The sequence below is a fragment of the Chelmon rostratus genome, chromosome 5 (genome assembly GCF_017976325.1).
Source record: "Chelmon rostratus isolate fCheRos1 chromosome 5, fCheRos1.pri, whole genome shotgun sequence".
Classification (NCBI taxonomy): Eukaryota; Metazoa; Chordata; class Actinopteri; order Chaetodontiformes; family Chaetodontidae; genus Chelmon; species Chelmon rostratus.
The window spans coordinates 28,102,052-28,243,057 of NC_055662.1; the positions used below are offsets into that span (position 1 = coordinate 28,102,052).

At 45.8% G+C, this 141,006-nt stretch overlaps 8 protein-coding genes across 12 annotated transcripts in view; 6 read left to right on the forward strand and 2 right to left on the reverse strand.

The window, feature by feature from the left end:
* The window catches only part of asb6 (ankyrin repeat and SOCS box containing 6), a 9,345-nt gene extending 8,444 nt beyond the window's left edge, over positions 1-901 (forward strand). For both annotated transcript variants that reach the window (XM_041937433.1, XM_041937434.1), the window contains exon 7: positions 1-901. This exon is cut by the window's left edge and continues 319 nt beyond it. In XM_041937433.1, the coding sequence (XP_041793367.1) occupies positions 1-403 (403 nt within the window). In that variant the 3' untranslated portion in view covers positions 404-901.
* Positions 902-14,684: 13,783 nt separating this feature from the next.
* Positions 14,685-15,762, forward strand: LOC121607038 (immediate early response gene 5-like protein). The gene has a single exon (XM_041937692.1). The coding sequence runs from the start codon at positions 14,815-14,817 to the stop codon at positions 15,691-15,693; it is 879 nt and encodes a 292-aa protein (XP_041793626.1). The 5' UTR covers positions 14,685-14,814; the 3' UTR covers positions 15,694-15,762.
* A 799-nt stretch (positions 15,763-16,561) lies between these two features.
* LOC121606705 (carnitine O-acetyltransferase-like) lies at positions 16,562-21,746 on the forward strand. The gene is made up of 14 exons (XM_041937208.1): positions 16,562-16,703; positions 17,938-18,207; positions 18,335-18,453; positions 18,941-18,994; positions 19,093-19,258; positions 19,373-19,547; positions 19,674-19,852; positions 19,937-20,037; positions 20,120-20,239; positions 20,323-20,445; positions 20,540-20,675; positions 20,750-20,812; positions 20,907-21,044; positions 21,147-21,746. Exons 1-14 carry the CDS (start codon positions 16,677-16,679, stop codon positions 21,360-21,362), a joined length of 1,887 nt encoding a protein of 628 aa, XP_041793142.1. The 5' UTR covers positions 16,562-16,676; the 3' UTR covers positions 21,363-21,746.
* A 401-nt stretch (positions 21,747-22,147) lies between these two features.
* adamts13 (ADAM metallopeptidase with thrombospondin type 1 motif, 13) lies at positions 22,148-31,256 on the reverse strand. Its single transcript, XM_041936500.1, has 29 exons — positions 31,161-31,256; positions 30,821-30,869; positions 30,588-30,721; positions 30,241-30,324; positions 29,985-30,109; positions 29,751-29,897; positions 29,263-29,397; positions 28,870-29,020; positions 28,659-28,763; positions 28,425-28,576; positions 28,270-28,333; positions 27,857-27,983; positions 27,628-27,776; positions 27,418-27,538; positions 27,201-27,281; positions 26,935-27,116; positions 26,688-26,844; positions 26,276-26,405; positions 26,015-26,194; positions 25,697-25,895; positions 25,524-25,626; positions 25,313-25,442; positions 25,017-25,193; positions 24,707-24,911; positions 23,373-23,658; positions 23,137-23,280; positions 22,866-23,045; positions 22,400-22,575; positions 22,148-22,303 (listed from the first exon to the last, which is right to left on the reverse strand). The coding sequence occupies exons 1-29, from the start codon at positions 31,254-31,256 to the stop codon at positions 22,148-22,150; spliced, it is 4,125 nt and encodes a 1,374-aa protein (XP_041792434.1).
* Positions 31,257-35,577: 4,321 nt separating this feature from the next.
* Positions 35,578-50,590, forward strand: LOC121606427 (neuronal calcium sensor 1). 2 transcript variants are annotated; one of them, XM_041936740.1, is made up of 10 exons: positions 35,578-35,652; positions 36,221-36,324; positions 37,275-37,417; positions 40,323-40,347; positions 45,048-45,186; positions 47,540-47,618; positions 48,037-48,125; positions 48,202-48,279; positions 48,849-48,956; positions 49,440-50,590. In XM_041936740.1, exons 3-9 carry the CDS (start codon positions 37,354-37,356, stop codon positions 48,945-48,947), a joined length of 573 nt encoding a protein of 190 aa, XP_041792674.1. In that variant the 5' UTR covers positions 35,578-35,652; positions 36,221-36,324; positions 37,275-37,353; the 3' UTR covers positions 48,948-48,956; positions 49,440-50,590. The 2 variants fall into 2 exon arrangements, with proteins under 2 accessions (XP_041792674.1, XP_041792675.1); XM_041936741.1 differs by lacking the exons at positions 35,578-35,652; positions 36,221-36,324 and adding an exon at positions 36,972-37,157.
* Positions 50,591-52,187: 1,597 nt separating this feature from the next.
* hmcn2 (hemicentin 2) lies at positions 52,188-96,305 on the forward strand. Its single transcript, XM_041936335.1, has 81 exons — positions 52,188-52,446; positions 54,014-54,084; positions 54,558-54,716; positions 55,155-55,277; positions 58,827-58,998; positions 59,087-59,193; positions 59,274-59,394; positions 59,479-59,742; positions 59,848-59,992; positions 60,441-60,562; positions 60,810-61,082; positions 61,507-61,648; positions 61,927-62,054; positions 62,756-62,869; positions 62,950-63,108; positions 63,192-63,386; positions 64,372-64,467; positions 64,613-64,740; positions 64,835-64,979; positions 66,463-66,575; positions 67,811-67,970; positions 68,115-68,274; positions 70,795-70,922; positions 71,096-71,347; positions 72,355-72,438; positions 74,222-74,413; positions 74,500-74,630; positions 74,793-74,937; positions 75,579-75,705; positions 75,810-75,967; positions 76,396-76,674; positions 76,751-76,893; positions 77,828-77,978; positions 78,110-78,325; positions 78,431-78,544; positions 78,642-78,829; positions 78,906-79,002; positions 79,108-79,269; positions 79,387-79,500; positions 79,698-79,894; positions 80,238-80,319; positions 80,417-80,548; positions 80,634-80,777; positions 80,881-81,040; positions 81,562-81,686; positions 81,763-81,946; positions 82,042-82,139; positions 82,227-82,505; positions 82,590-82,780; positions 82,925-83,006; positions 83,646-83,782; positions 83,868-84,009; positions 84,093-84,237; positions 84,351-84,478; positions 84,643-84,799; positions 84,883-85,004; positions 85,084-85,248; positions 85,709-85,816; positions 85,918-86,052; positions 86,896-87,030; positions 87,151-87,420; positions 87,504-87,694; positions 87,789-88,002; positions 88,242-88,376; positions 88,499-88,689; positions 89,383-89,464; positions 89,743-89,913; positions 90,226-90,378; positions 91,208-91,345; positions 91,771-91,892; positions 92,018-92,258; positions 92,341-92,400; positions 92,492-92,611; positions 92,712-92,846; positions 92,978-93,097; positions 93,255-93,380; positions 94,012-94,140; positions 94,228-94,521; positions 94,605-94,724; positions 94,811-94,937; positions 95,063-96,305. Exons 1-81 carry the CDS (start codon positions 52,188-52,190, stop codon positions 95,439-95,441), a joined length of 12,603 nt encoding a protein of 4,200 aa, XP_041792269.1. The 3' UTR covers positions 95,442-96,305.
* Positions 96,306-121,009: 24,704 nt separating this feature from the next.
* Positions 121,010-131,377, forward strand: angptl2b (angiopoietin-like 2b). 3 transcript variants are annotated; one of them, XM_041936798.1, is made up of 6 exons: positions 121,010-121,227; positions 121,323-121,526; positions 125,830-126,737; positions 128,774-128,967; positions 129,912-130,182; positions 130,272-131,377. In XM_041936798.1, the coding sequence occupies exons 3-6, from the start codon at positions 125,855-125,857 to the stop codon at positions 130,469-130,471; spliced, it is 1,548 nt and encodes a 515-aa protein (XP_041792732.1). In that variant the 5' UTR covers positions 121,010-121,227; positions 121,323-121,526; positions 125,830-125,854; the 3' UTR covers positions 130,472-131,377. The 3 variants fall into 3 exon arrangements, with proteins under 3 accessions (XP_041792732.1, XP_041792733.1, XP_041792731.1); XM_041936799.1 differs by having other exon boundaries at positions 121,010-121,206; XM_041936797.1 differs by having other exon boundaries at positions 121,010-121,526.
* A 7,882-nt stretch (positions 131,378-139,259) lies between these two features.
* zbtb34 (zinc finger and BTB domain containing 34) overlaps positions 139,260-141,006 on the reverse strand; it is a 13,186-nt gene continuing 11,439 nt past the window's right edge. The window contains exon 2 of the mRNA XM_041937883.1: positions 139,260-141,006. This exon is cut by the window's right edge and continues 4,412 nt beyond it. The gene's annotated coding sequence lies outside the window, so the exon portion shown is untranslated.

Here is a 141,006-nt window from a genome sequence, read left to right on the forward strand (position 1 = left end):
TTTCCAGCGGCTCCAAACAGCCCTGCAGCAGTGCTCTGATCAAAGTCACGCCGCTGAGCTCCTGGAGCAAGCTGAGGTGTTGCTCGACTTAGCGAGGGTAGACGTGCCCGCGCTGCATCTGCCTCTCAGGCTGGAGCTCCCTGTGCCCGGTCAGGACCCTCACCCCTATGCTCAGGCTCTGGTAGACCTGCACAACCGCGTAGTAGAGCATGAAGCGAGCCCCCCTGCTCTGCGATGCCTTTGTAGGGCATTCATAAGGAGCCACCTCCAGCCTTGGCCCCTGGAAGACAGAGTCAGAGCCTTGCCATTACCAGACAGACTGAAAGACTTTCTTCTTCCTGAGCACACATACACCCCAAAGCCTGGCTGGGACTGCTTCAAGCCCCAACACAGCCAGCGCTGACCAGATAAGCTACTGGCTCGTGTTTGTTCTATCTAAAAAAAAATTTAAAAAGCCCATAAATGAACCTAAAGCTAACAAACCACTGAGGTCTTCATTGATTTCTTATTGTGAGACGTCTGTGCCAAATTTCCAGACAGATGTGTGTATGTTTACTTTAAGACACAGAGCGATTTCTGTGCAAATTCGCCTTTGAGTTGGAACAAACTTTTTCACTGTTGCGGTCCAGCTGCTGCACAGTTGCATGAACCGTGGTCATGGTTGCGAAGGACGTCGCAATACAAAATAAAAGCCACCAGATGGCAGTGTTGGTCCTGCGTGTCAAAAGCAGCTCAGCTGCCAGGGTCAAACATTTACTTATTCATTCACAGTGCAGCCTATTACAGTTGTTCCAGCACGGCAGGCTCCATCTATATTTTATCTCCTCAACATGATGATGTTGTATTGTGGAAGTTGTGTGTATCTTCTCGCTCTACATGAAGGTGGACCAATAAAACAGTAATGTGTCTTACCATCTGTGTCCCCATAGCCTCTTATATCCAGTAATAGCAGTCCGACAGTATTTATGTTTGTCAACATATTAGAGCTTGTGCCTGACCAGGTAGGGGCAGCGCAGCTCTGAATATAACTCATAAACTACCTGTTCCCAATCGGCGCTATATGTTTACCTCCTGGTCGTGTTCGTACACCAAACATCAGCTGAGCGAATGCTAAAATAGAAGAAGCAGGAATAAAACGCTAGAACACAACAGGAGGAGTGCGCCTGTAGACGCTGTGACATGGTTTTACTGTGACATAGCTGCACTGGCTGCTGGCGTGGAAAGTTTTACCAAGCATTCCTAATGCTTAGGTTTAAATTCAGATGAATTTAGGGCCCCTTTGCTCTTCTTTTGCTCCCTCACATGCGCAAAACCCATTCTTTACATCCCTTCTTTGGCAATAAGCAAACAGCGCCGTACAGAAATATACTGCGATGGTCCGGGAACACCATAGGGTACATATGTGTTTGCGTCCGTTTGTGTGTGTGACGAGCAAACTAAATAGGACATTGTGTTACACAACTAACCCCTTCCTGACATTGCTGAAGCTGGAGTGGCTCCAAGGCTTGCAAGCGCTCCAGCTCCTCTTGGTTATCTAGGTCACAGCCTCTGAGGAGAAGAGCCTCAGCAGCAGCAGCAGCAGCAGCCCTGCATGACACACGCTTCACTCTCCTGTCTGTCTCAATCTCTTGACAAAACCTCAACGCTGGCCCTGGTCAAAGGAGGGAGGGAGGGACGGACGGAGGGAGGGAGGGGGTTGCGGGAGGCAGAACAGTGAGGGGGGAAAACAAGTTGCAGAGACGGACGGTATAGGGGGAACGGCTGTGGGAGCACTCATGGACGACACATGGAAACGGCAACGTTGGATTACATTTATACAACACATGAGCTGTAGCAACATAATCCACCCAACCAACAATCACAACGCTGGGGGAAAAAACAGCCTCTTTCCATAGAGTCCAATCCCTGCTTGTAGAAGGCGATAGAATAGAGATAGTGGGGGGAGGGCTAAGCCACTACTCTCCATCCAGCCTTTATTGGAAAACTGTGCGAGTGAAGCTCGGTACTGAAATTAGTTATTGATCTATTCTCTCCCTGAAGCCCATGGGTCTTTCCCACCACACCTGCTCATTCTCTCACAGCCTTTTCTTTCACCGTTCAGCCATTGTATCTTTCAGCCGTCGCTTCGAGCTCCTGCGTGTTTTTGCTTGTTTTGTGCTTCTTTTATTTTCTTCAGATCATCTGTTGGTGCAGAGAGATTGTTCCAGAGTAAAACCCTGATAATAATCTCACACCACCACTTGAAGGTTTTGATGTTTAAACTCTTGAATGGGTTTTTGAGGGCGGCAGCTCAAGACTTTTAGCACTTTTAGGTGCTTTACAGTCAACAGAATATACACAATAACTCCAAATTGAACCCAGAATTTCCAAAATGAAAACCTTATATAACATATAAGTCTTGCTTGTTGTTCATATTTATTTTTTTCTTTCAGTTAGTTATATTTTTTACATTTTAAACTAGTATTTGTTGTTTTTCCTGCTGCGTTCTGTGTAATCCAGTCCCTCAGCTCTACGGACTGAAGGATATGGCAGCTTGAGTCATGTCATACTAGGAAAAAAAAACAAGTGCAGCACGAGAACATTTAATATCTCAACAGATGTAAAATCTGATCCACCGACTCAAGCTACAACTTACTGCTATGAATTAATAAAAGTAAGAGGTAATAGATTACTGCATTGCACATGTTTGCTGCCTGTGAGCCATGAGCATAAAACCTGGAGAGCAAATCCAAGTTTTTCTTTATGTATTTAACAACTTTATTTTGAAATTCGCCTGAATCATTTCAAAATAAAGCTGTTTCGTGTGTGTGTTCATGTCCGCGCTCGTTGGCTCAGTTCGTAGTCTGGTCCTAACCTTTTCATTTACCACCACGTCACCAGCTGAAAGACGCTGTGGTCTGTTCCGGGCCTTTTCTTCTATAGAAGCAGCAGAATGTGCATCTCCTTGTCTCTCACTAGACGTTGTCTAGACACGGGATAATTGCAGACATCACTGAACACTCAGCTGCTGCCTGAAGCCTCATGGGAGTTGAGGTGGACTTTGGAGGGAGACGTCCAGCAGTCAGCGAGGGTCTCGCGCTCACACCCCTTTAGATTGTGTGTGTGTGTGTGTGTGTGTGTGTGTTTGGACGTGTTTGTGTGCACGTCAGGGCTGCTGCACGCGTTTGCTGGTGCGAAGGCGAGCGTGGATTCGAATGTGTGTGGGAGAGGGAGGAAGACGGAGCGAAAGAGAGCGCAGACATTGAAACACACTGTGTTCGTAGCCGCAGATGTGGTGACTTCATCAGAAAGAAATGTACCCCGTCCTACTGCTCCACTCGCGTTGATGGAGCCCTCCAAAAAAATGAATGGCCGTTAATGCTGAGACGAATCAAAGCTGATTCTCACTCGATATCAACATATTCTGCGCTTCCTCTCACCTCCGTGCAGCATATTTTATCTCCTGTAAGGTTGCTGCTGTTTGCCTCACACACTTTTAAATGTGGGGCTTTGACTGGGTGTGTGGGTGTGTGTGTGTTGTGGGGGGTTTTGGTTGGTCTCTGAGATGGCCGCAGGTCGCCGGGTTCACCCAGGGCATAAGCCTAATCTCAGTGGGGGTGGATTGAATGCAGGATGACTGGATCCTGTCGGGGCAGGCCACCTTCTCAGCCTGCTCCAGGTGCTGGTTCCTGCTTTAGACGGTTGTGCTCACAAACCTTTACGCCCTCATTCAGCTGAAGGCTTTCTGTATGTTTGCTATATATGTCAAGCTCATTACTTGTTGGAAAATGGTGAGATTGTCCACAATCCCCTTACTTTTTGTCCACTTTTAGCCTCTTTTATGCGTCTGTTGGAGGTTATTTCGTTCAGATGCTCTTTCAGAATGTCTTGTTAGTGCACGCTGGGAGTTTTTTGTCGAGTTTAGGCATCACCGTCCCTCAAAGAAAATCGCTCCGACTGGTAACGCAGCCTGACTGCTGCATACTGGTATTAACACGAAATCTGTTCTCGTTCTTTGAGGGGGGAATAATTTCAAAGTGCAGCACAACCGAAAAGTTACAGCTCCATACTCCAACTCCTATTTTAGAAGCACGAATCCACCACCCTCTACGTTTCTACAACTGACGCCATTTCACAGAAATTCCAGACAACTGGCGCCTGAGCTCTGCCTCCAAGAAGGACATGATGAATAGGACACACCCTTGGTATGCTAGTGAATGGCAGAATATACGGCACACTGCAGTGTTACAGCCTAGATTCATTGCAGCCTCTCGTCCTGGCTCTTTAGAGTGTCGTTTTCTCTGCTCCTCTCCCCTGCGTTTCATGCTGCTCGCCTATTTTTAAAAGCCTGAATTTGAGTGAAATGCACTGAGGCACCAGTAAGGCGAGCTACAGCTCTTTCCAGCACTGGTTCCTGATCCACCTCTTTGTTGTGGTCTATGCATGCCTGCTCTAGTCACATGACTGCGTTTCTATGGCAACTCGGGTTTGAGTAATCATTTGCGTTACGACCTTTATTCCCTTGAGGAAAGGGGAGGGGGAGGTTAGACTGAGCCTGTAGAAAGAGGGAGCAAGAGGAAAGAGAAAAGGCAGGCAGAAGGGGAGCGGCGGAGAAGCACAGGGAAAGAAAACAGGCAAAAACATCAGCTGTGCAGGGAAATTTTCACCCTTTCCTGCCTTTGTGTTTTATATTTCATCTTTTTCTCTTCACGCTGCATGCCAGCCTCTGCCTCGACGTATCCTGCAGCCGGGAAAAGACAAAAAGCTGCCACTAAACACTGGGTTGTGTGCAAGAGTTTCACCATAATGTCTTTTGTGTTGTGACTCACTCAGTGACTAGGACAGGCGGGCGAGTTTGGTCGGAGAGGCAGCAGGCATGTATGTTTCATAAGGGCCTGCACGCACACACACGCACACAGGCACACAGGCACACACACACACACACGCACACACACACACACACACACACACGCCTCCCCTTCATTTCTTCTCGGAGGAAAAGCAGCACTGTGCCACATGTGCAAGTCTCAGCAGAAACAGATTCTGTATGTTCCTGTTTCTTGCTCTCCCGGCTGCGTTGTCATGGTTACCGAGCTAGTCCACCAAGGCACACGGCCCCCCCTCCTCTCTCTCTCTCTCTCTCTCTCTCTATCTCGCTCTCTCTATCTCGCTCTCTCTCTCTCGCCACCGTTGGGTGATTCAACCCATCAGTTGGGTTGTGTCATCTCCTAGATGGAGTTTCTAGCTCCCACATCTTTTTCAGTTTGGGCTTGTATTCCAACTGGATCGTAGTTTAAGAAAATTGAGTAATTGTGTGTGTGTGTGTGTGTGTGTGTGTGTGTGTGTGTGTGTGTGTGTGTGTGTGTGTGTGTGTGTGTGTGTGTGTGTGTGTGTTTGGGTTTGGGTTTGGGTTTGGGTGGGGTAAATGGGTGGGTATCTTTTACCAGCACTGGGGGGGATCCAGCATTGACAGGAGGTGGGCTCGACTGGGGGGCTGGTGATAGACACTATGGGGGTTGTGTGGTGGAGGTGGTGCTGGTGCTGGCTGCTTCCAGGTGCCTGCGACTGGGGCTGAATATGAATGAGGGGCCCCGGTTCTCCAGAGATGGCGGCTGGGGAGAGAGCTGCTAAAACCAGAGACCAGCGGAGCCTGGCTGGTTGAGAGGCCCCCACAAGCTGCTGACAGGAGCTGGAGCTAGCCATCACGTTAATTAGCGTTTTTACTCTTGCAGCGGCGAATAGGGGGAGTGGGTTAGAGAGGGATGTGGGGGTGGTATATGACTCATAGACACAGTATGGTTTATTCATGATGGAGGAAGGGGATGTGTGTGAGTGTGTGTGTGTGTGTGAGAGAGAGAGAGAGGAAACAGACATTTGATTTGCACACAGTTCTGTGGGTGTGTGTGTGTGTGTGTGTGTTGCCTTAGTAGATCACTGATTGGCACCAAGCCAAGATATTATTATGTCTTGAACATAATACCAGGCATTCATTGTTACTGTCACCGAGTTTTTTCTATTATTTTCCAATACACGTCTGAAATGAATTCATTTTATTTGAAAGTAGATCGTTCCTGTGATTTTGCGACGCACACATGTAACAGGAAATTTTACACAACACACGCTAAGATAAAGATAATACGCACCACGACGCGGAGCTGCTGCACTGTTCATTTATTTCTGCTGGTACAGAGACGTTATTGATCACCGCCTTTTGAGGCCTGTCTGGGACGCATCAGACTGATGAAATGGGTTAAAGGTGCCCCTCTCGTAGGTGACCTGACCTTGTCTCCTCTGCCTCAGCCCCTGACAGTGATCCTCACCCCCCTGAGGGGTGCACGGGATGGATAGATTGGTCTTTTACCCACACCAATCACCCAGGACTGGCCGTCCCGGTCGAGCAGAGCTGAAGAGAAGCGCTGCTGCGGCGTACAGAACATTCCAGAAGAAGCATCTCCTCCTCAGTCTGTTGGCTTGCTTCATGCCAGAGCTTGTGTGTTTGTTTGTTTGTTTGTGTGTGTGTGTGTATAAGAGGGTGTGTGTCTGTGTAGCGGGGGGGTACATTACAGCTATGCTATTGTCTAATTGTCTCTTCTTATCATTAGTGACAACCATGACCTCTGTTATTGGCATATCTGCATTCTGCCTGCACTGCAGAGCCTCCACCACACTACTCGCAGCGTTTTCTCTCCCAGGAGCGGCAGGGCCCATGCCTCATAAATACAAACACAATCTCTCCTACACCTCCTGACTGCAGGACAGGACTCCACACATATCTGCCCGTGGAGCGCAGCCCATTTGCATACATATTAAAGTGACGCCTCAGAAAAAAGGAAGAGAGAGAAAGAAGAGGGGGAGAGGGAAGGAGGGGAGGAGGAGGGGGAGAGAGAGAGAGAGAGCGGGTATATGCAAACAAGGCTTTCATCTAATATGCAAGAACCGGCATTGCTCTGGCATAAATCTGCATCTGAGCTCAGGCAAAGAGAGCGGAGCCCATTTGACAGTAAATGGGCTAGGGATGGCTGTCAGATGCACAGGGGAACACTGTGTTACCCCACAGAGAACTGGGGCGATTGATCAGTACGGCATGTCACACAGAACTACAAGGTGCAATAGTACATGCTAAGTACAATTTATGGATGGTTTTAGAGGGAAAAAAATGAGGGATATATGTCTGTCAGGAGATTATGGAACGCCTGAAGGAAAAGTTCAACATTTTGTGCAACATGCAGTTCATCGTTCGGTTTGTCAATTAAACAAACGAGATGTTAATTAGTTAACTTCAGAGGTGCTGGTAGGCGAGCTATTACAGTTTCCCCTTGATTCAAGTCTTTATGCTAAGCTAAGCTATCCAGCTGTTGGCTCCAGCTTTATATTTACCATACAGATGTGACACATGTATCTACCTAACTTTCAGCCAGAAAGAAAAAAAAAACATATTTCCCATCCTAAATAGCAAATGTTAGCATGTTAGCATGCTAAACTAAGAGAGTGAACATCTAAACCTGATTCCAAACTAAGCACAACCGTGATTCCAAATAGTTGGGATGCTGTATAAAATAAAACAGAATGTGATAACTTGCAGTATATTTAATGTTCGAGCTCTTCAGCTTCGTTGATTTTATTTGAGTTACCCAGCGTCGCAACTTTCTGAATCTGGGTTGTACATTAGCATCTGCATTTTTAGCATTTTAGCATGCTTACGTTAGCATTTTACTAAAAAGCATTGTTTTGTCAAAGTACAGCAACACAGAAATGCTAGAGAAGCTGTACGATAAGATGAGATATAACTTTATTGGTCCCATGCCAGGGACAGTAAGACAGACAGACAGCAATAATAGCGAGATTAAAAGGGAGATGTTAAAAAAGAACAAATAGACAATAAAAAGGATACAAAAATACAAAATCTAGGATATATATATATACGTATATATACATATATATATATACATATATACATATATATAAATATATATACATAAATATATACATTATGTACAAAAAGAGTGTAAAAATGCAATATTGCTCAAGATATTTGCACAGATGAAACTTATATTAACAAGTGTTAAACATAAATAACACAGTAGTGCAAACAGTAGGTTTGTGATGTGTGTAAACTCTTAATCTTGTTTTACCTTCTGACACAGCTATGCTAGCCGTTTGCCCCTGCTTCTAGTCTTTATGCTAAGCTAAGCTAAGCGCCTGTAGCAGAGTTGCATGGACCCTTCACATCTCCCAAAATGTTAAACTGCTCCTTTAAAAAGGCGAAGCATTATTCCAGAAGCTCGCTGTCCTCTGCTGCATGATGTGCTGAAACGAATGTTCTGACCGAACAGACTTCTAGAACGTTTTCGCACAAGCAAAAGTGGAGTGCAAAAAAAAAAAAAATAAAGTGCACTAGTGAAACTTTACTTACTGTCTTCAGAAACTGGAGTGCTGCCACGAGCTCTGGGTTTCCCCTAACTCTGAGTATTTCATGTTGGACACCCTTGAACTCCCTTTCCTGTTTTCCTGCCTGAGCATGTTGCATTGAAGCACGCCATTCTGTCTGCACAGGTGATCTTACGCACAGGAAATGGAAACTCTGAATGTGCATGTGTGGTGTATATGCATGCGTGTGTGTGTGTGCAGTGTTTGTGCGTGCATATGAGAGAGTGTTGGAATGGGGTGTGTGTGTGTATGTGTGTGTGTGTTGGGGGGGAGTTGAAACAGGATATGTTGGGAATAACACAAAGCACAGAAAGTGTCACATGATCTGAAACACAGGGTTGATTTATTTGGCTTCAGAAAGAATCTGTTGCATGTGGTTTGGAGGAGAGAATGTTTTCCTTCTTTGCTCTCAGTGTGCTCAGACACAACACATGGAAACATTTTCGGAGAGGCCATGGGTCCGTGAAAAAAAGCTCCAGACATTTTATTTCTTCTCCCTCTTTTCATAGCTTTTTTCGGTTCTTTTCTCTTTTTTTTCGGCAAACTGATTGAATTACATACATCTGCTCGCCACATGTAGAAATATCCCTAATGATTTGCGATGCACTCGAGCTGTGACGTGCAATTAGCCGATACGTTAATAGTTTATTTTGGTACGAATCAACTGTTGGACTGGTGTACCGACTGGTGCGAGTGTGGCGAGGATATATCAATGAACATCCTATTTACAGCCTCTATTCCAGCCCGTAATAAATACACTTCCACTCACATGAGACAGTTGCAGGTCTGCTCTATTGTCTGCCATAAATATGCTGGAAGGGTTGGTTAAATATTGATAACACCAATTTTCTGCCACCCCCCACCCACCACCAGCACCACCACCCTACCCCACACACACCCTCTCTCCATCACCACCACATACACAAACACGTACACACACACACATCTCACACTCATACCAAACCCCTCCTTCTTTCCCTCCTTCTATCTCGCGGTTATTTCACCCTCACAGTAACCTTGCTTATGCATATTGCATATGTAAATAAAGCACCCCGCCTCTCAAGTAATTGTGTGCATCTTCTGCCGAGCTGCATATCTCAGCTCTGCGTTTAAGAGGACGCACTACGGGCTGAATTCTCTTTGTTTAGCACTGATTCCTTTCTGTTCGGACTCAGCTACCAACTCAAGAACTACAGATTTATTGATAAGAAAAGTACTGGAAGCTCACCTCATAGAATTAAGAGGGAGCTGGTTATGTCCTGGATTTCTAGCAAATACAATGTACCTAAAACCCTTCATCGACACAAGCGGCACAAAGTAACTGTGCATAATATTTAGGTTGGATGCTCACCTATCTATCAAGTTTTCTGAGTTATTAAATTGACATCTTCCATCATTAATATTTTGTTCATGAGCTCCGAAAACAGCTCAAATTATCAGATGTATTTACTTTACATGTCTCCACAAAGTCCAAGAAAACTGGGCTGTCTTGTTAGTCTGAAGTGAGAAACATAAAGATTTATCAGCGATCAGAGCGGTCACACTGTTTCAGTGGAGGCGAACAGTTTGTTCTCTCTCTAATCTGTTCGGATTCTGTACTTTCGAAACACAACGTTTTCCATTTATGAGCAAAACAAGGTTAACGTCAGCCTAAAAACCGCTTCGAACCTATAAGAGGGTTTCTCTTTGTCGACTGTATGTGAGGTCCATTTATAGTCTCTCTCAAAATACAGCGAGCCTTCACTACAGAGCTTAAATGAGCTTCTTTATTTGTTTATTTCCATTGAAAGACTGAGGACATCTCATTTCAGGGTCAAGATTCACAAATTCAGATAGAGAAGCCTGGACATCCATTTATACAGTATTATACACTGCAGTATATATACTAGACTGTACAGTATCACTAATAGTACTTTACCTTTTATTGCAATTTCCACTTTTGTTGTTTGTGTGTTATGTTCTGAGGCCGTAACTCTGAATTAAACTGCATGGCCAGTTGTCATGTAATGCAGTGCATTATAATGAGAAACTTTCACAAATTAAGCCTCAAAAATCTCCCGCACACATGAACCGACACCCTCCTGTACAAAAATGTCACAACGAGTAGGTAGTTTAACTACACCATCTAAATCCTAGTATTATACACTACCAATGTATATTTCATGTGTTGTGTATATCTGTGTGTTTCTTTCCCACTGGGGCAACAAAGACTCCGTCTAGAAGCTGAAATGTCTTATTTTCAGTTTCATTTGGTGTCGCTGGTCATGGGACTGGAATGCAGCCGTTTGGAGAGAGAGTAAATAAATAAGAGCAAACCGGTAGTAAATAAAAGCACATCACATGGTTAATCTCCCTTCATCATCATCTTCATTCAGAACATTCAACACGTACCTCGTTCCAACAATCATGCTGTACATATACCTCACTATACTGGCTGTACTGTACTATACTGCACTATGTGAATGAGATTAGCTAACATCTGGTTTCATTATCAGTGCCCATAATTGTTTTCAGAGATTAAGGATCATAAATTTAATGTTACAAACGTTTCATCAGAATTTATACAACACACATCTGCAGTTTATTCAAAATGTTCAGAACATGTTTAGCATTTTTAATTGTATTTATGATTTTAGAGCCTTTTAGCCATTTTTAACATTATTTCACCTTAAAATGACAAGTTTAGTCCTCCGCAGTTATTTTTAAAGCACAATAAGTCCAAGTGATCCCTTAGATCCCGCAGTTTTTCCATCAGTACTCTTTTTAATACACATTTTACCAGCACAGCCTTCATCATTGTCATATGAGCCGGATGAGATTACTCACATGAGCGTGTCCGAGTATAGCAGAGTCTTCACAAGTGATCCGAGGTCCATTTGACATTTGGTCTGACCTTCGGCTCTGTCTCTCAGATCAGAGGTTGTGGTTTCTCTTCACTGATGTCAATTAAATGTTCGTTACAGTTTTTGTGACATTTTGGCAGAAACCCCCCCTTTTTTTCCCTCACTCTCATCTATCTTACGTTACCATTTAGCCACCCATAATGCAACACTTCATTCCAAACACGACATACAAACCTGGATTAAGTGCAGTTACACCTTTTATGCTCTAAAGGCTACATATGCTACGCCCCACCTGCGTGTTTAGTCCTTTCTATTGAGGCTAGATGTGAAAACATACTGTATATACTGCGCATTATCATCCACTCCATGTGTTTTTTATTTCAGTATCTTTCATTGCACTTTTTATTTTGCTCACAACTTACAGAAACACATTGTTGGTCATTGGTCCTGTTTATGCATATTTACATACACACATATTTTCCCCACACATCGTAGTCTTGTCTTGTTTATGCTGTTTAACAACATTTGAGAATTTAGATTAAGCTTTAACTTAACACTTACAGACACTTGAAATTAAATCAAACTCATTTATTCTCTACTGTTATGCTACACTATATATACCATAACATATGAGCCTAGGCCACACAGAGCACACTGTACATAAAAACATCTATCTGCTCTCTGCCATTTAAACTTATTCCAGACAGAACACATATGTCAGACTCCAATTTACTCTATTATCAGAGCATGATAACCATAATTGTGGCTGTCCTCCTGATTCACGCATTTGGCAGGAAATCAAAGTCATTTCCAGGTGTTCGGTACGATGTCTGCCATCTGCGTGTGTGCACACAAACAGATGTGGGCCACGGATGACAGATAATCTCTGCACAAAGAGCTCTTACCTCACACGTCTGAGCGCGGTGACAATATTTCTGTTATCAGAGGCAGTCCTGATGACATCACTGTCAGGTTCAGACGCTGCATTCACAATTCATGAGTGAATATGAGCATTTAACCCCTGTACTGTCTGCATATATTATGAGCATATTTAATCTGGCTTTTGAGGAACTATCTGCGTTACTTTGGGTAGTATACAGTTATAGTATGGTGTGGTGTATACTGTAGTGCGGGCTATTATAGTGCAGAGTATGTTGTTATTCCCCTTCAGTTGTCTTCCCTCTGTTCGCTCTTGTTTTGCTGGTTAGCGTTTATGCGTCATCGTGAGGCTGCATTCAGAATCTATGGCGCTGCTTCATGGAACAGTCTTCAGAGGGCCTGAGGAAAGTGGAAAATGTTGACTTTTTCAAATGTTGATCCAAACAGATTTTTTTTGTTTGCCTTTTTCCTCGTTTTCTTGGTCCTCCGTTGTTCTAGGATCCCTCCAGTTTGAAGATCGTGTTGCTGATATATTTTATTGAGTCTTTCTGTCAGTTATGGCTCGGGGAATCTGTTTGAATTGCTTTTATTGGAACAAAAAGAGCTCTATCAATAAGTGTGTTATTCTATTCTGTTCTATTGCTCTCTGCTACACTCTAGCTTATTCTAATCTGTTCTATTACACTCTAGTATGTCCTATTCAGTTACTCTTTACTATAGACTGTCCCATGTCATTACTCTGTAAATGTTCTATTCTGTTCTGTTACTCTCTGTTCTATTGTAATTATTAGCCTCTATATTCTGTTCTTTCTACTCTATTCTATTACTCTATGATACTCAACTCTGATCTATTCTGGACTACATTAGACTCTAGTATGTTCTGTTCAGTTACTCTTTACTGTAGTCTATTCTTATTCTATTCTATTATTGATATTATACTCTAGTATGTTCTATTCTGTTCTAGTCAGTGCGCTTTACTGTAGTCTATTTCATTTGATTACTCTCTGGAGTGTTCTAATCTATTCTATTACACTCTACTATGTTCTCTTCTGTTCTGTTGCGTTGCTTTTTACTAAAGTCTATTCCATGTAATTACTCTCAGGGATGTTCTATTCTAATCTGCTCTGTTACTCTCTGTTCTATTCTATTGTAATTATTAACCACTATATGTTCTGTTCTATTCTGTTTTATTACTCTGTGATACTCAATTCTAATCTATTCTAAACCACATTTCACTGTTGCAGGTTCTATTCAGTTACTCTTTACTGTAGTCTATTCCATTTGATTACTCTGTAGACGGTTCTGTTCTATTACTCTCTATTCTATTCTTTTCTGTCCTATTATTCTCTAGGATATTATGTTGTAGTCTATTCCATTACACTGTAGTATGTTCTATTCTGTTCTAGGCAGTCTATTCCATTTGATTACTCTCTGGAATGTTCTATTCAATTACTCTTTATTCCATTCTATTTTGTTCTATTCTAATCTATTGCTCTGTAGCCTGTTCTATTCTAATCGATTCTATTACATTCTACTATGTTCTGTTCTGTTCTGTTCTGTTCTATTGCATTGCTTTTTACTATAGTCTGTTCCATGTGATTACTCTCAGGGAAATTTTATTCCAATCTGCTCTGTTACTCTCTGTTCTATTATATTGTTATTATAGTCTGTTCTATTTCTCCATGATACTCAATTCTAATCTATTCTCAACACATTTCACTGTTACATGTTCTATTCAGTTACTCTTTACTGTAGTCTATTCCATTTGATTACTCTGTAGAAGGTTCTATTGTATTATTCTCTATTCTATTTTATTCTATTCTGTTCTGTACTATACTATTACACTGTATGCTATTATATTCTATTGCACTCTAGTATGTTCTGTTCTATTCAGTTACTCTTTACTGTAGTCTATTCCATTTGATTACTCTCTGGAATGTTCTGTTCTATTACTCTCTATTCTATTATTTGCTGACCTATTGTTCTCTAGGATATTATGTTCTAATCTATTCTATTGCACTCTAGTATGTTCTATTCTGTTCTAGGCAGAACTCTTTGCTGTAGTCTATTCCATTTGATTTCTCTCTGGAATGTTCTATTCTATTACTCCTTATTCTATTCTGTTCTATTCTATTCTATTGCTCTCTAGCCTATTCTCTTCTAATCTATTCTGTTACACTCTGCTATGTTCTGTTCTGTTGCGTTACTTCTATTTTCAGTTTGATTCTATGACTCTTTACTTCTTCACATTCTGCTCTGATGTGTGACTCTGTGCTCTGTTCTCTCACTCTCTGCTGTGAGCTGCTGAATTCTTCCTCTTCTGCTCTACTTTTCTACCCGGACAATAATTTAGATGATTTTTGTCCGCACTGAGATTTAAAAAGCTCGGAACACATTTAGTGAAATGCAGCATGCCAGCTCCTACGTGCATTCTGAATGAGGCTAGTAGTGATATTTGCGTATAACAGAAGCACCGCCTCCCTCCCATTGGACAATGTCTACGTGAGGGCGTGGCAAGGAAAGATGAGAGTTGCAAATCCATGCCCTTACTGGGAAGACATGGAGCGCTATGGACACAGTCTACACGAATCGAGTAGGAATCTCAGCTAAAGACATAAATATTTCTTCAGTTAGGAAGCAAACGTTTTGAGAGACTGAGAGGAAAGAACGGGTGGCCCGGTTGAGGATGGAGTGTGCATTTGACGCACAGAATCTGATTTCCATTTCTTTGAGGAAAATCCAAAGCTCCAGGACGCAGAGAGGAGGCATCAAGCTCCACAAGAACTTGCTGGTAACGTACGTTCTGAGAAACGCCAGGCAGTTTTATATGAGCAAAAACTTGTCGCAGACGCAGAGGACGCATCACTATGAGGATGTAGCTGCAGTCCGGGAGAGACAAGAATACCTTGAATTGACGGGGAGCTTAACGGAGTTGGCCGATGACTTCTACTGCAACTTTACTGGGGTTGAGTCGGACACTTGGCACTGCGGAGCGCACCAGCCCATCGGCCAGCCTGCAGAGGTGGCGCACCAAGACGCATCTGCCTGCGCAATGGTTTCACCAAGTGACTCTGACCTCATGGTTTCGGACGCCTGTTGGAGTTGTGCAGACAAATCCTCCTGGGAGTTACCTATCCCAAACGCACAAGCCAACCAAAAGACTGTCCTGGACTTGGACACGCATGTGGTGACTACTGTCACGAACGGATACTTCCACTCAGACTGTTGCGCGCAGTCAAAACAGCCGCAGGGCGCGCAGTGCTACAGTAAAAAGCGAAAGATGGACACAAGTTATCATATTGTTGATCCAGAGTTTTATTTGCCGGACTTTGGGCCAGTGCCATGTAAGAGGATGAGGACGGATGATGATTCACACTCAGACTCGGACCAGTTGGACAGCACGAACATCTCCAACCTGATCTCAGTGTTGGGCTCAGGTGGACTATCTGAGTTTGTGAGTTGGCAGCAGACGGACCTTGAGCAAATATTCGCCGCTCAAACAATTTGTTTAAAACAGACACTGTTAGCAGGCAGCGGCTGGACCAGAGCAATCGAAGCATTTTGATTTGTATGATTGTTTTTCTTTGTATCGTTTTATTTTATTCCTTTCAAATAAACCATGAGACGACTGCAATCCTCTCTCTCTCTCTCTCTGCTCTGTTATTGGAAAATGTTGATGAAATGTGGTTGTATATCACTCTTATGCGTTTCGCATCACTTTCACACATTATCACGACTAATATAATTCCTCCACACAATATAAAACCAGTGTACTTCTCATTCAGACCTTATTTTGCCGGTGAGTCGTTCGGGTTCTGGAGTCTGCCTTTGGTTTATGTTTCCTGAAGAAATGAGTTAACGCTGTTTCTCTGGAAAGATGTTGGACGAGCGCCATCATGTGGCCGGTAGAGATCTGTGCAGCCTCATGCAGCAGACCAACGCAGAATGTCCTCCTGTAAATGTGTTATTTATGCCAGGGCCTGCTTTTATTCATCAATAAAACTGACATAATTTAAAAATACTGATGTATTGGCTTTAAATTGCAGCTTCAGCTCCAGATGAATTACATCACTGTACTTGTTATGTGTGCACAAGTGGGTTTATCATAGATATGCATCAATGGGTTTTACAGTGACCTTGCATTTTTCTCCATTGCTATCATTCTGCCAGTCTTGTGGGACATCATATCTCTAATTTATGACTCTGTCGTGACTAAAACTAAAAGATAATAGTTCATTGATGGTTCAAATGCATAACTGGACTATTAATTCTTTCAATAAAATAAATAAGGCTTTGAAATGAGGCAGCTTATTGTTGCTGAAAGATTTTTCGCTCAGTATTTCGTAACGGCGGGCACGCGTGTACCAAACCCCACTTTAAAAATCAGGACTTTTGGTGAGGAGCTCGCAGTTGTCTTTCCTCGGTGGGTCCGAGGGGGGCGGACAGCTGAGAATAGACAGTGTGCTTGTCCTTGAGACATGACTGCCCGAGGGTTTCCCATCTATATTCCCGGGACAGTCAAATACTGTAGCGCGTCTTTCGGACAGGATGTTGGGTGTTTTTGTCAGATCTGCGGTGAGTCTAACGTGATTTGGTCTGCATGTATTTTTAAGTACGTATTAACAAACACAGTAACATTGCGTTTGGCTTACCGGCATGAACCTGAGTGAAGGGGGTGGGGCGCTGGACAGGACTGCAAGAAATGCCACAATATTAGGGTCAAATGTAACTCGTGTTTAGCCCACACAGGTTGTCAAAATGTGTTATACGCTACCCGTACAGGCAAAGTATTATTTTAAGGCGCCGTTAGCAGGCCGCCATTGTGACATCTTTCATAACGTTAGCCTAGCATAAGTTAGCCGATAGCATAACGTTAGCTTACTGCGTATGCTGCTATAAAAATCAGGGAATCAGGGAAAAAATGTCGCTATAGTTGCAGTTTAATTCGCTACAAAGCCCTTCTTCAGTGTTAACCTTCTCTTCATATTATTTGTTGTGGCATGTATCGCTAAAACACAACAACAACGTTTTATTTTGAAAACGGCGACCGGAAGTTGTGTATTACATTGCCAGAAGTTTGGCAAGAATGTAAGATATCTTCATGAAGGTGAATGATTTATGTCACTAATTCTGAATTCTGTTGATTTAAACATCCACGTTAAATCTGAGTGGATTCCCCCTAAATGTATTTTCACATATTGTCATCATTATGTCAGATAACAACCTTATATCGTTGACCACCAGTGAGCGTGAGGGCACATATATTTCTTGTTTTCACGTGTGTTTGTTTTAGCTCCTTTTCTAAAGTTTCAACTGTGTCAACCTTCTATTTATAAGCTGGCAGAGCCTTCGCTGGTGGATCCAAACAAATAGCATGGTGGCTTCTGCAGGGCTCACTTGTTTTGGTGTCAGTTTTCACAGATCGAGTCACCTTACTGTAAACTATATGACCTTGTAAATCATTAGAAGCGTTGTTCACAGCACTATATCCTGTTCCTACAGGAGCCCATTTGCATGGAGTGATTTACTATTTGAGGCTTCGATTGCATGCACTTAATCTTTAACAACATGTTGATACCTGGATTTGTGAGCATCTGTGAGCTCTTACACACAATTAATCTCCTGGTTCAACTTGTGAGATTATCAGTGAAATTAAATGTTAGTCTCGCATATCAAAGCCTGCAATGTTGCCATGTAGTCAGTTAAAATATTTGACCAAAGAGCAGCTGTGATGTTTTCTTGGCGTTACATTTTGCCGGTATAATGGCAGAGGAGAGTTTGTGCTTATCAAGACCATCATGTCCTGCAGCTGCGGCCTGGCGTGGTGAAGCCCTGTCGCCTGGTCAGACTGGTGACACAGATCCCAGAGAGGTCCCTGGTGCACCAGGAGGGTTTACCGAAGCTGCCTGTGCCGCCCTTGAAGCAGACATGTGAGCGATACCTGGCTGCTCTGGAGCCCATCGTGAGCGAAGAAGAGCTCGAACACACCCGGCAACTGGTGCAGGAGTTCCTCAAGGGTGGTGTCGGGGAGAGGCTGCAGAAAGGCCTGGAGAGACGTGCACGCAAGACAGACAACTGGGTAGATATCTGGGTGCATTTAGCTGAATATTTGACTGTACCTTGAAGACTGTAATCTAAACAGGTGATGGAGAAATATGTAGAAACATGTTGTATCCTGCTCTCTGACTTTTGCTGCGTTCATGTAGCTGTCAGAATGGTGGATGCAGTCAGCCTATCTAGACTGTCGTATGCCGGTGGCGGTCTACACCAGTCCTGCTGTTGTCCTGCCCCGCATGCACTTCCACGATCGACAAGGACAGATGAGGTGAGAAACCAGGGTCCACTGTAAAACCAGCCACGCTAACTGAGCTGTTTGTGTTACTAAGCAACCTGTACAGTCACAAAAAAGAAGAGCCAGTACTTCTAATGTGTGCTTTTAATTTCTTGGGTAATATCACTTCTAAAAGTTAATTGTCTGACTATAAGCACTCTCAGAAAGTCGTTTCCAAAAGTGATTTACATTGCGTTGAGGTGCAGGATAAACAAGCCCGCATGAAGCTGGAGTTTCCAGCCGACCTTTGCAGGCTTCCATTCACATGCTGTCTATTTAAAGCCCTTTGGCCATGCTCCTAGCATTGCTCAGCTGTTTTTGTGACCCATGGGGTATGCATTGAACATGGTGGCTCCACAGAGAAATGCTCCAGCACCAGAGTTTAAGTGTGCAGGGTGCTTGTCAGCCAGTGGCACCGGTTCTAAATGTAGAAACGAACCTAGGTACGTTTGTTAATAACACAACAATGTCTTCTGTGCAGGTTTGCTGCCAAACTGATCGCAGGAGTTTTGGACTTCAAAAAAATGATTGACAGGTGAGTTTAATACAGTAATAAAACAGAGCTCATTATCTTCATGACTTGCAGCTGGTTTATAAAACTGTAAATGGCTGATTTGCGGTGCTGTGTCACAGTGAGACCCTGCCTGTAGAGTACCTGAGTGGGAAGCCCCTCTGTATGGACCAGTATTACCAGATCCTGTCCTCCTGTCGCATCCCTGGTCCGAAGAGAGATACTGTTATAAATTACGCCATCGGGAAAACACCTCCCACTCATATCACGGTGGTCCACAACTTCCAGGTACTCTAGATGGCACTGCTGTTCTTCTCCTTCTCATGTTCATTATCAAAATGCAATCACTAAAGAAATACTGGATCCGTGGCTAAATCAGCCTGGTCTGGCTTCTCCCCCCAGTTCTTTGTCTTGGATGTGTACAACAGCGATGGCACCCGGCTGACAGTCGACCAGCTGTACATGCAGCTGGAGAAGATCTGGAACTCCTCTTTGCAGACTAACAAGGAGCCTATTGGCATCCTTACATCACAGCACCGCAACACCTGGGGAAAAGCCTACAACAACCTGATAAAGGGTGAGCAAAAGCTGAAGAGCAGAAGAGCAGAACCGCTCAGTATCAGCTAGATTTACCCCACGTTAAATAAATCTAGCAGAAGAATTTGAGTGTTTGAGGGAAAAGTTTGATTTTATTCCTCCTCAGACAAGACAAACAAGGAGTCGGTCCGAGCCATCCAGAAAAGTATCTTCACCGTTTGTTTGGATGCTCCGATGCCTCGCGTGTCCGATGAGCTGTATCAGAGCCGTGTGGCTGCTCAGATGCTGCACGGGGGAGGAGCTCGCTGGAACAGCGGCAACCGCTGGTTTGACAAGACGCTGCAGGTCAGTTTGAGACTGCAGATTTGCAATACTGAACAGTGCTGTGGTGGTGAAGGTGAGAATTTGAATGTACTTGTAAATCCTCAGTTCATCGTTGGTGAAGACGGCACGTGTGGACTGGTGTACGAACATGCCCCCGCTGAGGGTCCGCCCACCGTGTTTCTCATCGACTACGTCGTGAAATACATGTGAGTTTGTTTCCATTTTTAGACGAGCGTTTTGCATGTTTTCAAATGACATCAAATTGACTGTTTCGTATTTTCTGGACAGGCAGAGAACAGAAACGGTTCGCACTCCCATGGTTCCCCTGGCCATGCCCCAGAAGCTGCGTTTTAACATTACACCAGAGGTCAAGAGAGACATTGAGAAAGCCAAGCAAAATATGAACATGTGCGTAACGTGCAGTTATGATTATTGTTCTCGTCTCGGCTTCGATGACTCTGCTTAACTCACTCTTTTCTGTCTTTTGTTAGAATGGTGCACGATTTAGATGTGAAGGTGCTTCTGTTTTCTCATTTTGGTAAAAATGTACCGAAGCAGCATAAGATGAGTCCAGATGCCTTTGTGCAGATGGCTCTGCAGCTTGCCTACTTCAGGTAATAAGAAATCCCGTTTCGTAGCCACGTTATGCTGGACGTAGACCTGAAATGTGTTGCATCACAGATCCTGTGTGTTGTTTTTGAATTTCAGGATGTATAATATGTGCTGCTCCACCTATGAGAGCGCATCGTTACGAATGTTCAAATACGGACGAACAGATGCGATCCGCGTGACTACCGTAGACTCGTTTAAGTTCGTGCAGGCGATGCAAGACCCTGCTAAACAGGTACTGATAAACACAATAGATGTTGAGTTTAAGGCTCGTGAGCTGTCTGACTGAGCAGTAAATGATCCCAACAGAACGCAGAGAGGCTGGCGCTGCTGCAGAAGACCATTCAGACACATAAGGAGAACACGTACAACGTGAGTGCGACCGCTGTTTATTCACAGAACAATTTAACTTCTTTATGACACCGTCCGATTAATCTGTTATACACATGAAACGTTTCTTTTTCAGGCAATCCATGGACAAGGCATAGACAGACACTTCCTCGGGCTGAAGCTGCTGAGTATTGAAGACCTGACCTCCATGCCTGAGATATTCATGGACACCTCTTTTGCTGTGGCTCAGCATTACAACCTGTCCACCAGCCAGGTACTGTATATTTGCCTCTGTTATTACAGAGCGAATGAGTATTTGTCGTCCTGTTTGTTTGTTTGCGTATTTGCCCATCATCTCTCCCGTCTCCGTGTCCAGGTTGGCTCCAAGACAGACTGCGTGATGTGCTTTGGTCCGATGGTGCCAGATGGCTACGGCGTGTGTTACAATCCCATGGATGAGCACATCAACATCGCCATCACAGCCTTCAACAGCTGTGAGGAGACGAACGCTGCCAAGTTTGCCCAGGCCGTGGAGGATGCTCTGTTGGACATGAGAGCTCTCCTGGAAGACGCGGCCGCAGCCAAGCAGTGATCCCACACAGGAGCCTGGCATGGCGCTCGCGTCCCACCGGGCTGGACGGGAGCTGGAACTGAAGCGGTGCTGGTGTCGCTGGCAGAATGCCACGCCGACACAGACGCACGATGTACTGAGTGTGCTGGAAGTGAGGGGAGGCCGGCTATCAAAGGGTTGTGGGAAGTAGAATGTCAGTATGCTGCCTTTTGGATGAGGTAAAATTCTCTGTGATGGATTTCTATATTTTAATATATCGTGTTACATATAAACTTGAAATGAACAGAATTATAGTATAAATATTTTTTTTCTTTGTTTACACTTGGCCTGTTGCAGTCTTCAGAGTGATACTGTCCTCACCTGACTTAAAGATTTTAAATGCTTCAACTGGTTTATTATTTTTTTCAGGTCAAAGTAATTAGCACGTAGCATGAAAGTCTGCTTTCTACTCAACAGAATACAACTTAGCTAAAGAAATGTTAAAACATAAATTTCAGACTTCCTTAAAATACAACCCAGATTCCAAAAAAGTTGGGACGCTGCCTAAAATGGAAATAAAACCAAACGAATGAAAACGGGCAAACAGCTGACAGAGCTGTGTCACACTGAGAGTCCACAGCTACGCTAGCAGTTCTGTGCAGCTGCACTTATAGTTCACTGCTTTTTAGCTAAATGCTAATGTGAGCATGCTAAAATGCTCGCAGTAACAATGCTGATAAACCACCCAGATGTTGTCACATTCTCTTTTATTTATCTTACGCAACGTCCAAACTTTTTTAAATCAGGGTTTAAGTTTGAATTCGATATCAAAGATGCGTGAAGGAATATTCAGCCCTGAAGCTCCCTTTGGAACGCAGGTAGTCTCCATGAAATTCAATCTCAGCCATATTTCCAGAGGAGTGCCACAGAAACGGCTGCTGGCCTTTGAACACGTTGGTCTTTAAGACGTCCATGTCCCGGATCTGAACGAGAAACGAGAGAAAACAGTGCAGCAGTTATGACACTTCTTTCCTGTAGAGTGTCAGCATGTTTGAGCAACAACGAGGGCTAAAAAGCACCATAATGTATGTAGACTGGGAGTTGGTGGAGTTGAATGCGAGTCCTATGTGCAGCGCCTGGATTCTGATCTTCACTGATGGAGGCGCGTTGATGAGGACTCGACAGGTGTGGTTGGTGCTGGATGTTGTCGGGTTCTCAAACGCACCGCTTGGAGAAAACAGCTGAATGTCACAATCTGCGGGGAAAAGATATGGTGCATTTAACCTTTGGTGAAGGCAGGACGAGGAAAACATGAACACCAGCACTCACAATCCCAACAACATTTTATGCTTCACAATACTTTCAGCTTCGCTCTACATATTTCAGAGCTTTTGTATCGAATTGCATTAGACTTTTCATGATATTTCACACATCTCTGTAGATTCAGTTTTGAACCTTTTTGTTGTAATAGGCTCAGATCATTGGCCTCAGTTCACTCATAGCTGCATCCTCTCAAAAAAGCAGCCACTAGACGTTCGCTCTCACCCTGATGGTGGCTCTTCTTCGTGTTCTTCTGTGAACTGTAGGTGAACACGACCCCATCGCCAGGGGTGAGCAGATTTTGGCGCACCAGCAGGACGTTGGTTCTGGTGGTCAGTTCGCTTCCTGCGACCTGCTCGCACTTCCTCACAAATGCCAGTCGGTCAAAAAATGCAACGAACTCCTCTGGAGAAACACATGCACAGAGCAGCAGATGTTTGTTTAGCTGCAGGAGTCACGATGGGAGATGTCATCCTTTACATCTGCTGAAACTTACTTTTCCTGCAGTTCAAGGAGCCGGATTCCACTTTGATGTGAATGACTTCATCTAAGGGCCGACCAATGGATACTGTGCAGCGGCCGGTTGCGTCTTTCAGGTCCACCGTGCCTGATTCTTCCAGGAGTAGCTGTCCACATGCTCCTGGTGAAGAGCACACACTGTAAGGATCATCCTGTATCTGCCTTCAGCTCGTGGTGAGAATGTGTTAGGAGCTGGACTGTGCGTGCACTAACTGGGTTTAGGTGTAGGAATGCTCGCTGCAGTGGTCTGTGGGATGGTGAAGGCCCGTGTTGGACTTGGAAGAGGAGGATGGCCCACGTGGAGTGGTGGTGTGTCTGTGGGGCTCACAGCAGCAGACAGGAGAGGTCCCAGCTCTCTGCAGCTGCCCATGTTGCAGCCCTGGATGGTGATGGGCTTGGGCATGTGCATACAAAGCAGAGGGCTGAGCGGCTCCGGCTTCGAGGGGCCCATGCAGGACACGGCTCTGGACTGGATCCCATATCCACAGGGTACTGAACACTGGAGAGCAAGACAGCACTGCAGTTATTACATTGAGATTATAAATGGAGCCCAGTTTACTGGACTTTATTGACCATATGGCCATCCTGTTAGCTGACGTATACATCCAGACTCTTAAAGGACCACACAGCACCACTGTGTCTGCAAGTTAAGCTCCTTTATAAGAATCAATAGAAATCTACATTTTTGCTGACATTGAAAGCATATGTTCAGCCTGTGGGTGTATTTTTGTTCTTTCAGACATCTTATTTATAATTTCCATACAGCATGAAAATCACTTGGCAGCCTCTTGAAACTTGCTTGAACGTCAAGTCTGCGTTACTCTTTTTCAGTGCGACAACATCAGTGGATGTTATCGTGGTAATGCAGTTTAAATGCAGACTAAGTTCACTGTGATGGATTACACACCCCGAGCAAGTTTCAAGACTCTGCTAATGAACGGAGACCACTCGATGACTGGAAAAAACGCACATTTCTATTTCAAAAACACAGCAGAAGGTTTGCAACATGACGGTCTGTGATGCAAAGTAGATGTTATTTAAGCAAATGATCCAAAACATGCAAAAGCACAAGCACGGCCCTTTGAAATGGGATTCTGACACTGAATGAAAGACAGTAACGAACCACAGAAGCTGAATAATGAGAAAGTAACGTGTAGCACTTGTGATAACGATGATATTTATACTTCACATTTCCACTCATTTGTCTCTGTCCCTATTGTCTGTTATTAATTCTTTATCATATCTGCAGCTGCAACTAGGGATTATTTTCATTGCTGATTAATCTGATGATAATTTTCTTGAAGAATCAATCGTTTGCCTTATAAAATGCCTGAATATAGAGCTCAAGGTGAGGTCCTCATGTCTTCTGTCCAACTGAAGACTTTCAGTTTACAGTGAAAAAGCAGGACATGGTTTATTTTTCTGCTTTAAAATGATTTAAATGATTAATGGGTTCTTATTGATTTTTTTTTTGTCGATCCACTTAACGATTAATCAACTATCAATCTAATCATCATCTCAGTCCGTTTGTCTGCAGTGAAATGTACCTGGCTCCAGGGTTTCACCTCCCATCTGAAGGTGCAGACCTGCACCAGGCAGGGCACCGCGGTGGCTGGTTTGACAGCTGCACGGCAGTTCTCCTCCGGCGCCGCGCTCTCCTTGCCGTGGACGGACTGGACACAGGACACGGTCCTCTGAGCTACACCCAGATCACAGGACACCGAGCAGGGGGACGTCCTGGACACCTTCCACCTGGATGAGCGGCGGTGGTTTTTAGATATTTGCTGTTGCACAAATTGATTTTAGGCGTGTGTGTGTGTGTGTGTGTGTGTGTGTGTGTGTGTGTGTGTGATTCACCTTGCAGGGCAGCTGTGGGTGTTACATGAAACCACTGCTGTGGGTTTGGGAAAGTGGCCGCACTCTGAATCCTCCACCACCTCCTCCTCCCCCTCCGTTTCTCCAGCACAGTACAGCACCCTGTTGGCCACCCCTCCTCCACACGTTACACTGCAGACTCCTTGCTTAGAGCGCCACCTGGTTGTTATAAAAAATACTACTGTAATTTTCAAACCCTTATTTTCCTGAATACTAATATGAGATGCACTGCATTATACCACATGAACACTGTATGTTTGCTGCACGTGTTGTCTCACATGGGAGGACAGGGAGATGTGTTGCAGCTCTCAGACTGAGGACCAGGTTTGCTAGAAGCATCACAGTGGAAGTCAGGCACACCCAGTCTGGTCTGGTGGTCCACACAGGAAAACCACACCTGCAGGGTTCCTACATAAGCATCAGGCTTTGGTTGACCTTATCCGGACGGGGAGATGCTGAGAGTGCAGGTGAGCATACAGGTGCACTTACCATTCCCGCAGGTCTTTGAGCACTGGCTGATAACAGGACTCCAGACATACACAGGAGCCTGTCTGGAGCGTGGCAACAAACCAGACCTCAGCATGGGCTGCTCCTGCCCAAGAAAGACGGCGTTAAGACATGCGCCATATTTTAAAATAAGAGTGAGATTTTAGCTGCGTTACCTCTCCCTTCGATTCCCAGCCGATGGGACAAACATCGACCACACAGGGCACAGAATCAGGTGGTTTGATCTGCTCCGAACAAAAGCTTTGATCCACCTCAACATCCTGACCTTCCTCTGGCCGAACACAGGACACGACGCGTCCGGCTTCTCCCGGCCCGCACACTGCCGAACACTCACCTGGCTCTGATACACGCCACCTGTGCACACACGTACATGGCTTTTCACATTAAAAACTGCATCTATTGTACCTGAAATCCTCTGTATCCTCAGCTCACAGGCCGTTATTAGAGCCGTGCGCAGTGTGGTGACTTTATACCTGGCAGGACAGTGTTGCAGGTTACATTGTTCAACAGTGTTTGGAGCTGCATCAGGCGGGCATTCAGAATCTGGAACCTTCACCACATCGGCCCCGTGTTTCTGAACACACCTCACAGGACGCACTCTCTCTCCTCCACCACAAGAGGCGCTACAAGGCCCGAACGCCCCTGAATCCCACCTGTAAAATAAATGATTCATGCTTGTGTTGAGCTCCATGTACTTCTCAGTCCACGGGGAGAAAACAGAGTGTGAACCTCACCTGGGGGGACAGGGGGAGAGCTGACAGGCTGTGTGGAGGGATGTGGGCGGAGGAGCTGTTCCACAGTTGTGTTCCTCCAAACGCTTGTTGGTGTCTTCATCCACGCAGACGTACATGTGCTTCTGTACACCTGCAAAAAAGTTCATGTGTGCTGATCATTCAGCGTTTCCTCCTAAAATCATCTGAGATCAGAACATTTACAGAGTCAGTTTGTCATATTCACAGATACTGCATGTATGAGATTAAAGCTTCCTCAAAAAGGTCAATATTACTGCACACATGAACGCCTCCTTTCTGCCTGTTTGGGATCTCATGTGTAAAATAAGAAAGCTGCGACTGTAACCTGCACTCAGTCAGAGGATTTCTAATGATCAAACACACTGTACTGTGCTGGATGTTCTTCTTCTGCTACCTGATCCACAGGAGACAGAGCACGGCGTTGTGATGACGGCCCATTTGCCTTTAGGTGCGACGTCTGACGAGTTATTGTTTCTGGTGGCTACATAGAACTGGAAGCTAATGTTTGGATTCGTTTTCTCTCCATATTCTTTCCCATATTTGCGATAGACCTGCAAAGAAAAAATGAATATCTTTATTCTTTCTTTCTGCCTCTAAAATGTGACATCAGTTCATTTTTCTAAAGGTTTTCCTCTCCTGACCTTTATGTCTGTCTCCTCCTGCAGCGGCCCGGGAAGCAGCAGCTCCTCCATCTCAGGCAAAAGGTCAGGGGTCAGGTGGAGGCGGTACACGAGGCGGTTGTCATCCAGCGGGGACGGGTGGGTCGTATTTAACGCCATGCTGCCCCCCCCAGACACGACGTACCGATCCCCAACCGTCACAGCTGCGGACACAGATTCCCAAAAACAAACCCGAGTGTGAATCCTGTTGTGGACACGTAAATGTGCTGTGACGTGACGACGCTCACCCATGTGAGTGAAGAGAGGAGCCCTGTTGATGATGTGAACCTGTGTGGCGTTCACTGGCAGGGAGAGGAAGGTGGTGTACTCTGAAACAGAAAGGACTCAGTGACAGCTGCTGGACACTGGAAACTGTGACTTAGATTTTTAATTGATTATCAGAATCGCTGTCAGTTACTCTTCTGCATCTGAATGTGTTTAATAGTTAGAGATGTTGTTTGCTACCTCTGGCCTGACCACCAGTGAAGGAGTCAGAGGTCAAAGTGCAGGACGATCCGTCTCCACCACACACCCCACACACATCCCACACTTTCCCAGAGTGCAGCACGCCATCGCAGCCAAACAGCTGATCGGAGACAAAAGGTACATTTAAAGAGCCGTGAGTCCGATCGCGTCCGTTCTTGGACATGTTTCGTCTCTCTTAGTCATCTCTACCTGACATGTTCCTCTTAGACAAGCAGCTGTGGAGCCAAAGGGAGGCGGGCTGTCTGACTCGCAGCGAGTCCCATCCAGGAACTGAGCGCCGCGGCTTACGATGAAGTTTTCTCCGCCTGACTGGCACATGTGTCGGCACTGCTCATCCCCTGAGTTCACAGACAGAGAAGTTAGAGATAATGGTTTGTCCCTTCACATGTGGGAATCAGAAGGGTTTCTTTAGGCCCACCCTGTGCAAAGCCTACAGCAGGGATCCAGGTGTAGAAGGAGGCAGTGTTCGGCTGTAGGTAGAGGGGGTGGAGGTCTGTTTGGGAACACTGCTCTGCCATGAAGTCCAGCTGGTTGCGCTCACATGGCTGCGACAACATGGGAAAACAGGGATTGTTTTTTTACTCCTCCGGCCTGGTGATGGTGGCTGCACCACCTCTTCAACATTTGCCCCAAGTTCATAGCCTCACTTTTAAATCGTCGTCCCTTCATTGCTTTTGTTTTTGGAGGCTTTTTATTGGAACACAGGCTGCAAACTACTAACAAAAGATCATTAAAAAGTGGGACGATTCTGGCTGCAGTGATCGACTGAGTAAATAATACTGACCTACTGTATACTGAGGCCCACTGTCAACATTACCAGGAAGAACTTACCTGCCGGTGACAAAGTTCAGCCTCAACATCCGGTCCCTCACAGTCATTCCCTCCAAAAGCAGGTCTGACAAATGACGCATGACAAACACAGTATGTTACTTGGTCTTAAAGTAGAGTCACAGGCCTATGACTAATGCCTGCATCACATTTGCTACCTTGGGTTGTTGCATTTGCGTGTGCGATGAGTGACTCCTCCGCCACATGTCCGTGAGCAGGAGGAGAACTCTGACCAGCTGGACCAGGAGCCGTGCACCACCACAGAGGAGCTGAGCTCATCCAGGGACACGCAACGGCCTTTCAAGCACCACTGCGAGAGAGGAGTGCACCTCGTGAAAATCACTCTGGAAAAACCACTGCACCAAAAGGACTCACTGGTCACAGAGCAGTACCTGATTAGGTGCACACTCTGTCCCATCCAGCAGTGGAACCAGGAGGCGTTTGCAGGAGCTGTCATCATCAGGGTTAATGTGACAGGACAGAGCACGACAAGCTGGCTGGTGGAAAAATAAACCAAACATGACTGGAAATGTGGTAATACTGTATATTTTTTAATGTCAAACGCCACCTGGTGGTGTCAAGCTGTCATTACAGGCGACTTACCAGGTCAGGATTGGTGAACGAGCAGGCCCTGGCAGAGCTGCCAAAAGCTATCCGGCACTGGTCATCTACTCCATAATACAGACCAGGCTTCCAGTCTTGCAGGGAGCCTCCCAGTGCAGGAAGGTCTTTCACACATTCAGCTTTGCCTTCGCTGGGAACATAAATACATGTGACACCTACAGTAAAGATATAATATTGTTTAAAGAATTTCAAATCTGAACCAAATATTACGTCAACCGTTTCTCAAAATGTGAGAAGGGACTCAGTTAAAACAGCCTGAGGTGAAAACATTAAGATATGACTTATAGATGAAAAGCGGTCTCAGCTGTGCCGGGCCTGCATGATGAATGAGAGGCGTTGTCATGCACAGCTGCTGCGAACAGGTCGGCCCACCTGAAGAATGTGAACAGCTGCTGCCTGCTGCACTGGGACCAGGTCAGATCCACGCTGTTGTAGCCTCCGTCAGAGGCCATCATGAACCCACCCCTGCTGCAGGTGTTTCCTACTCCGTCATGGTTGATTCCAAAACTGAGTGCATGTAAATGAAAGATGAAACATGATAAATGATCACGAAGCGACCTTAATGGAGTTTTTAAAAGTAATTTTTGGACTTAATTCTCCATGTATGTCCAATATATGCTTGCCTGTAGTCAAATATTACATTTTAACTAAAGTATTGTCCAGGTTAGAGCAGCAGTTAATCATTTTTTTGTCTACTTTCTCTGTAATTAGTGCCAAATTGCATAGTTCTGTGCAGGAAACTTCTTGGAAATGATGTGGTAATGACAGGCCTTTAAATCAGGAGTTATTTTCTGAGGTCTGTAACGTAAACTTTAAGCTGATACTGTGGATAATAGATTAGAAGTCTGGCTCTGCTTTACCTGTGGCCAATTTCATGAGTGATGGTGATCCCCAGGTCGAAGCCTGTGTCCTCCGTGATCACACAGCTCCATTCACTGGAGCAAGCCCCACCCAGCTGCGCTACGCCCCTGACCTGCTTATTCCCATCGGGCAACTCCAGGTCGTACCTGTTTGTGATGCAAACATATAGTGAAACATTTGTTCATTCATAAAATATGAAGAACCTACAATGCAGCCAGCTGCTCGTAGCGCACCTCGTAATGTAGAGCAGCAGATCGGCGTGCAGAGGGTCTGTATCGTTTGGGGGGTTAATCCTTCTCCCCCAGTCACAAACACTCCTGAGAGAGGAGGTGATGTTGGTCGACATTTGGATCTCTGGCTAGAAGAGAGACCACAGCGACAAAGTGAGGCACCGATCACAGATGACAGAGATGTCTTTTACAGTATAATCTCTCAGACCTGCTCATTTGTGAGCTTGATTCTACGTCAAACTTAGTTTGAGCTGCTCACCTCCGGCTCTGACAGGATGATCATGCGGACCAGGTGCACCCTCATGTTGGCGCCCAGGGTCACGTCTCTCAGCAGCTCTGAGGCCTGGGTGGAGATGAGAGCATCAGTCAGGTTAATATATTTCAGGATGCTCAGAGTGTAATGGCTCTGTGGTGTTGAGCTCTATACATGAATCTGAGGATTTTCTCTCTAATGTTGCGTTTAACTTTATTCATTACTGCTTCTTTAAGCCTCACGGTGCTGTAAACATCTGCTCCACTACCTTTTGCCATACATTGATTTTAAGATAAACAACGTAGGCTGTCCAGAAAGCTGCCTCTTCACTGTATGTGTGTGCTCAGACTCACAATGTTGAGGTTGGTGAGGATGTATCGCTCTGTATCCTGCTTGTGGACCTGCTGAACATCTGGCCCTACCACCACCAGCAGCTCCAGATGTGTGATATCAGGCATCAGGGCCGACCGACGCAGCCGCCCGCCCACTGCGAACGAGGTGAGGCACTATAAGATGGCATTTAATCGTATATATCTTTACACTATGACAGAAAGATGAGAGTTCTTATTGCATTGTGTGGACGTACCTGAGGCATCATGTGAAGAAGCAGGAGAGGAGACTGAGTCTCTTAAAAGCTTCAAGAGGACACAAACAATAAAAGCATTTCAGGTCCTTTCAGGTACAAACAGCAGCTTTAAACCTGCGCAACTGCATTTAGATCTGTGACCCAAACACTGAATGAAATCTAGAACTGTTTCCGAGCTGTTGTGTTTTAGTGATTGCCTCCTTAATGCAGTGAAAGTCTGGTTATGACTCTGCAGGTTGTGGGTTTTCGCAGGCCGATAAGCAGTTTATAGTTGAAGAGTTCAATGTACTCTGCAGAGGTCCTGAGCAGAGGACTCACTAACCGCTGTGCCCCCGCTCACCCGCAGCTTTTCTCCTACCTCTTCCAATGGAGAAGTCGTTAGAGCGGCGAGGCCAGGCCGCAGTAACAGCAGACAGAGCAGAGCCATGAAAGCCATGTTTCCCCTCTTCCCGTGCGTCTACCTGCTCTGCTTTGACACCAGAACGGTGTGTGCTCCTCCTCTTCAGCCAGCAGGCTGTGAGTAACATTTATGTAAACAGCAGGGACAAAGTTGATGAGTGACACACGTCATTCGCTAGTTTTTCCCAACTTTGGGACCAAGAGGTCGGCTCTCATTGGCTGTTTTTTGTGTGTGTGTTCTATGACTAATTTGTGTGATTTTCTTGCCTTTCGTCACTGATTACGATCCATTAAGACATTTTGATTATGTGGGAGAATCAGCGATGGCAGCTGCATGGATCACACCCATATTTATCTGTAGGCCTCCCACAGCTGCAGCCACTGCTGAGTGTATCCTCATTATCACGAGTAATGGTGCGTGTTGTTGCCTGTTGCAGCCATTAGAGGGCAGACGTGATCCAGTGGATGGACTGAGAGAAGCTGGGTGGAAACACAGGAACTCACTCCTCCATGAGAGTGCAACAGAATAACATCCCTCATGTCTGTGACACTTCTCTGCTGCCAAATTGCTTATTTAGAAGGAATAAGATTCACAGTGGAAACAATAAAACAGCAGCATGAAAGCGAGAATCGACAAGCTTTTTCCTCTGCGGTTTTTGGCTGTAATTGTTTTCCTTTGCTACTTAAACTGGGCCAGATGGACGACTTTTCTCTCTACATTCAGCTCATAGCTGTGATTGTTTTAATATTTTAGGGCTAGAGAAGTCATTTCAAATATGTCATCATGCCTTTGATAGTAAACGGAGTAAAACTGGGCCCTACAGATCGTGTCCTGCTTCTAACACACTGCTGTTTGCTCTGTTGACTCAATTTCAGCTCTTAATATGCAACATTTTCCTCCTGCTATAAGAAATCAGAACGCATTCTTTAAGATTTACTCTCCGACCTCCGTCTCCTCTCTCCTCTCCGCTCCGCTCCATCCCCTTCCTTCCTGTGGGGGCAGAGTTTATCTCTGTAAAACAAGGATTCAAGGCCCATCTGCCGTTAGTCTGCCAGATATCTGCCCGTTGTCGGTCTGAATTAACAGCTGGGTGTCACAGGCATTACACCAGCTCCACTAAAACCTCAGTGCCCTGCCGGGTTCACCAAGCACAACAGACTGCGATAAGTGTTGTTGGATCCTCAAACCCTGTTCAACGGAGGGTGGGGATTGTATATTTATGATCCTAAATTATATATATCGAGCCATATGGGATACTCACGTGGCAACAACAGATGATGCCTCAGGAAAATGTTGTTTGGTTGCAGTTTGTGAAGAAGGAGGAAGTTAGTCATAGAAAACCGGTGATGTCTTTCACTCTGGTAGATAGATACTGTCACAATTTCAGTCATTTTATTGGCAAAATCTAGAATTAATGTCCTCCGAAACTTTCCACACGTTACTCGTTACGACCTTTTGCACAGACACTCGGTTAAGTAGCCTCTGTGCTGTGATGACCAGCCTCTCAGTGTTTCCTCCTGAGGTGCATTTAGTGGCTCTGGCTTGTACATAAAAGGGTTCTCATTTGTGTGCTGCTCTTTGTCGTCCCCTCCATCTGCCACACTGCTGTAAAAGATTCATGTGTGCAACAACTAGAGCTGTTCACCTCTTTATGGCGACCCATAACCTGAACTCTGCACGTTTGTTTGAAAGAAAATGATAAGGATGTTACTGTCAGCAGCTGGCGTGGACAGTCTTGCTTTCCAAGCACAGAGTGAGCTTTTGAGCTTTTTTTTTTTTTATCTTCCATGTTATCAGCTGTTACTGTAACCTGCAGGTCTTGGTTAAATCTAGCATATCTTTCATGTCTGAGTCAATAAAGCTGCATCTCTGTTAGGTATGTGACTATTTATAAAAGTGCCAGAGTGATGGATCAGATGTTGAATCAAAGTTACAGCCATATGTAAAAAATATCACCAGCAAATGGCCTCATAACATCCGCTTTTCAAGTATATGGATGTTTCTCTCCACCATCTTTGTTTATGTATGAGCGACTCTGTCTTCAAGTTGGAATATAATAAAACACACAAATTTCCCCCCTTCTGATGGAGTTCACTTTCTCCTGTTTTTGCTGCTAATTAAGACAAATATTGTGTTGATGGTAGATTGCCAGCTCTGAGATGATGACTTTCCAGCATGTCGATCGACACTGACGAGGCTAAAACTCAGCGGCAGATATTTTCCAGGCGCTGGTGTTCTCCCAGTAGTCGGCAGCTGCTTTGGCATATGTCAGCATATCATGGTGATGCAAAGACCCTGCAGGGGCATTTAATGGTGCCCCTGCATGTGCTGATGATGATTTAATGATCATGGTGTGTGGCGTCTGATAAATGGACAAAGAAATTACACTAACTCGTTTTCAGGGGAGGTGCTGTTGTAATGATAGGAGAGAAAAAGGAGAATTTTCTAACGTAAATGACTATTAGAGAGTCTCTCGTAGCAAACACTTAATTTGCTGGATGAGACTAATGCAGTCCGAATGAATGGAAAACTGGTAAACTGTGTTCTGCTTGCAGAGTGAGTGATGTGAGTTTGGGTCAGTTTAGCCTCTGTCTCTGGCTGCAGCCCACACAAGTTGAGTTGAAGCTAAATTGTGTTTCCAAAAAGAGCCTTTAATTCAACCTGCGCTCCGGTTTATGGCATAAAAAGATGCAAAATCTTCCATTAATTTACCCCATTTTGCCATGGCCTCTTTTCCAGTGCTCAGCCTTGTTCCCTCTGCTCCTATGAGACCACTGTAACTGCAGTTGACTGCAATAAGGGACTGCAGGGAAGGGCACAGAATACTAAGTTGGCCAAGCCAGCCTACATTTAGACCCAACCCTCTCATGAATGGGCAGACAGCTCCTGGCTGTAGAATGATGGTGCAGCAGTTGTTAATGGACAAATGCTAGAACTGAACATCTGTTAGCATGCAGCGGATGGGACCAGAATTTTAACAGGCTGCACGTGAGGCGGTCTGTCTGCAAAGTTTGGACGAGGGCGCAAAGAGTAAGATAATGTGATAAATTGAGGCTCGTGGGAAGAGCGTCTCGTCCTTGCATTCTTCACGTGGCCTAATAAGAAATCAATACATGCGAAGCCTGCAGAACATTAATCTTTCACTTTAAATCAATCTGAATTTCTTTCCTTCTCTTTTAGCAGATATGGTGAAATCATTTTCACGTGGTTCCACGGCTCCTTAGCTCGGCCTTGTGCTCTCCAAAATCAGTAATGATAGTCGGCTATGTTTGGACAAACTTAACCTGAGTTTTCCTGGTGTGCTCTCTCAGTTTCACATCCCACTCTCCAGCTTTTCTAGTCTAGGACTTGAATTTTTAGTGGCTACAGAAACGAGTATTTCAGCAAAAACATTGAACTTGCTTGACATCTCCTCCAAAGCAGTTTATTTCTAAAGCAGAGCAATGAAAAACTGCTGTTTGATGCCTGAGAAAATTACCCTGATGATGTCATCAGGGTTTAAGATTAAACATTTTTAACAGAAAGTCTGTGTTAAAACCTTGTGGGAGGAGTTTGAAAACCTGAACATTTCCCAGACAGCATGTGACAAAATTCAGTTGCATTATGGGAATTAGTGTTCTGGCAGTGTTTTTGGAGCTTGACCCTCAGTAATCTGGACCCAAATGGACCCTAATTTAAAACCATGATCACAAACATGCTTCAACATGTGACTGTCTTCTTCCTTCTCTGTGCTTTGTCCTCTTTAGTTTGAACTTTGAATGTAACTCAACATCATTGTGAACAAGAGCTCACCTCAGTGTCTCTTTGAGTTTAAATAAAGGTTTGAAAAACCTAAAGGTTAAAACACAGCTCAGTTTCTTTTTTTACTCTCTTATCTGTTGTGAGTAGTCCAGTTTAATGAAGATAGTCCCTTTAAAAGCTGCTTCCAGACCATAAACATAGCACAAGTGTTCAATCAGACTTAATTCTAATCTTTTTAATCATTAGATGGCATAAGATGGTAATTAATCAATTACTTAGCATATTGATTAGCCAATAAAAAGGTCATAAGGTAATAAAGAACAAACAGATATTTGTGAGCCAGCTGAAGGACTCTGGCTGTCATCAGTGTCTCAGTAAAAATGCGCAGACAAGCGTCGTGAAAGTGTCTTTAAACTGTCCTGAAGATGAAAATGTGGGTCAGAAAGTGACTTCAGGAGGACTAACCCTCCACTGCACGGACCACACGTGTGCAGCGCACAAAGGCTCAGTGTCAGCAGCGGCACCGCGACGTCAGCGCGTCTGGCACCCCGCTCCGGTGGTCGGGGCCAGCGGCGACGTCACTCGTGACGGCGGCGGCACGGACGGCCATCCGCGCAGCAGCGACTCGCTCCGGAGGAACACGGCGGCGGACTCCGCGCTTTTTGGGACGGCCACTTTGTCCGCAGCTCAGGTAAAACCCGAAGCCGCTGCACGCGGAGGCGCTTTTAGTGACGTCAAGGTGAGTTTCCGGGGGTTTGGGCAGCGGCGCGGGCACCGAGCGCCGCGCGGACAATGAGCGTTAACGTTAGCGAGCCTCGCGCGCCGGAGCTGTTGTCCTGTGGCCATAAAGTGAGTGTTGCTATGGTGCTGCCAGGCAACGTCCCACCTGCTGCTGCCGCCGCTGTCTGCGTTTACTCCTCTCAGCCCAAACAAACGTGAACTAACGCAAACGCGGCGCTCCCGCGTGCGCGCGCTCAGCCGCTCGTCCAGGTGTGTTAGTTGTACCGCTTTTCGTGACTCTTGAATCGATCGTTTGCGAGTCTTGCAGTTCGGAACTGCGCTCTCATTACCCTGAGCCGTGCCTGGCGGCTGAATCCTGCAGCTTTGGCGCACAGTAGAAAGGTCGTTGTCCGTTTTCAGTGTTTTTCCAGTCCAGTGCTCTTGTGTCTGGCTTCAGGTGACAACACAGGCCACCAAAAACACAGCAAATGCTTCCCTAATTCCCTCTGTAACTGCTGTCTGTCTGTTTATTCTCATAGTGTTTAAGAAATACCCAAGAACACAAGATGGTGATCACCAGCGTGGCATCCCTCAGGAGGACATCACCGGCCGTGGACGCGGACGGCAGATGTTTGCAGTGAAGGTGCATACTCTACTTTCCTATTCGGCAGCCCAGGTAGTCGCTGTGGTCTGGCGTCAGCGCGTGCCGACGCCAGACCCCTGATACAAAGAAATTCCATTATCCCTCATCTCCTGTCTGCCGTGACAGAGAGGAGGAAATCACCACAACATGCTGTCGTGAGGACAGGAAGGAGGGAGAATTATGAGTCAGAACGGAGAAGAAAAGAAACTGTCACTCCTCAAATCCGCCTATAAGCTCGCAAGACAGCTCACACACTTATTTTAAGAGCAAGACCAGATCTCCTTTCAGCTGGCATCCAGAGCTGTGCAGAGACCTCGCTCCTTTTCTTTTTGTTTTCCATGAATTATTACTGAAACCTTTTACTTGTTCTTAAACTATTATGTCTGTCCTGTGTAAATTCCAGGGGTGAGAGTCAGCGCCGTGAGTGCAGAGTGCGGCGGGCTGCATCCAAGGCGAGCTCTGCTCATTGTGTTTTAGTTTACACACCTCCTTATCTCAGCTGTCAAGAGGAAGGATTCGTCTCTACAGTAACTTACCCGGAGCAATAGAGATAGTGGTGGGAAAGGAGGGGTGGGAGGAGTGAGGAGAATGACTGTGAGGGAGTGAGCATGCTTAACCCAGCCACTGAGTGACTCTTGTATCCAAGGACGAAGGTAGCAACGCATCCAAACGCCACTCTGCGCCCACAGACTGCTGTGAAGAAATGAGGCGGTCACACAGGCACTCAGCAGCGCTCGTATAGACGGCCCTTTCCTCGCGGGGCCCCCGGGGTTTGACTCGCCTGTCTGGAGAGCCGGGGCTGATGAGTGAACCGCACGCAGCCACAGACTCATGTAGCTTGAATGGGAGTTGCTTTTTTCCCCCTCCAAACCAAAACAAAAGTGTGTTTCTCTGATTTCTCCGGTGTCGTCGCAGCTCAACTGGCCCACGTTTGTGTATGTTTTTGGCAGAGGGGCAGACCGGAGAGGAGGTAGTACCCGCTGCGGCGTGCCAAGGTGGATTTGGAGGTGTGGAGGCGAGCTGAAGACCATGGGCAAATCAAACAGCAAGCTCAAGCCAGAGGTGGTGGAGGAGCTGACGAGGAAGACCTACTGTGAGTACCGCCGGGACACAAACTGCTCAGCTAGCTTATGTGAGGATAAAGACGCCTTGTGCTCAAAGTTAAAAGACAAAGTCTGAAAGAAATTTTGTCGCTGCAGTTTTCAAATCATGTCGTTCCACACAGGCTGTACAGTAGATGCAGCCCTGCCTGCTGGGACGTATCGGGATTCTACACCACTTTCTCATTATCGGCAGAGCAGAGCGACAACTGAATGTCAGCTGGGACGAAGCCCCCCGTTTGATTTAAATTTACATTTAAATGTTGTGTAGCAAATTGCGATTGGTTAAGGTCTGGCAAAAGTTGTAATCAGCGTCTTTAAATCACGCTGAAGGGATGTATGAATATGGATGCGGAGCCATCAGAGAGGAGGATGTGGTTTTCTGTGCAGACTGTGGAGCCTCTTTGTGTTTTATACGTACACAGAGACAGAATCTAAACACTTGAAAGCATTAACACTACGCAGACTGACCGGACGGACCGGAGTGAGTCTGCAACATGGCACGTACATGGATTCATGTTGTTTCTGTCGACCTATCGGGACAAACTGACACCTCTCTCTTTTCTCACCTTGATAACACCGACTCCTGTGCTGACGGCCTCCTGCCGAGCAAAAAGAAGATTTTCTCCTCCTCAGTTTTCAGTCAAATTCAGAGATCAGAGCATTTCTAATTACCACGGCGACGTCTGCTCCGAAGGCTCTATATTAATCGTTTGTGCCTTATTTCTGGAGCACGGCGTTATCGTCATTATTATTATTATTATTTGAGCAGCAGCGTGTGCAGGTGTGGGTGGGAGTTGACATCCATTGACTGCTTAATGACAGTGTTATTTGTGTGGTGGCTCTCTCCACAGCAGAACCGCGGAAGGCTGTTGTGGCAGGAAATTGCTGTGGAGGAAGATTGGGCTTCGTGCTGGGCTGGGCTGCTTGCTGCTGTCCTCTCTCTCCCTCCCTCTCTCTCTCTCTCTCCTACCCTTTCGCCCTGTCTCTCTCGCTTTATCCCCTAATTGCCCTCTTTGAGCAGGGAATGGAATAGTGTAATTAGGATCTTATCTGGTTAGCATCGCTGAGAGGGGCACCGAGCCTCCTCTCCCAGCGAGATCACGCTCCCTCGCTCTTCTGCTCTCTGTTTCCTCCGTCCTGTTGCCTCCGTCTCCTCCTCTCCCATGCGAAGCTTTGTCTGCCATTTTAGCCACCGCTTTGCTTTGGTTCTTGACAGATTGGGGACTTCTTCTTCTTTCTTTGTGCAGAAGTTGGGTGTTTTGTCTCTGCAGAGCGTCCTCTGTGTTGACAGGAAGCCAACAAGGCCAGGCCAGAAACACGGCCTGTTTAAGAATATCCTCTTCTGCTTTGTTGTAGCCGAGGAAATTATCACGAAGGTATATTTTAAATAAAGCATTTCCCAGCCAGAGACAACATGAAGCTGTGCGAAGGCCAGCCGGTGATTTCCTGTTCTCAGGCTCACCTGTTCTTTAAGAGAGCTTAATTCGACCCAGGAACTCGTCTCCAAACGACTCTCAAGGCGTCGCACGGAAGGACCAGCAGTCCTGCAGGATGTGGGCTGAGCCCGTGGTTGTCAAAGCCATGAGGGGGCTCGCAGTGACAGAGTGCAAGCTGGATGTGTTCTAGCAGACCCTGGAGGGCCGACCGGCTGAGCGGGCCCTGCACCCTCCTGCACTGTGCTGATTGCATTATTGCCTCTGACTGAGTTATGTAATACATTTTTTTTTTTTTATGAAGTGGTAGCCGTGGTAAATTGCCTCAATTTTTGACTACATTGACTTTTGAGGCCAATTTAATGGTAGCTTGGCTTGGCTGACAGTCGTGAGATTGACCCTGACATTTATTGCCCAGGAACGGGTCACATGATGGGCTTCTTGGTGAAATGCTGAGCAGAACAAATCGAGGCAGAGATATATGCAGGTCCTCTCATAGCCGATAGCCTCGGTATGATTCCGCTCGCGTGCTGCAGCAGCCGCTTTACGAATACGTGAGCGCATCTCATGGTAAAGTGTTCATAAAGAATCATTTTCACCCTTCACATGAATATAATAATAAAATCCACCAGCCTCCTGCAGTGTGATGTCTTATTTGTGGCTGCTGGATGTTTTGGCGTGAAACTCGCCGTTTCCCGTGTTTCCTGGTTGCATATGTTTGCAGTAACCATGACTCTGAGAGGCTCAAGGTTAAACATTGCAGTAGAAGGAATTATCGATTAACTAACTAGCGGTTCGTTGTATTTATAAGGCTCTCGCTTTGCCCGGGGCTCGGCAGAACTGTCGGCAGCCATCCTCAGACTCACGGCGGCGCGAGTTCAGAAAGTCTCTCTCGAAGGACCACCTGGTTAAACTAATGCTATTGATTTCCAGCCCCTGTTTTCATTAGTAACCCCAGTGGCCCGGAGGCCGAAAATTGCTTTGGTTACTTGAGAGAAAGTAAAGAGACATTGGAAAGCCATGAGGGATTGGCTGATTAGATACTGGCAGATAATAGTGTTTGTGTGGGCATCATCACACTTCCTGCCTCCTGAGCTGCTCTTTCTTAAATCTGTGGCTGACCTTCATTCCCTCAGCCCTGTTTGTCTTTTAGCGGCTCTCTGGGGTTTACGCCCACTTGCTCTCTACTATACTGGCCAGCAGAAATTATTATTTATTTATTATTTCATCTCCTCTGATAGTCTGCTAGAATCAATAGGCTACGCTGCACTCATCCAGACGTGGCTTTTCTCCAGTACTCGCGCGCTTTTGAGTATTTTTGGTGTGTTTGAAAGGATTGGGCCAGGATGATTAACACTGCCACTACTCATGTCCTCTGTGGTGTCTAACAGCAAGCTACTTTTTTTTCCAGGACAGCCGAAGTTTTCCTCGAAGCTAATGTCACTCTTTATTTCTCTTACAGTTACGGAGAAAGAGGTGCAGCAGTGGTAAGTGTGTGCATTCATTTTCCACTTTCCTTTCCTCGTGTGAGGCCAGTCGTATGTTCGTGTGTTTGTGTCTTTGCTGGACAAGCTCGCAGGAATCAGGTCTTATCAAACCCACTTTGATATAGTTTGTCCAGGATTTGGTCTCGTGGGTGCGCGGTTGGTGGTTACTGTTGGTTTGATAGCTGATTTGAAGCCGTCTCCGTCACTCTGCCCTGAAGACAGATGAGTTCTGAAAATAGAATGACTTTGAAGCCTGACTGAGACTGAGTGACTTTGAGGGCTGATAACACTGATACAAATATTTCCATGATGCATTCCTCAACAACCTTTTTGCTCTAATTGCCAGAGGGGTGTCTGATAACAGCAGAATGGCGGGGGCGTAAGGTTGTCTCACTTTCAGGCACTTCCTCCACGAGGTTGCTGATTCGTTATCCTTCCTGTCAGATTTTGTACCTATTGGTCAGTGTGACCTGCAGCAGCCTCTGATCATCACGCAGAGGGTCCCACACACACACACACACACCTGAGGCCAGGAGCCGTCACAGAGCTGTGCTGCGGCTGGTCGTTACCTGTAAGGTGTGAATTTCTGAATGTTTTTCTGAAGGCGAAACTCGACAGTCGCCGGCACAAAGATAAGAGACAATGCATCTTTATTTACAGAGATGATTCAAGCATGAGCGCAGTCATCGCTTTTGTCTGCTGCACGCGGCTTTCTGTTCTATTGTTTCTTTGAAAATGAAGCACAAAGAATCGTGCATATCGGAGGAGGGGGCGCCGTAATAAAGCGATCACTCTTCCATGTTCACACTTCAGTTCTCCTGCGCTGGTTTTGCATTTCACGACCTAATTTTGCATGCATGAAAAGAGCTCTGCCTCAAGAGCCAGTCGCTGCTCATGTCCCCTGTTGGGGGGGTTTACGGGGGGGGAAGGAGTCAGGGCACATTCACAGCCACGCAGCAGCAGCGGCAGCATTAGATATCACCGGGCGCTGGCTTGTCCTGAGCTTCAGAGCTGGCCTGTCTCTGGGGCTGCCTGAGTGCACCGGGGCGGAATACCCCCCCACGCCTTAAACCTCCACCCCCCGCGGCTGTGCAGCCCGCTAGCTCATCATCACTCTCGCTGTCTTTCACAGGAAAGTTTGCATGAGTCCTCACTTGAAGATCAGCAGCAATCAACACGGCTGAGTGTGAGGGATGAGAGGGAGTTTCACCGGGGGAAATGCCAGATGGCGTGTAATTAGAGCACAGGCACACACACAGAAGAATTAGCAGGGTTAGATAAATGCCTGTGTTGTGCATTAAATTTGTTCCCCTTTCTAATTCTCCTCTAAGGGAACATCATTAGTATGCTCGAGGCTCACCTGAAATCAATAACAGAATGCCATGGCGCAGTGATGTTCCTGCCAGCCAGGCAGGAGCAAGAGAAACATCCTGCACAAGTCTTTAGCAAACCGCCGTGGTAGATGCCAAGAAGTAGGAACCAGTGCCAGTGATAAATACTTTATCTTCATGCCGGCTCCCCAGTGTGGTCTGATGCACAATGTCACGTCTGCTAAGTCCCTGCAAGCACACTGCGTAGTTGCAGTACTGCACTACTACAAGTACAGCCTGGCTGTTTGTGTGTGTGTGTGTGTGTCTTAGCACCAGTGTCACCAAGTCAGTGTCTTGTACATGATGTGTTCTTGGCAAATGAAGGTGATTATGACATTGCATAGCCGACATTGGACAAACATGTTTGAGCTGGTGTCTTTGTACCGTATCAATGTGCTCTGCAGGAGCTTATCTAACTCCACTGGTCTAATGTTAAATGTTCCAGCCTTACGTTTATATTAATGCAGAATAAAATTAGCACGACTGTCGACCTGCTGAAGAGGGAAAATGACATTTCAGTTCCAGGACGTCTTTTATAAATCAAAACTTTAAGTGCAAAACTAACGGCTGATTATCTGAGTTTTGATAAGAATCCCTTAAATTTGAGATGTTGTGGCGGCATTTCACAGCTGAAAAATAAACTTCAAAACAAAAAATCAACAGTTAATTTCATAGTAAATTAATTTTCTATTATAAAAAAAACTAAAAACAACAACGTAATTCAACAGAAACACATGAAAGTCCAGATTTAAGTGAATTCTATGAATATATAGCATTTGAAACTGTTCTGCTGTCGGTGTGAAGAACGCTGACAGCGTTTTCCGGAGGCGAGTCTGATGAATGTCCTCAGGTGATGTCACTTGAGTCAGCGTCGGTTTGAAAATGAAACCAACCTGTCGGTGTGGAGTCGCAGAGCTTAGCAAACCTCTGTCGCTGCTCCTCAGGCCAGCAGCTGATGGCTACGTTAGCCCCTACTAGCATAACACACCTGGATTGTGAAGCTGAATTGTGGGTAATGTAGGCGCCAGGTTTTGACGAGGAAGAAGAAAGAAAAAGACGACATCTCTGGTTCTTCTGCATCACTTCTGATTCGTGTCCATTGTGAGTCTGACAGCGTTACAGACGTGTGAAATGTTCAGCTGCAATAAGTTCTGGTGCTTTTTGTACGATGAAAGCTGGTGACAGAAGAAACTTCTTCAGGCGTCTCGATCTATTAACGAGGTCCTCCAGTGATTTAGAATTTCACGTCCATGAAGTTGAGTGACTCATAAGAAACAGACTTTGGAAAGTTCCTTCAGAGCCACAGGAGACCTGCTTTCACGAGGAGAACTAGACCGCAGACCTGTTTGGACCTCACGGGGGTCTTAATCAGGGCACCTGGACCACATTATTCACCTGGTCCGTCATTAATTCATTCCTGTGTTTTAATTCCTCCCGCTGTCAGTGCGATGCAGGAACCATTTTTTATTTCAACAAGTTGAGTCCAATCAAAAACACATTTCTGTCCTGTGCTGGTCGTTACCAGCGAACACGTGCTCGTCTGCGCGTCAGATTTATCAGCACTGGAGTACAGATTCAGTTTTATTTTGTCAGTGATAAACTAACACTGGCTGATATTTGACCCATCTGAAATGATTGAATAAGAGCAACACAGCCACTTCCTGTAAAGCTCCCAGTTAATGTCACCACTGTTAGTCTTCTTCAGTCTGCAGAGCAGGACCGACACTCGCCTCAGTCTCTTTCACTTCCTGGTCAACAAACATGGAAACCCGCCAGGCAGGTGCAGCTCTGCAGGAAAATTAGCCTACTAGCATTTTTTACCAGATTTAATTTAACGCTGTGCTTCATGATACCTACAGTCCTGTCATACCAGCACAGAATTTATACCGAGGAGAGGCCAGCCAATAAGAATCCACGATCAGAATCAGAATCGACTTTATTGGCCAAGCATGTGTGCACATACAAGCAGTTTGACTCTGGTTTAAACACTGCACTCAGTGTAGTTGCATAGAAAAAAAGACACACAGCTCAAACAAAAATCAAAGTCATGCTAAAACATAAAAATAATATAGTAAAATAAAAAAATACATATAGTCTAAAAGTAAATATGACTGCTTGTTATCCTGGCAAGTGGAAGTACAGGTACTTCAGAAATACACTTGTTTTTGCAGTAAACAGTCCCTACTGTATATGCTCTGTACTAAAACATGCATACTGTATATACAGTGCATATGTGTTCCAGCCTATGATACTCCACAGTCACACATTAAAAATGAAAGAGTTCAGGTGAAATGGGTCGACTTAGGATTGTGATATGCATTGTGTGTTGTGCACTTTGAATACCAATTAGGCTGCATTCCACATTCTGCGTGATGGTGAGCTTGGCTTTCATTTCCCTGCGCCGATGTGAGAATTACATGCTTCCGCTCTCTTCTCGCCTCTCTTCTCGACGAACTTTTTTCCAGCTGCTCCTCAAAGCGTCTCTTTCGTCTCTTTGACTGTACGGAGCCGCTTCATTATCTCCAAGGCAGATTAAAAGTAAAGGGTTTAAGAGTGAGGAGCCTGAGTGGAAAAGATCTGTGTTGGCCTCGGTTCTTCATCAGAACGCTGCCTCTCTCTCCCTCTCTGTCTCTCTCTCTCTGGCCGTAATTACAGCCCAGCCTTATTTTCGAGCAGCCTTAACTGAATCACAGACCAGCATGCACTGCTCCCTTGTGTGAACTTGCGTCATTTTTGCTGTTGATCAAGAGCAAAAGCTTTTTGCGGTGCTTTTTATAACTGGACTGTTATTATTTCCTCCTTCTCCTACTTTTCATCTAGCGTTTATTTTTGTAAAGGCTGACGCTCCCTTCCACCCTCCCTGAGCTGTTACAGTCACAGCGTGTTCCTTTATGAAGCCATACAAAAAAACCCGCCTACCTTTGAGTGACTGCGCTTGAAATTGCTTATGAGATGCTTCTATATTTAGGCTAATAGAGATATTAAGTCGCTCTCCAGATATGTCATTTCCAGGGGCGAGGGGAGGCTCTCAGACTTATCTATCAGCCACGCGTATTATCAAAAGAGGACTAGAGAGTAATTCGATTAGAGTTAACCACTCTGGGCTTGCTATTAGATTAAGGCGATCTTCTTATCTGTGAATGAGACAAATAGCTTTGCACTTTACCTTTTTGATCCAGCGCCTGCTGTCAAGCTGAAGCAGCAGCGCCCGCTGTAGACGTCAGGTGACTTCAGGCCGTCGTCACCGTCGTCCACTCTGGTGCTGATTACGTGTTTTCATTTGAAGCTGAATGATTGTGAAATAACCTCTATGTGCGCTTTGCTCTGCAGGTACAAAGGCTTCATTAAAGATTGTCCGAGTGGGCAGCTGGACGCGGTGGGCTTTCAGAAGATATACAAGCAGTTCTTCCCTTTCGGAGATCCCACCAAGTTTGCCTCCTTTGTCTTCAACGTGTTTGATGAGAACAAGGTTTGTGATCAGCTTTCTCGTCCTGTTATGAGGCAGCAAAGACTGTTCAGCTGCCTTCGTTGCTCCAACGTGACAAAGAAATAGTTTGACAGTGGCTGTTTGTGGGGGGGTTGGGGGTTGCTGCTGGATGAGGAGCACGATGTTAAAAGCGACAGAGAAAATCTAAAGTTCCTCCTTTCAGACGCAGGCTGCACAGGATACAAGAGCAGCATAGAGAAATGTTTTAACTTTACTGTGTATCAGGTTTGTATAAGGAAAAAGGTTCGTTATTGAAATATACATATATGTATATATATACATATATATATACATACATGTATATAGCTGTTAGCTCAATAAAATCATAATAATAATAATAAACTTTATTTGTATTGCACCTTTCATACAGGAATTGCAGCTCAAAGTGCTTTACAGCAAAGAAATCACCTGCACCAAGAGCTTCACATAGAAAAGACAGAATGGACATAAAAACAGATAAGAAATGAAGGTAAACTGAGATGGGGAATAAAATCCACCTGGCGAGACAATGCATAAACCCACAGAATAAAATGATAAAGTATATGTAGGATGAGAATAAAGATGAGGCTAAAGCTTTAAATCACAGCATAAAGAACAGGTAAAAACCGATTACATAGGATGGTTAAAATCAAGTCATATACAACATTTTAAAAGAAGCGCAGCAGTGCAGCAGCGTGAGGCAAAGCACCACAGATTCAGACCTGAATCCAGAAGTCAGAGCGAGTTAGTTAAAGGTTAAAGTGAAGAGATCAGTCTTTGGCTTTCTTTTGAAAATGCTCAGCAAGCTGTCCCTGATATCTGCAGCTAGTTTGTTCCAGAGCTTTGAGGCGTAACGGACAAAGGCTGCAGCCCTGATTTTCTCTCGACTGTTGCTGGAAACCTCCAACAAATCAGCAGCAGATGACGGCAAATAATAAACAAGGGAGTAGTAATGTAGCTTCTCCTGTAGACAAACAGATTCCTGCTGTATTTTGCACGTTTTGAAAGTGAAAAGCCTGCGTGCACCTTCTGAAATCATTCTCTGTCAGTCATATTATGATATTTCAGCAGCACAGACGATTCTGTCTCTCAGTGAAGATGAGTCACAGCATCAGTAGTAACACATAATCCTGACTCGTGGTTTTGTGCCAGAAATCAGTTTTTTAACAGCGGATCCAGGATTTCTTTCTAAAGGTGTACATCGTTGATTTTGTTGTGAATGAGGGGCGCCTCCTCCAAGGACTTCAGGATGCGGCGATAAAGCAAGTTTTAACAGGGCCAAATTGTTCCAAGCTACATTTGTCTGAAGTAATCCACCTCAATGCAGCTGTGCGAGATTCTTCAGATGGTGTTCAGGGAGACAGAGTGTAGGTGACGGCTGCTGGGATGTCGGTGAGCCCCTGCAGGGTTATTGACTTCAGTTAAGAGGCTTTGTGTGAGGAGGATCAGACGAGCCCTCCATCTGATGTCTATCTATGACCTTCATTAGCGTCGGGCACCCCATAGTTAGAGAATGCATTGATCTTAACAGTTTTTATGACTTATGTAATCAGCAGTGCATGACTTCAGCACTGCCTGGCTGGTCAGATGTCTGGTAGAGATAAAGCTAGCTGAACCCGAGGCCATGATGAGCCGTGGCCGGCCGGGTGCAGGTAGCCAGCTGTTGTGACGCAGTCCTTCGGTGTCTAAACTCCTGAAGGCTCCACTACCAGGAAGTCCATTTTCTCTGCATTCACTTTGAATGCGAATGGAATATTTCATGCAGCGCCTCAGTTTGATTTGAGTTACGTCTCCCGCGGTCGCTTGAGGCTGGAGGTCATCACTTGATGAGCTGGTCTGAATTAGCTGCATTTCGTTTCATATTTGATCATCACCCGCGTTAGCAGACGTTCCTCGCTGCTGCACAGTGCCGCCTCGCAGAGGAACGCCGAAGGCCACGAGTTTGGAAAATTTGAGCGTCTGTGGTAAAATTCAGTGCACGGGATTCACACTAACACAGCTGAGAGGAAATACGCGGCAGACGGGGATAGTTTCTACCTCGTCGGACAGAATTATCTGCTTCGCCCATTCATGATGTGGATCTTCACCCCAAATACACACCGGCTGTTTGCGTGCTGTAACTTTGAGACCGTGAGCCAGTAGCATCCATCTTGCTAATGACCAGAGGTGACATATTTCTGCCTCAGGAGAGAGCCAGGTGCAGGGCAAAAATAGCAGCCGACTTGGAGCGAGCGTCTGGCCCCGTTTTCAGCAGAATACAGCAAGGACATGATGAAAGAACAGCGAGGAGCTCGTGGAAGTACAGCATCATCTTGTCTCAGGGCCTTCTCCTCTCTCTCTCTCCCTTTTGTCACAGGATGGACGCATCGAGTTCTCCGAGTTCATCCAGGCCTTGTCTGTGACTTCTCGGGGGACTCTGGATGAGAAGTTGAGATGTAAGAAGCTGCGGCCTCCTCCCCTGTTTTTTTTTTACATTTAAATGACAGGATTCGGGATTGACTGCCATGCATTGCATATGAAAGAGGGCCGGTTACTTCCTAGAGAGCAGCAAACAGCAGATTATTAGCAAGACACAGCCAGCTTCTACAACCTCGGGGTCACGACCCAATACGTTGACAACCTTTTGTAATAGAACACCCTAGAAACCGTGTGATCAGTATTTATATCCAGAATTACTGCTGTCGCCTGTTGAACTGCCTGTCTGAGCTCAGTTTTCACCACCTCCAAAGACACGAACACTGTGTGCTCTGTAATGCATGAAAATATAGAGTTCATATAATCTGTTGTTTTGCATTTTGAACAGCAGCTCTCTGGCGTCTCCCTTCCTCACGTTTCACCATCTTCTCTGCACAGGGGCTTTTAAATTATACGACCTTGATAATGACGGCTACATCACTCGAGATGAGATGCTGAACATTGTGGACGCCATTTATCAGATGGTGGTAAGTTCTACCAAACATTAGACGGGTACATGTGAATAACTTGAGGGGTACAGAACGTAATGATTTGATTTCTTAGGGGAACACTGTGGAGCTGCCGGAAGAAGAAAACACGCCAGAGAAGCGAGTGGATCGGATTTTTGCAATGATGGACAAGGTCAGTATTTTGTTATTTTGTTACTGCGATGATGAGAGCAAAGTTAATGCACTAGTTGCTGCATTTGATGTCACGTCGTGCAGTTTAACATCAATGTAATGATCATTAGTTTACCGTTAGGAGGGCTGATCTGCCTTTGTTGCCACCCTGGGGGCTTTGACATGGACGCTGTTAAGTTTAGAGCTGTTAGCCGCAGCCATCACAGCGTCACTAACACCGCCTGCAGTCTATAAACATCCTATATAGTCTCCTCCACCGCTAGCCCTCGGTGCTAATGCCAACTCCCTCGGCCCCAAGAATCCACTCAGCTTTAGTGAAAGCTGAGACGCAGCCTGCATGGGCGTGTTCCTCGTCCCGCCGCTGCCAAGATCAGCCCGGACCAGCCGTGCAGCACAGCAGCACTTAGTGATTTGTATTGGCAGAGAGTGGCTACAATCCAAGTGCACTGAACCACAGATCAGCCCAACAGGAGTAGTTTAGCATAAGAGCCTCTTTTGCCCCCTGCTGGAAACTTTGTGTTAGAGCATGAAAGGGCTTCAGGTTCGTCTTGTCTCGTGTTCTTCTTCCAGAATGCTGACGGGAAGCTGACTCTGCAGGAGTTTCAGGAGGGTTCAAAGGCAGACCCCTCTATTGTTCAGGCGCTGTCTCTCTATGATGGACTTGTGTAGGAATGTAAGGTGAGTGGGGTATTAATGAGCTACTACCTGCGTACTTCTCTGCTTGGGTGATTTTCAACTCCCGCTCCTGCTTCAGCTCCAAGATCATACTGAGCGATTCCTATTTCATCAGAGCAAAGAATAAAAGGAGAGAGATTCAGTCTGTGGGCTGAAAACCAAAGTGAAGAAGCCACTTTCTGCTCTCACTTTGTTCTTATGAATTATTCAGTATGGCCCACTTGTTTGCTGGCAATCAAATAGTCTTGCAGTGCTGAGTGAAGAGCGAGACAGCCCTCCCCTCTCACTGCCTAACGTAATGCACCGGCCGCTGCCAATTGTTGCTGACATCCTGCTCAGTGTTTCGTCAACTGTGAAGTGAGCTTGTGAAGACATATTTTAGTGAGGCAGCGGCTCTGTTTAGCGATGGTCTTGCATGCTCTGAGCACAGCCAGGTTTCGTGACGCCGCTCGGTGTCGTCTATTCACCGGTGATCATTCTTCTCAGATGGATCCCGCTCAGCATCCTCCCGAGTGTTACACGCCAACCCAGCACCATCACACCTGTAACGGGAGGAAGCCACATTTAACCCGCTCACCCAGAAGTGGACTGCAAACCTTCGTCACACGGCTGTACGGCATCTGTGTCAAGTAGCTGTTCGTCTACATTTCCAGTAAGGATCGTGAACAAGTATATCCTCTGATGTGACGGAGAATTCAGACACGTCAAACCCTCAGTCATTTATCCGTGCTTCTGCAGCTGTGTGGCACCGCGTACACACTTCAGTGTTGTGGACTGTGTACGAGCATCCCTGCAGTGTTGTGATTCCCCCCACGGACTGTCCAAGGAACTGAACTCCCTCTGAGATGTTAGTGTGCGTCTTGTTCACGTACCGTGAAGCAGAGGAAGCGCGAGAGCCGCCCAGAGGAACTGCGCTGCTGCTTCATCACCACGCGGAGAATCTGGAAAAATGTGTTATATGGTGATAACATGAACACTAACTTCAAGTTACAGAGCAGTAGAGTGTATATTGTACAATGTAAATATACTGTTAATTTATTTTCTGCTTTGCTGCGTTTTATGGGAATTTTACTCATAAGTATGGAATGAAGTTTTATTTTTTATCAAAGGTGTTGAAATGTATTGCACTGTATTTTTCATTAGTATTGTGGGATTGATCTAGTTTCTCGCACTCTGAAGTTTCCTTTTCCTGAGAGAACGGTTTTTATTTGAAGGAGAGTGTTGGAGGAGCGGAGAGTTTTCTATGGATTACTTTACTACGTTTGCAGTCTGTGCATCCCTTTGTGTTTTCACTTCCCCAGTAGCACGAGCGTTTAGTGTCTGCAGTGTTGCACAGCCACATCCTGAACGACGTGCACCGAGCAACACGGCGCATTCTCACAGCTTGCATCTGAATTGAGGCTCATTATGTGTTTTGAGGGCATCATACTCCACCCTCAGCGCACACAAAGCCCCGGTCATTGAGAGGCACAAACAGACATCAATGCTGGTTGTAAAGCTTTTGCGAGCTCTGTGGTTGCAGTCGTCTGCTTCGTATTTGTCCTGTGCAAGGCCAGAGCATGTGATGATGCCTTTCTCTCATTCTTGGACTGTTTCAGTTACAGCATTAAGATGTTTTTTTTTCAGCTTCACTGACGTTATGCCTTATGCAAATGATAGTTTACTAAATGATAAATGTCATTTACCTGTTGATTAACGGTATAAGAGCACAGAATAAAATGCATTTAAGTGGCTAACTTTGGCTAACTCCATCTATGTATCATTAGTCTTTGTGTTTAAATGAATAGAAAAGATGTGTTTGGTTTTCTTTTATATGAGGGTTCTTTAAGGAGCTGTTTAATGCACGATGCACTGTTGGTCAAATGTGTGTTTGCAAAATGTAAAAACTTCAGATCCTGAATGAATCCCATCTCAAGCCAATAGTCCAGTAGACTCACACTCAAATGCATTGTTTTCAGAATATAAAGTACGAGTCCAGCATTGCTCTGAGCTGCTTCACTAACAGTGACTCGTGTCACGTTGAGCTCGTGTCATGCTTTGAAACACAGAATCTCGCATGCCAGCCCCCTCTGCAGTGTGAGCCTGGCTGTGTGGTTGTATAATGAACAACGAGCTGCATAAAGGTGTGAAGTCTTGGCGTTGATGGGCGTGGTAATGAGGTGGCTCTGTGGTTTTTGTGTAAAAGCTGCTCACTGGGCCTGCGCTCTGTTTTCTTCTCATCAAGGACACATGCAACTGATATCAAAGGGGGGGTCAGGAGGGTCCAGAGCTTTGACCTGGTCCATCTTTGATTCCTCTTGTATTTTATAGAGTTTCCAAATGTAGCATCTGTAACTAAAGCAAAAGAGAAATCTACCAGCTCAGAAATATTCTCGGTTTCTTCCTCGTCTTTGGAAGAGGACTCTCAATTATTTACATTCATACTGTTTGATCAGGCCTGGCTTCCTCTCGAGCTCTGATCTCTTTAGACAGGATATGTCACAGCTGCACATCGAGTCGCTTCAGAATGATATTTAATAATCAATAACAGATTTCTGTCCAGATCAGCAACAAAGCAGAAAGGGACAGTGACATTTCTGTGTGGCACGTCAAGCTATTCCCCCCCATTCATATGCCAAGGGGATATTTCTCAGGGTGGGCTATGTGTAAAATTAGATTGGTGTCAGCTGAATATAAACGATGGCTATTTATAAAAACGAGGCTGTTGCTGAGACAATGTTCTCTGCACGTCCAGAATACAGACTCCAGACTCCGCTGCTAATGTGCGTAAAGCTGCTAAAAACCGCGTCTCCAGGGGCCCGCAGCGATTACAGAGAAAATCGTGTTGAAGGGGGGGAATGTTGGATAGGGTTAAAACCTGGAAGTCACAGTGGGGTCGAGGCGCGTGCACACACACACACACACATAGATCAGGTTGGGTCTCGGGAACCTTTTAATACCCATCTCCGCCCCCGTTTGAAGCGTCAGAGCACCAGCTCTCCAGGGGCTCTCCAGCGCAGAGCCAGTCCACACGCTCCTCCAAACTTTACGCACGGATGTTCTCCCGTGGAAGCTTTTACTCTGGATTTTGATGAGTTTCAGCCGAGCCGTATTGTTCCAAATACCTTTTTTTCTACCGACTGGAAGCCGCCCCCGTACTTAACTGCTTTGAAATCTAAACTTTTTAAAACTTTCTTTTACTTTTCTTTATGTGATTCGCCTCATTCCGGCAGACAGATGCAGTAAACCTAAAAAATGACCCGCGTCTCGTTTAAGTGCCTCGTCCTGGCGCTCTGTCTCAGCGCGCACAGGCTCTTGGCAGCCCCCCGGGCTGAGGAGGATGATGGATCCGGTGACAGCGCCTCGACCCTGGCCTTTGTGTTCGATGTTACCGGCTCCATGTACGACGATCTGAAACAGGTGATAGAGGGCGCCTCACGGATCCTGGAGAAGACCCTCAACAGGAGGACCCGACCCATTAAAAACTTTGTCCTGGTCCCCTTCCATGACCCAGGTACGGTCACACACTGTTCTTTAAATGAGCTGCTACACAATAGGTCCACTTTTTGTGAGTGTGGTAGTCTTGTCGGATGGTTTTGCCAGATCCAGGCAGCACAGTAACTTTCTGCATTATGACAGACTTTGAGCATCGTTTCGGGTTTCCTCCCCTGCAGCTGTCACTTAAGCTCAGTTCGTTCAGTTTCTCTTGAAAAGCTCACAGAAGCAGCAAAGCGCAGCCCATGTTTGAACCTGTAGCACAGGTCGGGATTCAGCAGAAGGCAGTATGTTAGCGTTTAGAGTGAGGGCTCTGTGGGACAGGTAAGCCTCTACAGCCCCCCCTGCATCTGTCCTCCTATATGGGAAAGCTGCAGCTTGAAAATAAGAGTGCTCTAATGGGGGAGGGTGTTTGAGCCCTGATGAGAAGCATATGCTGTCTGCTTGTGTGTAATTACCCCAATCTCCCCCCACCCCTCCCTCTCCTGCATCCAAGCCTCCGGAAAACCCTCGTAGCCCCCGGTTCATCCAGCCGGACGGCGGGCTGCACTAACACCACACATTGTATCTGTGTTTAATGTGCCCTGCCCTTGGGGACCTTGTAAACTCCCGAGGTTGCAAAGAAGCCGCGGTGGCTGACGAAGGGGCCTGACAGAGCTGTCAGTGTTTTACAGTCACTCACGAGGAGCAGACGAGGACTTGAAAGCCTCCACTGTTGGAAAATAGATTGAGAGTGAGCTGGAAATGTCACCAGCTTGACACATGTCTGCAAGCTCTGTATCATTACTCTCACAGTGACGCTTCAAAACGGTATTTGACAGTTGGAATAACAAGCAGAGACACAGAGAAATCGCAAGGCCCCACCCCACCTGATGAGGGTCTTCTCTGGAGTAATTAGAGTGAAAGGCTTGTGTTTAGAGACAACAGTGTTCCACAGCAAAAACAGCGTGTTCTCTGTGTATTGGTTAATGTTTACTGTTCCATCGATTGGCCCCAGAAGGCGTCCAAGTAAGCGTCAGGTCCTGACAGGCCCTTATCCATCACGCCGGCCTCTGCTGCCGCTTGAGTCCCGAGGAAGCCGGCCAGAAGAAAATACCGACTACTGCTGCAGAAAATGATTACTCTGTCGTCATCCAAACTTTGGCCAGATTGTAGCCATTTGAGTAAAAACAAAACCTGAACATTGTATTTCTGTTCGTGCACCAGTCTCCTCTGCCGTGTGGAGTGTGTGATTGATATTCACGTCTTGCACAAAAGCTACAGGGCATCACTCTGGTCCTGATAAATTAGGCTGTGCAGGCTTAGTAGGAATTTGGAGGCTGCAGATGCTTTGTCTCTGTTTTCAGACGTCAAACTGCTGAGAGGGGACAGCCTAATCCTTTGTTCTGATTTGTTGTTCTGTTTACTTTGAAGAAAAATCCAGACACGTTAGACCTAAGCCCTTATTCGATTGGGATGATTATTCCTAGCCATACACTATTGTATAGCAACCAGAACATCTCTTACTAAGCTGACTTGATTTGATTCTGTGCACTCTCTAAGTCTCTGTTTGGGATCTTTGATGATACACGTCTCCAACCCTGCAGACATTGGCCCCGTGTCCATCACCACCGACCCAAAGAAGTTCCAGCAGGATCTGCAAGAGCTGTTTGTCCAGGTGGGAACCAGAACACACGAGCTGCTTAGCCTATAGGAGTGGAACCACTGATCCAAGCTGGAACTGTGCAGACTACCAACGCTTAAAGTGGCTCTGTGATTTTTACCAAACAGACAATAATGTGATGATAACGGTATGACGCAGTGGAATTGTCACACACTCAGAGAAGTGACTCAGGAATATCAGTCACACAGCAATATATATCTAAAGTTTGCTAACATTAGCCACTAGTCACACTTGCATGTGTACTGGACTTTTCATTTCTTAAAGGCATGTTGTCTTATTTCTTCTTCCCACGTTTGCCTCGTGTTGCTTTAATTTTTCTATGCAACGTTTGCTTTAACTCACGCCCTCGGCACAACCGGAGAATGACGGTTCTTCAAGTATAAAATTGAATAAAATGAAGTTTAAAATAAGATATTTGAAGTTTTTTCCTCCAGCAGTATCTGATCATGTGTCATTCTGTCACCCAGGGCGGGGGCGACTGCCCTGAGATGAGTATAGGAGCCATAAAGAAAGCCTTAGAGGTTTCCCTGCCCGGATCCTTCATCTACGTCTTCACTGACGCCAGAGCCAAAGACTACCGCCTGAAGAGAGATGTTCTGCAGCTGGTGCAGCTCCGTCAGTCGCAGGTACAGGCCTAGACTCTGTGCAGGGTTGTGAGGGCTGGAGACACGAGCGTACTGCATCAGACCAATGTTGGTATTTTACTGATGTCAAATATCAACGTCAGTCATCCCTGACCGCAGCTGCAGCATATAAGGATGGTACAACAAATGTATGCAGTCTTATTTAGCTAGCAGGAAAATGGTGCTTCCAAAGCTTTGAATACGGGGACCAGAGTTTTGAGTGTCTTTGCATTTGTCACACGCTGTAACTGAAGGGAATACAGCGGCATGCTGTGAAAGATCTACATTCCAATGAAGTTTCTTCAAAGTTACTCTCAGCCTCTACGTGAAGCATGACAATGAGCATTAGCGTCACTTTGGAGCCAACTGAAAGAGAGTCTGTAGAAAGCAAACACTGCACAGTAGTAATCCTCTTAACTCTCCGGCCCCCTTCCTTCCCAGGTGGTGTTTGTGTTGACCGGGGACTGTGGGGACCGCTCTCAGCCCGGCTACAGGGCTTACGAGGAGATCGCTGCCACCTCCTCCGGACAGATCTTTCACCTGGACAAGCAGCAGGTCAATGAGGTGAGAGCATGGCGGAGTGCACGGCCGACCGAGCCCTTAGCAACCCCGTCCATACATAATGAATCATTTCTTATGGTTTGAAAACGGTACAGCAGCTGAAGATGAAGAACGGCAGGAGGAAGAGGGAAACAAACCCAGTTTGACCTCCTGATGTAATAATAGCGATTTCATTAATGGTAATCAAATAATTCCAAAGCTGATATTAAACTTCCTGGTCATATGATACGGGCGAGTGACTCTTTTATATCGGAAGCAGCATGCAACGGAAGCCCTGTCTAAGAAGCCAAAGACAGCAGGGCTCACTTCCCAGCCAGACGTAAAAGAAGCCAGAGTTTCCTCTGGAAGAGACACTGGTATCCTGCATGTCAGCACAGGAGATGGCTGGGCAGCGCTGATCCCAGGCCAGCAGCTCTGTGCACTGGTGGCCCACTGAACCTCTGAACTCAGATGGGTGTGTGTGTGTGTGTGTGTGTGTGTGTGTGTGTGTGTGTGTGTGTGTGTGTGCGCGCAGGTCTGTTTCCTGTCAACTCATGCTTGCATGTAGCTAAACATACAATGCCTGTGTGTGTGGTAGCTCGGTTCATTATCACTCCATAATCCCGGCAGCTGTTTAAGGAGTGTTTGAATGTCATTTTTGTGTTGCGGTATTAAGGGAACAGCAGAATTCACTCTAGCCCTCACACCTCAAGCCCACATGGCTTTGTGCTGAGGTATCCTAAAGGATTCTGACATGTTCTTAATGTACTTTACGGTGCATGTAAACATGTGCATGCTTATGAACATATTTTTCTTGGCTCCACATTGAATTACTGTATGTCACTCCTTTTTAGACCTGTGTGATTATAGCACTTGGGTGGCATGCTTTTACCAAATTAATGCAAATCCTTTAATCCTTAAAAACCTCAGAAGTAGTATAAATCTGACCAAAATATTCCGTCTTAATAGCAGTTTAATAAAGTGCAGCCAAATCAAATACACAAAATCTTTTTGTGGTCTCCGTGGGGTGAGAGTGGAGGGAAAACAGACTGCTTATTTTACTCTCTAATCCCAGGATATGATCTGTCATGGCTTCCCTCCTTCCAACACAGCTGCCCAGTGGAGTCGGCTCCAAGTCCTCACACAACACCTCATTGTCAGCTCCGCATATCACGCTCTCTGCCCGCTTTAAAAATGACTGGTTATGATTAACAAGAGGATAAGCTAACAAGAGCGTGGACAAGAAAGCCACGCTAATGTGCTGTCAGACTTGGCCCACGATCTGCGCTCCTCACAGTGGTGATGCCATCTGTAGTCATCGGTAGCCTGAAGCTCTGATCAAAAACGAGCGCTGCGATGCTTTAGCTTCCAGATAATGTCCGCTGCGATGCCTGCTCACAGGCGGAAACAGGGTTTGAGAGCAGCGTGTGATGAAGATTCAGTTTTGCGGCGCAGCATATGGCTCGTTGTTCTGTGTGTTTCTGCCTTGAAGAGTCATTCATAACATCGGCCTTGTGTTTTCCTCATTATGTGGCTGCAGTAGTGAGTTAAGAGGCTGGTAATGGTTGTCAGACATTGAAACCCAGGTAACATTTATCTTTGTCTTCCTTGTTTCCTGTGATAAACAAAGGCACCGTCTATGTTTGAGCCTCTTCTCTTAAATCCAGCCCACGTGTGGCAGGTAGAGCCTCTGCAGGTGTGTGGGAACTCCCACCTGGAAGGAGCAGGGGTCCATCTGGGACTGATTCGCTCTCATAACCTCGATTTGTAGTGGGACATCGGCCTGAAAATGTCAGCAGTTGTGGTTTTTAAACCTGGGTAAGGACTAGGCTGACCCCTGCACGCTGGGGGTCTGGAGTCAAGCTGCTGTGTTTAACCACAGCATGGCCACGTAGCTCTTTTGCAGGTAATGCACCTGGATGAGTGAGGGGAATACGGCGTCACCCCAGCCTTAGCTAACCCTTCTTCTCCGGCCCATCTGTCATGCTTCTATGAATAGCAGAGGGGGGTCCTTCCTGTAACAGCCCTGTAAGCCCGTTCAACTGAGACATGCCGGATGAGGTTTCACAGGACTTCAGATCCTCTGCACTCCCAGTGGTTGAGACAGGGAGTGGCTGCAGATCTCAGCGTGCTCCTCCAGACCCACCGTGGCCCGGACAGCAAGTCGTCCCATCTCTGCGCGCCACTTCCTTTTATCTGAGGTCTGGGGGCAGAGTAATGCCCACTCCTCTCTGCGCTCTTGCATAAGAAATGGACTCTATCCCGGGGCAGATGTAGGTCACTTCTTAGCAGTTTCCTGCTCTGCTGGTGATGGCTGCACATGTGGCAGACATTACAGCTGTTTCCAGTTGTAAACCGGCGAGAGGAACCAGCTGCTGTCAGCACCCGGTGGACCTGACAGACAAAAAGCGGAGGCCTGATAATGAAATTATCAAAGACTTTCCTTGTTTCAGCTTTTGCCCCTTTTCATAAATGTCCTCAAATGTGTTGCCGTTGGCTCCGTCTGCAAGATCCCGCTGAAGAAATGTTTTCAGTTTGTCTCATTACAGATGCAGCTCAGCCGTTATGCCTCTGTCTTTTTGAGGTCAAAACAAATACTAGACAGCAGTTGCTTGTTAAGTATTTGAAAGATGGAAGACTGTTGGTCTGTTGTGGCCACTGAAATGAGACTGCTTCTGTTTTCATTTTAAGAGAAGACAAAAGGAAAACTGTATTCATACTCAGTACGCTGATAATGATTATACCTAAAAACTCAGGCAGCTGTCAGAACTGAGAGTCTATGTTGTCAGATATTGGTGTGGAGAGCCACTGAGGGACATTATCGTCTCCATAATGATTTCTTTTTACCATTAAACATAATCAAACTGTCGACCATTAGGTCAGACTTTGGGTAATCTTTGCTCTGACTGGTGGAATGACTCATTTAAGAAGTGAGCCTCCTGTAATCCTAATGTGTCACTGTCTGACCTCATCTGGCTTCTTAAGCTTAACCGATTCTACAGAAAAATGAGAAACTGCCAGCTGTTTCTGTCCATAAATGATCCAGCGTGGAAGTCTGGTTGATACTGTGGAGTATACAGTTTAACTGTATCTCTAAAACAAAGCAGCCCCTCCCTTCCTCCCTCCCTCCATCCATCAACCGCTTTCTATTCTGAGGAAGAGGAGTTATGATTCATGAAAGCTGTGCTGCAGGAGGAGGACTGCTGCATGACAGACTTCCACTGTGAGAGACACTCTTCTGGGAATACATGCTTGAGAGTGCAGAAAACTGTATGTTATCACTTTGACAGTTGAGCTGTTTCACTTTTCCTTTGTTTAGGCAAAATCCCTCTGAGGAATACTTCTGCGATGTAAGAATAGTCTGGAGACAAAGAGCAGCCTGCTGCTTGGGCAGGGGGGAGGTTGGTGGGGACTTTCAGGGAAAGGTCACAGTCGCGTCCTTCCTGTCCCTGTCCTTGCTGTTGAGACGGATCCCGAACAGTTTGCGTTTGATGGGTTCCAGCCTCATCCTCCGACTCCTGTGGCTCCTTCAGCGTGCAGCGGGTCTGTGATGGTGTTCTTCTTCTCCTGTAGGTTTTAAAGTGGGTGGAGGAGACAGTTCAGGCCATGAAGGTCCACCTGCTGTCCTCCAACCACGACGGGGCCCTTGAGAACAAGTGGGAAGTGCCCTTCGACCCCAGCCTCCGAGAGGTCACCGTGTCACTCAGTGGACCAGCGCCACAAATCGAGCTCAGCGATCCCTTCGGTAGACGCCTTAATGCTGGTTTCTTTCCTGCTTTCTGTCCTCCAAACGAGGGATTTCACATCGAAAAGTTATTGTTTTCTTTTCTTAGGTCGTGTCGTTGGCGTGGAGCAGGGCCTGAAAGAGCTGCTGAACATTCCCAACTCTGCGCGTGTCGTCAACCTGAAGTTTCCCAGACCCGGGGCCTGGAAACTGAAGGTGCTGCTCTGGTGAATATATGTTTCTCTGACCACTTTATGACAGTGGGCTAACTGAATGCTATTGCTTTGCTTCTGAAGGTGAGCTGCAGCGGGCGCCATACTCTGAGGGTCACGGGAGTCAGCAATCTAGACTTCCGAGCCGGCTTTTCCAGCGTACCCGTTTCAGAGTTCAACCACACCAGAGAGAGGCCAATAAAAGGTGACATGTTTCTGTTAGCTTCTTGAGTTTGAGTGAGGACACCTGCAGAAGACGACCTCATGACGCTCTTTCTTCATCTCTCAGGACTTCCAGCCCACGTGTTGCTGAAATGCACCGGTCTGAGGCCCCCGGGTCAGCTGAGCCACGTGGAGCTCATGTCCGGCTCGGGCCGCTCCTTACGCACCATCCCCGTGCCCATGCCCTCTGACCTGGGCCAGCAAGGGCTGTGGAGTCTCCCGGAGCTCCGCACCCCCTCCCAGAGCTTCTTCATCAAGGTGACAGGCAAAGACGAGGAGGGCTACCGCTTCCAGAGGCTGTCCAGCGTCTCCTACACCAACATCGTTCCAGGCAAGACAACCACTTCCTGCAGACGCATGTCCCTGAAGCGAAGTGTCTCTCACACCTCATCAATCTCTCTGTTGACCTTTAACCTTTGCTTCCTCCCTTGTGTAGATCCCCCAGTCGTGAGCATGCCTGATGTGGTGAAGGGCTTCTACATGCAGCCCGCTGTGATTGGCTGCTCGGTGGAGAGTGATATTCCCTACAGGCTACGATTTACCAGAAATGGGCTTACACTGGGAGAGGAGAAGTCCTTTCAGTGAGTCTTTCCTCTCTTTGCTCAGCAGTCTGTAACACTTGGCTCGCCTTCCGTCAGATTCCCTCAGATGCTGCAGCTTCATGCGCCCATTAACTGCCGTAAAAAACACTAATTGGGTCACCCACTACTCTTACCAGTGAGCGTGCCTGTGAAGCATTAGTGCCGCTGCACTCTTGTGTTTTATTGGCTCATCTGTCAGGAAACTGGTATACACATTCAGTTTCATGAACATTACATATTCGATTGTGTCATCTTGAGAAATTAACAAAGCGCCTATTCTTTCTCGCTGTTGACGCTCTGCTTTGAATTACGTTGATGAAGTGAAGCTGACTTGTGGTGAAAACTATTCCCAGTGTGTGTGTGTGCCAGAGGTACTAATTGAATGTGGTGTAAAATGGGATCTTGTTGTCATACTGCAGCCAACGAGCCAAGCATGTCTTTGTGTCAGGAATTCTGCCATAGCATCATGGGAGATAGCCGGTGCGTCAGCCGAGGATGAAGGCCTGTATGAGTGCATAGCGCAGAGCAGCGCCGGGCAGGGACGTGCCTTAACACAGCTGACTGTTAGAGGTATGTCACACACAAAAAAAACAATGCAAGCACACGCACCTCTTCTGATGTTTTGCCTGCATGCATCGCAGTCACAGCAAGGCTTTGAACAAAGTTTCAGCCATTTTTTATCTCAGATTCATGGCTGAAACATCAACATGATGCAAAGCGCGCCAACACAAACATTTCTACGAAGCTAAGCTATTTCTGCACTGTTTGTTCACCGCTGATAACACCGGCTTGATGTTTTGGTTGTGTTAAAAAACAGAGCCCCCTCCAGTGCTGAAGCCGGCGGTGAACGTGACTTCCTCTGTGGGCGGCGTGGCTGTGCTGTCCTGCCAGGTGGAAGGCTCCATGCGCCACAACTTGACCTGGGACAGAGCGGGTCGTACCATCCGGGCCCGAGCGGGGAGGGTGAAGCTGCTGTCCGACGGGTCCTTGCAGATCAGTGGGGTGCGCGCTCAGGATGCTGGGGAGTACCGCTGTGTGGCCACCAACGCCCACGGAGACAGCAGAATCGCCGTGTGGCTTCTTGTCCCAGGTACGGTAGCGCCGTACCCTGCAGGTCATCTGCTTAAGCGCTTAACACACCGGGGCCTCACGGCTCCTCTCAGGCCCCCGTCATCTGTTTTCCATTATTGGCATGGCCTCCTCGCAGTCAGATTGAGCCACTTCCTCGTCAGAAAATGTTCCTCATCAGCCAGAACTGATGCGTGTTGAAAAGTGTGGCTTCTATTGTGGGCATTCGCTCAGATGTTTGCAATGAATTTCAAAAACAGCCAAATAAATGTGCAACTTTTCCTCATCCCTCTGATCCCCCAGTCAGAGCGCTGGTAATGTCGTTGTAGCCCACATCGTCAGGAGTTTACTGTTGTTAAACTGTCATTGGGACATTATAAATGACATCATGCAGCCTTGTCAAGGCCCTGAGTCATCGTCAGCGTTTTGCCTCTGTCTGACTCCAGAGGCTCCCTCTGTGGCGGTTCACCCCCAGAACCAGGCCTTCTCCAGAGGGGACGAGATCCGCCTCGTCTGCTCAGCGTCCGGCTCTCCCCCTCCCCAGCTCTTCTGGAGCCATGGAAACATGTTCCTCACTAATCGGCCGAGGTAAGGGAACCCTCAGCCCACTCGACACCTCAGGCGCAGAGGTCTCCGTCAGTCATACGTCCCACTTTAACTACATTTTTTTGCCCCATCTTGTTTGCATCGCTGCGTAAAACATTGCTTGTGTTTTATATGTCTGTATAAAATACATATTCAAAGAAACATTTCTGTCATGATACCCAAGAAGACGAGAGAGGTTTCTAGATGAACTGCTGGTTTACATCTGCACATGTAATCACGAAGAGTCAACAAACATGAATTCTGTTGCCTGCATGAAACAGGTTGAGTCTAAACCAATATGGAGTTCTGACCATAAAAGGGGCCCTCCCCGAGGATGCCGGGAACTACACATGTTTGGCAACCAATGAGGCTGGGACCGCCTCGCAGTCTGTGTCACTTACTTTTGCAGGTAAGTCAGGAAATCGCTCTCGCAGATGTCAGGTTGAGGATGCCAACGTGAGAGAGGGAGTTTTTTAATTTTTTAAACTTCCTGCTCTGAATCATCTTTTCTGTTTGAATTAATTTTCAGATTTCAAATGAAGCAGCACTCTCTTGTGTCTGCTGCGTTGATTATCCTTCAAGAGCGTTCACTTTGAATCAGTGTGTGAATGGTAGATATCTATCCAGTGTGAGCCGACTCTGAGGAGAGCACAAGCGAGTGAGGCCACATGCTGCCCCGTCTCACACAACAGGATATTTTCCTCTCCTTGTTTTGTGAGTGCTGACAGTTGTAGGCCCGAAGTTGCCGTCATGGCATGTCAGTTAGTGGCTGACAGGAACCTCAGCGCTGATGGACTGTGGCAGCCTCTTCCTGCGGCGCGCTGGTGTTATACACACTTTTGTCTCTGAACGTCATTTTTAACAACGTTGATCTGTCAAGGCAGCGGGAGCCTTGTAAGATGGATCATGTCGTCCTTTCAGCTCAGCTGTCTGCCTGCTCCAGAATCACCTTTCACACACAATGTGTGTGAAATGTCTGATTACATTTAATATTTACCTCACTTCTGTTCTGCAGCCTTCACTGGTTTAAGCAAACATTATTTTTCCTGTTATTTCCGTGAAAGTCTGTTAAATTGCTAGAAGATAAAAATTCTTTCTTCTGTGCTCCAGAGGTGCCGAGGATAACAGTGGCACAGCAGGCCGTGCTGGTATCTGTTGGTGGAGATGCGACTCTGGAGTGTCGAGCCACAGGCGTTCCCCCTCCTCTTGTCCATTGGTTCAAAGGTAAGCTAAGGTTAGAAAACAGTGTGGATGGAAAAGTTTCTGAGGAGGTGACCAGTGGGCTCATTTCACATGTGTTTCAGGTGAGCTTGAGGTGGGCTCTGCTCCGTTCGTTGAGCAGGACGTCCACCGCGGGACCCTGCAGATTCGGGGGGTTCAGGAGGTGGACGCTGGTCAGTACAGCTGTGTGGCCAGCAGCTCTGCTGGAACCTCCGCTGGCACCGTCAGTCTGGAGGTTGGAGGTGAGTCCACGCTTCAGTGTTCCACATAAAGCTTATTTTTCTCTGAAAAGCTAAACAAAGGAAAACTCGCTCTCCTCGCACAGCGGGCCCATTGTTCTCTGAGGCACCGGTCGACGTGACGGCTAACGTAGGGGAGAACATCACCCTCCCCTGCGTTGCCCGAGGTTTCCCCCAGCCGACGGTGACCTGGTACAGAGGGGACGGCAGGCAGATTCTTACAAGGACAGACGGCCACAGTAGAACGATGCAGCTGGAGAACGGACATCTTCTAATCCAGAGTGAGTTACCCATGAAACACTATCACAGCAAAGAGCTTTGGCCTGCAGTGCAGCCTAATGCAGCTTCATGGTTGCCTCGCACTGACTGGCATAGCTGACATTTTCTGAGTGATTATATATAGAAGAGGTGCAGTCTTTCATATTAAATTCAACAAACATTTTCTTAAGAGAGGGCGCCAACAGGATGTCATTGCCATCTGTAAAGTTACAGTACATAGACGCTCTCCTGCTAAGAGCACTTCATCTGCTCTGTGAAAGACTTTACCGGCATGAATCTTTCTGCATGAGGAGGTGTCCTTTGTCCATTTATTCCTCTTTCATTATGAGATGAGGGGAATTTCAATCATGAACTCTGAAGGCCTTTCTGCCTGCAATATGACTAATCTTGGCCACTGAAGGTGATGCTTTCTGCTACTGAGGCTAAATGTTCATAGTGTGTGTAGTATTATATTGGAGATTAATGGACATATAGCATGGGCTGCTTCTGACACGGTTTCCATTTGTGGCTGCTTCTGACCAAATTATCTCGATCTGTTGCTGATGCCTTTATTTCGTACCTTCTGTTGTTTCAGGAAATATCTCTATCCACCATCCCTCGCCATTCTCCTCCTCACTTTTTACTTTAAAGTCTTATCATCACTTATTTAAACATCGGCCTGACTGTCTAAAACCGGAGAAGTGAATCGTATGTTGATCTTCCAACATGTGATCTCCGGAGAATTTAGTGGGACATGTGTGTCAGCAGGCTGGCAGCTGAGCCAAACCCATTAATCCCATTATTTTCTATTTTTAACTCTTAATTACAGCGCAGGCAAACCAATAATACCACTTTTTATTGAGCAGAGGTCTTAACTGCTGTTAGCATGGACTTATTTTTCTAGATAAAATGTTTTCCTTCTCAGTAAGTGTAGCGATGCTGCAGATCTCAGATGTACAGATCGTGCAGATTTAGCTTCCTCAGTGCTGGTTTGCTGTTTGACTACAGGTGTCTGGCTGGATGATGAAGGGTTGTACGTCTGCGAGGCTAAGAACCAGTTTGGAACCGTCAAAACCGAGGCCAGAGTTGGTGTCACCGGGCTGGGTAAGCTTGTCTCAGCTCTCTTATCTTTCTGCACCAAAATACATTTTAAAGACAATGGCATCGACTCAAAAGCTGACTGCGGCCTTAAAATATTTTCACATTTTCCTGCTCTTGTTACATATTTACACTTCCTTCCTTCCTGCAGAGCCCCCTCTCTTGGCCCAAGGTGCCCCAGTTATCAGCACTGGCATCGGTCAGTCCCTGAGTATTCCCTGCATGCTGCTGGATGGAATCCCTCTTCCAGAGAGACACTGGTCCCGAAATGGAAAACCTGTAAGGCTGACCAGTAACCTTCAAATACATGCAGCAAAACACACTTATAATCTCAATGTTCCTGCGTGACAGCAGCCATTCTTTTCCTGCACAGGTTCAGCTGAATGGGAGGATGTTCGTGAGGAGTGATGGCAGTTTATACGTCGAAAGAGCCGTCCCAGAGGACGCTGGGACGTATGCCTGCACTGCGGTGAATGTAGCAGGCTCCATGAACATCACAGTCAGGCTGGAGGTCCACGGTAAATGCACATGTTAAAGGAAAAGTCAGACACTTTGAAAGCTTGTTCGCTTTCTTGCCAAAAGCTAGATGAGTAGATCAATAGCAGATGACTATCGTGAAGCATGAGGACTGGAAGCGGTAGCTGGTAGCCTGGCTCTGTCCAAAGGTAACTTGTGGATACTCCAGGAAGTCACTGACCCGGCCAAGAAAGAGTTCCAGTAAAGTTACATAACCTCTGCAAAACCACACATTTTACATTTAAATTTGTGTATGGGTTGCACAAGTGAGATATGTGCAAATCTGTGAGCTTTAGAGGTGCTGCTAGGTGGATTTTTTTTAGCCACGCTGGCGGTGTGGCTCTATGAGTATCAACTGATTTGGTTTATGGCCAAATTCCTAAAAAACAAATGACATTTCCATCAGACTCAGCTGTACAGACGCAGAGAACAGCCATGCTTTTTTTTTCTTTCTTTTTTCTGTCGGCTTTGTGGAACTGGAAAAGACAGTAATGATAAAGTATGTGCTGTATATAAATAAGTAAGATTGAAGTACAGTCTGATGTGTTGATCCATAACTGGATTGATGTCTATGCATGCCGGCATCACGCTCCTGATCTCTGATAAACACTGTGATTAATAAGAGGAAATAACAGTTTGTTTTCTTGTGATAACAGGCTGATTATTGACCTGAGCTACTGCACATGTTACATCTCGGGTTTATTTTAATTAAGTCTACTAAACTCTGTTGCTCATAAAGCTGTACAGTGTAATGTTTTAAATGATAAATATTTAAGTGGGAATAATACCACAGCGTTATTATGGACTTGTAGAGTTAACTATGAAATACAGCCGTTATTTCATTATCATTTATAGTACTCATTCATATATTTATATGTGTAATGGTTAATGTGTTATCCCGTGCCTAAGAGGTAATATTAGTTCCTTCCTGCCATTGTTTAACAGGGACAGTTATGAGTGAACAGAAGTAGAGGGTGTAATGAGAGAGTGAAATGGGATGTACTCTGTGAATGATCTTTCTTATTAAGACCAAACCAGGCCAGCTGTGTCCCCCTGCTTTCAGTCTCTATGCTAAGCTAAGCTAACTGTCTCCTGGCTCCAGCTTCATCTTCAGCATTCAGACATGAGAGTCCCCGAACTGTTTCTTTAAGTCTCCATTCCTGCACTCTGTGTCTGAGACTCAGGTTTGGACGGTCGGGTCAACAATGTGCTGACTCAGTATGGAAAACAACAATACGTCAATGAGTCGACCACCTGCTGTCATCATAGTGAGAGGGTTCATTTACTGCGTGCTTTGATGAGGGGTTGTTTTGTTCATAAGCACTTAATGACAGACGGGCCAGATTACGGTTCATCATCAGTTTGTAATGAAGAAATGCCTCCAGCGCTGATATTGCTGGCCGGCTAAGGCCGGTGATAATGCTGCAGGCCCGCTTCTTTACGGCCAGTCAGACAGCTGTGTTTTGTGACCTACTTCTTCCACAGTGCCCCCCGAGATCAACGCTGGTCCGTACCACTACTTAGCCAACGAGGGCGTAGCCATCACACTGTCATGCGAGGCCAGCGGAGTTCCCAAGCCAAATGTGGTCTGGTCCAAGGTAGGATGTCACACTCGCAGTCGAAATCTACTTTTCTTAATGACTACTTTGGCTGCATCCCATAAAGCCATCATGCAGCCAATGCATGAGTAACTGCTAGGTCTTATTCCCACGTTATCTAGCAAGGATCCCACTCGGCATTCACTCATATTACATTAATCATCATGAAGACTGTAGAAGTAATAGTTACAGGAAGCAGGTTACAATCAAACAAGAGATCAATATCAGTCATGGTGGTGATCGATCGATCAGTAGGTAATTAATCTAATCACTGCCAGCATTATGATGATGAGGATAATCCTCATCTAATAATGCATTCTTTGACTACTTTAACCTAAGTTGTGCTGAGGCATTTTTGTTTTTTTACTTTTCCTGCCTGCCTTATTTTTCTGTGATCTGTCATAATAACACTCGAGCGACACCACAGACAGTAACAGCCTGCACTGCAATCAAGATTTGATTAGCCTGACCAGGAGGGAGGTAACCATGGCAACTTTAGCATATTGCTGCTCGACAGTGAGAAATCAGTCAGGACGTAATTGTACCTTAGGAATCCATTTAAATCCTTTCTCGCAGAGCCTTCCAGTTCAACACTCGAGTAAAAAAAGACTTGCATCATGAGAGGAAGCCTCAAAGGTTGTATGTAACCAGGCTGAACTGATGAAAAGTGCAAAACATGAAACCTTAACATCAGACGTCACCACCTCTGCTTTGTTGCCTGTGGCACAGACGATAATGCGATCATATAAGGCTCATTAATGACTGTTAGGTGTTAGCAATTATAGCCAGTATGGAATGGGTTTGTCCACTGCAGCCATTGAAAGCAGCAGTTAGACACGTCACAGCAGTGTCAACACACTCACCATTACATAGTCAGCATTACTGTGTGAGGTCAGCATGCTGTTGTGTCCTACGTACTGTCGTACTGGCTGAGACAGATTTCACTTCCTTGCCCCCCCCCAAAAAAAATGTACTCAAGAGTCAAGTAAATTTCTTTTCTTGTCAGATAAAAGTGAATCTGCAAAAGCAATTTCATGTTCAAAGCAAGCGCGTGTGCAGCAGGATGGATTCTTGTGTGGGGATGGAGAGTGAGTTTAAGGGGCGCTCTGTAATTACATTAGACATCAAAGGTCGGCCTGTAAACCCGACGCTAAGCTCAGCGTCCCCGCGCTGTTGTGCAGACAGCTTTTATCTACAGTATACTCTGTCTGCTCTTTTGCCTGCCGTCCCTGCAGGGGAGGCAGCCTCTGCCCAGGGACCGCTCCTCTCTTCAGTCTGAGCCCGATGGATACCTTCACATCCCCCACCCTACCACCGACGATGCCGGCATCTACATCTGCACCGCCACCAGCCCCGTGGGCTACGCTAGCCGAGAGATCCAGCTCAGCGTCAACAGTAAGCAAATAAATGTCGGACCACAGTCTCCCAAGCGCTCATGTCTGTCTGCAGACTGTATGATGTTCGACGTCCTGTTTAGAGAGCGGGTTGAGCCTGAAGCCGACGTGGTCCTCTTACTCTTCTTCTCTTCCTCTCCTCCAGCCATGCCGCAGATAATGGGCGTGAGCGGCCATGACAACATAGTGAAAATGGCTGCGGAGGTGGGAACAGAGGTCGTTCTCCCGTGCGAGGCCCAGGGGAGTCCCTCTCCGCGAGTCACATGGAGCAGAAACGGGCACCCCATCCCCCCTGTGACAGCTGGGTAAGAGGAAGTCTGACCTCACTGTGGTAATGAAGCAGTAAAAATGAGTTAAACATCATGTAGCAGAAGAACTAAGTTCCCACCATACCTCACCTCTGACTGCGCTCACATCTGACTCAGCTTTGAGCAGAGTCCCTGCCTGAAGCTGGCTGCCATTCAAAGCTGCTGCTCATGTATGGAGTTGATTTAGTGATGCCTTTTGAAGGGCAGCTAGGCAGAGGCAGCGACCGTCTGCCGGAGAGCTGTGTGGGGGCTTCGCTCGTTGGCCAAACTGAGGAGGAACATCTGGTCCCACATGGTTCGCTGATTCCCGGCTTTCATGTGTGGTCAGTCTGGGCGCAGACAGGCTGGCTGACTCGACGCAGACTGGATAGATGACAGACGGGCCAGACACCAGACCCAATGGTTTTGGGTAGATAGAAGAATGGCGGGGTGGGCTGAAAGCTGCGGTGACTCAGATACTGTATGACTTGTGTGGGTCCAGGAAGAAGGAAAAGCTGGGGGTGGAGCGGGGGTGCCAGGAAGAGGGGAGGAAAACGAACTGACAGAGGAAGAGATACAAGCGCTGTCTGCCTGATGTTCGGACTCCCTGGGGTGCTTCAACAGTAAAACAACATGCTGACTCTTTACTGGGCCCGTCTGATGAGAATAACACATCTCTGTGAACAACCCCCACGTCAGCCACTGCTTTACATGTGCAGGACCCTGTGAAGGAGGGAGATTGGTGCTCTTCAGCTACTCTCTGTGGATCAGAGGAAATGACCAGGGGCTGCTGATTGTTGAAATAACCTAAATCAGTTGGTGGTAGGGTTTCTGCCACAGCGGTGCAGTCGGCCCCTGCTAACAAAATGACAGAAGGCGGGTGGCGAAGACGGAGCTGTTGAACTCAGAGTCAGTAGCTTTGTTCGCTCTGGACCTAATCCTGATGAGGCCAATTTGTCCCAGTTAGTCTTGGTGTCAGACTGTGTGCACAGATGACTCGACACCAGTGTGGGGAAGTGATGGATGGCGGGAGGGGTGGCTCATGACTTGTGTGCCTGAGCTTCGGCGTGGCATCGCGCGAGCACAGACTGACCACTGCAGAGGCGGCCGTCATTTGGTCCCAGTGTCAGACGCCGCTGCCTCTCCTCAGGCTGTTCGAGGAGGTGGGGGAGCCACATTAAACCATATGTGCAGCTGATATAGAGAGCTCTTTGTGCTTCGGTTTCCACTTACATGAATATGTTATTGTTATAATTCAGTTGCTTAGCAGACACACTTATCAAGATAAATCACAGAGGTGTGTTTACACTTGTGTGTATTATGCATTTATACAGCTGGACAGCTTCTGGTGCAGTTCAGGTTACCACACACCCCCTGAAAGTCGCTGACCTACATTGAAGTACTTCTAACCTACATTTAACTGCTGCATGTTTTTGCTACACATCATGTTCTTGGAGTGGAGGCTAGTGTATGTGATCGCCTCCATCTGTCCGCTTGTTTGTCTGTGACAAACAGATAGAAAAGGAATGGCCAGTTTGGCACAAACTTTGCTTTCCACGTGGTTGTTCTCAGAAACATATTGATAATGGAGAGCTGCGGGGCCTTCCATCTAGCGCCACCACTTGGCCAACCATTTAATTTTCAAGTGATCTGTATTTCTTGCCCCCTTAGCGACAAATGCACAATAGTTGCTGCCCATATTACTGTTCCCAACAGGAAGAAGTGCATTGATTGTGGTGAGCCTATGACCTTTACCATGGTGACACCATCAGGTCAAACTCTGGCTACACTTTGACGCTGTAATTAGCCTGGACAATGGTAATTGTGAAAGAAACGGCTCACTAGGGAGATTACTCGGCCCTGGCTGAGGTCCAGACTCCACTTAGAGCGCTTCTGTTCATAACCTGCATCCATCACAAATCCATTTTTCTGTATTCCAACCACACAACACAAAGCAAAGACGGCATCAACGGAGACAACTTCTTCTCATGCTTTGTTTTGTATTTTGAGCATATCATAGACAATGCAGCATTATGCCCCATTCATTTGACAAATTGTTGAAAATCAGTCCATATTATCTGATTATTTTACACTCTAATGAACCCCTTCATCAATGTGCCTCTGGCAGTAGCTGTCCTGGGATTTCACTGTCTGAATCTGTTTACAGGAACTGTAATCATCAGCTCATCTTCTTCTAAAAATAGCAACAGAAGCAAAACTGCATCTGGAAATTTGTCCTCACACACACACAACTATCAAAGTTGATATCAAAATATATTCGTGACATGCTGTATATGCAGTAGTATTTGCTGCTCAATACAATAAACACCTGCAGCCTTTATGAATAATTTACTATTTATGTGCTCATATACTGTCGATGTATCTGTGCTCCACAATGTAAATAGGACACCAGAGGAAAATACCGCTTCAAAACAGGAAAACGTCTCCCAAAGCACACAGTGGCTGTAGATCTTCAGTGACTCATAAAGTGTTTTGTTTTCTCCATCTCTTTGCCCTTGACCCCGAACCACTCCCCAGGTTCACTGTTTTGCCTTCAGGCTCTCTGAGGATCACCGATGTGCGCCTGATTGATAGTAAGCTGTACACCTGCACAGCAGAAAACCCGGCAGGCAACGTGTCCCTGAGCTACAATTTACACATTCAAGGTAACTCTGTGGGGCTACATTACAAAGTTAACTTCTCAGAAACCTTCAAATTTAACTTTTCAAAATTCTGTTCCATGTGCATGCATCACTTCGAGCGTGTGGAGAATACGTGAGATATGTGAATAATCGGGCGTGTAACAGATTTTGTGAGCCATGTTTGTTTTTTGCCTCAGCTAAGCCCAGAATTCAGCCAGCGCCTTCCCTCCTGAAAGCCCTGGTCGGCCAGAGAGTGAGTCTGCCATGTGTGGTCCAGGGAGAACCGAGCCCTGAGGTCACTTGGTTTCACAATGGACTTCCTGTTGGGGTTAAGAACACGACACCTCTCAGGATCCAGCAGGTCAGCCTCGATGACCAGGGCACTTACCAGTGTGTGGCCAGGAACAGCGCTGGACAGGAGACCTTAGAGATCAAGCTGGAAATTCTTGGTGAATATCTATTCAGTTCTTCAAACCCTGTTCCGATTAATGAATTCATTTAGTTTAAAATAGTTAATTTTAATTAACGAAATCTATTTAAATAACCATTTCCCTACACTTGTGACATGAATATTTTTATACATTGACTGTGTCCCAGTTTTGGTCAGACACAGCTCTAAAAGCTTTGAGGGAGGGTCCGTCTGACGCTATTCAGACCACCGAGAAACCCTTCTGATGGAAGTTTAAAAAGTCCTTTAAACCTCTATATAAAGTTGTGGACATGAAGAACTCAGGACAATGTGGTCAAATGTGCTGAATCAAGTGTTCTTGCCGTCAGTGGGGTTCCTCAGGGTTCTATTCTTGGTCCATTACTTTTTTCATTATACATAAATATCATTATTCTTCATAATCAGTGCCCACTTTTATGCAAATGATAGACTCATATGCTCCTGGTTCCACTGCAGCAAGAGCCCCTGCTCATCTTCAGCCTGCTTTTGACGTTTTCCTGATATCCCTACACCTAAATGTGAATAACATCAAGTACATGTATACGTGCTCACCTTGGCAGAGCTACTATGCATCTTTTTAATGAATCAAATTTAAAACTGGACTCGTTCCACTTGGAGATTTTAAAACTTTACTGACTTTTTTTATTTTTTATGACTCTTGTCATTACTTTCATTTATTCTTTTACCACTTGATGTTTGGTTTTCTGGCTTTAGACGTATTGTTCTTGTATGCTGGTTGTGTGTTTGTCTGAAAATGAATGTTCTTTGTTTTCAGGTCTCTCCTGATAAAGAGATCTTGATGTGATGAGACTACCTGATTAAATATAGTCAGAGGTTGATGTATGACTAGAGAGGACCTCACACCTACATCAGTCCCTCAGACTCCCTTCTTCTCACTCTAACCTTTGTTAATAACTCTGATTAACACTCATTGCACTTTAGATTTAATGTTCTTTTTTATCAACTGCACTCTGAACCAGCACTAAACATCACTTTCTGTCCTCACAGAGGCCCCCTCCTTTGCAGAACCCGGGGATGCCATCATGGAGAAAATAGCCAACAGCAAGGTCATCATCCCGTGTCCTGCTGAAGGTGAGGAATGAGTCACAGATGAGTCAGGCTGCAAAGAGTAGGGCAATCAAAGGTGTGGCGTTTTGAAGAGATGCAATTTACAGGGTGTGACTAAAGTTTTGGAGCATAAAATGGATGTGTCTTTTTTAGTTTGTTTTGACGACACAGGGGAATATTACACTTTAAATGTAGGACAGATTTGCGGAGTTGTGCACCATCAAAGGAATGTTTCGCTGTAGACTTCCAGTTGTCAAACCTTGAAAAAAGATCCTTGCCATCTTAAAAGGCACAACTTCTTTTTATCGCAGCACCCAGAGACACGCCGTTGTCTATATATTTTATCATCTCGGTGCGAGCACGGGAATATCCTGGAGGGATGTGGAGAGCTCGCTGTTTTATCAAAACACAGTGAGTGTCTGTGGATGCACTGATAGACACCTCCGACAGCCCGTGAAGCAGGTATTGTTTGTGTGGAGCTGTGCCATGGTAACCACCTCGGTGAGAGAAGGTGAGGACTGTGTCTAATGTGGAGCAACAGCTGGAACATCAGCCTGCCTGCTGCCTCAGTGAGCCACATCTGCTTTCCTCTGCGTGGGGGCCTGCTGGGAGAGGAATCCTAATTACAGGCTGCTGCTGGCAGATGAAGGACAGAGATGTCTGAGGTGCACTGTGAAACACAGGAAGAGGAAGATGAAGCCACACTAGCACTCCTTCCATCCAAGTCATACCAGCAGACAGCAGGCAGGCAGGCAGGCAGACCTCAGAGGGCTCATACTGAAATACTTGATGGTCTGACACCCCAGAGAGGCAGCCAGCAGCAGGAAACGAGGATCCCTTCATTGTTCTCTTGAGATCAATCTGTATAAGGAAGATAAAGCGCAGTCTCCGCCAGAGGGATACTATTAATTCACCAACAAGCACATTGCATTTGATAGAGGTAATTATTTGGGAAACACATGGAAGAGATAATCTCTGACTTCGTCAGCCCGAGCAAATAAATTCAAAGTCTGCTAATGAGATCTGTTAACATCTAAAATAGAACATCTGTACGCATTTCCTCTGTGCAATGAGATAATGAATTTGACTCAGAGCTTTAATTGTAAACACGTGTAGAGCGAGCCAGCGGACGATCACATCACCTCTGCCCGAGCTGCGTCTCCTGCGGTTCCTATTTTTTCGATTGAGGAGGGGCGCTGCGTTTGATTTCCCTTCCTCGTCTGTGGTGTTTGTATATGTAACACCTCTGTAAATAGACAGAGCCGTGGCATTTGGATTGCTCCACTGCTCTGCTCTTTCACTGCTGTCTGTTGTGCTGGGTACAAAAATCCTCCACCTTTTTCCCCATTCCACCTTCCTCCTCTCGACCATTTCCAGCTCTCCTCCCCCCAGTAATCCACAGAACACACCTGTTTCAGGCTCCAGTGCCTTTGAACTGCTTGTTCAGCTACTCCTATTCTTACTGCTCAAGACTCTCACCTCAGTGTTTGGTAATAAATCTTGATGCAAGTGTTTTAAAGCGTACGTCTCACATACCGTGTCGTACTTTTTTATGTGACTCTGACCTTGAAAATCTTAAGCTTGCAGGCTACAAGGGCTCAAAGCATTTTGGCATGGTCTCCCCCGCTGCTCTGCTGTCCAATAGATAAATGTAGAGCTGGCTTTTTCTAGTCTGGGCTGCTTGCCCATTAAGTTCTCTTGTAGAGAGGCAGAGAAATGGAAGTAACTTTTCTTTCTGTCAGACCTGATCAATAAATCTCAGTTTATACTCACCCGGAATTCTTTTCTTGCTCCCCCCCACCTGCAGGTTCACCTCATCCCAAAGTGCGCTGGTTCAAGAACGGCCTGGAGATACATCCCGAGCAATCAGAGTTTTCTGTGGCGAGGGACGGAGCTCTCGTAATTAGCACAGCGTCCGCCAGCCACAGCGGGGACTTCAAGTGTGTGGCGACCAATGAGGCCGGCTCTGTGGAGAGAAAGACCAGGCTGAAAGTAAATGGTGAGAATTTAGTCGCCTCTTTTTCTCTGCCTCATGACAGAATACCTGAATCTGAACCGAAACAAGTTTTCTTTCGCACTTTTTAGTCCCCCCAGAGATCCAAGACGATGGCCAGCCACTGAACCTCACCGTCACCTTGAAGCAGCCTCTCACTCTGGGCTGCGATGCCTTTGGGATCCCCTCCCCAACAATCACCTGGACTAAAGACACCCATCCTGTGAGTTCTTCCACCCTGAATTCCTATTTACTGTAAATTCAGAACTTGGGCTGCATGTTAATATATCTTGCTGATATCTAGCTGTACAACGCCTCCAAGTGGCCAGTGTTCTAATTGCAATAAAACACTAAGGATGCACTTAACTGATTTCTGTGCATGCAGGTGGACAGTCCTGGGGTATACCTGCAGAATGGGAATAGGATGCTGAGAATCTACAGAGTCCAGCCAGAACATGCAGGAAGATTTTCCTGCACAGCTCAGAACTCAGCTGGAGAAGCCCGCAGAGAATATAACATTGTGGTGCAAGGTGAGCTCATAAACCAGCTGTCACACTGGTATTTAGGATGAGTAAGAATAGAGACGGGGGAAAGACACATTTAAGGATGCCTACTACATCAAGAAGAGAGTTAAAAGTGGATTTAAAAACGTCCTGGAACAGCAGTCTAAAGCCCCCAAAGAGCTTAAACTCTTTAATTAAACTTTAATGCTCATCTTACTGTAGCATACATCCTGAAAGTTGTAATTCTCCTCACACCTACAAAGGCTAACCATTAATGTCAGTGCTCATGATCATCGACATTAATGAGTTTTTTTCTCCACCTTATTTTACATTAATTCTTTTTAACTCCATTCTGTCTTTTCTATGTGAAGCACTCACTTGGTGCAGGTGATTTCTTTGTTGTAAAGCACTTTGAGCCGCAATTCCTGTATAAAAGGCGCTATACAATTAAGGTTTATAATTAGCATTATTATAATTATTATTATCTTATGAATGACTAAACTGATGTCTCTGTAAGCTGATGGATGATTTTATTTTAAATTTGAATCAATTATGATCTCATTCAGCCTTTACATTGATATCATAAATCCTTGAAACCAACTAACCAGTGTATTTCTGGTGTGTGTGTGTGTATGTATGTGCGTGTGTGTGTGTGTTCACTGTTAAAGCTCCACCAGTGATCTCAGGAACATCCCGACTGCAGGAGCTGACCGTGGCGCTGGGCCAGGAGGTGGAGTTTCAGTGTCGGGTCAGCGGACGACCAGCGCCCAGAGTGGAATGGAGCCGCGATGGAGAGTGAGCATCAGTTTATTGATGTGACATTCAGCGCCACACGCAGGATGCAGCATCCATAGTATTGATTTGATCCACCATTCCTTCCTCTCTCTCTCTCCCTCCAGGGTTCTTTCCCGCGATGGAGACCCCCATGTGGAGTTTCTGGAGGATGGCCAGGTGCTGAAGGTGAAGTCAGTCAGGCTGAGGGACCAGGGGCTTTACCAGTGTCTGGCCAGCAACAACGCAGGAACTCAGATGCGCCAGTTCAGACTCACAGTTCAAGGTCTCTGCTTTACTTCTAGCTTAATCTAAGACACAAAGCATACACTCACAACCACACTGGCCTGAGTTCAGCTCATACGCTCATTTATTTTCTCTCTACACAAAACATTCAAGCACAAGCCCTTTAGAAGTTTTCTGGATATGGGTGTTGGTTTCGGTGTTGCAGTGTTGTTTTTGGAAGGAAAATAAGTGAACAGAATCTTTAATGCCTGTGTAGACGTAGCCTCTACCACACTGCCTGGTCTATGAGCACACACTGAATCCTCTTTATGCTGTGGATTTCTGTGTCACCTAAAGAGCATGTGCTGTAATTAGCCAAAGTTTTGCACTCCGGGTCAACCCTCTGAGGATCTATTCATTCTGTGCTACTGAACTGTAAAACTCTTATTGGCTGTTAAACATTAGTGCATTGTTGTTTTTTTTCTCCAGCTCCCCCGACCATCAAGGGCCCCAATGAGACCTCAGAGGTGTCAGTGGTGCTGGGCTTCCCAACAGTCCTCCCCTGTGATGTTGAGGGCTCACCCACACCCAGTATCACCTGGTTAAAGGACAACCAGCCCATCGTGTCCAGCTCCCAGCTGACGTACACCCGTGGCGGACAGGCGCTGCGACTGGGCTCGGCGCGGGGTGACAGCACTGGCCTCTACACCTGCAGGGCCACCAATCCGGCCGGCACCGCCATCAAACAGTATTCACTGAGTGTGCTGGGTAAGCAACATCTGCACCACTTGCAAATTAAAGTGGCTGAAACAGAACTTTTAATGACACATCTGTTTTTTTTCAGTCCCACCGCAGATAGAAGGAGACTCTACATCCTTAACGTTTGGAAGCCAGGAAGAGAAAGTACGGATCAACGGGAGTTTAACTCTCTCCTGCCTGACCAAAGGTTTCCCTGAGCCCAAGGTTCACTGGTTCAAAGATGGACAGGTTGGTGTGTCGTCCTTACAAGCTCTGCTGCTCTTAGACCCACAAACATGTGCTTTAGAAGTTATTTTAAATGGAACAAGTCCAGCCTACTGGCAGCCAGTACAAACTGCAACAGCCTCAACATGACTGACATTCTCTTGCACAAGCCTCCTCCGCTTTCCAGATTTTGTGCGATGACTAAGCCAGTTAATTATAGCAAAGACATAGAAGAAGAACGCAGTGCTTAAATATCATAATGTAAAATACTGTAATAATACTGCATTGCCCTGTGTTTCATCACTATGTGTGTGTGCTGGTGTCCATGTTCTGCAGGGCCTCCTGCAAAAAAATCATGAGGATTAGGTGGATTTTGGATTCATGTAACATTTGATTTTCTTCTAAATGCTGGTGGAGGCGTTGCTTTATTGTTCAGATTCTTCTGTAAAACACATTACAGGCTGAAATTTGACATGCCTGCACCAAGATGTTTAGCAGTTCCTCTTATCTAATCTTTCAAACCCACCACTGATACTCATTTTTTGAAGTGAGGCAGGAAAATCACAACATTGTTGGACAAAAAGGATCAAAATCGCTGCAGCAGAACCAGAGATATCGTTTTTTCGATATTCTCTGCATTCGTCTTCCTTGTTAAAACCTGGTGCCTACATTACCCACAATGCAACTTGACCACCAGTTCACCATCAGGTGTGTTATGCTAGTGGTGGCTAATGTTTTGACTTTACTTGGCAATTTATCAGATTTCAGATCTGGATCTCCCTCTGGACCCACAGAAGACTTTGTACAAGGATTTCACGTGTGCACTAGCACCCTAACACCTGTAATCAGACTGTGACGTGGAAAACCGTTCGCCTTTAATGACTCTTGAAGACACAGATTGTTATGAACAATTATTTCAGCTGGACTACATCATCTCATGCATTCTCTTGGTCTTTAGTTGCTGACTGGAAACATCCATGCTGGCATTCAGGAGAGTGGCCACTCCCTCACCATTGAGAACGCCATGCTGTCCCATGAAGGCCAGTACACCTGTGTGGTCACCAACTCTGCAGGAGAGGACAAGAGAGACTTTCGTGTCACCATTCAGGGTGTGTACGCTGCTTAAATCTGCATTTCTGCTCAGGATCAGGATTGGGTGTGCTGTCTTCAGTTCAAAGACACTTTTGGAATAACAAAATCTTCTTGAATAGTGACTTGACATAAACTCTTGTCTTGCCAGTTCCTCCGATCTTTCACCGGGTGACTAACAGAGAAGCAGCCTGGGGTCTGGGACACGAGGACGATGATAAAGAGGACATGGTAGAGAAGCGGGAGGTGGCCCTGGGCCATTCAATCAGCCTGTCCTGTGAGAGTAATGCCATCCCCCCGCCCAAGCTCAGCTGGTACAAAGATGGACGAAAACTCACCTCTGGCGACGGAGTGGTGCTACTTCCAGGTCAGAGGGGACTCCTTCCTGTGTGACCTCGGTTCAAACCAGCAGTGTGGCTGTTATGCGTGACCCGAGCTTCATATTCATGGATAAACTGGTTTGTCCTTTCAGGTGGACAGGTGCTGCAAATCGCACGTGTGCAGAAAGAAGATGCTGGAAAGTACACATGTCAGGCTGTGAACGAAGCTGGAGAGGACCACATGCACTTTGAACTGGAGATCTTAGGTAAGCAAGTGCACATGCATAATTAAGCTGTGATCAAAATGTACGTAAAATGTGTTTGAAAATGGTAAAAAAAAAATCATTGTGTTTCCCTCCTCAGTCCCTCCTGTTATCACGGGAGCATCCGAGGAGTTTATGGAGGAAATGGGAGCGGTGGTCAACAGCACGGTGGTCCTCCACTGTGATGTGAGCGGACATCCTGCTCCAGTCGTCTCCTGGCTGAGAGACGGGCAGCCGCTGCACACAGACTCGCAGCACCTCATCAGCGAGGATGGGACTCAGCTCCAGGTTAGCCCTTGTTGACTTTTAGGATCCAGCGGTGACATGTTTTATTGAGGAGTAACACTTCAATCCCATCTCTCAGCTCCTCAGTGTCCAGGTTTCAGACATGGCCGGGTATTTGTGTGTAGCTGAGAACAAGGTTGGAACAGTCGAGAAGCTCTTCAGTCTGACGGTGCAAGGTAAGAAGAGTCCACAACTCAAAGCAACTTACCACTGCTGCTGTGTATTCAGTTTCCTGTGGAGTCGCCAGACTCATCTCTACGTGTACAACTGTTCTCTTTCAGTGCCCCCGAGAATAATTGGCCACAAGGAGGAGGAAGTTAGTGTGATTGAGGGCCACATGGTGTCGTTGCTGTGTGACGTCCAAGCGTACCCTCCTCCAGAGATCACCTGGACCAGAGACGGACAGGTCCTGCACTTCAGCACCGGCATCCACATTCTGCCAGGTCAGACCTCGGCCACCCGCAAGACCCAAATGATTCTTATGTCAGGAGCATTTCTTTTGTTTGAATCTAATAACGGCACAGATATTACATTTCATGTCATTATATATTGTATTATAGGCGGCCAGATGCTGCAGTTGCCCCGGGCCAGACTGGAGGATGCAGGGCAATATGTATGTACAGCCACCAATTCAGCAGGCCAGGACCAGAAGAGTATTCTCCTCAGTGTTTATGGTGAGCAAACCATGGTGACCCATCTGCACAATTCAGCTACATATACAGATGATCAAATCTCAAAACATTGTCAAGGCGGAAAAAAAAATCTGTTTACCACAAGCCAGCTGTGACCGAGGAGAGTTCAGGAGTGAATCATACCAGTTTAGAATGAATCAAACTGAGATCATGCCCTCTCCGTCTGTGCAAACCATCAGTCCTGCCCACCCTGAAGCCCCGTCTGGATGCTGAGTCAGACCTGGTCACCCCGCAGGTCGGCTCCTCTGTCACCCTGAGATGCGAGGCCCATGGTGTTCCTGAGCCTGAGGTCACATGGTACAAGAACGGGCTGCAACTGGCTGCAGGGAATGGACTGAAGATGGATCGTCACCAGCTGGAGATCATAGGGGTTCAGGTCAGGAAAAATGTTTTATGTCACATGTTTGAGGCTGTAAACAAAACATAAAAAGTCTTTTAAGGACTCATTGTGGCTTTTGAAAGGGCGTCAACTGACTTCCAGTCTTTACATAAACATACATATTTAACTTTCATGCATTCATTCCATGAAATCACAGACGGGAAAGAACAAAGCTGCATATGTGACCGTGTTTATCTGAACTCTATTTTAAGCTAATTTACCTGATTCAGAGTGCACGTACTGGCTAGCATAGCAGGAAGGAGCCAAGTCCTTTCTTTGCCTGCAGCCTGTGCTTAAAATGCAGCCTCCCTCATCACAGTGACCTGTTTTTGGTTCCTAGTTGGCAGATGGTGGCACCTACACCTGCAAGGTATCCAATGTGGCTGGACAGGTGGACAGGACATTCAGGCTGACAGTTCATGGTGAGAATACCTCTGCTATATTCTCAGAGTAACACTTTGAAACAACTATCTCAGCCTTTTAGTAGTTTTAGAAGTCATAGGGGACATATTTCCACAGTTCCACCTGTCCTGGACGGAGCTCTCCGGGAGTCCCTAAACTACACCCTTGGCTCCCATGTGGCCCTGCTGTGTGAGGCCTCAGGGGTCCCTGTGCCAAGCATCACCTGGCTCAAGGATGGAACTCCTATCGGTAAGAGGGAGGCGGTGACGAGGGAGCTGGAACAATATGCATGTCATGTGTGAGAGCTGGTGTGAGCAAAGTGTTTGCTGTCCAGAGAGCAGCCTGCAGTGGCAGTGGTCCGTTCGGGGCAACAGGCTGGAGCTGGGGCCCCTCACTCTGTCCCATGCTGGAACGTACACCTGTGTGGCCAAGAACAGCGAGGGACAAACGCAGAAAGACTACACACTCACAGTGCAGGGTAAAGAGCAAAATGAGGTGCACGCCTCATAGAAAATTATATATATCACTCATAAGAGGAAAGATTTCCAGTCGCATTTAGCAGCAATCTTTGTCCTACTTAGTATCGCCGACCATCCTGGACTCCGAGCAGCCGTCTGACGTGAGCGCACCAATGGGAGAGGAGCTGACCCTGGAGTGCAGAGCGAGCGGAAGCCCAACACCACGACTCAGCTGGCTGAAAGACGGAGTGACTTTAGAGGGATCAGACAACCGTCACGTCGCGTAAGTCATCCACATTCCCTATTTACTGCCAGGGCTTTAAACGCACACAGAACAGTATGAAGTAACAGCAATAATAATGATATATTTCATGAGGCTCATTTAAAGCTGCTGAATTTGTTTTGCGAGCAGCTCACAAGAACACCGTTCCCTGAAGGTTTGGAAAATAAAATATTAATCATCATCGTCAAAGATAATGTGCATGACAGAAGGATGTGTGGACAGAGAAATGGAGTCGTTTATAGCCCCTTGCCTAATTTCATCATGGGGAGCAGTAAGAGCAGCTGTTTTACAGCTGTGCAGCAGCTTATGTGGTCATTGCAGCTGCATCAGCCAGAGAAAGCAAATGTCTGTGTGTGTGTGTGTGTGTGTGAGAAAATCGTGGGACGATGATGATAATGATGATGGGAAAGTAATACTGAGGTGCAGAGGTGGACACATAATAGATGCTGGTTTAAAGGGAAATGGATAAAGTGATACGTGGTGTTAATGTGAAAACATAATGTGTATTTGCATCCCGGCAGCGTGACCCCTGACGGCAGCACCCTAACGTTACTGAGGCTGAGCGCTGAGGATTCTGGGACATACACCTGTTTGGCTGTCAGCCCGGCCGGACAGGAGAGCAAATTCTACACCCTCTTTGTACTCGGTGAGTTTGAACGCAGCATGTGTGTAGCTGTGTCAGTGCTAAAGTTTCTGACTGATTTGATTTGACTTTGTCACAGTCCCACCATCGATCTCCGGTGAGACCACCGTCCCCAGGGAGGTGCAGGTGACCCAGGACAGTGCTGTGACGCTGGAGTGTCAGGCAGCAGGAAGCCCTCCTCCGCAGATCAGCTGGCTGAAGAACGGACGTCCGCTGCTCCTCTCTCCTCGTACACGCCTCCTGTCTGGTGACTCTGTGCTGAGGTCAGTTTAAAGAGGGAAAGCTGAATTCTGACATGATCATTTGTTAAAATTCTGTTTATCTGTGAGGTAATGTGCTCCCTTTCTTTATGAAAAAGGATTTCTCCCGTGCAGCTGTCTGACTCTGGAGTTTACACATGCGTGGCACGCAGTCGAGCTGGCCTTGCTGAGCTCAGCTATGATGTCCAGGTCCAAGGTACAATCATAACATACCACATTCCCTCACACTGACATGAAGCATTTTGGATCTGAAGGTCTCACACCGTGTGCATACGGTCCACAGTGCCCCCAGGTGTGGATCATGTTGAACCAGTGGAGCCAGTTACAGTAGTCCAGGGCTCCTTGGTGACGTTAACCTGCGAGGCGCGGGGCGTTCCGCCTCCGACACTGACCTGGATAAAAGACGGCCAGCCGCTGTCCCTTCACCGCAACCTGCTGCTGGATGGCCAGGAGACACGGCTGCAGCTGCCTGATGTGGCGCCTTCGGACGCAGGCCTGTACAGCTGTGTGGCCAGTAACCAGGCTGGAAGCAGCACGAAGAGCTTTAACCTCACCGTGCTCGGTAACCCCAGAACAACCTGTATATTTAATTCATTTTATTTTCAGTCGTAACGTTAACTCCTTGAAAACCTGCTTTCTAACCCAGAGCCTCCAAAGATATCCAGCTCCAGCTCTCCAGAAGAGCTCACCATAGCTCTGAACAGTCCGCTGGAGCTGGAGTGCTCAGCTGTCGGAGTCCCACCTCCCACCCTCAGCTGGCTCAAAGATGGCCGCCCCTTGGAAGGAACGGACATTGTTGAGCAGGATGGACACGTTGTCAGGATTAGCAAAGTTCAGGTACATTTCAAAAGGACAACATCTGAAAATATTTCAAAGTACCCAAAACTTAAATACCAAGCGAGAGGTAACAGCATCAATCCAGGCAAACACGTTGTTGTCATGCCAGAACCACTCAGGTTGATTAATGTCGTCTCTTTAAAGGTGGAGGATGCAGGTCTGTACACCTGCTTGGCCAGCAGCCTAGCCGGAGAGGATGGAAAAAACCACTGGGTCCGAGTCCAAGGTGACACAAGCTGTTCTTGCGTATTGTTCAACTTAAAAGAAATAATTCCCGTCTGCCCTCTCTCTTACTCGCACCTGGGACGTGATGAACAAAGCTGTGCGCACACTCAGGAGTGAAGATTGGTGTTTGCAGAAAAGTAGAAACAGACCTGGTCTGGCATTACATTTTCCGGCTATGGTCATGCAGTCTTTTATATCGTGTCCGCTGATATGCACGCAATATGACGTATATAGACAGCGTAAAGGCATTTTCATACATGTGTTTCGACTGACAGCTTTGATTTATAATGCATTGTGAATACTGCACCATTTGTTCTACCTATTTGTTCTGCTGCTGAGATTAATACTCTGAGTGAAGTTCCCAAAAACATGACGTGATCCTCCTTTGCATTATTATGACATACTCAGCTCAGCTGTGCCATAAAACTCCTTCTATGTAAATGCTGTGCTCTGTGTGGAAAGCTAAGCGTGTATTTGTTTAACATCTGGCCCCTGATTTACGTTCTGGGTTTATCTGTTCCACATGGCCACGTCTTTACGCAGCTCGTCTTTGTTTAAAAGAAGCACTTTAGGCATATAGAAAGTTTTGGTACCATTATTCACTCTGGATGCTAAAGTGAGTGTCACACTTTGTCATCAGTCCCGCCAACCCTCCTTGGCTCTGGTGATGTGAGGACACTGACAGTTCCAGTTAATGGACATCTGACCCTGGAGTGCCTGGCTGACAGCGACCCGGCTCCGGATATAGAGTGGTACAAGGATGAGGCCAAACTGCAGGTACAGAGTCGAGGACATAAAAACAGGCATTGGACTAAAAGCCATCTCTTCTGACTCACTGTACCTCCTCCTCCTGTCATATCAGCTGGGTGGTCGTATCCAGCGGCTGGCGGGGGGTCAGTACCTGGAGATACAGGAAGTCAGGCCTGAGGACAGTGGCCAGTACAGCTGTGTGGTCACCAACATGGCTGGAAGCACCAGTCTGTTCTTCACAGTGGAGATTCTCTGTAAGCATTCCTTTCAATAATGAGCTGATTTAAATGTAGTTTTTAAATGGTTCTACATACAACGTGCCACTTTATTCCTCTAGTACCACCAGTGATAAAGGAGGGCAGCTCAGTGGTGACCGCACATATCGGCCAGGATACAGTTCTACCTTGTGAAGTTGAGGGCGACTCTTCAACTACAGTCATGTGGAGGAAAGACGGCTTCCCCGTAACGCAAGATAAGAAAAAGTAGGTCCAAACATCTGTCTTTGCTATATTTGCTATATTTTTCCTTTTCCAGTCAGACACAGCTGCACATTGTGTTGTGTCTATCCATTCCTACATCTGTTCATTTGTTTCAGGTACACTATGTTATCAGAGGGCTCCTTGCGAGTACATGGCGTTCAGCTGAGCGATGCTGGTCGCTACTACTGCACCGTGTCTAACCAGGCTGGTTCAGATCACCGGGGAGTGGATCTACGGGTGTTTGGTAAATATAGAAAAGAAAAGGTCACTTTTTCTGTACTTTCATGCAACATGATTGCAGTTTTGTTCACACTCAAGTCCCCGTGTTGGTTCTGGTTGTATCGTATCTTAAAATGTTACAAAATACGCCGAAATTCATTAGTGTGGTCAACATCTGTGTCCTTTCAGTGGGTCCATCCATTAGTCCAGGTCCATTCAATGTGACGGTAACCACAGGGATTAGAGCTGCGCTGAGCTGTGAGGCTACAGGTATACCCCCACCTAAAGTATCCTGGAAGAGAAATGGTACTCCACTCGATATGAGCCAGCAGCCCGGTGCATACAGGTAAAGCTACCACCACCACATCCACCACAAATCACACAGCCATAATATGTTAAAATCTGATGCACTTGTGCTGTTCTGTGCAGGTTACTGTCCTCTGGGTCTCTGGTTCTTCTGTCACCATCCAATGAGGATGAAGGTTACTTTGAGTGCACTGCTGTCAACGATGTTGGGGAGGAGCGCAGGGTCATTGAGGTCATCCTGCAAGGTACTGAATTTGAGTTGCATACTATAAGCAGACAGTGGAGTCATCTGAGATGACTGAATTGATGAATTTGCTCTTTCAGTCCCACCATCTATTGAGGACGACGTCACGACAGTCACTGCTGTGAAAATGTCTCCTGTGGTGTTGCCTTGTCACGTACAAGGACGCCCTCAGCCAACCATCACTTGGACCAAGGGCGGATCCAAACTGGGGTCCAGAGGAGGAAGCTATCGTGTCCTTCCCACCGGTAAGACATGTTCAAGTCTTAGACATCTAAGAGATCAAAAGAAACTAGTGATTTTGCAGGTTTTTGTATTATTGTATATGTTGAAGCAATTTGCAGATTGGCCTTTTTGATTCCTAATTATGTTGAGACATTATGCTCATCATGTGTTGGAATATACTGTGATGAGGTTTTGGTTGGCTTGTTTGTTGTTATTATTGTGATATTTAGGATGAGGTGAGGTTTGCCCTTTGGTTTAGGACAGGTGAACAGGTGTTCACAGGCGTTTTTTCATTTTCCACTTACCCTTCAATAAAAGGTCGAATCATGACATTAAGAACATGAGAATGTGCGCTGATTTATCGACCGCTCCGAACTGCATCATAGTCAACTGGAACAGCACTGCCACGGGGTGGGGAATATATTCTATATAACCCTTAAATATGACATTAAACTCTCTCTCTTTGCACTCTTTTTAATGCAGGAGTGTTGGAGATAACTGCTGCTGTGCCAAGCCATGCTGGCAGGTACACATGCTCGGCCCGAAACCCAGCTGGAGTGGTTCATAAACACATCTCACTTACTGTGCAAGGTAGGCTGTCCGTGGCAGCACTATCTGTTGGAACACATATGGTAGAACATGGTATACGGTAAACAAATATAACAAGGGATTTGCTCTCCAATGTACTTAAGAGCCCCCAGAGATCAGGCCAATGGCAGAGGAAGTACAAGTGGTGTTACATCATGGGACTGTTCTGCCCTGCGAGGTCCAAGGCTTCCCCAGACCATCCGTCACCTGGCAACGAGAGGGAGTTCCCATAGCAGCAGGTAATGATACTTAGTATTTAGAAACACACTGTTACTGTACAGTAGATGCTAGCACTGATGCTAACCCGAACATCTGACATTGTTCACATTCATGGAAAAATTCACCTGGAGTCAACTTATATTGCTGAAAGTTTTTCTAACATTAACACTGACTAGATTTAAAGGTGCAACATGGAAGAAGTTTAGCATAAAACATTAAAAAAATGTCAACAGAATGTGAAGAAATAACTGATATGTCAAAGATGTCTAATTATTGTGCTGCAGTTAGCGGTAAAGTTAGCATGCTAACCAGCTAGCCCCTGCCCGTCCTGTCTCGTAATACCACTTTGTACCTGAAGAGGTGATTGTCCAATGGTATTGCTCAGGGGTCGGCGACAGAAGCCAGACCTTTGTCTCACTCCTCTTCGACTTCACACCTCTCATGTCCTCGCCCGAACCCACCAGGTCTTTGTTGCCCCCTGAGTCAGACTCCTGGTCGAAGCCACTGTAAATCACCTTGGTATCGTATTCCCTGTTCCTCCTCCTGGTGGTCCAAAACACCTGTGCTAACAGTATAAACCAGCACTACCCCAGCGCTCTGAACTCTCACTCCAGGCAGAGTTAGCTCAGGGCTGCTAGCTGCATGGCTAACTGAGCTAACAAGCTAACTGCTGATCCAGTTAGCAGTTACTCTGGCGCTATGCTGCCCCCTGTTTGTTTGGAGTATGAATTGGGCATTTCTTGTATATTGCAAATCTTAAGTGATGACGTCCATCACTGTGTTCTGTGAGACAATTCTCAATACTTTGAACATGTTTGCAGCCTGGACAGCTGTTCCTGACTTCCTGTATTGTTTGCCTACAGGACACAGGCTTGCTGTGCTCTCAAATGGAGCTCTGAAGTTTTCTCGTGTCACGCTTGGTGATGCTGGGACCTACCAGTGTCTGGCAAAGAATGACGCTGGCGTAGCTGTGGGCAGGACCAAACTAGTCCTTCAAGGTAACGTTTCGATCTCACAGATGATAGAAAATGCTGGTTTCTCCATCCTTTGTCGCTAAACTGTGTGAGAGTGTCACATACAACAATTGAATTGAATGAATGAATTCATATTTGCTCCAGTTCCACCCGTGCTGAGCGTGCCCCGTGTGGAGTACACCGCTGTGCTAGGCCGGCCTGTCAGCCTGGAGTGTGTAGCTGATGGGCAGCCGCAGCCTGAAGTTACCTGGCATAAGGAGAGGAGGCCTCTGGTTGACGGCGCTCATATAAGGATCTTTGCCAACGGAACCTTGGCAATCACTTCTACCCAGCGCAGTGATGCAGGCCTGTACACATGTACTGCCAAAAACATCGCCGGCAGAGCCAGCCACGACATGAGGCTGGTTATTCAAGGTGAGTTAAGCCGAAGTGAAGACTGAATGTAGCAGGTTTACTTTAAACACTTTTAATGATAAAAATGTGTTGTTGCATTTCAGTCCCACCCATGATTCCTCCTGCGCAGACAGAGCTGTCGGTCGTTCAGGGATTTCAGGCGCTGCTGCCCTGTGCTGCTCAGGGCTCACCAGAGCCCAGAGTGTCATGGGAGAAGGACGGCGCCGTCGTGCCCAACCTTCCGGGGAAATTCACCGTCCTGCGATCAGGAGAGCTAATCATCGAGAGGGCTGAGGTTAGCCTGAGTACAACCCATATCCTTCACTGCATCTTGAACTACATCTCTGTGTAGTCTCGGGCATACAGTTCTGATTGCTTTCCTCACACAGCCAGGGGATGCTGGTGTATTCACATGTGTGGCGACGAACGCAGCCGGCTCCGCGAGACAAGACCTCCGCCTGTCCATCAACATGAGGCCTGCCTTCAAGGAGCTGCCAGGTGACGTGACCCTGAACAAAGGGCAGAGCCTGGCCTTGTCCTGCCACGCTCAGGGAACACCTCCACCTGTCATCTCCTGGACTGTCAACAACAGCCCTTTCTCAGGTATCCTCTTCCTTTACACGAGCACTTCAATATGAGCAAAGTATCACAGTGCCACGGCGAAAGCTTCTGCCGATCACACTAACATGAAATAATTATAAAATAGCAATAAATCTTGCAGGTGCATTGTAATGCACAGACTCCACTTTGTGGAGGCAACAGGGAGCTGAGTTAAGAACGTTTATCTAATGCAGACTTGCGAGTTAAAACATGCTAAACGTGGATTGATTAAAATGTTCCAGGTGCTGCTGTGGATGAGGCCGGCAGGAGCTCCGTGATCATTGAGAACGTGACCGTGAATGATGCTGGGACCTACGTGTGCATAGCAGAAAACAGCGTGGGCTCCATCCGTGCGCTCTCATTCATCCGGATCAGAGGTGGGTCATCTAACTCATTCAACCTTTAACTGGGAAACGCGCTGAGGTAGAGACCAATACAGTCGAGTAAATACTGATACCGCCTTGATCTGGTAATGACTGCACGTGCTGTGTGTCTCCAGAGCCTCCGGTGTTGAAGGGTGAAGCCCACACGTCTCAGACAGTCACCCAGGGTGGCTCTGCTATGCTCGACTGTCCAGTCCACGGAGACCCCAGCCCCGTCCTCCGCTGGCTCCGGGATGGAAAAGCACTGCTCCGGTCCCTCCGAATTCAAGCGCTTCACAACGGATCCTTGGTCATTTACAGCATCACGGTAAATACAGTTACCTTTATGTTTTGTTCTTTATTTCCTGAATTTTACAGCAGTGAGCCTCTCTTCTAGACAAGTTTTAAACCTAATCTCTCAAAATTAAGCCCCCTCGAGCAAACCGCTTCCATCTATAAATGTTTCACGTCTTGGAGAACAATGGAGCAGCGTTCATCCTATCCAGGCTTCATCTGCAGTTCCCTTGGGTGGAGGGACAGTGTGTGGCTGTCCTGCAGCCTCCTGCTCCCACCTAAATCAGATTCAGTTCACTCAGAAAGGCTAACAGCATTAGCAACAGAGGGAGGAGATGAACAGAGAGCTGGATGTTCCCAGACTCTGCCCTCTTTCCTTAGCCTGTAACCTTGTTAGACCTCTAACTGCTGCTGTAATTGCAAAGCCTGCAGTTGAGACTTTCTCACAGACAGATGACTGTCCTTCCCACAGAGCGCTCTAATGTGAAATTTCCTCTCTCCGGCCCAATATTATCTATTATGACAAAGAATTCAATGGAATAAAGTCTCAGCTGCCCAGTAAAAAAAGCTTTTTTTTGCTGTATTGTCAGCTCTCCTTTACCATAAAACTGTAAGTGTGATCTAATGCACACTTTTGTCCTGGAGGTTTGTGGCCCCATCAGAGGAAAATTGTTCCTCAGAGTGCCAATTAAGCCAAAGTGTCCTCCTCTACCTGCTTGATCTACAGGCTGCAGATGAAGGCGAGTACCAGTGTGTGGCTGAGAGTGAAGCTGGAACAGCTGAGAGGACCATTACTCTCAAGGTTCAGAGTGAGTTCTGTGCTTAGAAACACACAACGTACCAGGATATGAAATTAACTGAAGAAATACACACAACCACAGCAACTATTTCAAACTATCAATTAATAAAATGCGTTTTATTTCGTATTTGTCAAATGTCGGTTGATGTTAATATTTCAGCGTTTTGTTCCTTTAATTTCTGCCATTTTTTCCTTCAGGAACACTTTTCTATCAGCTTCTTGTTATTTTTGGGAATCATTTAGACTCCAAACTGCTCATTTTTCTCCTCTTCTCCCTCTCTTGAACAGTCAATGGAGGCTACTCTAACTGGGAGGAATGGGGTCCATGCAGCAGCACCTGTGGACAAGGCTTTCAAGAACGAATCAGATTATGCAACAACCCAAAACCAGCCAATGGCGGCCGATCGTGCAGCGGCCCCAGTATCGACTCCAGGAAATGTCAAGCTGGTCTCTGTCCAGGTACCAGTTCATTTTGTTTTTGTCCTTCTTCACTTCAGACAGCAGCTAATATTTTCACATCATTGCTTCAGTGTTTTGTAACATATTACTACTTATTGTGGATAATCCTGGACGAGGTCACATCTGAAACAGTCATACTGAAGGCTGTGGTGTGCATGAACCCTACAGATGGCACACATGCACCAACACAACATTTCTGTATGTGAGCGCCAGGTATTATCACAGTATTAGTACAGAGATAGCTGGAGCATTTAATGAATAAATTCACATGCATGTAAACTCACTACTTTTCTGTCCACTTGGGGATGACAGGAGAGACTCCTCGCAGGACCAGAGGCAGTCTGATAGGCATGGTGAACGAGAGGGAGTTCGGTGAATCCTTCCTGGAGGCCAACATTACAGACAATGAGGAAGAGGGGAGCAGCATTCTGCAGGCACGCCTGGACAACATCCCTCCCAGTGTGGGTGAGTGACTGCACATTATCCCTGGGCTGGTATCTGCAGAGTGCAGCATGTAGACTACAAAGATCCCCCAGTAATTCTAGAGCTTGTTGTTGTCTTTGATCAGACTCGAGTGTGGATATAAACTGTGCAAACTCAAACAAATCCGAGGTGTAGTCGACGCAAGTTAATCTTTTTTACTCACCTTTTTAAATTGGTTTGGCAAACTTTTAAAGACCTTTGAGATTTGTTTTGTTTACTCAGCGTTTATTTCCCATTTGACTAAATTCAACCCGGATTCCAGAAAATACGTTTCCTGAAGTCTTCCTGAGTCCAAGAATTAATCTCCTTTATCCAATCATGTGTTCACAAAGTGTTGAACTTCGCTGCATCCTCGCCGTGAACCACTGAGCCTTTCAATCATGATGCTATCACCTGTTACCAATCAACCTGTTTACCTGTGGAATGATCCAAACAGGTGTTTTTGGAGCGTTCCACATCTTTCCCAGTCTCCTCTCACAACTTGTTTGAAACGTGTTGCTGCATCAGATTCAGAATCAGCAGATATTTATAAAAATCAATGAAGCTGATGAGCTCAGACAGTAAATATATTGACTTTGTGCTGTTTTCAGTTGAGTATTTGTCAAAAAAGGATTTTTATGCAGCGTCTAAACTTCTTTTGGAATCCGGGTTGTAGATGATCGATGTGGATTCGGGGAATCGCTGGAGAACATTTTGTTTTGTTTGATTTATTTCACTCAGAAGTAAAAACAGCAGAGCTCAGGTCTCCTGATCTCAAGTACTCTGCATGTAGTGTTTCTGTAAGAGGCCAACAGGTTGCGTTTCCTTGTAGGTCCCCTGCTTCGGGTGCTGGTGTCTGTTTTTGCTCCCATCTACTGGACCACCGTGCTGCAGAGCGGAGCAGCCAGAAACGGCTACTCCCTCACTCAGGGCCAGTTCAGGCAGGAGTCTCAGCTGGAGTTTGACACTGGTAAGTCTCACCCCAGATTAGTTTTTTTTACATGTTCAATTGTCAATAAAGTCTTAGTTAATGAATATTTCAAACATTTGACTTGTTATATGTAAAGGTTTTGGGAACTTGGCCACTTGGTACTTAAAACCATGCAGGCTTTGTAGATAAATCAATTATTCATTCGTGCAAATTGCGATGAATTATGTGTTTGTTTGCAGCATAAACTCCAAACAGACTCAAACTACAAAGACAGAATTTGTAGTTTTGTCTGTGACCTCAGATTCTGATTGTTTTGTAGTTTACAGAACATCCAGCAGATGGCAGCACTCACTACCACTGACCTGAGCTCACACATGACGACGATTAGCTCTGAACAGTTTCAGCATGCTCTCTTGCGCCTGCAAATCACTGCTGATTGAACTGTTTTTAACTTCTTCACACAGGAGAGATCCTGCGTTTGACCCACGTTGCCAGAGGTCTGGATTCTGAGGGAGTTTTGCTAATTGACATCGTAATTAACGGATTTGTGCCTCCGTCGTTATCATCGTCTCATCTGAGCCTACAGGTGCCTTCACTGCTGTCATCACAATCTGTATTTGAAAGACCTCAAACACATCTCATTAGATGATTTGTCGACATATTTTGGCTCCTCTTCAGGTTCTCTGACCTGATTTGCTTTGTGTCCTGCAGGAGTTTGATGAGTCATACGTGCAGACGGGCCAAGGGCAGCTGTACTCGTGGTCATCGCAGACCCACCAGAGAGGAGGAAACCCCATGGTGCTGCGCTGCAATCACACCATTATTTATGAGGGCCAGGAGGAGCGCCAGGGCCCTCTGCTCCAGCTGCTCAAGGTCTCCGGGATGAACAGCGTCTACAACATGTTTACTCTCTCTTTGGACTTCCACATCACTGCCAGCCTCCTCATACCAGGTCTGAGGAAAAAATCCCAATGATTCAAAACTTCACCATCACGTCACATGAAATACTGAAACGGCTCCTCCTCTGTTTGCAGATGGTTATGGAGACACATGCCCTAAAGGTTTCATTCTTGACACAGCCTCCTACTGTGCTGGTATGCTGCTTTCCTTTTCTATGCCTCATTTGCTTTGTAACATTTGTCGCTGCACCAGTTCTGTTATCCTGATTAAATGTGTCTTCATCAGATGAAGATGAGTGTGCGCTCCAGTCTCCCTGCTCTCATTCGTGCAACAACATCATGGGAGGCTTTTCCTGCGCCTGTCCCTCCGGCTTCACCATCTCTACGGAGACCAACACGTGCCAAGGTGAGACCAGCAGCAGCACACCTGCGGGAGATGATCTGTTTCATCTTCATCTAGTCCTCTGCCTCAGCCTAACACTTGCGTTCCTCTTCATACCGCGCAGATATTGACGAGTGTTCCCAGGGCTCGCACATGTGTCACTACAACCAGCAGTGTGTCAACACAGTGGGCACATATCGCTGCCAGGCCAAGTGTGGACCAGGATTTAAGCCCAGCATCACGGGAACCAGCTGTGAAGGCAAGTCGCTGCTAATGACTGTGAAACTGTGTATGGAGGCGTGACAAGGAAAATCTCATTCTTACCGAACTGTAGCTTACACAGTGAGCTGGAGGTCTGCAGTAGATTGATGTGTCAGTTGTGTGTTTCAGATGTGGATGAGTGCCAAGAGTCTGCTCTGTCGCCATGTCAGCATCAGTGTCTCAATACTCTGGGCTCCTTCCGCTGTATCTGCCACCCCGGATACCAGCTGTCAGGACATCGCTGCCTCGGTCAGTCACCTAACTTTCTTTAGAGCTTAGAAATTCCTGGAAATGAAATAACAGAACTTTAAAATCAAAGCGTGTTAGTTTAGGATATTCTTTCTCAATCTGAGCAACTGGAGCTGCAGTAACAAACAACCCATAACAGCTCTGTTGCACCTTACAGACATCAACGAGTGCATGAGAAACGTCTGCCCGGCTCACAAGGAGTGCCGTAACACAGAGGGAGGATACCAGTGCTTCGACAGCTGCCCAGCTGGCATGACCAAAGCCGAGAACGGAGCCTGCGTAGGTCAGTGGCTATCATACTTTCTTTTTTTTCTCCACTCTCTTTATTTAGAGGGTGTAGCATGTAGCATTTGACCATGCATAAACCGTTAGAGACAAAGCATCAACTCATTAATGCACGGATTCGTTCGTCCTCGGATGCTGACCATGTGACAGTTGGTCAGATAACCGGGTCTCTTCTGCATTCGTGTAATCGGCGGAGGCCAACAGGCCTGTTGGTGATAACATTAGCAGCTCCTGCAGATGTCTTCACCGCATTTTGCGTTGCGTAACAGCAGGTCAGATTTCACAGGATTGTTTTAGGGCAGCCGAGGTCACTGCTTGTCTTTCACTAAGAAAGCTAAAGCTTTTTGAAAAGAAAACCTTTGACCGAGGAAACAAAGATCCTCTTTATAACAGGATGCAACAAAATTTATGGCAGCGTGGTCTTCGTTTGAGGAAGCCCAACGTTCCTAAAGCACCTCTGGCATGAGACAGAGGCTGCTAGTCGTCTCAGTCACGTCCCATCGGTCTAATCACACTTTTAAAACACATTTTTGATAAAGTTGATCAGAGGAATTACAGGAAATGCAAAAGTCATGCTGTGTTTTGTGCAAGATTGGCTGATATATTGTTGCTGACTGCAAATTTTTCAGATATTGACGAGTGCCAGGATGGAAGTCACATGTGTCGCTACACTCAGATCTGTCAGAACACCGTCGGCGGTTACGGTTGCGTGTGTCCCAGAGGTTACAGGTCCCAGGGAGTCGGCCTCCCATGTCTGGGTACGACAGCTGCTGTCTGATTAATAACACAACTCACCAATGACGCTGTGGCCTGAGAATTTACCTGAGTCTTGTTCTGCCTTTCAGACATCGATGAGTGTCTGCAGACGCCGAACCCTTGTGCCTACCAGTGCCGCAATGTGCCGGGCAGCTTCAGGTGCCTGTGCCCTCCTGGTACGGCGTTGCTTGGAGACGGGCGCTCCTGTGCGGGGCTGGAAAGAGGCCAGACCTTCACCAATGGCACCAGAGTCAGGGCGAGACTCCGCCCGCAGCTGGTGTCGTCTCTCGGCAGGCCAATCCTGTCCCGTTCTCACGGGGTGTCTCGCATTACCCGGCAGAGCTGTCCGGCGGGCTACACCAACAGAGACGGCACATGTGTAGGTGAGTGTGCATCGAAGCTGGTTCACAATCAGATACAGAATTCAAACGGACGTCCACGTCACACTGTCTTGCTGTCATTACAGACGTAGATGAGTGTGTGCTCAGGAAGCCGTGTCAACACGAGTGCCGAAACACCATTGGCAGTTTCCAGTGTCTGTGCCCCCCAGGTTACCAGCTCTTACCCAATGGCAGGAGCTGTAAAGGTAGAGTTTCACTTAGTCTGCATATGACCGTCTTCTTCTCTTTGAATGATCACAACTAAGATCCGTTCTCCTTTTTCTACCTGTAGACATCAATGAATGTGTCGAACAAGGCATCCAATGTGGACACAATCAGATGTGTTTTAATACCCGGGGGGGATACCAGTGCCTGGATACACCCTGTCCTGCATCCTATCAGAGCGGAGGAAGCCCCGGGTAAATTCCATGACTGAAAAGTATCGTACAGTGGTTAACTACAATAATCGGGCTGTGGATGTTGTACATATGCATGCAGTTGTATGTGTCAGTGACACGTTCCTCTTTCCTGCTGACCTTTGCAGGACCTGCTACAGGCCCTGCTCTCTGGACTGCGCCACAGGAGGGTCTCCTCTGCTCCTGCAGTACAAGCTGCTCACGCTCCCCTCTGGCATTCCAGCCAATCACAACGTGGTACGACTGTCGGCCTTCTCAGAGTCGGGCGTCCTGCAAGAGCGTACGTCATTCACCATACTTGAGCAAGAATCTGAGACCGGTGTGCTGGGCCGGGTGTTTGGCATCAGAGACGAGGCGGGCAGGGGGATCCTCTTCACCCTGAGGGCTCTGGACAGACCAGGACTAGTGCGCCTCAAGGTGCAGGCCACCACCATCTCGCTGCAGGGCCGCATTACATACCAGAGCATCTTCATCATCTACATCTCCATCTCGACGTACCCGTACTGAGCCTCTGAGCTGCTTTACAGACTCTGGCGACCAGTGGCCTCTGGGTGCCTCTCATACACAAGGCGATCCCCCAAAACCCTGTTCCTCGGACACATCAGGACACGCAAAGACACTCTAACATTACAAGAAAAGGTGGACGTAGTTAGTAAGAGGAACTCAGCTGTGACTGTGGAGAAAGTCCCATAAGAGAAAAGACCTTTCAAGAGCTCACAAGGTTCTGCTGAATTAATTATAGAGCAGAACCTCCGTTATAGAAGAAGTGAACTGACAAACATGTCGGATGAACGAAACATGTTGTTCATTTATTCACCACGTGCACTATGAGTGCATCCTTCTAATCTCAATCTCAATCAGGAGTGTTTGATGTTTTGCTTCGTTTTGTACGTTGGGACAGATTTATTCTCATATGTTTGCAGCCTGCAACGAGTCTACGATGTTTTCCCCTATTATTTTAATTTATTGAAGTCATTTGAACACACCACTGGCTGCAGTTGATGTATCTACTAGCATCGTAATGGCAAACCTTCATTGGCACATTGTAACAGTGGCTTGTAGCCATGTAGCTAGCGACAGTGTTTCATATATGTGTTTTTGTACTCTTTTATAACATTTTTTTTAACGTGAGAAAGTTTAAAGGTGCTTTTCTGAATGTACTGAGTGTTCTGAGTTGCTGCCGTTGGCTGTGGCGGCGGTGTGCTGGTGTTAACTACTCACCGCGGTGCTGGACTGCATGGCCATCACTCGTCTTCTCCTGCATTCACGGTGCTGCACACAACATTTTAGATTTCTCGTTTCAACATTTGTTCAGTAATCAAACGTGTGCCGTCAGTGTACAAATCCGAGAAAGGAAATTACCTGAAAACCGTAAAATGCCCACAAATGCAGTAAGAATGTTTGCTCTGCTCTCGCAGGTTAAACAAACATTTCCCTGTTGCTGTAAATGAGTGTCAAATATTTGTAGAAATAAAATGTACAACACTTTTGTTCCTGTCTGTCATTACCATCGTCTCATTGTCGAAGCTCGAGTTTAAACAGCGTTCTGCAGCTGACAAACAATACGGCTGTAAACATTTATCCTGAAGCGAGGCATGAGAATACGCACGACCTACCCGGGCAAAGCCGTTTGGCCACAACATAAATGGATGACGTATAACCTGAGATCAGATGCCAGCACGGCTTTGAGATCATTCCTGTCCTGGCTCGCCTTGACCCCAACCTTCGCTAAGCCTCAAACAACCTCGCTCCCGCTCTGTTATGACTCTCGTCTTGTTGTTACACATCCTGTTTACTGTCCCATATACAGCAGAACATCTATGATATTTACATAGAATGCAGCTGTTGGTGGTCTCTCTCCGACTTGTACCTCAGAAAGGAAAATATATATAAACGTTCAGAGCTGAAAATAGTTTTAGTTGCTTATTCGATAATGCCAAGTGTGTTGTGGAGAAGAAGTAATTATCTGTCACTGCACTGCATGACATACAGTAGTTAAATAACCAAATATTCAGCTTCAGCGAAAAACTTCTTCCTGTTTCTGCTGGATGAAGTCAAATCTCACCTCACAATCCGGACACACGTGGTTTCTGGTCAGTCCTGGCGAGAATGAGTCAGACGTCCAGAAAACAGCAAACTCTGACCCTCTTCATGAGCGCTGCTGGTGTGAGGTGGAAATGTGTTACTACAGTAAAATGAGTCACTACAGGAATCCTACAACAGCGAGAGAATTAAAAAATAAAACTATTGCTTTCTTCTAAAGAAGGAATCAACGTAAAAAATGTCTGCTAGCTAATAACAGTCTCTCTGCCACAGACTCTGTTATGGTGTTTACTCTTATGTAAAAGATGATGCTGCGCGTCAACATGGCACCGGCTGATGTGGCCAAGGCCCGAAAATGAGCGCACCCACCCAGGCGTCATGTTTCGCCTGGGTGGATGCCGATAAACACCCGTGACTACCGCAGAGTCATTTGATCCAGGAATGAAAACTGATTGTACCTTTTCCCACTGAAGACAAAAACCAGATGTTAGCGGCAGCTTTAGTGCTTCACAGCCATGAGCAGCTTGTATCTGTTGGGTCGGAGATAAAGACAAAATCTACGGAGGCTGACAGATTTCTATCATCTCACAGTATGTGTCGTAATATTGCTCAGCTCGAACAGGAAGCATCAATGTACTGAATTCTGATTAGCTGTGGTTGTTAGTACCTGGGCTGTGCAGTAGATGGAGCAGGATTCAGGCTGAGCCCTCGTCTCTCAGGTGTCATCAGTCAGATGTTGAGCTGCTGGCTGCGACAAAACACAAACATCATTTAGTGGATCAATGTCGGCGGGAGGGAACGTCAACATGACGACACTTATGGATGCACGCGAGGCGGCAAATTGGCGGCTAACTGACAAAACTGCTTACCTGCGTAAACACGGTTATACGGGATTGGGTCATTTGTCACGCTGGTGACGTGGAGCTGACAGGACCGAAGAGTTTGTACAGTTCGCCATCTGTAACACAGGACATTTCCCTAAAATGAGTCACAGAGGTCAAGAAAAGCTGAGCTGAGAGAGTGTGTTTGTTGATGCTTCAGTGTGTGTGTATGTGGGTGGGTGGGTGTGTGTGGGAGGGGAGCTGCCTCCAGTTGTTTTGATTTTAGCTGTTTCTGTGATGCGGTCGTTAGCTTAGCCTGGATGTTGGTAACTTACTAACAACACATATTAAACTCACACACAGTGTATAATCTCCTCTCTCGCAGTTATAAGAGGTTTTCACTTCCACAATAAAATATCAGCATGAAAACAAACATTTAGTATTTAATGTGTGTGTGAAGCAGATCAAATCATGTTGCTGCTTCTGTCCGACCGGGCCCTCAGATCAATCTGTGTTCCATATTTTTTAATGAATGAACCTCTGAGCCGCTTCCTGCTAACTGTGTTTCTGAACAAACAGCCTTTAAACTCGATGATTTTTGACTGTGGTACATGTGAAGCTAACTCAAACAACCTGCGCTGTGTTTATAATACCTCTAAACTAAAGCAGTGAGGCAGCGGCATGACGGCAGACGCACGTGAAGAGAACGAGCAGTAATCTCAAATAGCATTAAAAAAAAAAAACACTTTCTGAGAAAAACAGCTGGACTGCACACCCAACTGGAAGCTAGTCATTCATTAAGGTTGTGTAAAGCTGCACAAATTCCCTGCAACACATGCACGTAGTATAATCCAGACTGGAGGCCTTCCCTCCGTTTCTATAAAACACAAAGTATTAGTGGAAATGAATGCTTAAGGCTGAGCGATGGCTACCAGTAACATCTCCCCTACTGCTTTACACAGTCAGGATGTCAGGAGAAATGGGGACTCACTGTGCTCCACTCACTAATGAGCACAACACTGCTGCCTATTAGTAGGTATAAGCAATGGAGCTCAGAGCGCACCATCATTACTAAATTACACATGCAAACAAAAGAATTCTTCAGGTTAAAGTCTGTGTCCGACCCTCTTATTCTCCTTGATCTGTCAAATCAGACACAGGATTCAGTCACAGCGTTAAAAACTCAACTTAATCAAGTCATCAACGTTTTTACATGAATGAAGGGTCAGCTGAAAATATGAAAAAGTGTCGCTTCTTGTCAAAAACCTGCAGAGAAATACACAGTTTAGCATCACTTTAGCAAAAAGCTCTGCTGAACATATCGTGAAGGACACAGCAGCAAACAGCAGACAAAGTTAATGACCACAGTGAAGCATTCAGCTGCTAAAGAGCAGATATTTCCCTCAGGAGGTGGTGAGAAGAAAACAGAGGTCACAGAAGAGTAAATATTAAACTTACATTTGACGGCAAATGAATGCGAGTGCTGCTCATCTGCTGGAGGCGCAGAAAGACCACTGTTTGCTGCTTTAACCAGAACAACGGAACGAACAGATATATATATGTCAGTGGCACAAAAAAAATACATAAATAATAAAAAAAAATGAGTGAATGCAGGTTTAAACATTAAAAGACGAGCCAGTCAGTTTGGAAGTGGTAGCATGTTGCAGCTGAGCGTCCTGAATCGGGTTTGTGGGGATTTTTTTTTTTTTTTTTAAGCATCGTCTCTTTTTGCCTCCATCTGCTGTCCAAGAGCACAGTCTCAGATATTCCAAGTTACAACGCTAACATGACAAAATGTTATTTTAAAAAACCTGACGTCAGTTTTTGTTCACCCAAGAAGTTGGATTCAATTTCCCAGACATTTTTCTTTGACGCTGCACAAAGTGGTGTCACTGAAAAAGCCTTTTTTCAACTGGAATCCAAACCAGTAATGAACATGAGTAATGCCCCAGCTTCAGACTGTCATAACTCTGCTGTCGGTAACTAAGTGTGGGGAGATTGAGTAATACTATGATGTGGCGACTGAGAACTGATGGTAAAAGTGTAGTGGAGGATGTGGAGAACCAGATGTCAGGACTCCAGGAGCAAGGTCAAAAGTATAGTTTTTGGACACTGTGCTGCTCAGACTGGCGAGCAGACAGTGTTTGAGTTTGTCACTGTTTTACTTCATTTCCAGATTGTTAAAAATGTTCCTGTCAAGCTAAGAATCGGTTCTTTGAAGTTAAAGTGAGCTTTTAGGACTTGTTAGAAGGTTCAGTTCCTTCAGCAGTCCAAAGACACCCCCCCTACAGAACACAGTGTGTTTGTGCAAGCCTGAGCCCTTCCTCCTTATTTGATAGAGCCCTTATTAATTCACACAGGATGAGTGTTGCCTCGCGCCAAAAATGCAAATGCAATCAAGACGGCACATTGCAGTGGCTGTGTATGAATACAAAGATGCTGGCAACATGCTTTAAAACCAGTAACAGCATTTTCTAGCACACATTTTGTCAACACAGCGCTCAAGTGCGGGGACAAATTTATGAAAGTGAAGTATATATTTTCCAGATGACGCACTGACTTTCTCGCTTCATGCTGCCAATAAACGTGCTAATCAACGTACGTATGCAGCGCGTTCTTACCCAGAGCGTTACCCTATGCCCTGCTGGAAATTACTTGTGCACAGATGAAAAGGATGCGATGGTAATATTTACTTGTCGCCATAGCAGCAGTGTAATATACCTATATAAAAATCTTTTAAAAAGTAGGCCAGTGAAAAAAAAAGTGTGGAATAACGCAGACATGGCACACAAATGATAATTTGGGGTAATTTGTGTGTTAAAAAGCTGGGGGCTTATTTCTAATGCATGTGTGTCCACTTCGTACATCTGTGTCATTAAACCTGAAGACGAAATGTTGATCTCTGCCAACAGAAAAAGGCCTGAACACTGCTGGAGGCTCGTATCTGGGGCAGGAGTGTGCATGAGCTCACGCAGATGTGCATTACATACATGAAATCCATCTTAAATGAAGCACTGCCCTCAGAGCTATCAGCCCTCTCGGTGGGGCAGTAAAAGACACGCAGACTGTGTGGTAGACTCATTCACATCATTCTTTTCAGCCAGCTTGACAAGATTTCCTGCACACGTAAGCACATCAATGAGTTTTGGACCGGTGTTAACAGCCCTGTATAAGACTTCATATGGCTGTCTGTTGAATATGCAGCCAGTGATATCACCGCGAAGTGCCGCTGGGACGACCGCGCTCTGCCAACCGCCCGCAAAGCTCCCGCTCTCTAATATCTGCCTCCAGGAAACGCAGAAAGGCACCAGCTTATCGCTATCTCCGTTAACACGCTCATGTGTTCTAAACATGTTGCTGGAATGCAGCCGCTGCGTGAGTGCACGCGCACGGTTGACTTTTAATACGGGCCAGACGCTGAATTCATCGCCACAACGCTTACCACAGTAGTTCCATCCATCCTGCTTCCCAATCTGCCAGCCAAGCCCTGCTTCCTACCATTACTCCCCAAGGCTGCAGATGGGAGGAAAAAGAGACGTGTATCAACGTTTTGTAGTTACGGATGGAAAGAGGTAAAAAGACCACCACATCTGGGGGGGAAAAAAGGGAGAACCCACACAGTTGGCTGGTTGCATTCCATACAGAGTCTCAAAGCTACTGTTTTGGGTTCGGTTCTATGGGTAATATCTTTCACATCAGCCGAGGCACTACAGCAGGACTGCAGACGCCAGGTTTCCTTGTTCCTCACTCTCACATTTTTTCCAAGCAAAGTGACTTTCCAGGCTCAAATAAATAAAAAAAAATATTATATAAGGATTTACAGAAAAGGTCCAATTAAAATAGAACACTCACAGCACACTGGTAGCAGTAGTTAAGTGCAAATACTGAATTATATTGAATGAAGTATGCATAATTCATTAACTGCTACACAAACTGAGAATTACATTAAAACTTAATGCTAAATAGAAAACAAAGACACATTTTAAGATGCTGTAATCAACATTGTTACAGTAATAATCACCCAACTCTGCAGCTCCTTTATTTCCACGGAGGTTCATGGATCCATTTCAGCTCATTTTTTTTTATTTTACAACCACAACTTTGCTGTTGATTCACTCTCACTGCTCTCTGTTTGCATGACAGCAAGCACATCACTTTTCTGTCCTCAGAAGGATTACGCCCCCTGTTGGGTGAAGTGCTTTGAAGGTAGCAGCGCTAAATAGGCTGAACTACCAATGCCTAAGAGCTGACGTATCGCTCTATGCACATCACACAATAATGATCGTTAAAAAGAACTGTTTACGATTTCCTTTACTTCCCCAAAGAGCGAAGGACAGTGAAAGAGGAGACCTGTGACCTCAGGCCATCCGCTCAGACATGGAAGGCATCTGTGGCAAACACTTCCTCACACGCTAATTAGTGATGTTATTGAGTGAATGGCACGTGCGCCGATTGTGCCTGCAGATCGAAGCCAATCAGACGAGAGTCTTTGCGATGGCATAACTAAAGTTTCCACTGTGGAAAAATTTGGCCCTACAGTAAAACACCTGCTTTATAAATGGAGTTTGGTAGAACAGTCTGTCCACTCGACAGACCGCCCGGTGCAGAGAGTACTTTAACGTTAATAATTCACATGAATTGAGCTGACCTACCTTCCACTAATGGAACCTGTAAACAGCATTAAGTGACGTAGGAAGTGGGGCAGTTTTCTTCTTCTCTCAGCTTGTAGTTAAAGGTTGCGTAATGAGCAAAACGGCTGTCAAAGCAGACCCAGCAGTTACAGTTGCAGTGATGTCGCATCGGACAGATCAATACAGCTGCTTTATATGTGAGCTTAGTCCACTTTGATGGAGGTAGACTAAAAGGACACTCATCAACCCCTATTTCTTTAGTTTTTTCTGTATACAGTAACGACGCTGATTGTCGACTGATCTCATCAGTGAGATAAAATAATTGTTTGCCTTAGCTTTTCCTTATAGCTAAAAAAGCCATACAAAATTCTTATTTTATGCTATTTAATTTGCAAAGTTCTCTGAATTTGCATTGACAGCCAGTCAAATTTGGGCTGCTTTCATCGAAAAAGGCAAGACAAGAGCAAAGTACCTGCATGTTTTGCAGTTTTCACCAAAAAAAGCTTAAAAACAGCTGTATGCCAGCCGCTCAGCACCAAACAGCACACCTAGTGGAGCATTTAGCAGCTAAAGAGCTACAGAGCAAAAAAGAGCTAAAGGAAAGTGAGTGCTGAACTCGGCCAGAAACCAAAATAAACGCTAATGAGGCCGTTGGATGTGCAAACCAGCGAGGTGATAATATCTCAGTGTCTTTCTGCCGTCGTCATGTCACCACAAAACGTGTTAATGCACGTTCAAGTAAACGAACAAGCTCCTGATAATGTGAAGACTGCACCAGCGAGTCGCCCTTCCCCCACCATGCTTAAAGTCTGACAGCGAGCACGTTTGCTGCCCCCTCAGGATGCTCCATTAGTGAAGGCAAAGCCTCCATTTTCCAGAGCCGCAGTTGTTCAGTAATCACTCTGCAGAGATTTACTGCCCTGTTGGACAGGTAATTGTCAATCCTGCTCCGGTGATTGCTCTCAGACACAACCCATGCTGTGTAAGACTTGTAGTAAAGAAGTACTTTCTCACGCCAAAGCTAGAGCACCTTAGGCTATGTACAAAAATACCACTGCAGCGATTAGCTACGTGCTACCATGCTACGCTGCAAGTCAGAATAAGGCCGTGTTCTGCAGCAGGCAAGAATTTTTTCCCCAATTAAAACTATTTGAGGGATTCTGTGTTACAGAAATGTATTTTAAGGATAACTTTCATGAATAAAATACAAATATATATTTCAGATTCTCATGCATTGCTGCTTCAAAAGGGGTGACCATGTAGGGAAAAGATGGAAGCTCGAAACTTGAGAACAGAAACCAAACCACACTTGAGTTCCCTGTGTTCAACCAGATGCCTCGCTGGTGCACGTCTGTAATCACGCAGTTGTAAAATGACTTTTTAAAGTTCAAGTTGTTCGGCTTGAGTGCTTTCGACAGCTGTTCTCCAATCTGCAGACGTCTGCGAGGCCGGTGTTTCTCAACTTCCAGATAAGCTTCGATACGCGAATACCTTCAATGCATCAATAGCAAGTCGCAACTGGCAGAGCACAACACTCCTGACACTTCATTCACGGGCCTGGAATGGCTTGAGATGGAAATATCGCTGTCATAAATAGCTTTGCAACGCAGAGGTAAAGAGAAAGCCAAAAACAGCCCTGCATCTGTCTTCATCCTCCCACACGGCGGCTATGGAGTTACTGTTGTGGTCAAGACTCGGAGTGACCTGTGGCGTCATGATTTGAGGAAAACTCAACTCTCATCATCCGGGGGGGGGGGGGGGGGGGGGGGGGGGGGGGGGCTGCATTCTATGTCAACAACCCTTATAAATCATTCATGGCAGGTTTTCAGATTTCCAACAGTAACAACTGATAAACATGCAGCAGCAATTTGTGCCTAAAAACGATCCAAGAAATGTTCTCGAAGTCGACATGAGCAGCACCAGTCGCAGCTGTAACCGGCTGTTTCCTGCCTGTGATGAAGAGTCAGACACTGCACAGATCAACAAATGTGTGAAGTGAAAATGCAGGCTGACATCACTGGATACACCCCCTATATAATTGCAAACAGAATTACCTCACAAGAAAAGAACGGACCTTTATGGTGAAAATAAAAAGGGGTCCAATAAAGGCACGTTGTACCACTTCTAAGAGACAGCACAGTTTTTAGCAGGAGACTGTTGGTTTCCTAACAGACAGCGTCCCACGCTACGAGCACTGTTTGTCTTGGCAGAAGCCTCATTTAGTTATCGCCAGTCCAACGTTCACATTTTCTGCTTTATGAGCGTCCAGGATGCATTGGATCAGAGTTTTTCTTCCTGGAACAGCGAGTGCTGGTGGCGAACTTCCAGAGAGACGTGACCTCCGGCGGCGTGACCCCAGGAAACCGGTGGGGGTGGTGGCACCGGAGGGGTTGACAGCCATCCATCACAGCCAGTGCCCAGGGACCCGCTGGAGCACGGCTACGCCGGCTTCCCTCTCAGCACTGCCCGTTTCATGCTTGTTGAAATCCAATACACGCTTATATTTAGCTTGTCCTCTCAACATTTTGCAACACGGACAGGGCCAAAAAATGCCAGTGACGCCGCTGTGAGACATAACAGTTTGCGGCTGTTGTATAAAATACTGCCGTCCATGGCAACGGTAACTGCTTTGCTGCGTCTTTGTTGCTGCAAATAAGAAGCAGTGGCACACTCAGCGACCACAGGGATGAACAACTAAAAAAGAATGATAAATGGAAGTCAGCTGCGGGTGATAAATCAGCACGCTCGGGTAATGATGCCGGACTTTCAGACTTTAAAGAAGCAGTGAATGCAGCTCGTGCCTGGAACCTCTCATCAGCTATCACTCATCCAGGTCAGCTCACAGTTGTAAGCGCTGGAATACCTCTTGAAACAGAGACCTACACATCATGCGTTTCTCCTCTTACGCATATCAAGACTTTGCACGTTCCCAGTATAACTGTTCGGCGAGCAGCCTCTGGAGCAGCTGAGGATCAAACACTTCAATTATATTTAACAACAGTGGAACATTTGGCACGAGCAGCGTTTGATCTACCAGTCTATTCACGTCCACTGATAAAATCTAAACTTCAGCGTTTGGCTCAGCGGCGTTCTTCCGATCACAAATGAGCTGCAGTGCAGCTTTAGAGCTTACAATCACTGAGGGTAGCACAGTGGAAAGATTAGGGAAACGCTAAACGAGCGGCACGCAGAGACTCGCTAAGCTGAGCTGCAGACACAGGCTGCAGGGAAAACACCGACTTTCTGTGCATTAATGGAAGTGGACCCCGTTTTCACGCAGTTCTGGTTCCTCCTAACTCGAGAAAGTCGGTGAAGCCCACATGCTCCGACGTGACGAGGCCTCTTCCGGCCCAGAAATGTTTCACACGTGAAAAGTGACGGAGGAAGTCGTGTGAGGAACGAAAAAAGTTTGACAGAGAAGTTCAGTTTCTGGTCAACATCTTTGGATTCAGACAGCTCCTCATCAGCGACAACCGCAACAATAATAAATCTTTTTATGAGCAACAGATTCGTATTCTAAACTCTGAGCCAGGTTCAGTGTAAACACAGCTTTAAATAATGATCTCGCCCTCAGGCACCTCCTTCTCCTGCTGATCTTATACATCTCTGTGATCACATCCCAACATTTCAACATGTTTAACTCTTTCTCTTTCTGCTGGCTGGTGGCTACAATTTTTATTTGGCGTTAAATTAACTCACAACTACTGGACTAGTTAGAAAATATAATTACCACTGATGCTTCTTGGGGGAAAATCTGTATATTTGCGCCTGATATCATAGAAAACTGGGTCCATCTTGGAAAATATGCAATCTCTTATATTGTATAATATATATATATTATATATATCTTAAAATACTGACGAATAGTCCTGCAAATGACAATTGTTTTCATTATTGATTAATCTGATGCTTTTCTTCATTAACAATTAAGTCTGTAAAACGACTGAAACTTCTCCCAAAGCAGAAAGTGATGTCCTCAAATATTTCTTTCTGTCCGGCCAAAAGTCCAAAAGTCAAACAGCAAAACTTTGAGAAGCTGGATTCAGTGAATTTTGGCCATTTTTGCTAAATAAATTCCTCAATTGATTCAGCTCTAACGCACTCCACTGCTAACCTCACCTTTGTTCAATCAGTTCAACAAACACTTTTAAGGCCCCCAGAGAAACGTTGCTGCGCATTTTACTCATTGCTGAGAACAAACCTATAAGCTGAACGGTGTTACAGATTAGCACAAAGGAAAACTGATATATTTCACTGAGAATCAGGACAACTGGCAGACCCGGGTACATCTGTAAAACCTGATACAGAACTGTTCCAGCCAAGGCTCGCTGTGCCATCCCCTACTACTCCATGACTCAATTTTATTACACTGATTGCTTTTCACTTCAGCAATGGAGGCTTCCTCCAAGAGAGGTCTCCTGCAGTCATTTAATATGCACCACGGGTGCTTTGCTCCTTTACAAGCTCCATGCTGGTTAGCACGGAGTCGCAGCTCCAGCGAGGCTGAGGGTGGAGAAATCCAAGCCGCTTTTCTGTATGTTTAAAGAAATGGAAAGTTTTAGGTGTACGACTCAAAACAAACAGGTCAAGTACTCTGACCTGACTTTTACTTTACTCTCTGGGACATTCCTCCAAAATGACCTCATAGGGGACAGCAGGCCTGGAAAGCAATAAAGTCTGTCTCAGTGGAGATGGCTTTTCCATCAGCTCTCCGGCTTCATTTTTCAGGGCTGCAATTCAAACCTGCAGTCTGGGACCCCCTGTGGCAGCGTCAAGGACCGGGGAATAGGTTGCAGGAACTGACTCTACTCAGGAATAAGCTCTCACATCTTAAACTCTTATATCATTATCGTCACGGGCCAACTTTACAGCCATCGGTAGCTAAGAGGTTAGCTACTGCGGGCTGACAGCAGAAGTAAGGAGAAAATAGAAATCATAAAACATTGAGGCTCGATTCCTACAAAGTGCAATGCTATTTTTTTTGTTCACTTTTGTCCCATCAAGGCTGACAGCGTATAGAAGTCAATGGCACAGAACAGTATTCCTGGAAGCCTCCGATGAACTGACTCTGCACAGACAAGCAAAAACATTCTGTCCTTCAGCTTCTGTCCAACAACGTTTAAAGCTTTAAAGCATGGGGCTTGTTCTCCTGCTTCCCCTCAAACGTATAAGAAAGAAAAATTACATGCAAACATTTAGGAAATATTCAAATACAAGGATGAAATAACTTTAAACAGCTCGGCGAGCTGACCCGGTTAAACGGCCACGAGCTGCCTACAGCCATCAGTAAAAAATGCGACCTGACAGTCAGCTCGGTGTGAACGAGTTCTTTCCTCAAAGCAAAAAACAAAACTGGATTTAAGAAGATTTAATAAATCAGGCTGCAGCAGAACGTTGACAATAAAAGTTACTTTAGAGCCTGTAAATACACTGACAGAGGTTTTGTTCACCAGTCACAACACATACAGTGGATAACAATTCATGTCCCAATGGTGATATTTAATTAATGTAGGGCCTCATTATAAGGTTTAAAGGATAACTTTCGTTTACAACCTGGACCTTATTTGTAGCATTAAATACGACCATTTACTCACCCAGACAACTTTGTTGGCATTTGGAGTTGTTTTGAAGAAATTAGCCCCAGAGGAGCGGCGCGTATATCCGTATAATGCAAGTAATCGGGGCATCCATGCGCAGCCTCTGTATAACGCATAATCTGCGGCAAAACTCGTTCATATTCCAATATTTAGTTATGATATGCTGGTGCTATTCCCCTCTGAGCCGTCTACTCGTGGACGCGCAGCCGTTTGTTGTTGTTTGGCTAGCTGTTCCTCTCTCTGCCTCCGCGTCCTCCTTTCAACGAGCTCCTGGTCCGTGTACTCTGGCTCAAAACGGTAAGGACGTCCATCGTAAACAAAGTCATCGTCCACCACCTCAGAGTCGGAAAAATATTCATCCATTTTGTGAAAAATAACAGTCGCAAACTACAGCTAAACTAGCCGACCGCCGCAGATTTAGCCGCGTTGTGGCTGGTTGCTCGCAGCGCGCGGCGCTCGAAAATGACGTCATCCACGTCAGAAGTAGTTGTCTAGAGACGCCGGATGTTGATAACATGCCGCCACGGGCTCAGAGGGGAATAGCACCAGCATATATTAACAAAATATTGGAATATGAACGAGTTTCGCTGCAGATTATGCGTTTATAGAGGCTACGCACGGGTGCCCCGATTACTCGCATTATACGGATATACGCGCCGCTCCTCTGGGGCTAATTTCTTCAAAACGACTCCAAACGCCACCAAAGTTGTCTGGGTGAGTAAATGGGCGTATTTAATGCTACAAATAAAGTCCAGGTTGTAAAAAACGAAAGTTATGCTTTAATGCAGGGCTGCCAAATTGGACTATCAATTTCATGCACAAAAATTTTAAATAAAAAAAATATCTAGTATAAATGGGTGTTTATGTTGTTTTATTTCAGTTTGAGGTAAAAATGCCTCAGAAGTCGGTCACTTAAAGGTACTTTGCATCCTAATACCATTTTGTATCTTATAATAGCAAAATATAATATGTGTTTGCTTTTGGCTCATGGCCTCCATCAAGTTTCAGTTTTGGCCTCCAAGAGGAAAAAGTTTGGGCGTCCCTGGTTTAAAGACGCAGAGGACGCAGGTACGTTAGCAGAACTAGCCCCGAAGCTATCGCCCTTAACGAACTGACATTAACATTCAAGGATATATGTTGACATAACACCCAACACTGCAACACAGAGTTCAATGATGTGGGACTGGACAGACAGACTGCTGTAATAATGTCTGTCTGAGGCTCCGGCCTGTTAATGGCAAAGCTTAGCCGGGCCAGTGGAAATAGCTGACTAAATACTGGCAAAACGAAGAATAAATATTGGCACAAAGTAAATGGAAGCTCTGACTGACAATCATTAGGTAACTGTGGGTCTTCTCTTTCAGCTGAAGGTATTTAGAGGTTACATAATAGAAGCATAGTACTCAGCATTTCAAATAATCTTTAAAGCAACTCACTACTCTTTCTGTAACTGAGTAATCCAGTAACGATTATACTGTTTACTTATTTTCTACTAATAATTATGGCATCTGCCATAAATAGCTGTGCAAATGAGAGCTTAGGTTTGAGTACGTGTGTGACTAGAGCAATGAGCTAAACCTGTGCTGAACAATAAAGCTTTTGAGTGAACACTTAGCAAATTGCTACCTTAAGATCACCCAGGCAGGGGGACAAGAACAGGAGGCTGTTGGAAAAGAAATCTGCCACATCGCTCTGGAGGAACAGCGAATGTTATAAAGTTTTACTTATGAGACAATTCAATCGACAGGCACCCTATTGTTCCGTAGTGAAACTGGCTGCCAGCCTTGCGAAGGGAAACTAATAAAACATTTCATTTGATTGCTGTTGCCGGACGAATGTAACTTTTGAGTAGTTTCAGCAGGCATTTTATGTCCCGACGTCAAGTCCTCGGCAATGACATGTGACATTTACAGCAATCTGTCAAACAGACAATAATAAGGACTATGTGCTCTGCCACTTGGAGGAAATTAAACACTTGACAATCTTAAGTGTGCGCCGTACACATTCGTCTGCAGGGAGGCTGCGGCGCAGAGGTAGCATTTCAGAGCTGACCCCAGTTTCACATCGTGCCTCATTCTGATGAACGTGCGTTTGCCTTGGGCTGCCAGCGGGAGGCTGGAGGACAATGAGGATGCGTTTCCCAGGCCTTGATTAAAGCGGTGCCCAATGATCAATTACCGGCGTAGTAAATAACGAGCTTTGTCCACGCGTCATTGTCTGCTCACATCAAATTCTGCAGCCAACATAAAACCTGAGGCTCATCTCTTTCATCGCTGCATCTGAAGAAGTGAAGGACTGGGCTTGCATGTTCACAAATGTTTCCAAGGTAAGTTTCCAAACTAAACACACAAGCGTTGCCAGTGTCCAAAGGAGGAGGGCCGGACCGGTTGTCTGTTGCAGCCTGACCGTACAGTACAAAGAGCCTGCAGACGCTCAGCCAAGTCATGAGCTCAACACTGGCCCCTGAGAGCAGCCGCTGAGAGGACACTAACTGTGTACATGTGTTTGTTCAGAAGTGAGGGGTTATTAAGCTTGTCTCGTTTTCTGATGTGGTCCAGGAAATGCCTTACTGCTCCACTTAAGCCATGTTTAGGTTATAGCAGTAAACATTTTGTAGCCAGATTTCTCCTCGCTATAAGACTCCGGCTATATTGTAAAAAGTTGGAAGGCAGGCGTGCGCTCATTATCGACTTGAAATAACATTACGTCACTGCAAGCTGCTGAATCCCACAAACAATGGGAGGATATCGCCATTTCTCCTTCAATAGCTCATTTCTGGGAGCTCGATGATGTGAAAGTTGATATAAGTCTTCAGCAGACATTAGTTCTCTTTATAACTGACCTGTGAAAAGCGGGAATAAAGCTCTAGTTTGGCGCAACACGGCTGGCGACACATTATCTCGCGTGCAGTGGAAAAGCAATTCCCGTTTTGTGGCTTTTGTTGGGGGGGTTTCTCCTGTGAAATTGGGGTCTGTCTTCGGAGTAAGGGCCAGGAGCATGCTTTAATCTGGAAAATATTACTGGGGGTGGAAGAACATGGGAAACAATAACACTAGGAGGATTCCTCTTCCATCCTCTGGGCTCTGTGATTTGGAGATACGCTTCAGTCTGCAAGTTTAGCTCACCACAACTACCCGCTTGGCCTCCGTCCCGCGCTACTCTTTTTCCACCACCCTCTGAAGTGGGCTTTTGTCTTGCCGGACCATGAAGTAGAACGGCTGGAGAGCAGCTCAGGAAGAGCGGAAATCCCTCAGGTATCACTCGGGCAGGCTTGGTCTGCACTAGAATAAGCTGGCTCCGCTCCAGATCATTTAAGATGAACGTTCATTCAGCTTTCAGGCGACTCGTACCGTCCTCCTGCCAGCTGAGCTGTAATAGATGACACTGGCGTGTTATGAGGTCTCGCTGCTCTGCGTGGAAAGCATCCCGTGTTCGGTCAAGGACTTCCTCTTGACACATGGAGAAGTAATCAAAACATGGAGGCAAATGGAGCAAGTAGGTCTTCCTTCAAAGCGGAATGATTCCCTTCTGTTTTTGACATCGAGACGGCCGAAGCCTTCCGGCGACTGATTAACTACTGTTTTCACTGAGGAAACCATAACAAATGATTTGTAAGATGTTGTCTAACAAAAATGGCCGCAGGGACAGTAAATGGAAAATCTAATCTACATTTGCTTCCTGCTGGGAGGAATCGTGGAAAATACCTCATAAAAAAGGTAAGGCGACGGAGAGAAGAAGAAGAAAAGCTGGAACACGAAGCAGCCGAAAACTTAAATCAGTTTTCTATTTGATTTCAAGCTCAATTACTGACTGCTGGTTGATAGTTTGGGTATCTGTAGATGCGGTGCCTTCATGATGGTCCATACAGGATTTATCGGAGGTCACCTGAGCTTCAGATCCGCATGTGAGGTAAGTGTGAGGACTCATGACGGGCTGGTTCCTATTTTGAGAAGCTACACTGAGGTGGCAGAAAAGTCATCAAACACAACTTCAGCTGCTTATTTGACCTGGAGTGATCCAAGACAAACAGTCTGCAGCTTCAAAGTATAGCCACGCTGACTGTGTGGTCCGTTTCCATCTACGGGGCCATGTTGTACCCATAAAGACTCTGACATACAAGCTCCTAATTTACAGCCCGACTCCACTGCAGCTGGGACAGAATGTGATAATTTGTTAATCCTTTCTGACATAAACTCAACTGAAAACTGTACAAAAACAATATATTTAATGTCTGACACCATTTGCTTCATTGATTTTTGTAAATATCTGCTTATTCTGAATCTGATGCGGCAACACGTTTCAAACAAGTTGAGACAGGAGCAACAAAAACACCTGTTTGGATCATTCCACAGGTAAACAGGTTGATTGGTAACAGGTGATAGCATCATGATTGAAAGGCTCAGTGGTTCACAGCGAGGATGGAGCGAGGTTCAACACTTTGTGAGCACGTGATTGGATAAAGGAGATTAATACCTGGACTCATGAAGACTTCAGGTGATGTCAGGAAATACAGTTTCTTTGTTAATGATTGATTCTGGTTTTATTTGTTTTCCACAGCATCCAGACTTGTGGAATCAGAGCTGTACACTGAACATAAAGGCCAAGAAGTGAACAGCATGCCCGGTTATTACTGGTGCAACTCTCTCTCCACCACTTCAGAATCAGTCATGGTCATAATGGGAGGGGGCTGCTCTTCCAGTACCGCACCAGAACAGGAATAATTGGCAACGACTGCAGTAACTGAAACAGGTCTACTCACTCATATTAACAACTAATCTGAGTAAGACCTCTGCTGGAGCAGGGCCAGCTGTCAGGTTACGAGGACTGAAGCCGTGGGAATAAAGAGATTTTCAGGATCTCATTGAAGGAAATTGAGCAAATTTCCCTGGAAGGGTATTTGTTATTGCACTCAATGATACCGAGCAAAAGTCCGATATCTTGGGAAATACTTGGAAAACTCTTCTCGCAGAGAGTTAATAGATTAGATTATCTGTAGGGTAAATACTCAGCAGCACGCAGCCTGGAAATGCAGCCTCCTGTTGCTCAAACTGTGCAGACACGCGTGTCCTGTGCAGCCCTGATCCACAGCATGCCAGTCGCTTTTTAACGGTGTGTTTATGGGATTCCCATCAACCTTTTAAATCCGGAAATATCACGTGACTGCGTTATATTTGCCAGGTGCTCGAATTCAGGTGGTCGGCAATCACTGGTTAATAGAGGAGATGAAAAAAACCCTGTGGTGTAAATGATGGAAGCCAGACTTAAATCCACTGTTATCAACCTGGACATGTTGTTAATGCTGCTAGATCGTTCAAACAAATCATGATCTGGAAATATGCTTTCATATCAGTTTACTATATTTTCCTTTTCCTGTGTCAGATATCATTTTTCATGTATAATTATTGTCATAGTATCACTTTATAGGTTGGGTATCATAGAAATTGCCCACACTCACCACTGGAATTTAGCACTTTGCCAGCTGTTTGAGGTCAACTATCCCAGCTGTTAACATGGAAATTTCTGATTTCACGAGTTGTCAAAGGCCACTGAACGCAACATTCGTCCTGGTCTGTGAGGAGGCGAGAACTCACAATGGTGCTGCTTTCACTGTGGATAATAACGAGGAGCAAGCTCACAAAGAGAGTTTGTGAAATGTGGAGGCTCAACAACATCAACATAAAAAAAACTGGAGAAAAGGAATATATAAACAGGTTTGTTTCAACTTTCAAGTGGTTTAAAGCTCATTAGGAGATTTGCTGATTGGCCAAATAAATTTTTAATTCTTGGAAAACTTGGTTCAATATTCACGGCAGCGTCAAGCAAACACACATGCTTTGTTGAAACACAGCGATGGAAACGGCCACACTTGACTGGATTTGGTCACATAAACTGGAGCGAGTACTCCCTGGGAGTTTCAGGTCAATGGCTTTCACTTGGAAACCTGCTCATTAAGTGAGAATTTTTGAATAAAATGCAAAGATGGATAACATTGGGAACAAAGACGCCGTTCATGGATCAGTTCTGATTTGGGTGTTTTGCTTGTTCGTCTCAGGAAGCACTCTCAGGGGACAGATTTTGATGAGGGCGAGACAAAAGATGCACCCCGCCATGCTGTTCATTAACAATCATTGTGATTGGGTGCTAAAATTTCAAATCAAAACAGAGCGACCTATGCTTCATGCTGCTAATTGGTGCAGAGACTGATTCTATTATTGTACGGGATAAAATAAAGGTCTAGTTGAAAACAGCTCTGCAGTCGTCGTATTAACGAGTGCACAGTTAAAAGTGCACCTGCAAGCTGAAAATGTGTTTATTCAGATCTGTGATAGCAGATCTGAAGCTTCCTCTTTTGTCGAGCTTTTTCTCAGAGAGCACAAGGTAACTAAAGTCTGCGGGCTTTGACAGACGAGGCTCAACCGACTTTCAATATTTACATTTTATGCCAAGTGTCAACAGACGTTTTAATGAAACATTTCCACTTCTCTGGGTACTTTCTTCCAGCACCGGAGCCCTGAAAGACTTCCAGTCAACAGTCGTCAACTTCTCTGGAGTTAAGCATCAGTGCACAAGGCCAGCTCTGTGCCCGACAAACCACAAAGACGTCCCAGCTCAAGACCAGGGTCAGACCTGTACCTGTGATTCTGGGTGCTCGGTGAAGAAGCAGCGACAAAGGACAAGTAATCAAGTGGCTGGCCACAGAGCATACATCATGAAATACTGCCTGACCACGAAGTATATATACCTATATATATATACACACACACACACATGCATCAGCCCTGACAGGAATACTGTAGGCCATCAGTCGGGTTGGGTTTGAAAGCAGTTTCTGTCCTGAATCTGAAGAAACCTGGGAATTGCCAAGAGACTCACTTTCCAATTCTGCTTCTTTGATTCCTGAAAGTGAAGCTCAGACGTGTTGATCTTACGTTTACGTCTTGGTTGCACATGTGTCAGTGCATGAAAGCGTATAAAAGTTCACAATGCAATCACAACAAAAGCAGTGCAAAATGTCCTAAACAGTTCCCAACAGCAGGTCAACATGAGTCAGTGGCGTAACAGAGGTCTTATTTCAGCATCGGCTCTTCAAACAGAGCTTCTCCATTAAGACTGATTCATGATTCTCTTCCACAGGATGCTTCTCTAATGCTACACAGATCAGTGTGAGGCCGTAAGCCACAGCAGTACAGTAACACTGTTTAACGCCGGGCTGAGTTGGGGGTTTGGGGGTGTCTTTGCTGCCATCAGTAATTCCAGAAACAGCAGGGAAATGAGCTATGGTCTTTCTTGAGCCGGGGTGCCGCCATTAAAGCTAGCAGACCTGAACCTAAATACAGCTACAGAGTACACCTCGTTCTCCACGGTCCAGGAGCTGGACCCAGAGAGAAGCGGCCCACAGTTCCTGCGTTAACCTGGCCGGGCTTCAGGTCACACCTGGCCTGGAGGCTGGCTTCTTCAAAAATGATACTGTTACCTAGGAAACGTCCAATAAGTGTTTGACAGAACCAAGATGGTGACATTTAAAGCGTGACTGCAGCTTCTGTTAAAGCAACCTGCCACATAAACATGTGGATCGACCATATTAACACAGCTGAGATCCAGGATTCAGGATTTGATTCGAGGATGTTAACTTTCATGGCTGAGCAGACCCTCCATGTTTATATGCACACACTTGCAAAAAAACAGTGTTTCATGCCGTATTTCCTACGCTGGTTTTGAAGGGAATTCTCTGTATTTGCACCAGCTATGGTCATCGGGCTGAAAAAGTAGGTCAAATATGCTGCTGACATAATCCACACAAACTTCACGGAGAGCTGAGCGGAGCTTTGTGAAACCCGAACTCCACTGCCGACGGCCTCCCCCGACGACAGACCCGCAGTATACGTGTTTAAAATGAAAACTGCAGGACTTTCCTGCATCACAGCTCAGTCCTTGTGACTCCGTGGCATTCACTCGACTGCCACAGCCTTTCAGCAGCACATTAGCTCACACATCATTATATTTTCAAGCGGATCTTACACGGCACAGGCCTTTATTTGTTTTTCTGCGCTGCGTCCATGGATCCCGAATCACAACACCTGTTTTTAAAAGCCTTTACCTTCTTAGTGCGTTCTTCTGGATTCTTTCCAAATGATGTAAAGACGGCAGTCTTGTAAAACACGTCTGGAAACCATACGCTAAAGTTTAACACTCACGACAAACATCTATTGTAACCTTGATCTTTAAAAGCCGCACGCGAGGCAGGATGTCAAACGTCAGATATGCAGAACAGTGAGCTGCTTTAATGCTCGTTCAGAAACAGGCCGCAAAGGGACGAACTGGGACCTCTGAATGACAGTTGGCCACTCGCTGCGACTGAGGCCAGATCTCCTGATGTCATCTGCAGCTCCAGCATCGTTGGCGATATATTGTTAAATGAGCCGAATTTCAGACGAGGCCACACAGGCTGCTCGCGCTTTCAACATCAGACTAACGAAGTCTGAATGAAATCCTGTTCCTCTGAATTCTCACACGTTCCATATTTACTGGTCTCTTCTGGTGGTTTCTGCAACAGTTGGGGTGAGCTTGACAGAATCCTGAGCCAGTCCCATTCTTTCCACTCGGATCATAAAACTGAATTTTCCTCCCAACAGTACGGTCCTTGTAGGTCTAGCCACCAGGCGCAGGGAGTGCTACAAAGCAAGGCCATGGAATAATTAAGCAAACTCTTTCCATGCCACATCACAGAGGAAAATATTAATATTTCTATTTTGATAAATTTGTCACCATCTCATTTCATAATGTGGCCGCGCAGAATAAACGGCAAAAAAAAGACCATTCCAGCAACAACTTCACAGTTGCAATCAGCCTGTCAGTCAGAAAAAAACAGGAAAAACAGTCGTCCGGGGGTGACGAGGTCGACGCGGGTCGGCAGAGAGCCATCCATCACGGCTGGCAGACAGGGAGACATGCTGGCCTTGAACAGAGCCGTGTTTAAACAGAGGTCAGCCGAAACACGACGTCGATACGCGTGATCCCGTTCATGACGCATATCACACGGAGCAATGGAAGATGTTCCACGAAATACTACGTGATGCTGAAACACTTGTAATAAAAATTCAAGTATTAGTGGTGGAGATAGCTTGTTTTGGACTGTGGACAAAATGCGAGCTGTGTTGTTTGACACTGAACTGTGCAACTGGGATGTTAATGTCAATGTCAGCCAAGGCTGGAAGTAACTCAGCATCTGGAGGAGCATTAGTGGCTTTTTGAGTGATTATATATTTGAGTGCATTGATTTCACAGTGATGAGCTCCAGTTATTCCTGCTTTAAATATTTAAATCATTTTACATCTGCCCTTTGACCTCAGCTTTTACAGAGGAAGGGGGATTTTTAGTAGACTGCACCTAATCACTGTTATTATCTAACCGACCGCTGACTTCTGTTTATAGCTCAGGTGTTATTGGGATCAACTGATGACACACTGTGAGGATGCAACCGAGCTCCAGAGTAATTTAATTACCGTACTTGCAAATTTCTTTTGCAAATTTGCACCACTAAAGTACAACAATAACTGGTTCCTGCATTGTTCCATTCCTGTGGTCCTGCCTTCTAGAGGGGCGCTGTGTCAAAACTGAGGTCCAGGATCTTTATTATTTTAATTTATGCTGAGCTCATATGGTGCATTTTCCTAAATAAAGTTTCATTAAACTACCACAAAGCTACAGAAATAAAGAAAACGTGGGGCCAGCTAGTAGAAGCAGAATATTTATTAGGTAAATCCAACCATAATATACTGAAAATCGTTACTCTGTTCATATTTCATACGTCTGTTTTTCCGATTATCCGGTTGTTTACTGACAGAGATCTGCTTACACATTTTTTGCTCTTACTCATAATCTCTCACCGCAGAGGTGAAACCTGTTCATGTCCAGCTCTTCATACTGACGTTTAAACTGATTCCACAGCACACTTGTGTTTTTTCTATCATTGTGTGGCTCATCCAACTTTAAGTAGTTCAAGAAACGCATGAAACCTGTTGCAGATTTGAAGGATTTAAGACATGACCTTTTTAAAATACTGCTGCAGTTTGTATAAATACTTTATATTCAGTGGATTTGTGTATTTTACGCAGACTTCGTGCATCCAGTTGCCTCCGAGCGATAAAAGCTATGAAGTCATGTTTTCCCTTTCAGCTCTGAAGGAGGTTCTGTACGTTGTTGCCGAAACATCAGCTCATGGAAAAAAGCCTGCGCTGTATATCCGTCATTCTGGAGTGCCCCTACTTTTTTTTGCAAGCTATTCCACTTGTTCTCTACCCAGCAGTATTTCTGCTTGACTGGGGCGCTACAGGTCTTTATCTACCACAGCTGTCATAATGAAGAACATCAGCACAGACCGTAAGCTGCAGGTTAAAGTGCCTTTTCTAACATCTGAAACACTTGAACACTAATTTTAAAATGCTGCACTCGCCTAAAAAAAGCTGTGCCTGCTGCAGGCTAGCTGCTCTTCCTCCTCACTTCCTCATGTCTGTGTGAGCTTGTTGTCTTGCAGCTGTTGTCTGTGTGTGAACAATATTTTGGTTGGATATCAGTTTTTATTGAATCAGACATTTAGTTGATAATTTGGCCTGTTTGTGATTGAAAAGATAACAGAGACATTTATTGATTGAAACAGTTGCAAATCGTACTCACAACAGAAGCTTTCCTCCTGCTAATCCCACATGATCCAGTAAACACACTCATTCATTCACACACAGAAGTCCGTCTGTGAAGCACTTCCAACACGACGCCACGCTCCGTGAGCTCTCCTACATGCTGCCAGCAGCTTTAAAATGCACCGACTGGTCACACCGTGGCTTTGGATGAGACCCAATGAGTCACTCAAAACACTCAACACCGAAAAGCAGCTCGGCTTCCCAGCCGATGAGTAAGAGCGTCATTCACCCGTTAGCCACCGCTCTCATTTAGGACAAGAAAGAGAGGACGATGCGTATAAACAGGTGAAGGATAACACGTGACGCATCAGAGCTGAATCACACTTTATTTGATCAAAAAAACTCTTTAAGGGATTAGCTTGTCATCCTTCAGGCTGACTTAATCCTGGATGTTATGAAATGAGTTTGTCCGCTTCTTGCCGGTCCAGCGTCTTCTGCCAGGAACATCGTCTCATAAAGCCAGTTGCACATTCTCGCTGTGTCATCAGGGGAAACATTTAGACGGTTCCATTCATTAAAAGAAGAAACTGAATGAACTGTGGAGGAAATGCCAAACCACGCGTGATCTGGACAAAGAAATCACACATGAATGCGAAACTTATGTAATCCTTTATGCAACATAAGGAGTATGTTTACTGCGGTGATGAGGTTAGGCTGGTTGCACCCTCACTTACTATTAAATCATGCCCCGAGGATGCGACAGCAGAGAGGTTAAACGCTACCTTTTGCAAATAGCTTTCCCAGTCTTACTACATGTGGTTAATAGTGCATGGAAACATTTCCCCAAAGTTGAAGCATAACTTGTTTTATGACTCGAGAAATTCTTGATAAAAAACACATGAATGTGAACTGTACAAGAGCCTGGATGACGAAGATGCACTGAGGTCGTCAGTAGAGGCAAATTAAAACCAATGCAACGGAAAATGCTGATTGTTCAGTCAACAGTCAGTAGGAGCACCTGAATCACTGCAGACGAAAGAGGTTCAGGCATGAACAACAGCCATGATAGAGACATGCATCTTTTTCCAATTCACTGTCATTTCTTCCCTCCCTTTCCTATTTAACACACATCCCGACACTCTCAGAGTTTATAGTCGACACACAGAAAAGTCAGCATCTGCAACATATTTAGTGTTTATGCTCCTGAGGGCAGAATCACACATCCTATGCACTGTAAAACAAGCTCAATGGCCAAATTTGGACATTTTATTAAACACAAAGCTGCAATAAAACACTCAAATAAATGAGTGATGAATGAGGAAAAAGTGCAGCTTGATGTGCTGACTACTGTTGTGCAGCAATGATGCCTCAGGTTTGTTTGCTCATTTCTAAAAACCATGTAGAGGCAAATGATGAACAGTTAACAGCAGTTAATAGCAGATTAAGAACAGTTTTAAAAGCTGCGAGGAATGCGTATATTCCTCTGTAATTAAGATATACTGAAGTTTGGATGTGCACCGACTAGAGAACTATTAAATACCCAATAATGTGAGCAGAAACAGGAGAGCCTATGATAACAATACTGGCTGGCAAAAACTGTAATCTTGCTGAAAACTACACAAAAACAACAGCCAAGGCAACCAAAGTATCCAAAGCCAAGTTTCTGCCTGAGAAAGTCATAGTTTATACTGAATATTGGCGGGATTGTCCACGCTGACAGGACGTGTTTCATATCTCTCCGTCCACCAGCACACATGGACACAAGCAGGAACAGCTCTGCTTTTTGAGTAATTACGTAATGATCCCCCAGAAAGATGGAGTTCAAGTGTGCTGCTTTATGCGCGGATCCTGCTCGTTTCAGACATCTCACCTCCAGGCTGTAAAGCGGGGTCAGCAGTCGCTCCCCCAGACCTGGTCTGAGTCAAACACCTGGATCCGCTTCCTATCTGTCGGCCTTGTTCCGTCTCTCTCGGGAGAGAGAGAGAGTTCACTCACGGCCAATTAGGATGTGACCGGCGTAACATCAGTGCTGTCCGCCACCTGAAGAACCACGCAGTCCGAAGCCAGAAATAGTGGTGGTGGTGAACTAGTGGCCCGGGGGCAGGGGGTTGGAAATTTGAGTCCTGTGTGTGTGTGTGTGTGTGTGGTGTTGCGCATGCTTGTGGATCTCTTTTGTGCCATGAGGAGGAGGAGGAGGAGAAGGAGGGGTGGAGAAAGGAGGCTGCTGCTTTAAACAAGAATGTGTTCATTTTTAAGGGAGAGGGGGGAGGCTCTGAGCTCAATTTGTCTGCCTACTGAAACACTGCTGGAGGATTTTTCATCATTTAAAAGCACCACGGAGGGAGAGAGAGGCAGACAGGGAGAGAGAGGGGGAGGGAGAGAGGTGCAGCTGAGAGAGACAGCCTCTTAGAGCCGTGAGGCAGAAGTGATGGATTCAGCCCACAGAAAAGTGACAGTCTTCTCCTAACGGGCCACAGGCAGTACACAAACCTGCCCTGGACTCCCACCATTTATCAGGAAACGGCCTCCGCCACCCAGCTACAGTCAGAAAGCGCTCCAACTCAGTCAAGTGGATTTTGGAACAATCTACTCAATGTTTGCTGAAGAGTTTCTGGCAAGTTAAGCTTCTGCCGGGCTAATGACGGTCTTTTAATAACAGGCTTTAAGACGCCGCCGCCTCTCCACGGCTGGAATGGACTAAGGTGACAAAGAGTGAGCGAGCAGACGGGCAGAGAGGGGAGAGGAGGACGCAGAGGTGCGGCGTTCACACTTGGGATGACTTTCGACCAGGAGAAACTTCAATCAGCTGTGCCAGGAGGGCAAGGCAACTGAGAGAGCCTCATCAACCCTCTGCAGTTATCTCGTAAGCATCGTCTAACCTTTCCTTTATTTACATGTTTATCTGATTTACCGGTGTGTTTCGCAGGGACTCTGCTCTTCTGCAGTGACTCAAACATCATCTCAAACGTCCACGTCTGTAACAAACGCTGACCTTTCTCGGTGTGACACGAGCTGTGATGTCTGAGCTGTAGCACGGCGGTGAAACTGATTGAGGTCTTTCTCTTTGGCTCTTCACTCTTCAGCTATTCCTTTTGATCTTAAATTCAGTCGTCGACACGCAGCATCTGTTCTCTGACTCGCTGTGTGGTGCCAAAGGGCAACTCCACTTTCTGATGAGTGACTCCGATCGAGGGGGGTTGATTCAGCGCAGGGGGATGCTGGAGAGCGGGCTCTTCAGTCATTCTTTGCTACTGATGAAACACTTAGCTCGTCAAAACACAGGACCCTAAAGGGGGTCAAGTAAACACACATGAGGAGAGTGTGCAGAAGATGATGCTTCCTGAGACACATGTAGAGATTTATTTTCTAATATCTGAAAAGTACCATTCACTTAAAAAAAAAAGAGATGTCAAGCAGTCTGCAGCTTCAGGATGTTCCCCTGGGCTCCGGAGGACAGGGGAGCTGAATCCCGCCTTTGTTTCTGTTGCCAGGGTGGTGTTTGGATAAGGGGGCTTTGAGGTTGAATGCTGGAACTTATCGAAACAATCCCTGAGACCCCCTGCCGCCCCGTCTGACTCAGATCACAAGCGAGGTACGGAAGAAGGCACCAAGCGGCAAGAGACGCAGAAGCAGACCTGAATCTGAACAAAAACCTGGACTCTCCTGCTCCACAGAGTCAAAACAAATACTGTCCTCCACCATCAAACCGAGCAGGTAGTTGAGGTTAATCATGTTCCACGCTTACAAGGATTACATGCTTGAGGAAAGAATGAGGTCACCCTCAAGGTAATGTAATAGTGCAGATTACCATGAGCAAATTGAATTTGACTCTGATCCAACACATATTGGGTGTCATGCAGGAGACTGCCAGTTCTCCGCGGAGTCGGCGCTAATTTGAACATTCAGCACAAAGCCGTCCCGCAAAGTGCCCGCTTCTTTTCGGCTACTGACAAATTAGGTGCTGTGTAGTTATGTTGTGATCTCCTGTTGTGGATGAGGATGATGTGATTATGAAGCATTCACACAGAAAGTAGGACACTGGGAATGAATTGGGTCAGTAGATACAGTATGTCTTAGAGCTACGGCGGGGATAAGGGGAGTAGTGGTCCCGCGTCTAGAGGGTCTAGCTCTCCCCGCCTGCCACCGCCGTTGACTCTCCATGTGTGTATGGCGGCTCGCTCTAATGAGGTGACGAAGAATGCGAGGAATGCCATGCTCACGCTGAAATGAGAGGGGCTGGGGTGAGAGACATCGGTCTGAGCGAGGCTGCCCACCTTCTAATTAATATGTGCTGAGCACGACCAAAAAGGCCGGAGCACAGCGCCGACCGATCCGCCGCACCCGCCTATCACACTTGATTTAACATGGAGTAAAATCCAGGAGGAGGAGTCATGTAAACACAGACTTACCACCTGAAGACAGTAAAACCAAAACATCTTGGTGTGAAGCAGACTTGAAGAAATTACCCGACAGGAGTTGCCAATCAAGTCAGGATGAGAGCTGCACTTCAGGTCCCGAGCAGAGGAGACGTCTGCGACGCTTCTCAACACCAGTTAATCATTACAGCTACTTGCCAGTCAATGGCAGCTTGTTAAAGTGAACTGATGTTAGGACAATAATGAGCTGTGGGGGCTGTTAACAGCGAAGCAGGAGGAGGAGGAGGAGGCTGTCTGTTGTTCCCTCTGGCAGACTGGATGGGTTAATAACAGGCTGTCTCTGTCGGGGCAGGTGGGACTCTCTCCGGTCCCTGGGAGACTGAGCCCAGCAAGCGTTGTTATCTGAAAACACACATTGACGGCAAAAACACGCGCGCCCGCGCCGCGCACGCTCGCACACATTTCAGCGCAAGCTGCAAACGTTTTCAGCTTTTGAAGTGCAGCGAAGCCTCGAGCGGGAGATTCCGGACTAACGACGTCCAACATGGGAGCCCTCTGCGGCAGGGGCGAATCGCTCTGCATGTCTGAGAGACGGAGCTCATGTTCCGGGGGGGAGAAACCGCAGGAGCCACGGGCCAAACACAGTCATCAGCACGTTACGAGGGACAGGCCCTGGGCTGCTCTATTATCTTAGTAAGGGCTCACTTTGAGGATGCTATCAGTGACTGCTTCAGGCTTTAATCTATTAGACTATAACAGTTTCAGTGATAACTGATAGGAAGTACTTCTTTGCACAGTGTGGAGTGTATTTATGACAATCTCCACATCAGTCAGCGCTGGCTGAGGTGACGTCATGCAGCCGGGCTCTGTTAGCAGGATTATGAAAGACCTCGCACTGAGCTGACAGAAGACGGCTTCATGGCAAAATTAAAAAGACGCTGCAGCCTTCTTTGAGTTGTTTTTACTCAAGGCAGTCACGTCTCCTGGCAGGTAAACTGTAATATCGAAAAAAGACAACAGGTTACACAACAGACAATGTGCAAAAGCCGCCTTTCAAGTCTTTTCTTCCAGGAAAAAGGAGTGTTTACACATTCTACTCTAGACAGATAAAGCCAGGAAGGTCGAATGTGTTCAGGGTCATGTTCTTGGAGAGCGCTGCATTTCTCTCCTCCATGTCTCCAACCTAATGCGCTGGCAGCACGCCCGGATTAACGAGACGAAAACATTTCTGCTCCCTTCCCGATGTTGCGCTGATTATTATGTGGTAGATTACCTTTCACACAGAGATTAGCTGTAAGAAATGTGTGAGGGAAGCGCTTGTAAGGTTGGCGATTCTGACGCGGCTCTTCAAAACCAAGCCAATATCGGCCTCTCTATAATGCTTTCTGATTCGACGGGCCCCTGCTGACTCTGGGGAGGTGTTACACAGGACCCCTCTGTAATCCAATATGCAGCAGCTTTCAATTAAGGTGACCCGAGAGTTCAAGGCCTTGATATCTTCACACAGGAGTTACATTCTCCTCAGCACTCAGTGGCATCCCTTAATAACACCACAACATCTACAAAAACTGCCTGCACCAGTTTTTCTAATAAACGGTCTCCACTTTGAACAGTTGAGCATCTCACTCTCATTAACTCTTGCGGACCTTGTGTCACAAGGTCGAGTTATGGAGGAAAAGAGGCTTTTTCTAAGATTAATTGACAAATGAATACAGAGACATAAGGATAATGTTATGTAACATATCTGATTACATTCATCAGCATGCTAGATGGTTAAAATAAGCTTCCAGTCTGACAAGCAAAGCAGAAACAGCTATGAGCAGGACTGATGCAACACGACCAATATTTAAAACACTTCCTTGAATAGCATCATCTGGTAGCGTCTCAAATTTTCCATAATCAAAGATGTCCAGGCCTGCAGAAGAGGGCCGAGAGGAGTGTTTCCATGCGCCAAGGACAAGCGGTGGCAGTCGCCCAGAGAGAGCCTGATCCAGCTCAGCACACGAAGCTAAACACGCTCCGCTAACGGCAATGGAACTGACTAAAGAGAGCGACACCACATCAGAGAACAGAGATTTTCCTTCAGGACAGTGAGGTCAATAGTGGAAAGCTGATTTAAACAACTGCTTGTTCAACGTTGTTCTTTTTAAAAGTACAGTAATTGTAATAAACCTTATTAACAGATTATAACCTGGATGTCTTAGAAAATTAATCTACATTGACACAATTCAGGATCAAGAGCAGACGAATTACACCTAAATTCATGCGGAAAACAACATTGTGCGCTCCTGTACCGTGTAGCAACCATGAGATTTTATGTATATGTTGCATGTTAATATAATGCACTTCCTGTCATGGAAAGTCGCAGCAGCCACTAAGGCGGCTCAGCGGGGTAAGTGGGCGTTTGCCTTTCAGATCTAATCTTTTTCGGTAGCCCATATTTCTGGAGGCTGTAATGACCTCCAGCCCTGCTGAGGTTGGGATGTGTGCGCAGAGGGTTTATGTGCTGCATGCCGCTGGCAGGTAATGGAGGATAGGACCAGTGTATCCTGATGGGTAGTCTTCTTCTGGTCTCAATCAGCCTAGCTGTGAAGGACTCCATTGATGTTCTGTCAGAAGGAGCATGCAGCCCAATCCGGAGGGCTCTCAGTTACAGCAGTAAAGAAAAAAAGCTTCTGAATAGGTTTACTCATACAGTCTCCTGCTTGCAGACGACAGGAGTGAGTCAGTTGTTACAGGTTTTTAATGCAATACAGTCACGTTCTCCATTTTCTTCCCTGCTCTCCTCAGGCTTTGGTGCATTGGACACAAACTCATGGAGGCCCCTTCAACGGTCCTGCTGGGGCTCCTTCTCTTTTACGGACTCGTCTGTGGTGTCCAGCAGACTCAGGGGAGTCCGGCGGACGGCAGCCACGGCGGGGGCAGGACCCAAGAGTTTGAGAGTAGTGAGGATGGTCTAGAGAGAGAGTTTCTCTATGCTGGACGGAGCAAACGTGCTCCAGCCGACCAGCAGCAGGACAAGTGCTCCTACACTTTCATCGTGCCTCAACAGAAAGTGACCGGCGCCATCTGTGTCAACTCCAAGGAGCCAGAGGCCATGCTGGAGAACCGGGTCAACAAACAGGAGCTAGAGCTGCTAAATGTGGAGCTACAGAAACAGAAGAGGCAGATCGAGACCCTGCAGCAGTTGGTTGAGGTGGACGGGGGTATCGTCAATGAGGTCAAGCTTCTGAGGAAGGAGAGCCGCAACATGAACTCCAGAGTCACTCAGCTGTACATGCAGCTGCTCCACGAGATCATCCGGAAAAGAGACAATGCCCTGGAACTGGCTCAGATGGAGAACAAGATCCTGAACCAAACGTCTGAGATGCAGCAGCTCACCAGCCGATACAAAGATCTCGAGCACAAGTACCAGCACTTGGCTTCTTTGGCCACAAACCAGTCGACTCTTATTGCCCTGCTGGAGGAGCAGTGCCAAAGTCGCCCTCCCCCTCGTCACGTGCCTGTCCCCCAGCCCCGGCCTCAGCCGCCGCCGCCGCCGTCGCCACCTCTCAACAAGCCCTACCAGCCTCCGGTCCTTCCGCGAATCAACAACCCGATCAGCAACGAGATCCAGAGCGACCAAAAGTCTCTGCCGCCAGTTCTTCCAACGATGCCCACGGGCACACACAGCCCGTCCACCACCGACAAGCCCTCTGGTGAGTCGAACAAAGTGACCTGACGTGAACTCCTAACTACAGACGCTTTATTTTGAAGTTCTATTTTTGATGCATTCTTACGCAACACGCCTGTTACCATCACAAACACTGGTAACAAACAAAGGACTGTGTGTCTGAGCCGACTATATTGTCAACCTCTTAATAATAATCACAAGACAGCTCCATGCACCCATTCTTCCAGTCATAGCCGATTTAAATACATCCCACACATTCCCAGAGCAAAGGGCTCTCGGTGAGAACAGAAATGCTGTTGTCCACAGCCTTTTGAGATGCATATCAACTAATTGGCATGATTCAACCCACACAACAACACAAAGCATATTAGCGGGGTTAACACATGTGCCTAAATGGATCCAAGCCCGTGGAGCTCTTGGACACGTTAGTGGATGATAAAGCTTTAAAATTGACGTGACGGGCGTTTGTGGTAACGGTCTGTTGCCGTTCCATTTCATCAGGAGACTTCAGATTTAATATGGTGGAAAAAAGAAGGAACCATTCCCAACATGACTACTGGGAGCTCTTTCCATTCACATGTTGGGATACTGCTTGCCACTTTCACCAGGCTGAATGTGAACGGTAGCCTTTGTTTGGAATCTTTGAAAGGAGACAAGTAATTTCCTGCCCACAGTCGTGCAACTAACACCCCAAAATGTTACATAAACCCTCAACACGAACAGAGAGCTCCACACAATGTAGGAGTGGAGGGAGGAAGCGAGAGACCTGAAAGAGCAACAGAGGGAAACGGGGGGGATGGAGTCTAAGAAAAAGGGGGAGGGGGGAAAGCACGAACAGAAAGAGATACCGGGAGACAGTGATGTCATTTGTTCCAGTTGCACCAGGCGAGAATCAGTCATATGTTCCACCAGAGCAGCAGACTTTATCAGGCAGAACAGAGCAGGGCAGGGCAGGGCAGGGCAGCTCTCCGGCTTGTATCTGCTCAACAGAGACATTCCTGAGAGTAAAATGGATGGCAGAAAGTGGGAGAGGCAGATATCATCCCGAGAATAACGTCACTACCGAAAGAAAAACGTCTTTTTCTTGACGTTATGTGAACTTTTTTACACACGACACATTTCCTCTTTCTTTACATCTCTTGCAAACATTTTGATGCACCCCTTCTCTCACCTCGACTTCTTCGTGCGACCTCCTGTTCTCTTCTCATTTGTCTCCATGTACTTAAACGCTTTGTAATCCGGGCCAGTTGGCACACTGCACAAGTGTGAAATCTTGAGATCTTTCACAGCCAATTGAAGCATGGGAGCCAGTTGCCCCATTAGTGTTTTTTCCATATTGACTGGGTTTGGAATTTGGGATAAACTCGTAAAGGCACGCAGGAAAATTAGGTTTCACTGATTTGCACCATAAAATCCAATAAAACAATATCGACCTTGCGCAAAATCTGTGAAACATTTGTAGCATAAATTCTGTGGCTGCAGGGGAGTGCAGGGCCGATGCTGCATAATTTAAAGTTAAGCAAGAAATCTGTCTTCATAGAGGCTATCCTGTTACTCCACACACAACAACTCGTCATATTGGAAAAAGCTGCAGCAGACTTACTGACAAGGATTTACCAGCTGTCCTTAAATCAATTTAGTCCCGGAAATCCTCTCTTCAAAACACGGTGTGAGGCCTCAGTATGGATACCGCCACTGAAATCATGTGTCCGTTTCATGTAAAATACATATATAATATAAACCAAAGTGTAAGTAATACAAATAATAGTCTTTCACTGTAGGTCTTTGCTACTGTTTCATCATTCAGTAGTCAGGATTCCCTTTGCCCTCATGCCAGTGTTTCTTTTGGCTGCACAGCCGGCAGCCATTTCCCGTGTGAGAGGAGCAGCCAAAGTCAATTCTACTGTTAAAATGAGAGCCTCTGCAGAAAAATGGGATTCCCTATATGCAGGGAATAAAAACTCCTCTTGTCACTGTGTCTTTTCCTGCATTTCCCTCTCTTGGCTTTCCAGACGCTGCTGTAACTGACTGGATTTAACTGCTACTGACCTTTCTGTGCAGGTCCATTTAAGGACTGTCTGCAGGCTCTGGAAGACGGCCACACCGCCAGCGGCATGTACCTGGTGAAGCCAGAGAATGCCAACCGGCTCATGCAGGTGTGGTGCGACCAGAGACATGACCCAGGCGGCTGGACCGTCATCCAGAGGAGGGTGGACGGCTCTGTCAACTTTTTCAGGAACTGGGAGACATACAAGGTGCGACAACCTCACACCAAATCAAGGACCTCACAGTTTGGAGGGAAGCTGGGGGCTTAAGTAGGCTGTTTTGACACTAACCAGATGTGAAGCAGTAATGAATAGGTAATTGTTTAGCTTTCAAAATGTGTGCTGTCGCTGCAGCCTCAGCCACCGCCGGCGCCTTATGACTCATTAATTCCAGCAGCATCAGTCGGTCTTTGTGATGAATTCACACTAACATAAAAATATGTGAGTACTGGACTTAAATGTCACATCGGTTGCTTGTGTCAGCATTCCTGATGCTCTGGACAAAACATCCTCATATTCTCAATAATGCATGAGGAGGAACTGGATCAGCAGGGCTGCACAGAACAGACTTCTGCATCCAGCGGAACTCATTTTCTTTGGAAAGGGAAACCCCTCCCTCAGGGAGACGCAGCTCACTGGTAAACATTTGTTCACTGGCCAAAAAGCCATGATTACATCTCAGCTTAGGGCAACAATGGAGGTCTTTCCAAGAAAACCTTTAAACCACATGAGACCACATGAGATCTGAAATTGCATTGTACGCTCATGAGAAGGAGTGCTTCCATGATTCAAAGCATGTGTAGGGAAGACACCACAAACCAACTTACACTGTGACCAGAGCCAGAACAAAGCAGAAAGGCAGCATCCAGCATGTCGGCTTTCATACTATATGCACTGTACCCTGCTGTGTCTTAAACAACAAAATAATAGTGGAAATCTGGACACCCGATGCTCGCTATAAACTTGACTCAGAGGGTCCATTTATAATAATGTTCCTTGACGGTAAACATAGAAGAGCTAGACTCATAATTGCCTCCAGATCATGTGCAGCTACCCTGAATCATCTCCCAGACATGCAAACTGCTGAAAGCTTTTCAAAGAGCATCAGAAAGGATCTTACTGATAGTGTGTTTTTTAATCACTGCACTTCGCAGCAAGGCTTTGGCAACATCGATGGCGAGTACTGGCTGGGTCTGGAGAACATCTACTGGCTCACTAACCAGGGAAACTACAAACTGCTGGTGACGCTGGAGGACTGGTCTGGCAGGAAGGTGTTCGCAGAGTACGCCAGCTTCAGATTGGAGCCCGAGGCCGACTTCTACAAGCTACGAGTGGGCCGCTACCATGGCAACGCCGGAGACTCCCTCACCTGGCACAACGGCAAACAGTTCACAACACTGGACCGAGACCATGATGCATATACAGGTAAAAGCTGTGTGCAGTGTTAAACATAAAGCAAGAGTTCAGTGCAAAATCTCTCTTTATGCACGTTTTTATTTCTTCCTTGTTTCTAGGCAACTGTGCCCACTACCAGAAGGGAGGCTGGTGGTACAACTCCTGTGCACACTCAAATCTGAACGGAGTCTGGTACAGAGGAGGACACTACCGCAGCCGCTACCAAGACGGGGTCTACTGGGCGGAGTTCAGAGGGGGGGCGTACTCACTGAAGAAGGTGGTCATGATGATCCGGCCAAACCCGAACACCTTCCACTGAGCATCCGCGGATCACGCACTGTGCCGGATCCCCCTCCGGAAACAGAAACCTCCACAGCTACTAAAACTCTTCAGCGGAGCTGTTTCATGGAGGACCACCAGACGGAGCCACGTGACAAAGACAAACATGATGTTGAAAGTGCAATATCAAACCATCAGGCTGACGGGCTGGTGCCTCCTGACGACTCGAAAGAACCTGAGCGGCGTTACAACCATTTTCCTTCCACGTATGACTCAGTAGAGACTCGTGCTCATTGCTCAGGAGTTGTTTTAAATACACTGTCTTTGATCAGAAACCTGCTTAGCTGACAGTTATTTAACAACTATTAAGTTAAGTAGCTTTGAGATATGAAACCTACAATATATATTTAGTATGTATGTAAAGTTTTTTTTCAGTAACAAGTAAATGAGGCCGACACAGGAAACGTATCCAGTGACTTTTAATTTCATTCTAAATACACTTTTCAAATGTGTAATTTATAGGAACAGTAACATTTATTGACTTGTAATACAGGGTTGATATTCTGGCCAGTTTTGTCAATGACAATCAAATATACTAGATAAAATTGTGGCGTTTCATTTCCGAACATTGAACCAAAACTGCTTATACCAACACCTGCCGTTATTAACAGTCTGCTAATGCAACATTTAAACGATTTGAGGATGTACATTCTTCAACTTCCTGCCATTTTTTTCTTAAAAATACTTGTTTTGAAATCTTGAATTGCTTAAACAGGTGTCCACCAATTTGCTTGTATGAATCAAGCACTGTATTTACTGTATAAATCTAGTGGTTTGTGATGTCAATAGATCCAAAACATGTGTTTGTACATAAAAGATATTTGTAATATAATGTATTAAAACCTGTAATGTCACTATTAAGTTGCAATAAAATATGTACAGCTTGTCTGTGTTGTTCTTTTTTTGGATCTTATGGTATAAAACACACTGGGGCTGCAACTAGCAATCATTTTCATTATTGATTAATATGCCAGTTATTTCCACAATTGATTGATTGTTTGGCCTATAAGATGACAAAAAAAAATTACTTTGTCCAACGTACAGTCCAAAACTCAAAGACTCTTCATTTATGACAGTAAGAAAAGCAGCAAATCTTAATATTTAAGAAGCTGGAATGAGAAAATGTTTGATATATTTGCTTGAAAAATAACTAAGCGATTAATCAATTATCACAATAGCTGACAATTAATTTTCCTAAAATCGACTAATTGATTAATCGACTAAAGATTGCAGATCTAAAACACACTTTACAGTTAAAAGTGTCACTCTGACACAGATCTGACATGAGAGTGCTGTTCGCTATTAGCAGGTTATTAGGAAAGAAACTGTGTTAATTAAATCCTGAAGAGGCTTCTCGACTCGACCATTAAACTTCACTGACACTGTCTATGACACGTAGGATAACACTCATAATAAAATGTAATTCATGTCCGTATATTTGTCGTGAGTCTGACACTAAGATTTTTTTTGTTAAAACTTCACTTCATTTGTACCTCGGTGGATTTAGCTGCGGTGACTTTACGTTGTTTTGTGATGCAGATCTCCCTCCAGCTCTCAGGCGTCTCTCATGAGAACATGCACAGACTACGAGCCACTGTTATCGTCATCCACACCACTTTTGTGTCAAAGTGTAACTTTGATTTAACACGTTAGTTCGGATCGGAGCTAATCCTTTAACACACAACAACACAAACAAACTAGCCGATGAGCCAGGAACTTTCTTGCTCTATGACGTAAAATTGCTGTTTTTATCAATGGAGTCTGGTGGCTTTGAACAGAGTGACATAATAGCTGTCTCTGATTAAACAAAAGGATCTCACTCTGTAGGGGTCCTTTCCTTGATGTAGGCAGATTGTTATTCTACATGTCTGTCTGTCAGGGGCAAAAACAAGCACCTCTAGTGGACAAACATCGATGGTGCAAAGGTTACACTGCAGGCCTTTTCACGCCTGCCAGCTGATTTACTGAACCAAAACCAAAGGTTTTTCTACCTATTAGTCATTTACACACCAGAATATGTAAAAGAACTGAGGTTTAAAAATACCAGACTAACCCTTTAAGTATTTCTGTGACCACAAAGACTAAACTGCACAAAAACATGTCGTCTCAAACACAATCAAGCACAGTGTTTGTGTATAGAGTCAGCACACCAGAGACCGACAAATGAAATGTGACAGGCTTGTAAAACTAATGCATCCAGCAGTCCCGTTCACTGACAGCAGAAACCACCTTTACTTTACTATGTGTCAATGAGATTTCCAAAGACAGCTGGAAATGGAGCAAAAGTGACTCTACACCGCAGCGAACCGAGCTCCATTAACGTCACATTCTGTGAGCGGCCTCGAGCTGAAGAAGGTTTCGACAGTTTAGAGCATCTGAAATCAATTCGGCACGAATTCCTGTGACTGACAACCTTAAAGACAGACAATCTGAGATCGTCTGAGGAGACCAATTACCAGCACGGCAGAACGTGACGTTTGTATTTAAATCCCCTCGCTTCCAATAAAACCTCATTTGCCATGTTAGCATGTTGTGCTGCCAGAGTAAAGATGGATGCTTACAAGACAGAAGCCAAAACACTTGTCCTACATTAAACCGACAAAACACTGGCAGCTAAACGTGGCTCGTAAGTCAAAAGCTAAAAAGCTTTCTTTCCCGGGACAAAGAGGATCTGGATGGGACAAAGGAAGACATTCATCACTGCGACTGTCACTCTCGCCAGCTGTTTGCTAAAGATGGATGAGACAGTACAACACACCTTGTACCAAAGCTTTCTGTGTTCTCAGACAGGACAATACTTTTTATAGCGATTACATCTTAAACCCAGTTTAAGTCTGCTATGTCAATCAGCCTAATCGTGGTAAAACAGAAGACGATGTTTCATCGTCTCCATAAACAGAAACGACAGACTCTTTGGATGCCGTGTACGTCTGAGGACTCACCGCGATGGAAAACCTTCAGTAAGGGTGGCCTGCGCAGCCCCCACTCCTCAACCAACATGGAAAACCATGAGCTGACAAAGTGCTCGCTCAGCACAAAGACAACCGCATTTCCTGAGCCTTCCAACCTGAACCTTCGAACCGGCCTGTATTGTTGTTTCACATCTGTAAAAGTCCACGTCCTTCGACTTTTAATAGAACCATTCTTTGCCTCCCTGTGCTCCCGTGAACCCTCCACCTTCACTCCACTGTTTCTGTAACTGTAGTCATGCAGGGACAAACCACAGCGCAAACTTCTCACGACGGACTTTAACCGCTCACATTTCATGCTGCCACTGCAAAATGTCGACATCCCCGAAGAGACAAGACCACCTGACACAAAACGTCCCGCTGCGGTTACTTTCAATGAAATATGAGTCACCATTTTAATGGGAGCGGGAATATTTGGCAATTCATTCATTCCACTGAAAAAAAAAAAAAAACAGAAAAGCGAAGATGATGTGATTTTTGCTTCATCTATTGTGGTATGCTGTGAGGTTTCATCGGGAAGCTGTGATTTGGATGTGGCACCATATTGAGATTTTGCTAATATTTCAATTAATTGTTCAGCCCTGCACATAACTTCTAAACCATTATAACACCAGCGCACTGAGGACGTCCAGGATGGGTTCAGTGTTCTCACATCAGCACTGAAAGCAGCGTAGGAGCCGTGAATGAGGGTCCTGCTGGGGTCTTTTCATGCAGGGAGGCAGCACGACTGTGAAATTAAATTAAATGATTATCATCAAGTGGGATAATTAGAATAAACTAACATTTGCTCAGAGTCTTTCCTCAAACGCATTTTACGCCGACAGTAATCATGAAGCGTCTGCAAAGGGAACCCACATCCATCTTTCTGTCATCTCCTTTCCCTCTCTTCAGCGTGATCGCTCCATCTTCCTGTCACGACTCACCACAGAGCGGAGACACGGCGAGGCACCGCGGCCACGCTATCGTTTCAGAGTCTGGATCTGCTCTCGGTCACATCCCAGTGGAGCGTTCCGCCGGGCTGACGCAACCCCGACTTCAGCACTGTCACCGTCGCGCTGCAAGTCAGCAAAAACACAACTGTGCGGAACAGCAAAGAGAGAGATCCAAGAAAAGGCGGCAATAAAAGGTAACCGACGTCTTTTTCCAAGTCATTTATTCAAACCGCTCCTCAGTGCTGCTGCAGAATTATTGTGATGCATATGGGAGTTATTAAGAAATGCTTAAAAATAGAAAGATGGAATAATGTGGCGAAGCTTCTCTTTGGGAGAATAATCACTTCATTGTTTGTTACTTGGATAGTGGAACTGTTGAATTCGTTTTTTCCGTCTTCTAGCAGCTCTGCATCTGAACTGATTTCCAACTGTGGAGATTTGCTTATAGCTTCACAGCCATAAGATCTGACCTCTGTTTCATGTTCTTCCAGAGCGTCTGCGAGGCCTCTGCAGGGAACTCACAGGAAACCTCTCAAGGATGGACGGCAGGAATTTTCCTCAGCACAGTGGAAATTTTATTTTGTGAGGTTTTACTGCGGCCAGTGTTGCAGTATTTCACCGCTTCAGCTTTGTTGGCGTCTTTACCGTCGGACAATAGATCTGTCAGAGTTAATGAAATACACTTTGTCCTTCAGAAATGGACAGAGATACTTCAGTTTGGTGCACGTCACATTTTTTTCCATGTGCAGCCTGTGAGCATTAAGAGCCAAACTCTGTTCACCCTGCACGTCTCATCCAAGAGCTCTGTTCATCAATAACTGCACACATGAGCAGCACACATAGAAACATCGCTCTTATCTGGCATGACTTTGATAAACCCATCCTTTGTTGCATCCAAAAACGATCAAAATCTGATCAATACTGCACAAAACTGATATTTTAATAAACTCCAGATACGTCTTACCACCATGTATCAGTATGTAAAACACACTCTGTGAGCGCAGATCAGAGACCAGCTCCTCTAAATAAGATAAAGCTAAAATCAAATCCTAAAAAACAACAGTTTGTTGCTGCTAATAAGCTGCTACCACCTCGGGCTGATGGAAGCTCTGTAAGAAACAAGCTGCGGTCTAACAGCTCAACACAGAAACAGCAGCGAGAGCCTCTGCAGCGTCAGTCGACTGTGAGTCTGGATCACCTCCAGTCCAACACACTGACTTGGTTTTAATAAAGGAAAATATGAACAACATGAAAAGGCTTATATTGGGAAAAGGAGCGGTTTCGAAGAATCTGTCAGATGTTCCCGTTGCTCCGGGTTTAATGTCGTGCCAACCGAGGCAAACGAACGCCAGCTCAACTCAGCTTTTCCTCATCCAGGTACGCTCTCGTAATTGAAGGTGTCGCAGTGTGAAGAGATAAATAATTCACTTTGGAAAGTACTGCATTTATCAGCATAGTTTATGCTTAAGCTGCCAGTAGTTTAACATACCAGCATTAGAAACAACAACTGTTAGTTAAAGAATTAGAAATGTACTCAAACTGATGTAGAAAAGTTTGTTCAGGTGAGTCTGCATGTTCATTCATCACTGCAGTCAAGGGAAGTAACACAGACTTTAGTTATTCTGAGAAAAAACTGCAAAAATCTCCTAAACAACAACAAAATGTTGCTCATTTTAAATAATTCACTTCAGCAAAGAGCTTTAATTTGCTGCTTTAGTTGGAACAAATGATGAAGGAAGGTGTTCTCGATAGAAAAAGGTAAGGTTAAAGCTCAGTGCTGTCTGGTCTTTGTGGCCCAGCACACAGTCACAGACTGCACCTGATTCATTCTTCACTCATTTATAAAACTGAAAACTTTACCTCTTCCTCCTCCCGGCTGCATAACTTCAGCCATCAGGTAAACCTCCAGTGTCCTGCCACCTGTGGAGCTGACAGCTGTCACTAATAACATTTACAACGGCTGTGCTGCGTTCAGGTGTTCCACTAAGTCATGACATCGAGCTATTGTGCACAATAGCAGGTCAGCTGGTGTTTTATCGCGTGCACCTGCATGTTTACTGTGCTGCTATCAATATCATGAACACCTGCGTCACGAGCCTGGGATTTGTAGTCCCATACAGCCGCCAACGAGAGTTCGTAACGTTAACTACTCCAGCTGCTAATGTCTGATGTTTCATGTCCTACAACAGCAAAGGTTGAAGCACTGCAGCAGAGCAGAGACTGAGTCAACACTAACAGCAGCGGCCTGCAGTGAGCTGCTACTTACCTGCCACAGGTGTTCATGTTATCAGAAACACGTTAAACAAACGAACTGCGTCAAGCTGCACCAGAGTCGAACCAGCAGGTAAATTCAGACACTTAAATGTAACAACATCCAGCTGTCGGAGGTGTTTCCTCACCTGCTTTGAGGCGCTGGTTGGCCTTCTTTTCGTCGGGTACTGTCGGTGTTCACACGCGGCGCGCTGTGCGCCCTGAGGCCGCCGCACGCCGGCGCACCGCACCGCGGCGCTGTTTGCGTCAGGGCGCAGGTCAAAGGTTAACTTTCCTGAACTGACACTTCATGTTTTTTTCCGTTAAGAGGTTTAACACTCTGATGGTTGAGTGAGAACCACAGCTGGCGGGGGCTTCAGCTGGAGAAATAATTCCTCCAGCCTTAAAAAAAAAACGGGTAACCACAGGATGGTGATTTCATCCTGTAGGTGGGACCTCTCACCTGTTTTCCTCTTCTTCCTCACTGCTTACACACATTCCTCCCAGAGTCCTTGTAACGTGGCAGCATTATCTCATTCAGAGCAGTGAGGTAACAACATTATGATAAATAATAGTATTTGGAAGTGCAGGAGCCGGAGCTGGAGCTGGAGCCGGAGCCGGAGCCGGAGCTGGAGCCAGGCCACAGGGGCAGCCTGAGTCACCTCCACACCAGCCCTGTTTCAGTAATGACACATAATAGAAGCAGAGAGAATAACCTCAGAGGGACAGTGAGGTTAGCTTTAAGGTGATGGAGAGAGGACAAACATCTGCAGCACACAAATAAGAGAAGAGCAACTGGCTGCTAACTGGCAGAAATGACTCTTTGTGAAGTGATGAGCTGCATGAGACACGCCGGGCATCATCCTGACAGGACGTGTTAACGACTGTGTGAAACAGCTTCATCTCGCACTTATTTACTCCAGCTGCTTGACTTTGTGTTGCAGAGAGCCACAATACATCATAGCCACAGAATGCAGTAAAAGAGGCAGTGTGGAAACACGGCTACCTCGGCTTTCCTGGCCCTGTTTCTGTGGTTCTTTTTATTCTCATATTCCACTGAACAGAGCAATTTAGCCTATTATTTTAGGATCACGTGTCCATGAAGCCACATAATGCTGTCATTTAAACAATTCATCCAGTTTATTAGAGTTTGCAGCAATGAGCGACGTGATTTCACGTCACGTGTTGCCGAGCATTGTGTTATTGACTGAGATCATCAGCAACAACATATTTCAGAGGTAAAACACTGAAAGAATCTGCAGCCTGAACGCACCGTTGAAAACTATTCCAAAGCTGCACAACTTGGTGGTTTCTGAGCTGCCTTATGGTCTTACTTTTTGTGAAACCCACACACAGCAGTAACAGTCTGGAAGGCTGCAGCACAGCTGTGCCACTTTATGAATATATTTCTCCCTTTGGATGCATTTTTTAACACAGCAGGGACAGGAGCAATAACACTGCTGAGGATTACGCAGAGAATTTGACAGGACATCCAGCAGGAAAAGGAGCCTGTTTGGTGATAAATTAATTTTATTACCAGCCGTCTGAGACGAAAGCACTTTATTGTGTTGATACTCCGCTACTTGGCCTGGGTGACTTTTGTAAATGTCCTATTTTCCATAAGCACTCCTTTAAAAAAAAGTCTCTAGAGCACAGGAGGAAAGTGTCTTTTCAGACATCTGGCCTGCTAATTATTATCCAGAAAAACGCACATAATTTTCACACCAGCAGCCGATCGTTCACTCACAGCTGTTTGTGTTGGTAACACTTTAACAGTGAAGTTAAACAGCCTTGTTTCAGGTCAGAGAGGCCTGCTCAGATACTCTCATTTAAATTCCAGCATTTCCTGGAGACCTTACAAGCTGTATTTGTTATTCTCCAGCGCCCTCTGGAGGGTCAACGCTGCACATACATCAGATATTCCTGCAGATGGACTTCATGCAGATTTACTGCAGCATCACGTGACTCTTGCATGCCAGCAACATGTATTAGATGTCTTGTTGTCCAACACGTTGCAAGTAAGACAACTACAGGACTTCTGGTTATCGCAGTATGTTTTTCTCTTCCCTTTATGCTTTGATCGCTGCTTTTCATGCACATGTAAACACATTAACTTTTTTTTTGAGACACAAAAGACAAATCAGAGCCAAATCAGCGTCTTTATTTTACAAACGCATTATTCTATTGACATTTTTATATAATAAAAAAGCAATTTACAAGCTTAAGAACCAAAATGAAGCAGCACAGAATGATTATGAGTAAAATATATAATTTGAATAAATATATTTTATTTCATGCTATAAAATAAATTCATAAATGGCAATAGATACAACATCAGCTCTAGCTAGCTTCATTTACTTCATAGTTGTACAAAACAGTAGAGTTCTGAGGTTCACAGTTGGGTTGTGAGGTTGTGTGTAGAGTGGACAAAAACAGGAGCTGGGCCAAGTCTGCCGACATGGCTCAGTTCACGGTCTCCAGCGCTCCTCAAGCCTCAGCTCTGTGGAAAATATGGGCTCATTGAGACCTTGAGGCAGAATGTTTGGGAACCACTGACTGAGGACTTGTTTCCCCACCTGAAGAGAAGTGCACAATTATACTATGGACATAAGATGTATGTCCAATGAGACCACTTTTAACACTATATACCCTGAGTTCTAAGTTTTTTTTTTTGCCTTGTCACCAAATACATATGAGCCAGAGACATTATAGTGCAGAGTTTAGGGAGTTGTAAAGGAAAAGGAACAATAGCTACACTATAAACTTCCCCTCTGATCCTGAACAACTACAACTACAGTCTCAGCGCCCGAGGAGCCAAAGGAGACCAGTGAACCTCGACATGACAACAGACCGCCCGCTCCAAAACAGTGGCTATACAGCCCAAAAATCCCTTTCATTATTTGACACAGCTGGAGGTGCAACTCTGAACAGTGCCACTGAGTTCGATGACCACACGCTCAGTTCTTGCGTTGCAGTTTTCTGACTACCACTGGATTTTGATGAGCATTTAGAACACCAGCAAGCAACACCACTTTTTCATTTATATCGACTTTTTTTTTCTTTTTCTGAAGAGGAAGTCAAGCTGTCCAAAGTTTCAGAAAATATATAAAAAATAAATCAATATCAAATTGTCCTGGTCCTACTTCAATTCAACAGCTCCCTGACATTCACTTTGTTTGTGACAGGCCAATATTTCAATAGGCTTGATGATCCCAATACACCACTTTTAAAAAGGTTATTGCTTTTTTTTATAATACACAGTGGACAGAAACTGACAGAAAAGCTATGGAAGACTTAAGATTTTTTTCTAAGCCTGTATCAGTGTTTGTAAACTACCTGAAGTGAGTTTATTATAAAAAGAATAGGACGAGCTGCAATTTCAAAAAGTAGTCTGACAGCCTTCCCTGTAAACACTTCCTTTTGATTACTTGTGGCCCGCAACGCGTCTCCCGTTCCTCTCGGAGGTGTGGAACTAAGAGCTGACGGAGAGTCGATTCGAGTGTGTGTCAAGTTCAGTTGGCTCGGTAGGTGTGTACTATCACACAATAGTTAATGAAAAGCATTTAAACAATTCCCCTCCATTCACCTGTGATGACTACGTGGACATGTTTACTCATTTGAGAGGAAAAAATATCTAACTAGTCTAAAAGCACCATTTAAGGGGGAAGGTCCCGACCGAAGTGATTGAGGCCATCATAGCTGAGTCCCTTAAGGGTAACTTCAGAGATAAACTAGACTTCCCGGATGGAATTACTGGTATTTACTATCAATCAATCAAGAACTGTAAGTGCACAAATTGATGACACAAATACAAGAAAAATCAAGTTAAAAAATTATCCATTGGCAATTTTATACAATTTTGTGGTTCAGCAACGTGCAATTAAGCTACAGTATACGAGGGTAAGCTTGTTTTCCTCCACAAATATTCAGTTTGTTATCTGCTAAATACCCGAGCAGCCGTTCCCTTCGCCAGATGCTCCGAGAGAACGGAGAGGAAGTAGATTTGTGTTTCTCATGCATCTCCTTCCTCCATTAAAATACCTAAAACTACGGTGCACTGCTAAGATTGTCCTCAGTGGTTCGAGAGGAGGGATACAGTAGAGTCTCTGAGCGTGGGGCAGCGGCTCTGCCTCATCTGATTGTGATCAATTGCTACAAAATCTGTCAAATCTTAAAGTCAGTTGTCCGTCACGTGACAAAAATGAATCAAATTATAAGAAGCGAAAACGGGGGGGACAAGAACACGGACAAGAATGACATGAATTAATTTCTATTCATTCTTGGCACCACTTTACAATAAATGATGTGGCCATATTGTCTCATAATCTCTCTATTCAATCCATTCAAAAATGAAAGAGGCACAA

Excerpts from the sequence above, each read along its gene's own strand:
- LOC121607038 (XM_041937692.1), top strand. The coding sequence starts at position 14,815 with ATGGAGTGTGCATTTGACGCACAGAATCTGATTTCCATTTCTTTGAGG.
- LOC121606705 (XM_041937208.1), top strand. The coding sequence starts at position 16,677 with ATGTTGGGTGTTTTTGTCAGATCTGCG. Across the intron at positions 18,995-19,092 it reads TTCAAAAAAATGATTGACAG|TGAGACCCTGCCTGTAGAGT; the intron begins GTGAGTTTAATA and ends GCTGTGTCACAG. Across the intron at positions 20,813-20,906 it reads ATAAGGAGAACACGTACAAC|GCAATCCATGGACAAGGCAT; the intron begins GTGAGTGCGACC and ends TTTCTTTTTCAG.
- adamts13 (XM_041936500.1), bottom strand. The coding sequence starts at position 31,256 with ATGGCTTTCATGGCTCTGCTCTGTCTGCTGTTACTGCGGCCTGGCCTC. Across the intron at positions 27,117-27,200 it reads TCCTCTCTTCACTCACATGG|CTGTGACGGTTGGGGATCGG; the intron begins GTGAGCGTCGTC and ends CTGTGTCCGCAG. Across the intron at positions 26,406-26,687 it reads CTCTGTCTCCTGTGGATCAG|GTGTACAGAAGCACATGTAC; the intron begins GTAGCAGAAGAA and ends ACTTTTTTGCAG.
- LOC121606427 (XM_041936740.1), top strand. The coding sequence starts at position 37,354 with ATGGGCAAATCAAACAGCAAGCTCAAGCCAGAGGTGGTGGAGGAGCTG. Across the intron at positions 37,418-40,322 it reads GCTGACGAGGAAGACCTACT|TTACGGAGAAAGAGGTGCAG; the intron begins GTGAGTACCGCC and ends TTTCTCTTACAG. Across the intron at positions 40,348-45,047 it reads GAGAAAGAGGTGCAGCAGTG|GTACAAAGGCTTCATTAAAG; the intron begins GTAAGTGTGTGC and ends TTTGCTCTGCAG.
- hmcn2 (XM_041936335.1), top strand. The coding sequence starts at position 52,188 with ATGACCCGCGTCTCGTTTAAGTGCCTCGTCCTGGCGCTCTGTCTCAGC. Across the intron at positions 59,743-59,847 it reads CTACACCAACATCGTTCCAG|ATCCCCCAGTCGTGAGCATG; the intron begins GCAAGACAACCA and ends TCCCTTGTGTAG. Across the intron at positions 89,914-90,225 it reads TCAAGCTGGTCTCTGTCCAG|GAGAGACTCCTCGCAGGACC; the intron begins GTACCAGTTCAT and ends TGGGGATGACAG.
- angptl2b (XM_041936797.1), top strand. The coding sequence starts at position 125,855 with ATGGAGGCCCCTTCAACGGTCCTGCTGGGGCTCCTTCTCTTTTACGGA. Across the intron at positions 126,738-128,773 it reads CACCACCGACAAGCCCTCTG|GTCCATTTAAGGACTGTCTG; the intron begins GTGAGTCGAACA and ends CTTTCTGTGCAG. Across the intron at positions 130,183-130,271 it reads AGACCATGATGCATATACAG|GCAACTGTGCCCACTACCAG; the intron begins GTAAAAGCTGTG and ends CCTTGTTTCTAG.